The sequence below is a fragment of the Melozone crissalis genome, unplaced genomic scaffold (assembly GCF_028551555.1).
Source record: "Melozone crissalis strain CALT ecotype California unplaced genomic scaffold, PUWL_Pcris_2 ptg000042l_1, whole genome shotgun sequence".
Taxonomy (NCBI): Eukaryota; Metazoa; Chordata; class Aves; order Passeriformes; family Passerellidae; genus Melozone; species Melozone crissalis.
In genome coordinates, this window is record NW_026535820.1 from 7,468,518 (window position 1) to 7,612,696 (window position 144,179).

General features: G+C 38.8%; 1 protein-coding gene and 1 pseudogene across 1 annotated transcript; one reads left to right on the plus strand and one right to left on the minus strand.

The window, feature by feature from the left end:
- Nucleotides 1–5,094: 5,094 nt before the first annotated feature.
- Nucleotides 5,095–20,844, minus strand: LOC128942558 (uncharacterized; annotated as a pseudogene).
- A 515-nt stretch (nucleotides 20,845–21,359) lies between these two features.
- Nucleotides 21,360–71,364, plus strand: CA8 (carbonic anhydrase 8). The gene is made up of 9 exons (XM_054284890.1): nucleotides 21,360–21,473; nucleotides 21,758–21,949; nucleotides 25,654–25,778; nucleotides 43,390–43,485; nucleotides 45,909–45,971; nucleotides 47,308–47,356; nucleotides 49,960–50,072; nucleotides 57,566–57,735; nucleotides 70,074–71,364. The coding sequence occupies exons 1-8, from the start codon at nucleotides 21,395–21,397 to the stop codon at nucleotides 57,698–57,700; spliced, it is 852 nt and encodes a 283-aa protein (XP_054140865.1). The 5' UTR covers nucleotides 21,360–21,394; the 3' UTR covers nucleotides 57,701–57,735; nucleotides 70,074–71,364.
- Nucleotides 71,365–144,179: the final 72,815 nt, after the last annotated feature.

The following is a 144,179-nucleotide window of genomic DNA, read 5'->3' on the forward strand; positions in this document are numbered from 1 at the left end:
GTTATTGGAAAATCCTACTAAATCCAGATACTCAAGGAAAAAAAGGTTGTGACCATATAAAGTAATCCCCTGATCTGAAGTAATCCTGTCCTTACCTTTGTACTTTTACCTCATTCCAGTACAGCTGACTTTTTTTTTTTTTTCCTTTTCTTGTGCTTTATGCCAAACCAGTTTGTGGTTTACATGCAAACAAAGGAGCGAGAGTTTGAGCACCAAAGACATTTCACGTCATTATACAGCGTAAATCCTCATGTGTTCTCTTTATCATTGACATTATATAATGTTTGACACTACACATTGTAAAACATCACTGCCAAATGAAATCAGGTCACTAATTCATGGAATCTTACTTTAATCTGTGCCTCACAGTAATTGCCATTCTTAAGAAGGGAGCTACTTAATTTAACGGGATTCTTCTTTGCATGGCACCAGGATAAACACACACCTCATATGAAAGCATTTAACCTCTTTTCCTCATAACTCTGGATAAGCAGGGGTGGGTGCAGACAGGCCAGACAGAGGTGCTGTGAAGTCTGTGGCTGTGACCTTTCCACCTCAGACATCTGAGAGCACACACTGCAGCAGTGCTAATGAAAGTGCCCTTTCTCCATGAACTCATGCTTCACAGTCCCTGCCATGGTATATTGCATAATCTGGGATGATGTAAATACGATCTGCAGTGCAGAAGATGAAATAAGTCTCCTTCCTTCTTCCTTCCTCCTCTTCCTCTCAGATAGGCTGCTTGAATTGCTTTTGTTTTGGGATGACCCTTGTTCCAAGTGATTTCTGCACTAAAAGGAAAGCAAAGAGCTTTATACAGCTGCTGCTTGTAGATCATGTGTGTGGACTCTTCAGATATAAATCAACAGGGCCATTTCTATACTGTTGTCTAGTCCCCGTTATCTGCACACACTAATCAAACTTAAGCCATTTTCAGATACAGTGATTGAACAAGTTATTGTATTAGAATATTGCTTTTTTAATGACAAGTGCCACTGTGCTGTTGCCATGAATATATGAAGAAATACTCTGAACTGCTTTAGCTCTCAGTTGTCTCTTTGCAAAGTAATCTTTGTGCTACATGTGGGGTGGCAAATGTTTCTGTAATACAGCCCCTGACTCCTTTAATTATGACTTATTACCCTGTGAAGGAAAAAAAAGCAACTAAAGCTCTTAAATACCATATTAATGACAGCTATAAATGTAGACATTACCTTAGCAGTGCTATAATGGAGTCTGGTATTGCTGAATAAAAGTCCACAATTTTCTAAAAATATACTGCTGTAACTATGAAAGAGACACAGGTGGGAGCTTACCAGGAGAAAATAGGCTTGGTTGACAACTTGTGGCGGACAAATGTTAAAACCCAGTTTCTGAGAAATTCTCCATTGGTTATAAATCAAGCACGAGAGAAACTTTTCTCTCTTGAGACAATAGCCAAGTTTTTGCTCTGGATACAGATGCAGTTCCTTAAAGACAGAATGTATTTATAGCCTGTAAGATACCTGCTATTTTTAATAATGATTCTCAACAAGCTAACAGTTATTTTTTGTTTATATTAGAAAGTGCTGGTATGTCTGTGTGGTTTTTTGTGTGTCCATGCCTGTGAATGTAACCTTTGCACATACTATGCAACCTGTGGGGGCCAATTGCATTCAAGTCATGTAATTAATTAAGTCCAGGCCGCTCTAAGGCACAAGTCCCAGGGTGTGCACACATCAACCTTTCTAAAACTGGAACACTAGATTACAACACTGACACGCCTAAGCAAGGGACTGACATTAACCTCGTGGTAGATTTAAATCATTCCAGGCAGTCTGTTTTGAATTTCCAAATGTGCCGTACTGTTCTAATGAGTTAATTCATTTGGTATCCATTTCCTCCTGTCAGCTGCTTTTGGAAAATAAATTGTGCATTGTTATCTTAGCCTTGTCTATCCTATTAATGGTTTAGGAAATGCAGCTGAAGATTATCTGTAGTTTTCTGTGGCAGAGTTTGACCTGTGACAATGTAATGATCAATCACATCTTGAAGGAGTCAGAAACAGCAAAATCATTATTCAATTTTTTTCTGTCTGCAGTGTAGTTTTTAAAAAAAGTTTTCCACCATTTGTGCAGAGGAGTAAAAACAAAAGTGTTGTCCAGAATTTTTGAAAAACATCCATTTCAGTGTTTAAATGTCATCCATGCAATGAGGGTGGATATAGCATTATACTACATATTCCACATTTCCCAGCAGTACTTTAGAAGTCATCTCTGTTGCCTTCTTGTTTGGTGTTAGTGATTATATTGGAAAAACCTGGATGGTTTCTGGTATTTTGTGGTGCCTTGTTGGGCTGGGTGTGAGTGGGGATGGATGTAGTGCTCGCACCCCACAGCATCTGGCAGTGCCAGACCCACAAAGGAGCATTTTCCAGAAGGACCCTGGTGTTCCCCAAATGCTCATCTCCTTCAGCTGCATGGCACAGCCTTCACCTATCAAATCCTGTCCCCTGCTTCCCAGCACACATGTTAAAGATGGCAGTACTTGTATCCTCTAATTCACTCTAGTGAGAGGCACTGCTTTTAACTGGTCCTGCCTGAGTTTAGAAAACAAAACTACCCAGGGTGTCTCTGATTCCTGTTGAAGAGTTGGAAAAACTCCCACAAGAGACAACAGACAATAGACAATCAATAGATATTCCTATCTATTGATCTATTAGTTGGCAACAGTACCCTTCCCTGCTCTTTCTAATCCTACCATCACTTCCAAAAACTCCCAGTTTTTGTTTACACATCTTCCTCAGTTTCCTAGCAAGCATTTCAAATCTGCTATTCTATGATTATTCCAGCAACTAACTTTTAGAAACCTTTGCTCCCTGGTGTCCTGGCTGTGTTGCCCATGCCAGCTTTTTGCCCTGTGCTGTGTGCCAACCTCACTGCAGCACACAGCACAGTGTTACTCGTGCCCACACTCTCCCTTCTCTCCAACCACAATTAGATCATCTCAAAATATCTGTACTGCTCAGAGGCTCTAGATCTGATGTGAGGGTTCAAAGATTAATTTAGCACAACTAGTTTACCTTGGGATTTAAACAAGCTACTATTTTAACAGCCCTGAATCTTTTTGGCTGTCCCTGTGCTGAAGTCCTATGCTTCCCATAGGATCTGTGGGAATAAAAAGTGTATAAAAAGAAAAAGAAGCACAAAACTTTTAGCCTTTCAGCCCTCCATTTCCCTGTGACTTTCAGACAGTTCTGACTGGAGAGACTCAGAGTTATTTTTTTATGAGAAACAGATTGAATGCACAGGTTTTCATTGATCTCAGTGCAAGTGAAGTTCACCTCTCTGACGAATCCCTAAAGAGTCTAACACATGGTGCCAGAAATAGTCAGGACCTTGTACTTGAGTCTGTTTTCTCCTGCACTTCCCCTCTCCTCAGCAGGTGGTGGAAAGATCTCTTTATTTTCCCTCATTATGCTTTTCATTGTTGCAAATGGCTTTGACCATTTTAGTCTTACTTTAACTTCAGCCACCGAAGTGGAGCCCTGAGTTGCCCTTTAATTCTGAACTGAGGGCTGAGTGGGAACAGAAGCTGCTTACACAGCAGTGAGGAAATCCATTCTCTGAGAAGGAATTCTCTGCAGCCTCACGTGGCATTGCCTGAGCACAATCCTCACCAGCACCAATGTGATCCACAAATCTGAGCTGGGCCAAACAACTTGCACCCTGTGCACATCTGAATTTCCATTTTCTCAGAGTGCTCCACAGTGAGCATAAAAACCTCTCCCCTGGAGGTGGTGGTGACTCTTTGATGGCTCTGTGTGCCTTGTGTGGCCTGCATGTGCCTGGCTTTTCACTGGTGTCTGGGGATAGCTCATACTTCCCTTGGTGTTGAAGAGCTGCAGCTGTGTGGCTGCACATCTGCATGATACCCCAGGGAGAAATGGAGCACAGTCTGATGTTCATAAATAGCCTCTCAAATCCAAGATCGGTGAAAGAAAATGCTATTGATGCTTCTATTTCAATTTTATCCTTATTTTTACAGAATTACAACAATAATAAAAAATGTCCTGTGTTCTCTGTAACAAAAGTTGGTGAAGTCCCAGGGGAGTCCGTGGAATTGCAGCAAATATGCCAGCACAGAATTTGGCCCATGATAGGAAAAGAAGACTCAATAATGTTATACTCTCAACATGAATATTTATTTTCCTTATTGCCAGTACCAAAAAATCATTTTCTCTCTTCAGAACTCTGACTGAAATTTTTACTATCAAGAATATAACTTCTAAATAGAAAAAGAAGAGTAAACTATGATAATTTACAATAACAATATTATTTGAGCCTTTATTTTCAAGTGAAAACATTACCAAACTAAATTTCAGATAGTGTTTTATAATGTGCAAACCACTGTTGATATAATAACTTCTATTTTAGGTTGCCAACAAAGAAAAGAACAATGTGACCCATTTAAAAACTGGCTCACACAAAAATATTAGCAAGCTATTTATTGATTCTATTTAATTTTGATAAGCACCTTTTGATAGAAACAATTCTTTGTTACAAAATCAACAGTAGCACATGATATATTTGACCATAACACATGTGCTTTGCAATGGTACTGAGAAATGGGCTTTCTGTTTGTTGCTAATTGTTTGGAAAAGAAATGAGAAAAAGGAAAATGCTCACCTTTGAATTCTTCAGCAGATGAAGCCTGATTTTTGAAATCTCTGATTAAGAGGCAAATGACTCTCTCACAGCTGGAGTGCTGCAATGGCTGGATAAAGCTAGAAAGAGCAATCCAAGAGATCTATAGAGTGCATTGATGGACAATAATACAAAAATAGGATTACAAAGTTAATACTAATAATGATAATAATATGACACCATCACCACCACCACCACCACCATTATTATTATTATTATTATTATTATTATTATTATTATTATTATTTCTGATGCAGGCCACTGAGAAGGTGAAGAGACGAGACACTCTGCAGGATCTGATTTTCACAAACTGAGATGAACTGGTTGAGAATCACAGAATCACACAGAACCACTAGGTTGGAAGAGACCTTCAGGATGATTGAGTCCAACCCATGCCCTAACACCTCAACTAAACCATGGCACTGACTGCCACGTCCAATCTTTTTTTAAACACATCCAGGGATGGTGACTTCACCACCTCCCTGGGCAGACCATCCCAGAACTTTGTCACCCTTTCTGTAAAAAACTTTTTCCTAGTATCCAACCTGTACAGCTTAAGGTTGTGTCCTCTGGTTTTGTCAGTTGCTGCCTGGAGAAAGAGACCAACCCCACCAGACTACAGCCACCTTTCAGGGAGTTGTAGAGAGTGGCAAGGTCACCTCTGAGTCTCCTATTTCCAGGCTAAACACCCCCAGCTCCCTCAGTGGTTCCTCACAGGGTTTGTGTTCCAAGCCCCTCACCAGCCTCGTCGTCTCCTCTGGATGTGCTCAAGCCTCTCAATGTCCTTCCCAAACTGAGAGGCCAGAGCTGGACACAGCACTCAAGGTGTGGCCTCACCAGTGCCCAGTACAGGGGCAGAATGACCTCCCTGCTCCTGCTGGCCACGCTGTTCCTGATGCAGGCCAGGCTGCCCTTGGCCTTCTTGGCCCCCAGGGCACACTGCTGGCTCATGCTCAGTCAGCTCTTGACCAGCACCCCCAGGTCCCTTTCTGCCTGGGCACTGTCCAGCCACACCATCCCCAGCCTATAATGCTGTAGGGGTTTTGTGGCCAAAGTGCAGGACTCAGCACTTGGACTTGTTAAACTTCACTTTATTGGACTCTGCCCATCCATCCAACCATTCCATGTCCCTTTGCAGAGCCCTCCTACCCTCCAACAGATTGGCATATTCTCCCAGCTTAGTGTCATCTGCAGATTTACTGATGAAAGACTCAACACCCCCATCTATGTCATCAATAAAAATATTGAACAGAACTGGCCCCAGCACAGACCCCTGAGTGTGAATGCCAGGAGCAGATGAAATTCAGGATCCTGAGAGAAGACAGCAATTTAACAACCCTGGACATCAGGAAAGCAAACAATGGGACCTGCCTGGAAGAATCCCATGTGACACCCTCTTGCAGAAGAGAGGAGGAGTTCTGGAGGGCTGACTGATTTTCAAGGAACCATCTCTTCCAGACTCAAGAGCTGTCGATCCCCACCTGCAGGAAATAAAACAGAGGTGAGAGGAGGCCTGCATGGATGAACAGTAAGCTCAAAGGTAAAAAAGAAACATTCAAGAGGTGGATGTTGTTAGGTGATATGGGAGGAATATAGAGACACTGACTAAACATGCAGGGATCAGGTTAGTAAAGTCTAAGCCTAGTTGGAGTTGAATCTAGCTAGAGATATGAAGGGCAAAAAGAGAGGTTTTTACAGGTACATCAGCCACAAAAGGCAGACTGGGAAAAACCAGCCTGCTAAACTGGCAGCTGCTAAACAGGGCAGGCCACCTGGTGACAGAGGACACAGAAATGACCAGTGTACTCAGTGCTCTTTTCTCATTGATCTCTTCTGTTAAAACCAACCTTCAGGGATCTCTGGGATCTCCCTGTTTCCTTAGAGATATGGAAACATCTGAAATAAGCAAGAATTGCCATTGCTGGAGAAGGACCAGATTAGGGGACCCTTACCCAGCTAGAATGAACACAAGTCAATCTGATGGTATGCAACCACAAGTGCTGAGGGAGCTAATGTCACTGCAAGACTTTTCTTGAATTGCCATCAGGGAAGGGTCCTGAGGGCTGGAAGAAAGCCAGTGCCACTCCTTTCTTCAAGAAGAAACTACAGATCAGTTGGAGCAGTGTGTGTTGTTACCTTGAGTTTAGCTATGTTTTTGAGACTGGCAGCTGTAACATCCTTCCTGGTAAACCAGTGATGCACAGATTAGATAACAGGACTGAGTTGGACTGAAAATTGCCTGAACTGCTGGGCTGAAAGGCCTATGATCAGCCACACAGAGGCGCACACTGGAGATTGATATTGGGGCCAAAAGTGTTTAACTTCTTCATAAGATAGCTGGACAGTGGGACAGAGTGCTTTCTCAGCAAGTTTACACATGATAGAAAATTGGAATGAGTGGCTGCTATACCAAATGCTTGTGACTGGAGAAATATGCTGACAAAAACCTCTTGAAGGTGAAGAAAGGGAAATACCTAGTCAAAGGAATGCACAGAGCTGCAGGTACCCATAAAAGCTGTGGGGTCAATGAGCTGAAAAGCAGCTATAATACGAAGGACCTTCTGGGCTTCATTAGGAAGAGACTTGCCAGCAGGTCAAGAGAGATGATCCTGCCCTCTACTCAGTACTGTTGAGTCCACACCTGGAGTTCTGGGTCCTGCTCTGGGCTGTCCAAGACAAGAGAGATGTGGAGCTACTGGAGAGAATCCAGTGCAGGGCCAAGAAAATGGTTAAGGAACTGGTGTGTCTCCCCTAGCAGGAAAGGCTGAGATAGTGAGATAATTGAGGTGATTGAGCCATGAGATAAGGAAGCTCAGGGAGATCTCATCAGTGTGAATAAATACTTGGAGGAGGTGATTGAAAAGGATGGAGTCAGGATCTTTTCAGTGGTGCCTAAAGACAGGACAAGAGTCAATGGAGTAAATGAACACAGGAAATTCCACTTAAACATAAAAAACCCAATTATTTCTGTGAGAGTGGTTAAACACTGGCCCAGCTTTCCCAGAGAGGTGGTGGATTCTCCATCCTTGGAGATATTCAAAACCCAATGTGACGTGACCTTGAAAATCTGCTTTAAGTTGACCCTGCTTTGAGCAGCGGGTTTGTTTGGCCTAGTTGGTTTCTAGAGGTGCTTTCCAACCTCAGCCTTTCTGTGAAATTATTGCTTATATAATAGACCAAAAAATGTTGGCTCTGTAGGAAGCCCCATGTCACAGTCTGGATGCAGTCATGCTCTTCTGCTGCTAATACGTTCTGTTAGAAAGAATTCACCTATAAACCTGCAGGGTGTAAGCGCAGGTAGGATCCTGACATCCAGGGAGACAGCAGGGACCTTTTGGCACCTGATTCTGGGGGAGATGGGAGATGCTTTGCTGCTCCTCACCAGCTGCATTCCCTAGAGGCTGGGCTTTCCCATCCCCAGGTAGGGATCATGGTCAGCATGACGACCTTGGTCTGTCAGCCTGCTGGAGCGAGCTGCTGGTGGGGAACAGCTGGCTCTGCTGGCACTGGGGCACCTGGGGAGCCCTTCTCTCAAGGAGAAGCTGCAGCTGATTTTTCCAGCCTACTTTCTGGACCTTTTGTGCTGATCTCACAAAGCACAAAGGGAATAGAGCAGGCCTGGGAATATGTGTGAAAAAATATCTCCCCCAGCCTTGTACATACTGAAGAGAACAGTATGTAACAGCATGACTTCTTTACCAGTTCCATAGAGATAAAACCACTTTGGAAAGCAGCTTTTTCATTGTTTAGGAAAAATAATTTTTTCCCCAGGTTTGAATTAGACAAAGTAATTTTATTTTCTCTCCAAGTTTCTCTTATTGATATGACTGTTATCAACAATGAATTGTTTTGAACATCAAGAATAAGAAGAAAGATATACTTTTTTTTCACATCATCCTTTTGCCAGTAAATTTTGGCCTAGACCACTTACTCTGTTTAGGATTAATACATTCATGAGTCTTATTTTTAGTAGCTATGAAGAAAAGACATTTTAAAGCAAATTGAGGTAGGTGATACCTTCTTACTGCATTTTTAATGTATGAGACATTGTAAGGACCAGAAAAGCATTCTGTGCTCTGCAATACAATTTGACAACTAAAAATAAATACAAGATAACAGAACATATGGGAAAGTGAAAGACACAGCCATGCTATTACTGTCCAGTTAGCTAATTTTATTGGGATTTCCAACATATGAAAGATGAATATGATAGCTGCTGGGGGTATGAAGATGTTGTGATATTAATAAGAATGTAATTCCATAAGAAATTGTCTTGTGATTTATATCTAATAATATTACTGAAATGAGGCTAATGAAGGCAATCAATCCTATATAATACATTTTTGTGAATCTGATTCTCAAAGCATTTCTGATAGAAAGAGGATAGATTTGTCTTCTCCCAGGAATCCCTGCTGACATGAGAACTCCCACTGAAATCAATTGACAAGCAGACAGGGGAGTAAAGAAAACTCTGTGGATGCACTTCTGTTCTGCCCTGCTTCTGTAGTTCCCCTCTCATGGCAATGTCCTTAGAGTCACGTTTTCTGTAAGAAAACTGCTCCAGTGCATCTGGAGTGCAGTCTCACACCTTACTGCTCTACTAATGAGCCCTGCCTGCTATGAAAGTTGCCTTTGCTCCTGCTGTCTTGGGTACAGATCACACAGTCCTTGCTGTGCTACACCAGTGTCTCCAGACCTTTGGGTATCTATTAGCTGGTCTACACTGCTCCCCACACTGCTTGGTTTTACTGATATTACACTAAAGGAAGGCAAGCTTCATTGTACTTACCCATTCTGTATGAACACTGCTGACTGCAGTGCATATTTCCCCACCCCAGCATCCCTGAAATCAGCTTCAGTTGGATTTAGCAGATCCCTGAAAACACACATACTTATTTCCCTCTTTGTCCCTTTCCTTGTCTGTTTCATTACCCATTTTCCTTGGAAAGGACAATGTGATTTATAATACATATCTTTATAGCATTTGGAAGAACACCTGTTTCTTCAGAGAAATGTCATGGGATATATTTAAAACCACAGAAATTTCTGAAATCTGGGACTACTTTGCTTTGCTTGAAGTACAGACTCATAGTTCTCCTTATAGGGGGATATCTACAATGAAATTACTAATCTTGTGAATAATTTTGTGAATGTTAAAGTATGACCTCTGTTCTGGGTAGACTGTGAAGAGAAGCTCCCACACACATTTATCTCCTCATGCCCAACACCTTCCTCTTCAGGATTCTGGAAATGGGCATTCTAGCAGAGGTTTCTGTCTTTGTCACCATGCTAATTTAAGTCAATGGCAATAACTTTTTTGATGTCAGTGAGGCAGGATAAAAGCTTGTGTAAACAGCCAGCACTCACATCTTTCGTCATCTCAAGAACCTTGCTGACATCTGACTTAACACCTTACATATCCACCTCACTCAAATACTTAAGTAAGCACAGATATGTGACAGCAAGGAAGTATAATGGTGAAGAAAAGGAAGTGAATACAAGTTTGGATTAAAGGTGTAATGCTATAGACAAGATCATACTTTTTTTTTTTTCTGTGCAAGTTTTTTTCTATATCTTAGTCCAAGCAGATGTTGAGGCAAGCAGCATGAAGCACAGGAGATTAGGGGCAAAAATGTATTTGAACCATCAGATTCTTGGAAAAACTGCAGTCTTATCTGAGCTTGGTGAGAAGAACCTGAGACTGGAGAAACACCAAGGGAATGGCTAATGGTTTAAAAAGAAAAAAAAGTTGATTATATTTTGTTAGAAAAGGAAAGATTTAGTCCTCACTCTTCTTTAGTGTTTGAGGTTACTTATGAAAACCACTTAGCACAGAGCAGATTAGATCCTGGCACTGCTGTGCTGTCATCACTGTAAATTCATTAATGTTTCACTGAACTGTTCTAATGCCATTAGACTGGCCCATGTCACACGTGTTATGTCTATGAATGCTCTCTTTGTCTCTCTGTGTAGCAAGGAAGGTGAAAGGCACTGGAATTGAACTCATTCTTCAAGCCGAGAATCTTTGCAATCATAAATAAAGTCAGTCCCTTCAGCTTAACATTCATTGCCTCCTTTCTCATTTAAAAACAGATGTCAGCACAAGGGGGAAGGCAGGTGCAGAGTGCCTCTTTCAGCTGCTTCTGAAGGAAAGCAGGAAGTGAATAAGTCACAGGGAACTGTGTTGTTTGGATCTTTAGAAAGCATTTATAGCTTCTAGATATGTTCCTGCTAATGAGGGTGTGAGATGTCAGCTTTTTGGAAGTTAGAGCATGCACTGCTGCACTCTCATCAACTCTGATGGATGCAGTGTGTATGGGAATATAATTTAAACATGAGGATATGAGGAATGATTTATTAAGTTACCACAGAAAGTACTTAAGGAAAAAATGTCTAATACTAGAAAAAATGTCTGGTGTAGTTGAATGCTATATAAACTACAAAATTTGTTATAAACTGGAAAGCCCCAAATGGATATTCTCCTTACACTGCAGCACTGTCTGAAAATGCATATAAATACCCTAAATAGTAGCTGTAAAATATTACAATTTACAACTGCCAGGCTCCTAAACCTAATGAAGACTACAAACTGATTGTTGCCAATTGTCCTACTGCTGTTAAAGCCAGCAGCAATATCTGAGAGCATGTTTGGGTGTGTGGTGAGAATCTGACTGGTACCATTTTCCCCCTTAGGCAATCCAACTTCCACACCAAATAGTGTCCTTTTTTAATGGGGGCAAGATAGATATGATCCATGGTCTCTACAAGATGCCAGACTGAGGTGAGCAGAAAACAACAAACAGCACTAAAACCTCTCTTTCCTCTCTTTCCACATCTCTCAGGTTTGATGTGGGTGGAAAGACGCTATTCTTTGTAAAGAGCTGGCACAATTTGCCCTCATTAGCAGAGCATGCCCACTTTTTTGCCACTCTTGCTGTACCTCATTTGAAACACCACACTGCAGGGATTTTGCAGTGTCTGGAATTTGGACTATGAAAGGAGAAGTTTACAAGAAAAACGCCTGCAGCTTCCTGGGCTTGCTGCGCTGCATTGTCTGGCACGGATTTCACTTTCCCCGTGACACTGAAAAAGCACTGCCACGGAACAACTTGCTTTGATGCCCTATGCTAGCAAACAAGTTCTGTGATAAACAAGCTTTTAATCCTGTATTTCCACACTTTTACTAAGCAAATTGCAACTTTACAAAGCCGTGTGTCAATGACTGTGCCAGAAGTTCAGCCCTGAACAGAGCTGGTAAAAGAGGGTAGGAGAGAAAGTGCTCACAGGAAGCACACAGAAGAATTGTACTTCAGAAGCTTTGTCAGTGCTTTGATTTAGTGCCATCAGTCCTACTGCAGCAGGCCTTCTACTAAGTGCTAGTGTAGACAGTCCAGGAAAACTCCCAAGAAGAAATAAATGATGCTTTTGACCTGAAAAGTATCTTCTGCCTCCCTGAATTCTAAGGAGGGATCTGCCAAAGCAAGAAACGTGCCGGGACTCACGAGGAGCCTGCCCTTTCATGTGATAAGGGCTCTGTGGAAAGAACTGTGGTGTAATCAAAGTACATAAGTAGCCAAATCTCAGCATCAGGTTTTCAGGAAAAAGCTCTACTGGTCCCTTCCATAGGATGCCGATCCACATATGTCACAGTGAACAGCTGGTGAAGAGCCATCTTCTGCATGAAGGGAATACCCAGCAATAAAATGCATGTTAGCACACCCAAGACAGAGCTCTTCAGTGCCAAAATTAGCAGTTTGGGAAGCAGCACAGGAATGTAAGCAGCAGAGGACCTTTTCTGCTTACCTGAAAGTCGTCTTGTTGCCTGAAGTCTTCACAATATCCTGAAGTATTGCACTGTCTCCTGGTGCTACTCCTCTGTTCCTTTTTCAGATGAAGAGAGGCTGAGCTTATCTGCTTTGCTGATGCAGATACAACAAAGCACATTGTGCTACCAACTAACTCCCTTCCTGTGGAACAAACATTAGGAAGCAGCTGAAGAGATATTCAAGACTCCCGTGTCTCAATACAAACCAGAAAATGCCTGTCTTCAGATTCTTAAACAGGAGGGTGCAGGCTGTAATACAAAATCTAATCACTAGAATAAAAAAGTCTGATATCAAACTCTTCTTTTTAGTGAAGAAGTCTTCTCTGATGCTTTTCCCCCTGCCCTTTTTATACAAAACTGAAGTACACAGATGCATTGTAGGACATTGATAAAATATTAGAGCCACTGCATGGCTTTAAATTACTGTACAGAAATCTAGAGCATTTTTGGAAAATATTTCATATTCAGTGTGGGAAAGTATTTTTATTTTTAATGGTAGCTGTTTGAAGTTGTTCAGTGGCTTGGGAAGTTACCAGTTCCTTTTCATTTCTGAATACAAACATTTCTGTGTCTGTGCAAGGTCTCAGTTTTTTGAGGCTGTGGCTCTTTTTACCGCACATCTAATCTAAGCTAAGTACTGCATTATTTTCGATTATATTATCACCCTGGAAGAATACTAATTCAGGAAATCAGTGTTCAATGTTTCTATACAAAACATCTAAATTAGAACAAAATCAGCTGCTTTTTCCTAGTTAGCTACACGACACATGATTAATGATTGGTAAAATATAAATCTGAATGGAAATATCTCCTCTTCCAAGGCTCCAATTGATCAGTTTTGAATTGCCAGACTGAGGATGTGAGCTAAGAGCCTCTCTAGCAGCATTACAGTGACACACTGTCTGTCATTTACTGCCTGCTCTCCTTTTTAAGTACTTGTTCCTTCATAATTATTATCTGCAGTTGGCCACTGGACTTTGAAACTGCAAACTGCTTTCCATATCTTTTGTTACCTTTTGTATATACACTGAAATCACACGGTTTGTTATTTGTCACTAAGATTACAAGCAGCATGACTTAAAAGGAAAAAGGTAGAAAAATGTCAATGAAAATAGCGAGCTCTTTACTGACTATAAAATGTGACACATCTCTGTAACCAAAAGTAGAGCAATAGTACTTGGAATCTGGTTCTGATTCAGTGGTGAACAGGAAAAAAATGAGTAGAACTAAGTAGAAAAAGACTAAACAAAGGTTGATAAGTAGTAGAAATTTCAGGCTATAAAAATATATTGATGTACATTTCAAGAAAAATCAATAACCAGATTTTGCAAAGATTTGTGAATTTTTAAACTACATTAATTACAGAAGAAACTCTAAGTCATTACTGTCTGAGACTGCATTTTTTGATGGTGATAAAAAGATAAAATATTAATAAATATTTTAGGGGTTTTATTTTTGGGGAGGAGTTTGATCTGCTTACATCATGACTGGTTAAAGAATTTTTCACTTTATTAATAACTGGTATTGTGCAATAACATAAAATCTTATTTAAATGTGTGTACCCAGATAGGTATTTACCAGGTTCTCCCAGAACCTTGGAGTTTTATAAAAACTGGCTGAACAGATCCTCAGTCTGTTGTGTAAATTTTTAACAAATACAGGAAAATTTTGTAAGACATAAATAATCTTAGCATTATTTAAATATTAAAGGAAAAAAGAGAGAAATGAGGAAATTTAGGTAACTACTCTCTGGTTTGACAAAAGTAGCAGAAAAATTACAAAATATATGGGACTACAGTTATAAAAACTTGATGTAGAGAGCTAATGCTAGTGACAATAGTTTTAATAGAAGTGTGTCTTGTCAAAGAAACCAATGATGAGATTACAGATTTGTTGAGGCGTATGATTTAGTAATGTACAAGATACTGATTAAAAAGGAAGACTAGGGTTCATTCAAATGGATGGCATTTTAGGTTGACAAAACAAAAAATGATAATGCAGTCTGTGTCCACTTTCTGTAGTCTGTAGGCTCCTGGACACCCTGACTCACAAAGATAATTTAATGTTTGTACTAAATCACAACAAACAAGAGAGCCAATATTTGATTCAACAGCAAAAAAAGACTATGCGAATCCTAAATGTGCAGATAAAAAAAAGAAATAAATGAGTACATAGAGGTGAAACAAGAGCTACTAGGGAGAATTCCAGTGTTGGTACTTTTAATGTGGAAAATGGGAAAATGTACAGAAAAAAGCTAAACCCAAGATATCTCGGTCTTAATCCTGTAGTAAGTGTTAATGAGCTCCTTTTGTTTAAACCTCACAGAGGTCACCAGGCTAACACAGATGAGTACATTAGAGAGAAAACACAAAGCAATAAGGCTTTCCTGTCAAGGCAAACAAGCACAACATGAACCAGTGGCTGAGAGTTAAAGCCAGAAAGATTCAAATTAGAATTGAATACCCATTAGTTAACACTGAAAGAGATTAACCACTGGAATGAGCTCTCAAAGTAATGAGTTCTTCATGTCTTGATGCCTTCAGGTCAGGCATTTCTGAAAAATGTGCTGCGGCTAAACACAAGTTATTATTTATTGATAGCCAAATAATTAACTTAATACATGAGCAATTGCATGAAATGTAATACCTTGTGATATAGAAAGAAGATTATGCTCTGAATGTATGATTTCATAGCTTTTCCAGAACAGGGCACATGAGCACTTTGCCAGCTATGGGTGTTGGAACATTGATAAGTGAAACTGTAGAATGAATGATGAACTGACACTCCTTTCACCATCATTTTACAAACTCAAATATGTCGTTATCTCCTTGCCACTTCATGCTGATCAGTGCTTCCTCTTTCTCACAAGCTTCCCAGCTGAAAAGCCAACACCTGTAAGCCAACACCTGCTTGTGCTCTTCTAGTGAAAAAGTGATCAGGCCCATTATTTAGCTCATCCTCTCCTTTTATTTTAAACTGTAGAAGGTATTATATCTTTCCCTGATTCAGTGGTTCCCTTTGAAACATGTAAGTGGTGGATTTTACATCTATCAGTTCCACTGACAAAGAGCCACTCCTTTTCAATAGCTATTAGATGAAATTCATAATCCTTCAAGAATCTCATATAATGTTAAAGATCTGAAATTATCACAGCTAGGTAAATACATATTTATCATCTCCTTATTGCAGATTTCCCCCCTGAGCTTCCCATCTTCTTCCTTTAATTTGCATCTGGGCGTATCATTAGTTTTTCTTCCTTCCTAAAGAAATAAAGAAATAGGAGTTTTGCCATGTCAGGGCCCTTGATTATCATTTGAATTCTGTGTTTCAGAGACATCTTATTTCATCCTTTGACTGCCTTTTCCTTTTAGCCCGGTAGAAGAAAAAAATCTCACTTCCCTTCTAGTCTTCTGTTGTCTTCAGGAATTCGCTTTGCTTTTGTGCTTATTTTACTTCATCAGCAATTCCTATTGTGTCTACCATTTTTGTAATTCTTTACACTTTTTTTTCCCCAGGGCTATATCATTTTAGGGAAAGGAAATGCTCCAGCAGACTACATAGATTACTCTCTAAATTTTTTAGTGTGCCCTTAAATACACTGTTCTTTATTATTATTTCTTCTGTTCCTTTTTGATGGGAGTTTCTTAAGTCTTTAAAAATTACTTCCTATTACTTGTGTTTTCTTTAAAATCTTGACACTATCCCCCTGTAGTTTTAATGTCCTCAAGCTGTATGCCTAAATTCTCATGGAGAGCCATAACAATCCTGTTTTACATTTGAGCACTGGGAGAATACACCCATAGGTTTGTAGCTTATTCCCATTTTCCCACCACTCGTGCATGTAAAAGGTTTATAACTATACTGTAGGAAAATGTCTGTACACACTTGCAGATCAGTGTGTTGATCTTTAAATTCCCCACCCAAACCATGCATGTTGTAAAGTGAAACATGTGAAGTGTATTTAGGGCCAGGCTGCTGTCCTATTAGCTGGCAAAACCAGGAAGGACAAATTTACACTTACAGACCATAAAAACACACAAGGCCATGGAAACCACCTCTTGGTCTAGATGTAAGGGGAAATTGGGATTCAGCTGACATATTTTTGCAATGTTTGCAGGATGGCATTTGCCAATGTAAACCTGACTTGCAAAGATACAGTGTCTTTCACTGTGAATGGTTTATTTTTGCTATAAATGGCCCCTTTATTAGAAATGGTCTCCCTTTACCTTTTAATCTTGGACTATTTGAACTACCCAACCAAATTTTCCGTTCTGTAATGCATTACTGCAGATGAAGAAAATAAAAATAGGCAAACATTATAATTCCAGGAATACTGGAATATTATTCCTTCTAATGAACTAGTTCCTTTTAAAACGTGCAGAGATTTTCAATATTGGTACATATAAGGTTGTGCTTTAAAGTTCAAATGCAGAAACTCTGTGCTTACACTTCTAAACTTGGAAAAGAATTAAACTTCTTTTAAAGCTTAATCTGGCATGAAATAAAGATAGAAACAAGACCACGTGGGAGATATTTGCTGGTCAACCTCATAGTCAACACAGGAAGAAAAATAGGAAGCCCTATTCACTGGAAAAACTAGATGCTCCAGGTGCCTTCAGCTTCTTGTCTTGCTGTATGGACATTGCCTTTTCTTTCAGGAAACCTTGGCAAGAACGGAGATCTGGCTAGCAGAAGCATAAATAGACTCTAAATTACCCTAAATGGAATGTTCTAATATGCCACAGAACAATTCTCTCCTTATCAAAATATTAAATCCTTCATGCCCTTACCACTTCATGTTGTCAGCAACGTAATAAAGGAAAAAGTGGATAATACAGGAAATATGATCATCTCAGAGTCTGAATTTCTCATCCCTTGCACCAAGGAAATAACTGTCAGTTCTGTGGCTGCAAAGAGTCATGCAGGTAGGAATGTAAAGTCTAAAATAACTTGTATGTAATTCTGCTTTTCTGTTTCCTATAGATTTCTTAGTAACCTGTACAGTTCTCTGCACTGGACTCTCTCTTTTCAGAGTGGTGAAAGCAGTAAGTAAAGTTGTGGACATGTAACCTCTTAAAAAAATGTTGCTAGTCATTCATGAGAATTGTCACATACAAATTTTTCAGCATTAGGATGGAGAATATTGGTTCAGGCCCAGTTTTCCCGGTATATACTTTTTAAGGTGTTTGGGGAAGATATATTTTTTGAAAAAAGAAAAAAATCATGTAGAACAAAAAAGCATATCTAGATATAGAAAAGAGAGGAATAGTTGCTTGGGATCTCACCAGGATTAAGTACTATACTAACTAATTATATAGTATTATACTATGTTTCAAAATGTCATTTCTTGTTTGACAAAAGTAATGTCAGAGACTGCACTGCTTCTGAACTACCGTTGTGTGAGTTCAAAGAGGAACTATTAAGCCCTGGATCTGTGCCTGAGCTTTTTATTCCTCGTGCTATCAAAGGGTGTGATCATTAATCCCAGTTAAACAAGAAGTCAGCATGTTCCACAGAATCAAAGGATGAGCCAGGATTCAGGAGAGAGATGTCCTGCTCCTGCTTCTGTTGATGAGGTGTTATGTCACTTATGAAGCTCAAGTTGGCTGAGCTTCTCCTACTTTTTGCTCAACAATTTAATATTAGCTTGGGGGCCATAACTATGCCTGTCTATGGATTTTTCAGTGTGTTTAGCAAATGTAGCAAACATCATGGGCAACGCATTTTTACAGAATAAGAGTGGATTTATATGTATTACAGTTATATATTTAACATCTTTTCATTGTAAATTCAATTATTGGGAGCTTCTACACAAAGTTAAACAATGTTACGTTTGCTTACATCATTCAAGGAGATCAAATTCCACTGATCTTGGACAAATCTTAGCTCATGCCACTATCTCCATCTGATTGTTTCAGCCCTTTTCTTTGAAGATGGGTCCATAAACAAATGAGATGGTTTGTGCAGAGGCCAATATCCACATCCATCTTTATCCTTTTTTGTAAGGTCAATATCCACATTTCTCATTGGAGTTTAATGTGAGGGCTCAGTCCCATGCTCCATTTCCTTGTGGAGAAGCAAAACTCCTTTGTTACTTAGATACCTCACCATTAAAGAAGTCCCAGGAATCTTCAGTGGAATCTAATCTGTTGATTCTCTAATCTATGCCTGGCAGATACTAAGGAAGAAACAGGATATTTGCACAAAAACTACTCAGCAGACATATGGGAATAAAGAAATGTCAATTATTCAGTAAAGATACCTCCTATGCCTAATTTTGCAGAGGGATTTGGAAATAATTGAAAGGTTAAAAGGAAGGGCAACAGATATATGGCAGAGCCATGAAAAGTATTTATTGCAAGACAGGAACTCACAGGTCTGATAAAGTTGCCCCTCATAAGCATGAAATTCTAGAACAGATATCCCACAGGAAGGTGACTGCAGGAAAGGACTTAATAGAGAGCATGAATGAATGAAATACTGTATTTCAAGGACTAAGGGAATGAAACCAGCCTCCTAGGACTGTTTGTTTCATTTCCAAACTATAAGACTCCTTTTTAGAAGAAAATTAATTTCCAGTCAGATGGACCAGAACAGATGATGATTTAGGGTAATGTTTGTTTTTTCCCCATGTGGTTGAACAATGATTCAAAGAAATCTACATTAATAGAAGCAGCTGGTGTGTGTTTTAGAAGTGAGTAGATTATAAAACTTAACAACTCAATAAAGCCAGTTGGCTATGGGAGATGGGTACGCATATACAACATGATACCTCATGTGACTAAAATGCATGTTAAAAATTTCCGAGTTCTCTCTTTGTACTGATGTCAGGTGCTCAATATATGAAAAATGTCTGTTTGGGTTTTTTTCCTCAATAAACTGCATCATGTTGTAATTTGGGTAGTATGATACTGCAGAAGGAAATCTGTGTTTCTTCTCTGCTCTTGAAAAAACCCAACCCAGTAAACTCTACTTCTTTTGCCCTATTTTCTTTTCACCTTGCATGCAGCTCATGAATCAGTACTCTCTTGCTTCATTAATGAAGTTTCATCTCAGTCCTTCTTTTTTCATCTCACACTGATGATAATTTCTGCTCCCCTGTCAGTGCTGCACAGGAATCACAGGTACTGGTGCTGAGTTGGGGATCACTGAAGCACAATGAGCTCCACACTGAGATCAAACCTTGTGATCAACAGCACAGGATCAAGATGCTATCACCTTGGGATACCAGAATTCAGGGAGGTCTGGTCATTGATTTTAAGTGGACTAGGATGGTAAGCAAAGGGGACTTCTTACCATTTTAGCAATGCTATTTGACTGCCTCTGTTACGTTTTCTGATTGCTGTCAGGGATTGCAGACTGCCAGTGCTATATTCCCATTTCCCTTCCTGTCACTGATGCAAGTTTTTGGGCCACTGCCTAGAAGAGATCTCTATAACAGAGGTCCCTTCTGTCCTTTTTTCCCCCGACAGAATGAATATTCTCCAGTTCCATACAGGGCTGTTTTCAAAGGAGAATGAAGAGTCCTTTCATAACCTTGAACTGAGGCATCTTCATCTTGGGGAGAGAATTTCCTCAAACCTTCAATCTTTCAATAATTTGCAGTAGGAATTGATGCCACACTTCTTCCTTTAGGACAGAAAGGGCAGAAGTGGGCTCCCTTCCTTAATCAGTGGCTTCCTTATCCTCACTGAGGGTTTCCATTCCTCCACGGAAGGGACACAGTGCTCAGTAGTGAGGAGTAAACACAGAGTCACAGAACGGCTGGTGTTGGTAGGAACTTCTGGGCATCATCTTGTCCAAATCACCTGCTCAAGCAGGGCTGCCCACAACAAGGACTCTGTTCACATAAATTCCTTCATGGATGGAGACTCCTCAACCTCCTGGGGCAACCTGTGCCAGGGCTTAGTCATTCTCACAGTAAAAATTGTTTCCTGATGTTCAAAAAAACCCTCCCATGTTTCAATTTGTGCCCATCACCACTGGTCTTGTTACCGGGCCCCACTGAAAAGAGCCGGGCTCCAACCTCTTTGCATTTTCCCTTTGGGTATTTGTACACATCCGTGAGATCCCATTGAGCCTGCCCTTCTCTAAGCTGAACAGTCCCAGCTCTCTCAGCCTTTCCTTATAACAGAGATGATCCAGCACCTTGACCATGGTCATGACCATTTGTTGGACTCTCTCCAGTATGTTCATGTCTCTCTGTACTGGAGCAGCCCAGATCTGAACCCAGCACCCCAGCTGTGTCCTCACCAGTGCTGAGCAGAGGGGCAGGATCACCTCCCTCGACTTGTCGGAATTGCTTTGCCTAATGCAGCCCAAGGTATCGTTCATCTTCTCTGCATCAAGGACACGCTGCTCGCTCGTGTCTGACCTGATGCCCACCAGGACCCACAGTGGGTGGGACCCATGCACCCAATGCCAAACTGCATTCCGGTCGGTAGTCCCCCGTTCTGGATTGCTGCTCCCCAGCGCCGGGCTTTGCCCTTCGCCTTGTTAAAGCCGCTCTCCCTGGGTGTCCCGGGTGCACAGCGCGCCTGTGCCCGGCTGGAGGGGCAGCGGGAGCTGTGGAGACACGCACCCAGCCGGGCTAGGGGAGCGGCCTGCGGAGGGCGGCGAGGAGGGCGCAGGGAGGCTCAGGAGCAGCGTCCCGCCGGGCACGCCCGCCGCCGCCTCACCCACCGCGGGCTCTCCGTGCGTGCGCCGTGCGCGGGACAGCGAGCGGCTCCCGGCGCTGCCCGGCCCGGCCCGGCCCCGGCGCTGCCGCCGCCCGCGGGCGGGGGCGGAGGGCTGAGGGCGGAGGGCGGGGGGAGGTCCGGGCGCGGAGCCGAGCGCCGCCAGCGCGGCTCGCCCCGCACACACTCGCACTCCGCGCCGCCCGCCCATGGCTGACAGGAGCCTCATCGAGGGCGCCGAGCCCCTGCCGCGCCGGGAGGAGCCTCCCGAGTGGGGCTACGAGGAAGGTGAGGAGCGGGCGGCGACTCCGCCGGGGAGAAACTTTGTCCGCTGCCGGGGGAAGAGGAGGCGGTGAGGGGATTTCAGTGGCGGGGCACGGCGGGGTTCGCTCCCCGGCAGTCCCGAGGCGCTGGGAGCGGGGAAGCGCCGTCCCGTCCATCCCCGCCGGCGGCAGGGCAGCGCGGAGCCGCGGGGTCCGGCCGAGCAGCCCTTCCCCGGCCGGGGACAGCGCCTGTGTGACCCGCAGCGCGGCGCGCCGGGTCCCCCTGACCGCTTTTCCCTTCTGCCTTAGGAGTGGAGTGGGGGCTGATTTTCCCCGATGCTAACGGGGAGTACCAGTCGCCCATTAACTTGAACTCAAGAGAAGCTAAATACGACCCCTCGCTCCTGGAAGTGCGTTTGTCGCCGAACTACGTGGTGTGTCGTGACTGCGAAGTGATCAACGACGGGCATTCCATTCAGATTGCCCTGAAGTCAAAATCAGGTATGCTGAAACATGGCCTTGATTTTCCCGGCTAAAGCTTGTGTTGCCTGAAGAGTCACTGCACTCGTGTCCCGGAGCATAGGAAAAGCAGCCTTCCCCAGCTGGGAGCAGTTGTGCCCATTCCGCATGGACTATGCCCGGTGAGAGTGTTGCTGTTGACTTTGGTAGGAAGAGGAGCAAGTGTTGCAATGGGAGTTGCAGATTTTGATGCCAGGCTGAATGGTCAGTGAGATTGCCTCAAAGCATGCCCAAAACTTCCTCTTGTGGTGGTGGTGTCCAATCCGCTGGCATTAACAGCTGTCTGCACTCAGAATATTGCTAAAACAGTGTAGTGCCAAACTGTTCTGTACAGCTGGCAAGATTTGCTCATGTTTCAAAGACCATGTAAGTTAATAGTGCTTTCTCCCATTAGCTTGAGCGGATTCTGAATGCTACCTACAGAATTGGACAGCTTACGATAGATACACCAGTCATATGTACTCACAATATTGATGAGGACCAAGTAGAAGGCAGTCCTCATTTCTTAAAGGACGACATTTTTGGTGTCACTCATCAAATTTGATTTAGAAGAAAATAATAATTCCAACAGAAGTGAAGTTGCAATATCTTATCCAGACCTTTTGTCTGGGTAAGCTGTTCTGAATGAAGGAGGCAAGAAAGTAGGGAGGAAAAAAAGTAAACTTTGATTTCCAGCACTGCAGTAGTTCTTGCCATGTTTTTGGAAGAGCCTCCATGTTATTCCAACCAGTCTTAGCTAGTAACAGTCCTTTGGGGGCATTTAAACAGCTGGACATTGTCAAACCATGAGACATTCCAACTTCTGTTTCCTTCTGAGAACTCAGTAGTATTGGGAACTGCAGCTGTGCTAAGTGAGGGAGTCAGTTCAGTTTTACACAGTTTTTTAAAAAGGAAGGGTTAATAATAATCATCATCTTCATGATGATGCTTTGATTTATAATTTCATTTCTATGATATTTTTGATATATTTTTGCAGCACAGAACATTTCTTTCAATGGAATTTTGCAGATTTGCAAAAAAAATGTTTTACTTCCAGTCAGTTTTACTGTCTTCATCAGAAGCAGAGCTCTTTTCCCAAGGGATAAGGTTGTCCCTGAAGGATCAGGAATTCTTGAATTCTCCTGTGGAGGAAATGAGAGTGACCACAAGTGACCTCATAATTCATATGCCAAAATGCAAGTCCTTCCATGCTACCTTTCCCAAGGGCAGTTTCTAACTTAGTGGTGATTAATAAGATGGAACCAACACACCTGAATGCCTTTGCAAAACCATTAGGAGAATTAGAAAAAAGGAAAGACTTCTTTTATACTTGAATGCAATGTGATGCCAAACAGACGAGTCTTGAATTATAAGAAAATGTGAAATAGAGAAAAAGTTTATGACTGAAGTGTGGATTTACGATTTAGAAACTCTTGGTTTAGTTTCAGCTTTTTCTTAAATTTAATGTTACGTAATTTGCCGTTTTCCCTTTGTAAACTGGGAATAATTTGGGAGGGAGAGGACAACATTTATTAAACCTACCAAGAGGAGAAAAGCGTTAATAAGTTGTGATTGAACCTGACCTAGTATTCTGGCCATTTTTCAGGGATTGCAGAAACTCCTGCAGTTTCTTTTCCTCACAGGAGATCTCTGATGACAAATCCATTTGGCCAATTATTTTGTTGAGAACTACTGAGCACTGGATACTTTTGAAACTCTGTCCAATTAATGTTCAAGAGATCCTCATCTGATGTAATGTTAGCAAAGAAAAAGTTCTTTATGGAAAAAAGTAAACTGATTAAGGTACATATTAAAAATAAATTTGTCAGTACTTGTGAATGTTTTTATCCTTAAATTCAAGACACGCAGTCCATATGGAGTTCCCAAATCCTTCTCATTATTTAACTGCAAACATTTTCACAGCTGCTTTCATTTTGATAGTGGAATATGTGTTGTGCGTTAGGTGGAAGGACCATGACCAAATATGAAATAGTTTTATCATGGGATCCATCTCCTAACTGAAGCCTTGGAAATAAACTCTTCAAAGCTCCTGGAGATTCAGAACTACAGATAATATAGAGAACATACAGATAATATAGAGAACATTTGTTCTAGTTACAGTTTTTCTCAGAGCAATGTATTAAAACAGAAAAAATATTTGATTTTCCTAATTGAGAAGATGATGATGATTGCATTGTCCTAATTAAGCACTAATTGAGTATCATTATTCTTTTTGTTTGTCCAGATTTCTTAAATACTTCAATTGGTTGTTTCCTCAAGTATTCACTGGATTTGTAGATTTTCCCTCTAGGGGATATAGCTATAGACAGAATATAGATAAAGCAAGGTTAAGGAGCAAATCTGAATCTCTACCTATATTTAGGACATTTCATTTTAGAAATAGCTGTTAGATAAGTTGTGAAGAATTATTAAAGGAGCATTAACTGGAATATCTGACTTTTTTTTCCTCCAGCTTGGGAAAAACATAATTGATCTGTTTTCTTTCATTTTTTTACAGTTTCATACCTTTGGTTTTGTGTTTGTACAATTGTAATATGATTCAATTGCTAACTTATGTTTTAGTATTACACCAAGTCTTGTGCTCCAAGCTCAGATGGTATAGTTTGTGTGTCAAAATAGCTATAAATTATGGAACTAATTCCCTAAGGCTATATTTCATGCAGTTAAATAATCCTTATCAATTATCAGAGATTGTAAAAGATTAATTTCAAGGCTATGAAATGTAAGCTAGAATTTAATGGGTTCTGGGGAAGACTGTGAATGCCCTTAAAGAAAACTCAGCCCTGCCTAGAAGCCAATATTCAATGATTTTAGTGGGAAGTTACCTCCAGCTTGTGGTGTAATATTTGATCTCAAGCAGATTCAGAAATCCCTGGGCAAAATGTTTCCATTGATTAATTCCATAGCAGGTTGGGCCTCACAATTGCTTGCTTTTACTACTTCTGGTGGAAGTCTCTATTAGTGCCAAAGTACTGAGCAGCTCTATACATTTTTTTGTGCATGTGTTGTGATTGTGGACAGACGCTTTTAAGAAATTCCAGATGTTTAAAAAACTGAATTAAGAAAAACCCATGGCTGCCTAGAAGCGGTTTTTAAGTAAATGAGGTATGCTGGTTTTGCTCCAGTGTGTAGGTTTGGTTATATTTTGGTGTGGAGGCGTTCAGTATCTCAGAAGCCTGGCAGGTGGTATATGAGTGAGCACCTTTACCCAGCAAAATATTTGCTATCTAAATTTTTCTGTCCATTTTTGTGACCCATAGTAAATATAGGTGATGAAAATTAAACATTTGGACAACTTGGAGGTTACTTCCCAGTTCAATTCAGAACCTCTGCCATCTGTTTGGAGCACACAGTTAATGTCTTGATAAGACAAATAAACATTCCCTCTTCTGACTGGTAGAGGTACAATGCTTTTATTTGGAGTTCTGCATCATAAAACAAAAGAGTTCAGTATGACAGCAGTTTTACTGTTTTTCATAACTGCCTCAATTCATGTTCTGTACCTGCAAGGTTCTTCAGAAGTAAAGGTGACAAGTCTGTCAACTTAACTGTTCTCCTCTCTGGTACCACTTCTATATATAATAATATAGAAGATTGCCACAGACTCCTTGTTGTATTTGGAGAATATATTCAGTGGCTTGTCTGCTTTGAAAGGCAAGTTCTTTACCACTTATCTTCTTTCCCAGTGTTAATAGGGGGGCCATTACCTCGGGGACACGAGTTTGAACTGCACGATGTTCGGTTTCACTGGGGGAGAGAAAACCAGCGTGGTTCTGAGCACACAGTTAATTTTAAGGCCTTTCCCATGGAGGTAAGAGTGCTCTGCATTGTATAACACCCGTGAAATGCAACAGATTTTATTTCATCGCCTGAACTCTTGGTAGCCTGAAAGCGACTTCCTTTTAGCTCTGCATGCTTTATATTTCAACCACAAAGCTGTCTTCCTGGGGTGTGCTTTAGTGCAGGTAAATTGGGATATGCATCTGGAATAGAATGCCTCCAGCACTCATCACACTGTATGATTAATTGGTCGTAAAGTTAACTTGCAGAATTATTAACTTCTTTCTTATTAGTGTTCTAACAAGATCTGCCATTTCAACACTTCCTATGTCACCTTGACTAATAGCTATAGATGGGGAGAACTAGCCACTGGAAATATTTCTATGGTGAGTAATAACAATTGAGGTTGATTTGGAGTAAGTGTAGAGCAATTTGTTCTTGAAACAGCTTTACATACTTGAAAATTGAAGATTATGTGATAGCCCTCTGTATGTTCTCCACGATCTGAAAACATACATGATTTTGAAATAAAAGCAAAGTGATAATGCAGTCTTAAAAAATTCAGCTCCTTGTGGGGTTTGTGTCATAGGCAACACAAAATGCTTGGTTCTGTTTCTCCTGCCCTCCAGCAGTGGTTTGTTTTCACTTCCCACTGTCCCATTGCTTACATCTGTCAAGGAATGGCTTCGAGTATTCCTTAGCCCCTGGGCTGCAAGACTACTTTTAAAATATACCAACCCTGATGTTTGGTGACTTCAGTTTTGTATCTTTTATCTTTTATTTCATTTGTTGTGCACTATTTGTTTTAAAGAAACTCAAGGTTTTATGGAGTTCTTTAATTTATTTTTACCTTATTTATCTATCATAATCCGTCATGAGTCTGAAACTGTTTCTTTTATTCACTGTGCTCAGTGCTAGGAAATTTATTATTGTAGTGTTCATGAGTGCCTGGCTACTGGAATAGAACTGTCTTATGGAAAAGAATGTTAAGATATTAAAGAATATTGAAGGACCTACTGCAGAAATAAGTGTAAAAATCTTTTGGACTTACATCATCCATCTAGTTTTTAGGGTTGCTCAAATACTTTCTTCAAGATTCGTGGGTCAGATTCTGGTCTCTGGTATTTGCTATTTTGCACTGGTCTATCACAACCTCCTATATATAAACTTAGCCTTTTGGAGTTTTCAGTTTGAATTGAGTCAGATCATAGAATCACTTATGTTGGAGAAGGCCTTTATGATCAACAAGTCCAGTCATAAACCAATACTGCCAAAGTCCTCCCCTAAACCATGTCCCTAAGTACCACATCTATGTGTAGGTCCCCTCTGCAGGTTGATTCCAGGCAGGTTTTGGAAGTGCAAAATTGTTTGAATGGCTAAGACTCATCAACCAAAGGGAAAACAAGGCAATGACTTCTGCATCCTGATTACCTGGCACAATAGATACAATGTGATTTATATGGGCAGTAAGACCTTCAGGATACTGCAGTGTTCTCCTGAGGCAGGAAGCAGCCAATTCAATATGAAATAGCTCTGCTTAGTGCTTTTCTTCAAGGCTGGTCCAGTATGTGGTGATTGAGAAATACTCATATGAACTGTGCTGAGAGCTGTTCTTGGGAATCTATTAGGATTTCCTGTCTCTTTGTTAATTAAAGATCACTTGCAAACAGTCTTGGTGGTATGTGGGAACAGTCTATTGATAATCTGCAGAAAACCTAAAATTATCTACTCCAGATCAATCCAGAGAAAAATATGCTTGACCCAGAGATACAAAATAACAAACTTAATAAGTCATGAAGGGATTTCATTCTTCACCTACTTTAAAAGCAGTACAGCAGCTGCACAAACAGAGTTCTGGCACAGTTGAAGAACATCACCTGGAGGTGAGCAAGCCACTGTTTTTCTGTTTCCTGCATCTAAGCAGCTTTCAACTAAACTCTAACTTCCAAGAAATAATTACTGATGCAGAAATTCTCTAGCAGAAAAAAGTCTGACCCCTAATACCCTTTAAGTACAGTGTGACTGTTTCATTTTGTAAACAGATAAATTCTTATGGCAGAAGATGGTCAGTTCATCATCTTCTGCCTTAAGGTGCAAGAAAGTACAGAGCAGGTTTTTTTGACAGATGAGCTGCATTTCCTTCTGCTATATGCACAAAGACCTGTTATATTAATTCCCTCTGAAATTGTCCAAGTCAAATATTATACTTGAGCAATAATAAAATGGGTGCTTGTGGCCACTGTAATGTTTAGGTAGCACACTTGGGACTTCAGAATGGAAGATTTGCTGTTTGCATTCCAGGCATAGCCTTGTCTTTTTTTTTTTTTTTTAAACAATAGCTCAATAGCTTTGATCACGGACCAGGAAATCTTATTTTCTTACCTTTTGACATTGGCATTGGTTTATACAGTTGTTGGAAATCATTAAATTCTGAATGTATTTTTGCCTTGATTTCCACTGGATTTCACAGATTGACAGAATATCCTGTCTTGGAAGGGGCCCGCATGGATCATCCAGTCCAGCTCTTAAGTAAATGGCCCACCTAGGGATTGATCCCACAATCTTGGTGTTACAAGTACTATGCTCTAATCAGCTGAACTGAGTTTGCTGGTTACTGAGCACAAACAGCAATTGATGCCTATTTTGGCTACATCCAAGCATTCTGCTGTAGTTTATGCTTTTGTACAAAATAAGCTGGCAGTTGTTTGTGCATCAGTGCCTGCCTAGGAATATGTTGCACACCAAGTGCATGAGTTTGGGTCTTTTTCAAATGTGATTAATCTAGCAGGTCATCTTCCTAAGGAACTAGAAATTATTTCCATGGGAAATGAAAGGGATTCTCTTCTCTTTGTGAGAGGAAAACAAGGACATCAGAGGTAATATGAAAATGGAAGTGCTTGGTTTAAGTGGGTACATTAACAACACAACAGGTTGGCCTAGATTACGCACTCTACTACTCTATTTTAAAACCTGAACTGAGCAGTTCTAAAAAAAATCAGCTTTTAGTTTGATGAGATCTGAGATGACTATCTGAGACTAAGTATTGACTGGAGCAGCAATCTGGGTTTTTTTAGGGCTGAAGTGTATACAGCTTTATTTTAATTACACTGGACACAATGGTTGTGAAACAGCTTCAGATTACCATGTAATGACCTTTGTAAAAGATTTTAAAAAAGAGTGTAATTTTTCAAATTTGGAAGGCCAATCTTCAATTACTTCCTTAGTCTCTTCATCTTTGGTACCATAATTTCTATAAAAGAAGTTAGGCAATATCCTGTATTAGTTGGGTAATATCCCATGTTTCTCAGTGCAAAAATCCATTACTTCTTACTACACAGCCAGGGCCTTTGCATGTCGTTAGGATATATAGTTTCATGGTGAAGTTGGGTAGATTACAAAACTTGTGCAACCTCTGGAACAGCTTCTTGAGCTAATACATATTGTCCAAAAATGTTGTTCATGTGGCTTGGATGCTGAGTTCTTTTTTTTTTATATTCTTATATAAGGTTCAGCAAAGATGTGTTTTCCACCTTCCTTGACCGAAGAAACCAGAATGTAGACAGCGATATGACAGTGTTTTGATTTTCACTGAAAAATCTGTGTTTGCAATAAGTCAGGAAAGCAGAACAAAACAAAAATATTTCTCAAAAGTAAATATGGTAATGCCTCTTCTTAAACCAAGGAAAAGCAGAGGTTGCATGTACCAATACTCCTCCCTTTTTTCATGAAAAAAAGAGCATGAAGACTGCTCTTGCCCTTTGGGCAAGAATCAGAAGGAAACATTTGTGCAACTTTCTTTAGAAATTCTTCTCACCAACTAGTTCTACTTCACGTAAAAGAGTGCCACTTTGCCTTTTGGCCAAAGATGTATTGGCCATGGCATATGCTACATGTTTAGTAAGGGTCCTAACACTGAGAGACTGTTTCATGCCAGCAAATGGAACAGGGTACCAAATACCTGTGCCTTACAGTACAAATTTCCACAAAGCAGTGAAATCCACATTTACACATGTGATTTACCTGAAGCTGATAGATGTTTAGGAAGGAGAGGAACTATTTGGCATCTTTATTCCTCTCCTTGATGCCAAGAGTGTGGGTTGGAGAAGGAGGAAAAGCAAACTAATGAAACTGACTTTTTCCCTTACCTCTGATGTATAACAGGGAGATAGAAGAGGACAGGAATTGCAAATTGCTGCTATTTATTTTTTGTTAACAAAGTGAAATGGGAGCAGCTAAAAATGAGTTCCCATTGTATCTGATCTCTGTATAAACACAGCATATTATAGTGCCAGGCTGAATGAATTTACAGTCAAAAAAGAAATTAAATCCAGCAGGGGAAAGTAAATCACATGATAACATCAATGCAGGTTTATGGGGAAAAAAAAGTTTTCACTACTTCTGAAATGAAGGGAAACAGGGAAGAATATAAGGGGGCCTGAAAGTTGTCTCTTGCTCTTAGTCAAATGGTGGTGTGACCAAAGACACAAACTGACCATAAAGGCACAGTTGTTTCCAGGCTCCTGTTGTGAAATAGAACTGCATCAGGGAAAATAAAAAGGTTCCTTTCATCACTTGCAATATAACTAGGAGGATAATTCCCTGTAATCCATCCTCTTTAAAATGTAGGATTACATTAGCTGCGAACCATGTGAAAGCTCTCAGTAGAAGTGGGTTGGCAGAAAATAATTTAAAAAATGTTTCCAAGATGTGCAGGAAGATTAAAAACTATTATTGTCTGTCCTACATTTTTTGAGTAGAACAGAAGAAAATACAATTGCTACAAGGACCAAAATCAGTTCTGGACAGCAATAAAAACTGTTCCTTTCTGTTGAATAACAAAATGCAAACTAATTAATTCTGTAGGCCCTTCCAGAGTAACTGAAATACCTGCTGCAATGAAGGTAACAGTGCAAAACACATATCTTACCCTCGATTTGATTTAAACCATGATGCTTTCCTTTGTTAACAAGAAATGGTGCCTGAGGTACTCATCTAACACAGTTAAAGCTTTAGGGCTTCAGGTGAGGCTGTTAACATTACACTTACCTAGTAAAGCCTTTGCAGTCTTCAGTGTGGGGTTTTCTCTGTGCCTAGCTCTGAAATCAGATATCTGCACACAGTGCATACCCTTTCTGGCATTTCTGGAGGGAAAAGTACCATGCTTTCAACACAGAAATTTATTTTTTGCCAACTTGTAATATTCTTTGCCAAGGCTATTTGACCTTGCTGTCTCTTTTAATCATTTTCCTATTACCTTATCTGGACTAAAAAATAAATCAGAGTATTTTTAATTGTAATAGAAGGCCTGGGAAACAGTGTGCTTGCTAGTGTGTCTCTCCCTCTTTATTCAGAGACTGACAAGCTGCAGAAGGACTGGGTAGGTGTGAATGGCAAGCAGAATTCAAACCATGATGACAGTAGTTTCTTTATTAGGACTATGATCCAAATAATAAACTCTAAAAGATAAACCAAGGAGTAAATCCTGTTGCCTTAGTTGGTTGCATTGATTGCCTGCTTGTGAAAAACAAAAATTAATTCCACTCATACTGGCAGCACAAGACCTTTGAATGAAGGATATCTATGAATTTAACAGGAGGCAAAAAGAACAGATTCCAGAAGAGTTTGTGCAGCATCATGCTAAGGTCTGGAACTCTGCTCAGACTCTGTCCAAGTTTTCTGGTGGAATATTAACTTGTTACTAATAGTCTTGGATTCTCTTCTAAATTTTGGAATGATTGCAGGTGAACACTCTTAGCTGTGATTAAACACAGTGTGCCTTATAAGGAAATGATGACATTTGTGTAATAGCTAATATCCTTGTCAGGTTATGAAGAAGACTAGTAATTGTTTAAAGTAGATATTTTCATTGGACAGTATCTAATTTTTGAGGATAGAATTGTGGAAAAAATACAGGAAAATCGTGCCAATATTTAAACAGATGTTTTCAGTTTTGTTTTCTAAATCTCAGTGATTTCTACAAAAGAAATTTTTTGCATGTTGTGTAGGCGCCATTTAGGAACTGTATCAGTAATACTTAGATTTACACAGCACTCTGTGGGCAAAATTGATCTTAGGAGAAATTCCAGGACTGTCAGTGAATCATGTTATGTGGAATCCTAGTCCCAAATGTGCAGGTGTTTAAGTATTTTTCTGCATTTTTCTATGTATCATACATTCTGCAATCCCCTAATTGATGTGACTTCTCTTTGGATTTTTTGTGGTGGACAATGCTGTGAGGCCTTGGTCTCCTCCCAATGTATAGGGAAACATGAAACAGCAACGAGATAAAGAAAAAATTACCATCATTGTAAGAGCACGCATGAGCAGCTTATGACTCCTGAGATTGCTAGTGCTTTAAGTTCTTTCAGTGTTAGGTTTTTATTGTTGTTGAGGGTTAATTTGACCTAACTAGGCACATGCAGTCTCTGGAGTATACTTTGGTTTTGGGTAATTTGCCAATATGGGCTTCAACTGGCCCTTGTTTTGCTCACTCACATATAGTTTAAATTTTTCAGGAATGCACCTGTGTGCTTTCTAATGTGAATTCCTGAAAGCAGGTGCAAAAATAGGCTGATGTACTTGCACAAACATGCTTTTATCTTGTGTAACACCTGAAATAAAATTAAGTTAAGCCCTGTGGAAAAAGGTACACAACTTTAGAGGCAGCAAAATATGCTACCCTTCTGTGCAAAATCTACAATATATTTATTGGGTTGTGGAAGATGTATGAGCTGCCAGACACCAGGTCAAAGAGGAGTGGTATTGTTCATGTTTATTGAAGCCTCTTTATCTTTTTGTCTGTTTTTTAAGAGTCATTTGAGTTTTGTGTGGAGAAGCTCTGTGGCCCATATGCACCTAAACCAGTTTTGAGGTGGCAATTGCAATCATCTATGATTAATAACTTCTACCGGGATGGAGAATTTCAGTATTCATTGAAGAAATAAATAGTTCAAACTAAAAATGACTGAGCAGAACAGGACAAACTAACAGGAAAAAAATTTGCAAGGGGAGAAAAGCTGGGTAAAGGAAAAGAGAATGAGAAGAAAATGAGGAGCAGCTGAAGAGAGGGCTCCCCATTCCATCTAATCTCAGTCTGTGAGTCTCAGTTTAGTTCTGCCAGAAGCCACAGGCAGTCTTTGTGTTTTGCCTGCATCAAATTCTCTTGCAGCCCTGCTGGGCTAAGTTGAGATGTTCAGTTGCAGCCTGTTTGGTGGCACTGCATCCTTGTGGAGGCAGGAGTGTAACCCTGGACAGAAGAGCTCTTAGCATCCCCTGTCTGTGGTGGCCACACTACAGCCTCTTACACTTTTAAAAATATGGAATTCTTTTCCATTTCTTGAGCAGATTTACAGCTTTGGCTTCTCCTTAAATTGACTTTCTTACACAAGTGTCTTGCTGACAGTGCTTGGATTCATGGATATAGAGGTTGCTGTCAGAAAACCCTTATAGAAAACTGTTCCCCAGCTCTAACAGAATGGCTACTTATGGAGCTGCTGTGGGAGAAGACATTCTGTAGTCTCTTAGCAGATGGGACTTCTGAAGAGGATTTAAACTTAGTTTGGAGCTCAACAAGATTGCTGCTCAGGTCTTTGCCATTTTTCTTGGCTGTGTGCCCTTGCTGTGATTTGCTTCAGTTGTACATAATTTTCTAATTTCTGCCATGATCCTTGCTGGCACTCTGCATGTATTTTGCTTCAGTTTCCTGCTGCCTTGGTTTTCCTATTTGGTTTTCCTTGGCACTTTGCCCTAACCACTAAGCCTAACTGTTTTACTATCTAAAACTTATCACTTGTTGAAGAAGGGGAAAGGAGATTCCTTATTTTGTTGTCTTCCATGCTGCATGCTTGAGTCAGGACCAGTTCCAAGACAGGCCCCAATGCATAAGCAAATACTCTAAAAATCAGAAGTAATAGCTTTTTGATGCTAGCCCCAAATTTTGTGTTATTTGTGCTAATGGTGCATTCATGGCCCTCAAGAGGTAAACGATGAAACGTGTAGATCACCTAAGATCTGAAAACCTTAGGAGACTTCCAGAAGTATTTGCTGTTGTGCCTGGTTACATCATGAGCACAAACAATATAATCCTTAAAACCTCAGTGAGATGACTTCTATTGCTATTGCCAAGGAACTGGTAGGAAACACATTCAAAGGGATTAAATTGTTTGGCCATGGTCACACATGATGCCTTCTGTACAAGTGGGGGAGAACTGACTCATGATTCCTAGATGCTTGGATTCTAGTAAGGGTTTCAGACACTGTAGTGTTAGAATACCCAACTTGGGTTGTAAATCCTGTTTCAGTAATTTAACCACAGGGCTATCTGTGGATGCCCTAGTCCATAGGCCACACTGTTGTTAATGAGATACTGGTCATTCCTGACTTTTTACTGTCCCAGCATTAAGCCACATAATGAGCTGAATGGGGAAACAGCTAAAGTGTAGCAAAATTTGTGGAGTTCTTGGAGCTATGGAAGAGAAAATTATAGCATGCTATTGCACAATTTGCAAACTTGAAATTCAAGAGAAAACTGTTGGAGAAGCATAACAAAGTTTATTATTTTAAAGGAAGCTTAGCCAACATTACAGGAAAACAAAAACCTGCCTGAGTTTCCTAGAGGAGTGTATTATGGAAGAACAACTGCTCCCTGGATAACAGTCAAGCTTATGACTTAAGAAGATAATATGCAGCTGCAGATTCTCATATCTTAAGACCGACCATTACCTTTGAAACACAGAGAACTGTGGGATACAAATCAGTTATTAACAAAACGTGGCAAATTAACAGGGAAGGAGTGCTTTTCATTCTGCCTTCATGAGAGAATCTACCATTGAAAATTAAATTGGTGATTTAAAACCTTCCACATATGAACAGTCTGGTTTTAAATCCAAGACAATAGATTGCAGGCAACACTTTGGAACGGAACATGCTTTTATTAAATGCTTAGTCATATAAATAACACTTCCAGAATTAAATGCTTAACCTATAGCTTTTTGTGTTTTCTGTCTTCTTGATGATATTGCTAGTCTGTATCAACTGTCCATCAAGGTCCATTCTTTTTTCCAAGCTTCACCCTGTCTAACTGTGGAGCTATTAAAAGCACAGGCAGACGTGCACATGCACCCTCTCAGGCTGGTAAGAACCCAGAGTGAAGGTAGGCTGGAGAATCTTGCAGTAAAACCCTTGCTCTTTGCTTCCCGGCTTTCATATTTCAAAGGAAGGAAAAAGAAAGGCTTGAAAGTATATTTGTTTCTGTTAGCATAGGTAAAGGCAGACCCAGGGCACTTCAGCCTACATGTTTGCTGGGGCCAAACATGGTAGGGAACAATAAGCTGCTCTGTGGTGCTCCCTGCTTTGCACACTGAGCAGAAACTTGGCACAGTGAAGAGTCTGAGCTATGAATCTGACAGTAATTACTGTGTAGCTGTTTAGTTTCTTACCATTAGGTTGATATTGAAAGTTGGCAGCATAGAGACAGGGACATTTTCAGTCCTTTCGTGACTTTTTCAGTCCTTTTTTTAGCCTGTATACTTACATTACAGTTAAAAAAAGTTAATTTTGATTAATTCCTGTTTTCTTTTAATGTCTTGCGAATGCCAGTACACATAAGCCGTGCTTGTGATTTCAAACATGAAGAAAAAAAATACATACAGATGACAAATTATGTATCCTCAGTTTCTCTGAAACCCTATGATGTTTTTGCCAGTCATTTTCCTAAGAAACAGGCAAGCTAATATTACGTGTCAGTGACTCCTGTGGGCAAACAAGGACATAGGTAAAAACATCTATGTTGCAGTTGCATTAACCATGAAGATTCCTTTTTTTTCCCCCCACTTTTTTAGACCTTCTGGCTTCTTTTCCCAGAACAGAAAGAAGAGTGCTGGTTGGATTTTGATGGTTCCCATTGCTTTTCTTTTTCGCTTACTCTTTGTAGCTGTCGTGTTTTGAGTTTTTCCATGTACATCAGTACTTCCTGCTGTTAATTTCATTTTTTAAATGAACCAATAGTTCTTTGTGTAAAATGAAATGAGGATGCTGCATGTGATTAGACTTTTCAAAGGGAACAGGTTCCTGTTTAATATTAGATGTTGCAATGTTTTTATTATTCTGTTATGTAGATACTTCTTTAGTGAGTTTGCCAAAAGAAACTGCTATAGTGTTTCCTGAGACGCTGCAAATAATTCAATAGTCCCAGGATTCGTTACCTTTTTTGTAGCACATCTGAAGGTATGCCACACAGATGCTTAGACTACTGCTTTCACTAGGCTGTCTTGTTTGGAAAGAGAATAGATTTTGAAAGGTGTCTTTGCAGTCCTTGATTTTATGATTCAACAAAAATAAGCTTTTTTACAGCTATTCTTCTTTCAAAGATGTTCATGGAGAGGAGAGCACCAGTCAGCAAAGGTTCTGGACTACCATGGTGTCCCAGTCAACCATATGTTCAGCATGTTTTAGCTGTGAATTTAGCTTTTGACCTGAAACATGTAGTATCTCACTCTGTAATTGTGAAGTTGTTTGAACAGTATCTCCAGGATACTTTGTGCTCTGCTCCATCTTGATTTGCATGCACCTAATTTCTCTGATCTTAGATTACAGACTTCTTTGTTCAGGGAATGTCATCTTGTTCTGAACACACTTGGAGCCTGACGATTAAAGCGCAGACTAGATCTGCTCAATCTTTAACACTTTCAATAAATTATAACAAGCAGAAGCTGAGCAGAAACTGTGCTTTTTCTTCTCCTACATTATATTAATAAGAGATTTTTAATGCTAACAGTGTTGTCATCTGTGTTCATTGGAACTGCTTTCAGTTATGTCTCTTAGTGGTGAACTTCGTGTTGCTTTCAAAGATAGGCAAAGAATTCCCTTTATGTATTTTTTTCATTACAATGATTCATGTATGGAATTTTAAGGAGCATTTAAATGATACTGAAATTTAGTGGCATTTTGGCACCTATCCACTATAGAAGCCTTGGAAAATTCAAGTATGGAAGCATAAACCAAGTGCACTAATTTATAATCTAACGACATTCTCATCCTCTTCTTCATTTTGCCCAGAGTTCATGATCTACTAATTTGCTTCTATTTGCATTTGCATTTTCAAAGGAAGCATGTTTATGTTGACCAAACTATAATGTTTAACCATGAAGACTTTATGGGTATTTGTTTCTTTGTTTTGTGGCATGAAGTATGTACACGTACCCCTGCTTCTCCTAAGACATTTTCCAACAGTCTCTGTATCAATTCCATTAACTTTATTTTCCTAAACCTCTCCTTCAGGCTGTTAATAACTAACTTTCTGTTTTTTTAATCACTTTTCTAGAAGCTGTGTGCCCTGGTCATATCCTTGGTTTGGTCCCTTTGTGAGGATTTGGAACTTAATTACTGTATGTTATGGTCACTGCCAACAGCTTAGTCAATTGCTTCCTGAAACAATTCAGTGCCAAGTCAAGTATCAACTCATAAATTCTTGTGCACATGTAAAATAGCAAGACACAATTTTTCCACATTTTGCCCTCCTGAGATGCGACTTATGCAATATTTTTGCTGTTGAAATTACACATCATTATTGTACAGCTAGACTCTGTTGCTTTCCGCTATTACTAGCTGAAATCCTGAGCTTCATTTCATCCCTCTCAATCCTGGAAAAAGCCTTCCTGCTGGCTGTAGTTAGGTAGTCAGAGTTTGCCATTTTTACTGTTCCCCACTCAGCTTTTATGGCATGTTGTGGATGAAACTGGAATGTACTGATCCCTGGCAAACTTGGATGAGTCCAGGAGAAACTTTGATACCTCTATAATCTTTAGCAGAGGAGTTCTAAAGCTGCTTTAATTTACCTTAGAGATATAGATTTGTCCCTGAGACAGTGTTTATGGAATCAAAAGGGTGTTTCAGCTACACTCTTTCTCAGCAGTGACAGAAATATCACAAAACCCAGTCTGCTCAGAATTTCCAGACTGACATGTTTTAGGTGCCCCTCTGATTAAGACATTGTGATGCAGTATTCCCCTATTATTATTTGAATGTACAGCCTGTATACATTGAAATAAGAATTGGGAAGATATGAGAGCAATGACAAATCTCTCATCTTAAGAGATCTGTTGAGAGGTGCTTTCTATCCTGTAATATTATTAGACTAAGCGGACTTTCCTGGAGCTTGTGACAGCTGGTGGCACAGCTAAAAAGGAATGGCTGTGTATCCTAGTTCTGAGCAAAGAACAAAGGTTACTAGAAGATTAATTTACACATGATGCAGTATGCACTGAAGAAAGAAGCTTTTGTAATAATTAGCTTCTCAATCAAGAGTGGAAAAATGCAATGGTTGATAGTGCCAGCTGCACAGTTTCAAGCAGGCACACTGATGATTGTGTCCCAATCAGATGTTCCTATCGATCTAAAGAGGAATTATTTAAAATTTATGGTCTTCTACTGTTCGTAGAGCACAAACAGGAGCCTGTTGAACAGAATAATCCCCCATGTCACAAGCTCTTGCAATATGGGTTGTGGTTACCAATTAAGTTGAGGCAGGACCTCCACCCAGGCTGGGCTGGTGTTTCTTGTTGTCTCTTGCTGCCTGAGCTGCCAGTGGTTTTATCAGGCCCCTGTAGAGCCTGGTTCTGGTGCCAGGGGGTCAGGAGGATTTTTGCTGTTGGCACATTTCCTTTTGACTCCTATGGAGCATGAGCTTGGTACTCTATTCCAAACTGCCTGACTTAGCCAGTGGAAACACAGCACATTGAACAGCAAATTCGAGTTTCAGTCATTTAGCAGTAAGTATTCATAAAGAAAGCAGAAAGTATTCATATAACATATGAGCTGCTTTTTATGGTAGCAGGATATTCCAGACTGTGCAGGTTCTTAGCAAATTTGGAACATTAGGGTCATACAAGAGTGCAGAAATGTTGGTGCAGGATTCTTCTTCTCCTTGTACCATTAATCAGATGCCTCATAGGAGACGATGAGCTGTGATTTATTTCAGGGTGTATTTTCCTGTGAGGAATCAGCCTGTGTCATTTTTGGTCTGACACTTGGGTGACACATGCACAGCAGTCGGTCACAGTAAGGGACAGAGCTAGTAGCAGCTTTCCTGACATTTTAAGAGTCAGGCAAGCTTAGTTGAAAGTAAGCTTGGGTGAAACAAGGTCATTCAAACAAGTGGGTGACTGAGGAGCTTTGGGAAAGAGGCACCATTCAGGAGTCAATCACGAGACACTGATTTGGCGGTCACAGGCAATTCATGCCTGGGCTCAGAGAATCCTGGGGAGTGTGAAAGAACAGGAGGCAAGGGACACAGGTTGCAACAGGAGACATTCTGACTAGGTAGAAGGAGAAATAAATTATGGGGAGGTCAAGCACAGAACAGGTTATCTAGAGAGGTTGTGAGACTTCTGTCGTTGGAGATACGTGAAACTTAGTTGGACAAGGACCTGAAAAAGCCGATCTGACTTTGAATTAGTAGCTAACTTTGAAGTTGGTGCTGCTGTGAAAGAGTTGAACTTCAGAGATGACTTCCAACATAAATTATCCTGTCGTTATATATTTTATCTGTGTGCTGAGAATGAAGTAAGGTCATCAGCAGAGCTTAAAAGATCATTTTTGCTCTCAGTGAGCTTTAGACCCTGCAGAATTCCACAGAGCAGTCAGTGCCCCAGACAGGGGAAAAATGTACATTTTTGTAATTGTGTTTTTTATTGAGACATTGGTTTCCAGAACTGATAGGTCATATACATTGATTCTTGCCAGAATCTTTCATCCCAGGACTCCGATTTTGTGTAAAAATCTACCATGAAAGCCTTTTCATATTGACATAGAAGGTATTTCTGTGGTAGAAAAAGAAATGGATTTAAGGGGTAGAGCTTTATTTTGATAAATGTTTATTGAATTTAAAGCCAGAATCTCAGGTCCTTACTCAGCTTAGAGAAAGTCTTGTTTTGGGACAGGCCCCCTGCTAATGTCTGTCAACTTTTGCTAAATAAGGATTGGGTTCAGTAGCCTTTTGGTTGAGTGGGGTCTGGATGAAAATTGAGAAGTGTCTCAGAATTTTTTCCATACAGAGTAATCCTTCCAGGGGGTTTGCTCTGCTACCTGGAATTATTTCTTAATCTTCACTGTGTAGGAGAGTCTCTCCAGCTGTTCACTTCAGAGCAAATCAACTTTATCAGCACTTTATTATTATTTGCCTTCATGAGTTTTCAGTTTATCTGGTTTTAAAGAAGGTGCTACTACAATCCTTTGATTTACAGCTGTAATGTTAAAAGGCCCAAAATTATGGTTCTTTCAAGAGAAAAGTGGATTTTTTGAGTGCTGAGGATTTTCTGATGGCTTTCTGATTATTTTGTAAAAACATACTGTCTGGCATGTCAAGCCAGTCACCGATAATCAGTATCAGCATAGCTGACTCATTTTGGCTGTGTAGAACTACCATAACTGCGAAGTATCAAAACATTACCTGACAAGGTGAGCAGAGCCTTTCCTGCCACACTGACATGTGTGGCTGTTTGTACTCTGAATGAAAACCACACAATGGGAAGCTGCCAATGCACTGTAACTGATTGTTTAAAAAGCCCTGCATGGTTTGTTCATATCAGGGGCTGGCACCCCTTGTGACTGAGCACTTTTCAAACAGCTGTCTCAAATAAATGTGAAAATGAAGGTTACTGAAATACAGACGATTGTTAGCCTCTGTGATTATTCCTAGTTGTGAGGTACAGAGGCATGGATATGACATTGTCCATGTGCATGGACATTATATCATTGTGGCAGTTTCAAGATTTGTGAAAGCCCTGTGGTCTTTCCTCTGTGCACATCTGATTCTCATAAATATTAACAAGAGTTATAGGCCATGTTTTTTGTGGTCTGTACTCTCAAGAGTTGAGATTTTGTAATGTTTGTAGACTTGTTGCCATCTTTTTTTTGGAAAACTGTTGTCTGATGTTTATATCTGATGTTATATTACAAATAAAAAAGAACACACAAATGTCAGAACAGCTCCAGAACGCAGGATGAAACATGATTTAAAAAACCCACAGGCTTTATGACAAGCATTTACTACTTCCTTGCTACCTCACTTTCTGAATTATTTTTTCATGTACTCACCCAGCTCTGCTTTGAGCTACATTTTTCTTGCTTTGTAGAAGAAATAATTTGACTTCCATTTATTTAAGTGCATAACCAAATGTGTTTAATTATTTGAGTGTCCATGCATGGTCTTATAGAGTAAAATGACATGTTGGCCTGCTGTTTGGAAATAAAATGGTATTAATTATTATTTTCCATTAGGTTGCCTTTCTAATTTCAGTTTGTAAATCACTAATGATAGAACATTTTCTGTGAAGAGCTAATTCCGAATATCACCTTGGGTCAGGACATGGGAAGGTAACAAATACACTGCAGTGCATCCAGTGTGCTGTTGTTAGCACTACCAATCAGGAGTGCTATGTAGAAAGAACATATGAGTCTGACCACTTTTTGTTGCACTCCCCAGTCATCTACTGTCATGGGTTTAGGAGTGCTCTCTACCTGTTGTCTTTGGTGTTTATGACAGCAAGTTTGCAACCTGCTGTGTAAAAAATATATCACTAATCCACTGTAATTATGGCCATCTTTAACACTATTATGGCCATCTTTAAACACAGATCAGAAATTCATTCTACTTTGGGTGTTAGCAACTCAGTACAAAATGATGGATCTTGTTCCAAGGACTCTACTATGCAATTGAAACATCCTTGAGCAGACCCTCAAAGTTACAAAAACCTTTAGACCAGAAAGTGCTGATTGCCTGTTTTTCAGTGATGTTGATTACTAAACCTGAACCCAGTCTGGAGGTGTCACCATTACCTTTACATATACACATACTGCTGCACAGACTAATTCTAGAGCTCTTAACATTTTATGGCATTACACAGAGGTTTTTGTGTCATTTTTCTCGGTAATTTCCCTTATCATAGGGAAATCTGTGCCCTGATGAGCCTGCTGCTTAAGATAGGACAGTGTGTTTCTGAAAAACTGGGGTCACTGCTTGAACAATCTGAAGTGCTTGTTCATTTTCCTCTTTCTGGGGTTCAGCATTTTCCTTTTGGATCTACTTAGAGAAAACGTGCTGTTGTCAGAATGCAGACAGATTAGACTTCACCTCCAAGGGAATGTTGCACTGCCATCCCCACTGAAGTCACCACAACCAATTTTTCTTTCACATTTCCCTCTTCACGTCAGGGTTTTGGTGTGGACTGTGGGACTCCGTGATCCCCCTCTAGTGGGGAGCTGGTGTGAACGCCAGGCTCTTGTGGAGAGACCTCAGAGACTGCAATCACATTATTTGATCCTCTGGCTTTAAAATCCAAGGGCAAATCAAATGTGTAACAAAGCTTTTTAGTACTGATAAAATGCACGCAACCGAGTAAATCCATGGGCTTAGTTCTAACAGGGAGCCTTTGTATGTCTAGAAGTTTTGTAGCTGTGGACAAATAGATTATTTATTTTAGTGTTCTCATGTAAAAATGATTTATTGTATTTGCTAAGAAAAGTGTTTAAATTTTCTTCCTACAGCAGATTTGATCAAAATGAATAAAAATTATTTGTGTGATAACCTGGAATTTAATTCAATTTACAATATGTTCATTTAAAAGTTTGTATTTACTTTTGGAATAACAGTCATCAAGAGGAGTACCTAAAATTCGTATTGGAAATAAATAAGTGGAGAGGGATTGCTTGAAGAACTGGTATTCTGAAATGCTATGTCTGAATGAGCTCCTGTTGTGTAAGGGGCAATAAGCATTTCACAGAGGCTGTTTCTGCACAGAAATAAAAAACAAAATAGGAAGATACACTGTTTTAAAAAATAATTTTGCTGAAGGTGGAAACAATGTTAGCTATAAAAATGACATTTTAAATTCTTAGACACATGACTGAACAAAACATTGAGCATGATTTTACAATGGAAATTAAGTCTAAGAGTTGGCAGATAAACTTCAAAGCATCTGTACTTAGGATATTGGAACTCTACAGTGTTACTAGACCTAGGCACAGAGATTACATTTACATTTATTTCTGGAAAAACTCATGTTCAAAATGCATATTGCCTTTCATCAGTAGATAGTTTCCTTCCTTTCCTTCCTTTCCTTCCTTTCCTTCCTTTCCTTCCTTCCCTTCCTTCCCTTCCTTCCCTTCCTTTCCTCCCTTCCTTTCCCTTCCTTTCCCTTTCCTTTCCTTCTTTCCCTTCCTTCCCTCTCTCCTTCCTTCCTTCCCTCCTTCCCTTCCCTTCGTTCTGTCTTGGGAGAGAGTTGGCCGAGGGGCAATATTGGTGGATTTCATTAGCTGACATTATTTCAGTATTCAGGTTGAGAGGGTTGTTGAAATCATCATTACTATAGTCATTCCCACCTTTGATGTAGATTTCTGGTAACTGGTTTTACATCACTTTACTGCAACTTTATCTGTTTTTTTTCCTCGGTGTTCCTGATATTTACAACATGAACTATCGTAAGTAAATCCACTTATCCCTACATGCACAGCCAGGAGCATGAACATATGTGTAGTCATGCATGCACACACAACATGCTGAGGCTTTGTTGATTGATGTTAATTGCTGCTGGTTTTAATTACAAAACATATTTCTCTCTTGCTCAGTTTGCACTGCTTTGTTTCAGCTTCATCTAATGCACTGGAACTCCACACTGTACAGCAGCATTGATGAGGCAGTAGGGAAGAAGCACGGCATAGCTATTATTGCTTTGTTTGTGCAGGTAAGTTTCCTGTGTTACACTTGTTATGATGCACTGCCATTTGTCTGAGGATAATGAGGTCCTTCCCATGTTATTTAATTTTTAAAGATTTCATGAAAGAAAACAATGTATGACTGCCGGTATTCTATTTGCAAGATATTTTTCAGTCATGTCTCCTATATGTGTGCTAAGCAATCAATTCTTGTTTGAACAGGATATTGGAAGTATGTTCATTAAAGAAGGGATAACAGATTGTTAGGCACCTTTCTGGGACTCTGGCTCTAAGTAGACATCCAATCTTCATTCCTCTGAGAGCAGAATGAGGGCTGTTAGGAGGGACAAGTGCTTCACTATCTCTGTGATGTGTTTCTCTTAATTCCTGGCTGAGTCTGCTGTTCAGAGATTGAGGAAATAGAGAGAGGAGAGGAGGAAAGATTAAAGAAAAGGCCTACAAAGCCATTGGCACTGCTGAAAACTGGCAGTAGAATTGTGCTTTCCGGAACACAGGTACAAGTGTGGTTCTGCACACAGGACAAATGTGAGGTGGAGTCATATCACTCTCCAGAGACTGAGAGTGTTAACAAGACTTGCCAGAGACCCTCAGAAAAGCCTGCAATGAGGAGGCTTTAAGCTTCCTGGGGACAAGGTGTAATGAAATCTGGAAGTTAGCACTATAATCTAATTGCTGTTGAAGGTTTTTCAAGGTCTGCGCTCTATAAAGATTTTCAGTTTTAGTCCTCAAATACCAGATTCTCATCTTCCTCATGAGAAATGGCAAACTGTTTTATTTAAATGGGTTTGGAAGAAGAGGTTTAAAGTTCATCCTTAGATCAAATGGATTTTCTTGCACAGTGATATTATTAATTTGTCATATTTCATAACGAGTTTATGAGTGCCTTTGAGCTTTACCTCTGAATTTAAAGGTGCATTGGTTACCATCTCAACACTCAGATAGAACTGCTAAAAATGGAAGTTAGAAAGTCTTCAGCTTTGTGTCCTAGAGGGCTGTGTGATAATTGCTTATGTAAGTCACCTTCTCATTCCAGCAGAGGTAACCTTCGAGTCAGTTAGAAAGTTATATATAAGTTCTTAAATAAATTTAAAACTTCAATGATACATTTTCCATTTCTGGTCTGTCACCCACATCAGTGTTCGTAAGCATTCCAAAAAGGCTTTTTCATTAGCCAAGAAAGGCATAATTACAACTGACCAAGGAAAAATAATATTTAAGGTGTTTATTAAAGGAACAGGGAGAGGAACTTTGGTGACCATTTTTTTCTTGGTAAAGGCATGGAAAAGTAATTTTGTACCATGGTTCTCAAAATACACTATTTTAAAGTCAATGAAAACATTTACACTGATTTAAGTGACAGGCCTTGGGGATTATTAATTTAGAAGCAGAATCTTTGAAGTAACTTAAATATCTTTTATGCACTTCAAAAGGTTTGAAATTGAAATTCCATTATGAAACAAAAGAAAATGCTCTTAAATTCCTAGAAGTAACAAAGTACTTTTTGTTGACATTCAGTTGTTTCCTTCCAGTGGCTACTCTGTCATTCTATAAGAGAAACAAAAAGCAAACAAATTTTTCAGGGTCTAGCTCTCCCATTCTCACTCGTGCTGGGTTATTTCCTCACCTTGTATTTGTACATGTTGGCAAAAAAATCAAGTGGAAGACCATTCTGCCTCTCCTGATTTTGTTCTGAAGGTAAAACTAGGATCCTGGAATGGGTGATTTGAGTCAGAAGCAGCTGAGTTTAGTGTGCAGAGTGAGCAACATCCATATAAAATTAGAATCTCTCATCTCAGTGTGTTTCTTTAGAGCCCCATCTTCTGTGCCTTCAGTAGAGACAGTGCTGCAGCCTGGCTTTCACTGGCATAATCCCAGAGATGCTGTGGGAGAGGGAATCTGCTGTTCTGTGCTCTGCAGGCAGGAAAAACTCCCCTGAGCTTCAGGGATACCTTGGGCCAGATTTGCAATGCCATGGGAACAAATTCAAAAATTTTCTGTTATGCTTGTTCACTCTGTTCCTTTCTGTGTACTTTTTTGACAAAAACTGGTAAGGACAAACTGTATCCTAGGCATCTATATGCCACAATAGTGCATGATCTTGACTCCACAGAGAACAGGGGCTGTACATCAGGGCTAATAAAAACCAACCTTAATTATGACTCTTTCTCTTGTTCTGTGAGTTTGTCTCTGCTTTAAAGTTATTTAAGCCCTGTTTACTTTTGGCTGGTGGTTTTATAATGATTTAATTTTTTGGACTTGTCATGTATCAGTATCAAATACACTATCCATGTATCAGTGTATTTGATTAAAACAAGGTTGTGTAGCTAAACTAAAAACAGCTATAATACTTACTGTTCTGGTTGACCTGAGTTTTGCCTCAGTTTCTGAAATACCAAGATACTGAAATTCACCTTTGCTTGCTGTATTTCAGATAGGAAAAGAGCATGTGGGCCTGAAGGCTGTAACTGAAATTCTTCAGGACATCCAGTACAAGGTAAGGAATTGTCTGAAGCAATCCTTCCTTTAATGACCAGAGTCAGTAAGCAAAGGGACTGTATGGACCCAAGAGAAAGATTTCAGGTGTGTCTGTGGTAAAACCACATATAAAAGCCATCATTTGGTGGCCAGCATGAAAACCTCAGCGTTTTATTCAGATAATATTATTCAGCTAGTATGTATTTTTTATACTTTCTTTTCCTGGTGGCCAGAAAGTTTGATCTATACCAGTAACTGCTTGCAAGTCCTACATTTTCAGTGATTTTCATGGAATCGGTGTGAGTGCAGGCACTGCAACATGCTTAGTGAACACCAGCAGCCATGTCTCCAAACTTACCTGGTTTTAATTTGTAGAGGAAAAGAACAGATGGACTGAGCACCCATATTAACTTGCAGGGAAATCAGCAAAAATACAATGCCAACTTGTCAAGTGTATTATGTCTGGGCATGCTGAAGGACAGGTAGTAATCCTAGCAGGATTGAGGAGATTTGAGTGCTCTCCAAAATGTTGCCACTATTTTAAATGGCCTTGGGCAAGTTACTTTCAACTCTTTGCTTCATGATCTGTAACACAGAAATAATCATACATTCCTTTGTTTTTAAAAGGATTTTGAGATGTAGGGATGACACATTTTTATTGGTCTGAAGAGATTACCATTCACTTCAGTAGATATCAAAGTGAAGAAAATTTAGAAAGAAATTGCAATCTTTTAGTCAAATCCTACGTGGTAAACTTCAGGCATGATGTTTAATATTATAAATTCCTTATTTATGAAAGTATCAGAGAAAACAATAGTGTATGTAACTCTAATTTCATTACTGAGACAACAGCCAAGCAGAGGAAGGTCATGAAAGGCCTCACCATTGTGTTACTGTGTTATAATGGTGCCTCCCAAAGGAGCAGCATCAAACACACTTTGGCATACATAACATTTTTGTGTATTAAGTATGTGGGACCAGCATTATTTTATTAAGGTTATCCACATCAGTTAAGTAAAGCTCACTTTGGCCCTTGTTTTTTTATATGAAACCCCTGAATTTCATGAAGAGAATTTCAAGGCTGGGACCTGAAAGAAGTCCAGGTGCTAAAGGCAGAAAGTTAACAAATTGCTGGAATAAGCTTAAAAATGAAATAAAAAATAGGATAAAAATATGTGTTTGTGTAGCTGCAAGGAGAAATGCAATGATGATTAAATGGGTGCTCTTAGTGAGGTTGCTTTCCACAGGAATTCAAGGCTTGATGGTAAAAGAACACAGAATGTGTTTTACCTCAGCATTCATCAGCATTTTAATTAGAAGCTAGAGCTGAGATTGACTTGTATTCATTTTTTCAGGGAAAGTCCAAAACAATACCCTGTTTTAATCCCAACTCTTTATTGCCAGGTAGGTGCCTTTGCTTACTTTTGTGTGTGTGGATTAGTAGCTGATTGCAGGGGCTGAGACAATCTAAAGCCTAGCCTAAACTGCAAGCCTGAGTGTGTCCCATAAGCTGGTAATGCATTTTGGTAATGCACATCCTAACAGGGATGGTGGTGAATTCCCATTGGAATTTACTGTAAATCTGCACCTTTGTCATGTGAGTTGGATGTGATTCTGTAGTCTGTGCAGTGCTGACAACACCATGGGTAGCTTTGTTGAGATTTACCCATCCATCCAGAGAGACAACTGTGTGTATTCATTTCTCTACTTGGGCATAAAATAGGAAGTGTAAGGCTACCCACTTAACAAGGTAATTTTTTTGGCAGAATCAAAAGACAATACCATTATGCAATGACAGTAGTACAACAAAAAAGGAGAAGGGACAAAGGGAGGCAAATTCAAACTTACATAGCTAAAAGTTAGAGAGTAACAGTAAGAAATATGACTTAAAAAAAAAAACACCTCTAAAGCGAAATGTTTCTGCAAGGAATCTATTTGAGCTAAACGCTACCATAGTGGCAAGATCTTTAATTTTTTCAAAGTAGTCTAGGTCTACATTAAACTATATTAATTATAGGAAAATAATATTATTTAGGTTGCAAAGTCAAGTGCTCAGCAATTAGGAATTGCAGGAATTAAGGCAGCCTGTGCCTCTCGTGCATATCCATTATGAAACATCACCTGATTGCGTGACCATAAGCTATTTTTTACAGGACCCCTGCCTCACAGCTCCTGTTTGATGCTGATCAAGCCACACAAACAAAAATGTTCACAGGTCATATCTAACTATGTGTTCCTCATTTTCCAGGTGCCCGACTTGAGATCATGGGCTCTGATTTGCAGAAGTGCTGAGTGCTTACACCTCCAAGAGAAGTCAATGGGAGCAGTGCTCTGACTGTATTTTGTGCTATAGAAAGTTAAATACTCTGAGAAATCAGGTTCTAAGCATGTCATATTGAATACCTCAAATGGATAGATGCATTTGACCTCATCTTCTCTGCCTCAGTTCCCCAGCTGTAAAGTGAGGAGATAATCTATCCTTCCTCACCACTCAGGGGTATGGGAGGATAAATTAATTCATTTAAGCTCTCAGGCACTGGAGAAATGAGTGTATTAGAAATATGGAAAATGAGAAAATATTCTAACAAGCAGTATTTCAATAGCACAGGAAAAAGAATTCCAAATGCCTCATATTGTACTGGGAATTCTAAACAATATTATGTACTTTTCAAAACAAAATCATCTGTCTTTGCAAGTAAATAATGAAAGGTTTTCCAGAAAAGACACACATGATCATGTGACAGCACTGTATCACAATGCATGCACAGGATGGGCTGAATTAATTCTTGCAGTTCTTAACTTTTGAGTGTTTGATGATGCAACTCACTGTCAATGGATTTGCTACATAATTTCCAAGCTGAGAAAGAAAATTGCACCTACAAAACAAAGTCCATTTGCTGACAATTACAGGCTTCATTAGCAAAACTTAATTCTACTGATCTTCCTCTGAGCTAGTAGTGAAATGACAGTAACAGGTTAGTTGCACCAAGCAGGTTTATTTGTTTCCAGTATCCCATTCTGTCCTTGTCAAGCTAGTCACAACCTTCCCCCTGGCTCTCCATGCCATGATTAACCACCCTTTGTCTCCACTTTCTCCCTAGGTTTGTTTCTTCAGAAACCCTCTTTTACACTCAGGCAGTTTCCTCTCCTTTTTTAGGCAGTTTTCTTTTTTTAGTACTTTTTAGGCTGTATGGCCTACAGCAGCAAAGGAAAGCCCTGTGTTGTCTCACTTATGAAGTGTAGTGTGATTGGACTCTATGAGAAAGTAAAATAATGAAAATCAAATGTATTTTATGTAGAGTTAAAACTCTGCATGCACAAAATATTGTACATTTTCTTCAGCGACAACTGTTTATCCCAGCAGTTATTTATAAACCTATTAATAAACATATAAATGTAAAAAATTATGTAATTATAAGGTAAACCTTGATGTTTTTCCCCCTCTGAAATTCAACTCACTTTTGCAAAGGTAGGAAGCACCATTGCATCTCAAAACCTATGTCACCAGAATTGCAAAGTGAAAAGTTTTTCTTCAGCTGAATTCTCATTGATTTTTTTTTCTAAAAAATGAAATAAAGTTAATTCTTGAGACATATCCTAAACGTAGAAGTCAGTTAAAATTCAATCACCACAGACCCTCTGCATTCAAAATACGTGTCTTTTTAGCTTTTGACATTAACAGGAATTCCTTTATTCCCATAACATTGCTTATTTGCCATGCTGATTTAAAGAGCTGTGCACTTGTTATTTTTCACATCTACCAAGTGGCATTTTCACATCTAAAATGCACATCTGCAGGGTAACTTACTGTAATACAATGACCACAAGCTCATATACGTTCATATGAGGAAGTAGTGGGCAGTGCTTGGCAGGTTGTAAATTCACACTTTAGCTTCTGCTTACCAACTCTGTCATGCGAGAGAGCCCACAGCTGTCATAAGCTGTCACTGAAAAGCACCATTAACTTCCTAATAGTCATTAAAATTCCACTTTTTTTTTGGTTTCAGATCCTCTTCTGCGTGACTACTGGGTGTATGAGGGCTCTCTGACCATTCCACCCTGCAGTGAAGGTGTCACCTGGATATTGTTTCGCTATCCTTTGACTGTGTCCCAAGTGCAGGTAACAGCTGTGCTTACATTGACCTTGGAATATGGTTATGAGCTAAAGGTTATAGCGTGCAAATGTATATATCAGAATGTTATGTCTGTTCTCCTTAAAGATCCCATTAGATCAGTACATGGCTTTTCAAGTAAAGGTTAAACCTTTTGAGTCACTGAAAGCAATGCAAAGGTCAGAGATGAAAAACCTTGTTATCATATATCATCTGCATTTAAAATAATTCTTATATTTAAGTCAACAATAAAGGAAAAAGGAACTCAATGGGCAAAAGAAATTAAATTCTTTGTAATTGTAAGCTTTCAAATATCACTGCTTTTTAATGTTAAAGGGAAAAAAAAAGCACAAGGAGGCACTACATCCTGGAGAATGAAAAACTTTAATGTAGTACAGATTGGCTAGATTCCATTGAACTGTATTTAATTTATCTGGCTCTTTTTAAATTCAGTTTTATAATAAATGTCAAATGGAAGCTACCTATTTAAATTTGATTTCACACGTATGTATTTTAAAATGTTTGGGTTTTTTTTCTTAAATTAAATCTAACAGTTCTGAGCCTTTCTATGCACAATTTTTCAAATATGTCTACAAATAATCCCAGTAAAAACAATGAAAACTCCTGATGAATATTCTCTCACAGTCTGTGAATCCCAGCTGGAGGAGTGTGCATTTAATTTAGGTGAATCAACCTAGAATCCCTGAAGCTGAATGCATTAATTTTCATTGCCTGCTCTGAAGCACGTGAAAAAAGTATAAAAGGTAATAAATTCAGATTTCAATTATTTCAGCTTTAATAATTTAAAATTTTGCTAGTGATGCTGGCACAATGTTTTAACATCTTTAACAATTTAGAATTGGCAGCATTTCTTCTCTTATGGAAACTGAGTTCTAGGTCTAATCATAGGATAAAAGCAATAGCTCCCAATAAGTTATTTGTCTGGTAGCTGCAACTTAAATGCATCCCGTCATGAATCTGTTATTTGTTCATGAAAAACTAAGACTTGTGGCTGCTTACTACTGAGTAAATGCATTATTTACTACTGAGTAAACAGCTTCTTGTTAGCATTATTAGATTCAAACAACTTTTAAAGACAGAGTGCATTTTGTAACGTGTCAGCTAATTGTCCAGATGGGATATTGATAAATAAGAGGACTTAATCAGATGTACAAAGTCCAGCTATTACAGCTGAGACATAGTAAGATACTACAGCTATTACACTGAGGCATAGTATGATATTGCTAGTTGCAGATTTTGTGGTATTTATTCCTTTTTAATCCAGTCAGTGCACAGAGGAGAGCTGAGTTTAAACCATCCACATGTAGTGGGAGACACCAAGAGGGTGAACAAAAGAGGAATTAAGAGGAGAAATACAACTTTAGTTAGTATTACTGTGTACTAATTTACCACAAGAAGGCAGGATGTCGGAATGTTGTGTGACGGGGATAAGACTCCTGAAAAGAATATTGCGCCTGGAGAAAAGAGTGACCCATAGTGCCTGGGGCAAAGACCAAGGCTCACAGCCATGGCCTTTGTAAGGTGAGGGGTGGCTGGTTTGTGTTGCTGCATTACTGTGATAGGTGCAAACCCGACCCAAAAACATTGCAGTGATGAAGGGCATGCAAGCCATAGAGGAGCCTATCCCTCCCACTGGCACTGTACATTGGTGAGAGGTGGCACTGGAGTCCAGTGATGGATTGGAGCAAACTCATGCCAGGATGATCCACTATTCTTGTCACAGATAAACACCAATCAGAAAAACATTCCTCTGTGATATTTATGACTGCAGCATTAAAGTTAAGGTTGTGCAGGAAAAATAATTATTAAGAACTTAAAAGGCTTTTGCCAAGGTGGCATAAAAATATATTTCATCAGATATTGCTTTCAGATATCAATGAAAAATAAATATGTCATTAAAATAAATACGTCAATGAAAAATAAATATGGGATTCTGGGATTTGTAAATTGAAAGGTATTGTGAGATCTCCATGATGCCCAAATTAAGATTTTGTTGGTTCTAGAATATTTTGCTATAGCTAAAATTCCAAGATTTTAAATTGTAATTAGCATTTTGTCTGCGGTGAACTGTCTGGCCTCTTTTGTGCATGTGGGCATGAGTGCCTATGAGAGATTTCATTTAATCACAGAACCACAGAATGACTGGGGTTGGAAGGGACCTCTGGAGAGCATCTATTCCAAAAGCCCTACTAAAGCAGGTTCATCTAGAGCAAGTTGCCCAGGAGAGATTAAGGAGAGATTAGAAATGCAAGGGCTTTTGTCTGCAGGAAATAAGAGGATGTAGTATAGGATATACCATTTTGAATCTTCCATGGAAGGCTGGTAGAGGTATTTAATTTTATTAAGCCAGCTTGTAGTATTAAATCATAGGTTTCAGTGTAAATGCATTTCTAATAGGTTTAAGTACATTATTTTTACATTTGTCATTACCTTGTGGAAATTTCTTCTTTGGGATACTAATGAAATGTCAAGTGCTTTATATAAATACTAGTAGCATCTATGGTTATAGCCAGTGAGAGACAAATTCAAGGCTATTTTCATTTTTCAGGCCATGAAATAATCAAGTTTTGAGTGTCAATAACAAGTAAATAAAGAATTACATAATATAATATAGAATAAGTTTTATTTCTTTCCTCTGATCAAACTAGTCCATATATTGGAGACAATATGCTAATTTTCTGCAATTAACACAGCAATATTGATCAGCTTAACAAACTGCGGGTCATAAGGGCAAAAAATGAATAAAATTGCTACGCTGTTTCAAGGTCATGCTCATAAAATATTTTCACATTTTGTTATTTTGGAACAATGTCAAACCATTTTGACATGGGCACAATAGGCTGACTATTACAAAGTAGAGAACCTTTTTTTTACCTGAAGACATTTTCAGAGAGTAAAGTTCAGCTGGTGAGTTGATATGCTACTGATCTAAGTCAAAGTTAAGTGAAAGGAGATCTGAGTGTGCTCATTCTACAAATAGCAAAAGAGCAATTCAGGACTGCAGCATCAGGATGTGCTTTCCTGGAATCATGAGGAATGCTGTTTCCTCATTGGAAGTAATTTTCTTTGTCATGAGACTTCACTTCCATCAAAAAAGTCCTTCATGGGTCATTCTATGCATATTCCTGTCCTCCTATTGTGGTTTTTTCCATCCTCACTTGACTTATGTTGAAATGCACAGCCCAGAAAGAACTCTGTTGATTCTTTTTGTGAGATATCTTACACATGCATGTACCTGCTGAAATGCACTGAGAGAAAACTCCTATTAGGCCCTTAAAAGCGGGAAAAACGGGAAATTGAAAAAAGTCTTAGTCATGCTTCTCTCCACTATATTTAAAAAAAAGGGACATTTGTGAATAAAGTACTTTGTGGTTCACTGAAGCCCAGAGTGCTTGAAGTGCATTGTCTAAGCCACTCAGAGTAAGGATTTTAAACAATGATGCAGAAGGAGCTCTTGTTCGCTGTATTCATCGTCAGAGTTAACTGGTCTTTTATTGAATGGCATGGTCTCTAGTCCTTTTGTCTACCTCATTCAGAATGAAAAACTACCAACGGACAGAAAGAGGAACTAGCATATGGAACTGTTGTGGGAATTGGGCAAAATTTATGTCAACTAAAATAAAGCACTCAGAGCTTCATGGTATTCTGGGTGCTGGGAAGTAAGGTCCATGTTCTTGGAAGGTGTCATGGAGACATGTTAAATTTTCAAACAGAAGGATAATGCTTCCATATCTCATATCAAATAAATGTTTATAGAAAACAGGGAAATCCTTAGTATTGTGTGCTCTATTCTTCAGCAAATGTGTAAATTAAACAGAAGAATGCTCAGGATCTGAATACAATGAGTGGTAAAAAAAATTCTACACAATGTGAACATGAATGATTTTACTCAGTAGAAATGCCACTGTTCACATTGTGAATTTGCCTCTACACTGGTTAGAACTTAATCCCAAATTGTTGAAAGTGAAGGGAGAACGACCCATTTTGTTGTTCTTTGATCAGCATCAACTCCGATTTATTGACCAAATCAGCCACTTTATATAACAGTGTTAATTAACTTCATGCCTATTGCAAAATCCAAGCTCACGATAGGTTAACAGAGAAAACTCTAACCCCTCCTTTTGTTTTACAATACCTATGATTTGTTTATTGAAAACAGGACAGCGTTCTCACTGTGATATGAAAAGTTCCCAAAACCTCCATATCTGTTCCCAGAGTAGCTATCTTTTCCCAGAGAGCCCAAGGACAGAGTGTTTTGCCTGTTATGGGAAGACTGTCTGAGAATCTTATTGTTTATAAAGTGGTGCTTGAGAGAGCCTAATTGTTTATAGAATCAAGCCTGGGAATTGCTTTACAACTACCTTTTACTTTTCCCTCAACTGTATGCCTTCACGGCCTCTTTCTTTAACCATGCTTGAACCAGACTCTCCACACCAAATTTCAGTGTGAAAGGCTTAGGTCATCCTTAATGTCTCCTGGGCAGAAGAAGAAGTTTTTAAAGTAGCTATTCCTGGTAAAAGTATGTGACTATCCAAGGGTGCTTAGCTGTATACCTCTAAAACATCTGTTTCCTTGGCAGTCCTGCATCCTGCAGGGTGTACTCCACAGCACTGACTTATGAGGGGCTGGGAGGAGATGGTGAGCAGTGAAATAGAATCAGCAGGGCACACATGTGTCTTGGTTTGAAAAGAGAGGTGTGTGCTAAGGAAGGCAAGAACCTCCCCTGAAATGGAAAATGTAAACTCCCTCCCTCCAAATGATTGCAATTTTGAAATTAAGGGGCTCTCGGACAAGGACATGGGAATTGGAATAACAGTTCTTTACTAGGAAAATGTTAAAAAATACAAACACAATAGTACAATAAAAAGAAAATAAACTACTGACAGAGTCAGAATACAACCTGACACCCTGTTGGTCTGGATGTTGGTAGCAGTCTGATTGAACAGTGGCTGCAGTCCTCCTGAGTAACAGGTGTGGTTCTGTTGAAGCAGGGATGCTGTAAAAGGGTGGAGTTTTCCTCTGAAGGTCTGGTGGTGGTGTAGATGGGCCTGGTCTTCCTCTGTGAATCCAGTGGGGGAAGGCTGACTGTGATGTTCCAAATCTCAGATTATATCCAGGTAGGGATGCTTGGCTCCTCCCCCTGGGCAGAGCTTCTCACAATGGGATGATGTAATTTTATCAACCATGCAATGACACTCAATGGCCCAGTAACAGAAGATATTTCCTGGAGGGAGGATTGGTTGTGGAAGAGATAAAGAAAAACTGCCCAATTAACAGAAGATAACTGCTCCACCTCTAACAGGGGTGTGTATTCTAACATCTAACAGATGATCTATTCATCTAACAGGTGGGAATAGAATACACATGCAGCTACCTTTCAATCTGAGACACCATATTACCTTGCCACATGGAAATTCAATAGGGAAAGTAGTGTTGGCACAGCAAACGTCCTTTTCTCACAGAAGTGCTTCTTATGAGTAGAGCAAACCACCACATGTGTAGTCCTTTTGTCTACCTCATTTGAAGGTTCACACAGCAGTGTGAACCATGGAAGGAACAACTAAACAAGAAGGGTGTTGATTGCAGAAGAAATTCCCCCTTGGAGCAGAGCTACAATTCTTGACTTCCGTAAAGACTAAAGAGCAGGCACAGAGATCAGGTCAGTTCTACTCTCCTGTAGAAGAAACTGGAAGCTGCTTTGTGAGGAGTTACCTCCTGGAGAAAGATTTCACTGTGGGAACTGGGACAGAGCATTTGTAGTTTCAGTAGGAGACAGCTCACAAATTCCAGCTTTGCAGAGAGCCTGCTCTTCCCTCTCCTTCATCTGTCTTTGTTTGAAGTATCTCATTCTCACAAGATCAAACAAAAGCCACATTTTTGTAAAGTGCTCCTTCCTAAACTGCAATTATCTCAGACTTTCCAGAGCTGATTCAGATGGTGAAAAAGTATGCTTTTACAAAGCTCCTTCAGTCATTTACCAGCCCTTGAGTTCTGAAGACTTTTTCAATTCCAAGCTGGTAGTGGGTTTGTTTTCAGTTTCCTTAAAGTAAACAACAACAACAACAAAAATCTTCCATAACAGAATTCTGCCTCTAAAAGCACCTTCAAGGAGCTTTTTTCATTTTTGCAGTCTAAGCTGTTGCCTTATATCTCAGCTGCCACAAGCTGAGTGTTGATTTCCAAGCACACTGTTTTTTTGAGGAAAATTAAGCAGAGAAGAGCTACCCTCTAAATCCAGTAAATAAATCTGTATCAGTACTGCTGTAGAGTGGAAAACAACAATGAGGGCAGTTGTGTTCCAGGTTGCAGTAAGAAAGTATTCTCTGTAGGCAGGATAAGAATCAAAATGCCGTTACCTGCTGTTTAGTACCTCATTTAATTTAATTCTGGAATCATGCTTACATTCTCCCTGTAATATTTCCTAGGGTGTTTTTCATGGAGAAATTAACTCTATAATGTCTTAGATGTTAAAATGATTGTATACTCCAGGCTCCATTTTACTTTCTGTGTATCTTCAGTTTCAAGTTAGAGATGAACTGCATAGAGAAGTGTCACAGGGTCAGTTCAAGTACAAAGGCTGAGGTTTGTAGTACAAAGGGGAGTCAGCCATCAAGTACATTTGCCGAATCCAGCTAAGACAACTTGTGAATATGTCCAAGAAAAAATATTTTTCTAGTAGTTGTAGCTATTTAAAAGATCAGACTCCTAAAACCAGCAAAAGTGAATACTAAGGTAGTGTTTTATCATGCAGCACTTGATGCTAGCACCAGGGACGGAGATGGAAGCTGCTCGTACTCTTCTGTACACCAGATGAGATTTCGAAAAATGTAAAAAGAGTCTATAAGCAAGAAACATTTGTTTTGGCTCAATTGAAATATTTCTTATTTATTTTTTACTGTATTTGACTTTCTGACTGTCTACACCCACAGATCTTTTGAAGCAGTATTTTGTTTTGATCACAAAAACTGTATTTTTTCATCTAAAATGTCAACTGACATCCTCTAAAGCTAAGAATCTGTTCAGTATTCTTCTGGTTTAGAAGGCAACAGTTTCAGGAAGTAAATAAATCACTAGGAGAATTTCAAAACAATTTATAGTCAAGCAAGTTATTCCTGAAACGCACTTTTTTGAAGAAGACCAGAATTGCTACTCTCAATGCACGACAGTAAGGCTGATTCATAGGATGTAATCTGCAATGGCCAAGATGGTTATAGATCTTAAAAGAAGTTGTGAAAAGGCAAAGGAAAAGTTTGCCAAAGCAAATGCTTAAAAATTCTAGCTTTTCTCTATATCTCAAATATTTTGACAGTGCTGATAACTATTTTAAAATATTATTAATATATATTGACCTTACTATATGGCACCTGAACACTTCGATTTTCAAAGCTGCAGAATTGGCTGGACAGGGCTGGTTTTGATCATTAGTCCCATGGTGAAGAATGTGTCTCAGCTTCCTAACTTCTGTTTTTCTGTCTTCCAGATAGAGGAATTTCGAAGACTGAGGACTCATGTTAAAGGTGCTGAACTTTTAGAGGGCTCTGATGGAATCCTAGGAGATAACTTCAGACCAACTCAGCCACTTAGTGATAGAGTCATCAGGGCTGCATTTCAATAGCAGAGCAGGAAGAACAATGATGACTCTTCAGTCAGGTAAGCAAAAACAGCGGAACAATCAAAATTTTGAACTAATTTAGCTAAAGTAGAAAATGCACTTAACTTTAGCTAATGTTATGATACGTTGTCACAATTTTAAATTCTGACACTCTAATTTCTATTTCATCCTGTGTGTAATAGTTTGGTTATGTCATGATTTACCTCCAGCTGGCAACCAAGCCCCATGAGCTGCTCAGTCCCTTTCATGTGGTGGGATGGGGAAGAAAATCAGAAAGGTAAAAGGGAGAGAATTTCTGGGTTGAGACAAAGACAGTTTAATAGGTAAAGCAAAAGCCGTGCATGCAAGCAAAGCAATGGAAAACAAGAAAGTCATTCACCACCCTCCAGGCAGTGAATCACAATGCCCATTTACATCACACTTACTTCTTGTAGCTTTTATTTCCCATGCTGCAGTGAAGAAAAGCACAGCATGCCTTGGTTATGTGGTATATTTCCCCAGATACAGAGTTTTACTGGTAGTTTTCTTTCCATGTTTCTGGAAAACCAGCCATTGGTGGATCTTTTCACACTGTTAAAAAAGAAGGGTAGTAGTTCTGGAAGGAGGCCTTTAATTCTAAAATGAAGCTTTGTTCTTCTTTTACAATGTTGTTCTTCCCCAACAAGACTGAATTTTGAGAAATTCCAGTGAAGGTATGAAAGGCAACAAATTAAATTCTGTCTATGAAAAAAGGACTATTTTTTCATATTTCATTCATCAAAGTAGTTGCTGCTTCTTTTCCACCTTCATTGACTCTCAGAGCAAGAATTTGAGGATGACACAAGAGAAATACACATGTGAACCTGCATTAAACCTGCTGCAGCTATTAAAACTTCTCATGTCATGTTCCCTCAGCCTCTATCTATTTTATATATAAAATAATTCCCTCAATATTCAACAGTTACTCCTAATCCTCATTATACTTAGTTAATGGATGTTTTGCTATAATGAAAAACCTGGCAAAGAGATTCAAAGAGAGCTGAAGTCCAGGGAAGTGACTGAGTCACCATTTCTGAAGACATTTAGGGTGTTAGATGTGATTTTAGGGATATGGTTTAGTGGTGCACCTGGCAATGCTGGGTGAGTAGTTGGACATGATGATCTCAAAGGTCTTTTCTAACTTAAACAAGTCTATTATACTAAGACAAATTATTGCCTTGAAAGGAATGAGTCAGGGCACCAGCTTTATGGTTGATCTTGAAATGAAGTGATCCTGCTTTAATGCAGGACCCTGTTTACTGTTGAAATACATAATATAAAAGCCTCAGATTTTCTATCTTTTCATTTCTTCAAAGCTACAAAATAGATTCATCTGACGTTTAATCTGGAAAGCATGCTGCTTAAAGGGTTTTGATAAACTGTTTTGGGTAAGGATATTTGTTTTTACTTTAAATTCTTGCCCTCTCTAGTTCATGTCAGGCTCTGTAGTGGAGTTAAACCCATTCAGAGCATGCTCTGGATCCAGACACCAGTTTCATGTGAAGTAACAAATGATCAGGCAGCAGATAACCCATAAAAAAGACTGATAATTCAATGCTTCCAAAAGATCCATTAAAATGAAGTGAGAAGATTATCATCCCTCCTGCATATGATAGAAGTTATTAAATTGGCTAGGACAATGACCAACAATTTCATGGTCTTTCCATATAGCATAAGCATTTGATGTAGTGTATGCATCTAAATGCTGTTGAAGAAAGGGTTTATTTGTGTTTTATAACCCTATTTAATATCTGCATCCCAGAAGCTGAAGAAAAACCCCAAACATTGGTCCCTTTTTTAATATTATTTTCTCATCCCCATATTTAATTTTGAGCATATCCCTAAGACGAATTTGCAATTACATGGTTCTCTGAGGTAACCAAATGTTGTCACTTTAATCTTGAAATGGATGTTTCAAATTCATCCCAGCTTCTGCATAAAAATTACTTGGGAAAATCGTAGCAATATTAAAGTACAATTTTTCTCAGAGAGTGAATAATGCCCTCAGGCCAGTGCAGGTAATTCAAGTCTGTAACAGTGAAATTACTTGACACGCTGAGTTTGAATTTTAAGCATGAAAGAGTTTCCTTTACAGTGATGGAATTGAAATGTAAAAATTTCCCTTTTGCTTTCATGTTTGAAATTTTATTACTTTTGTCAATACTTATAAAGATTTTTTCTATGTAATAAGATTTATCTTGGCTTTGCTTCACAAAATAATCTGCAGTTTTAATTCTTAAATGATGGAATTTTTAATGCAAAGTAATCGTCCTCACTGTGGGGCCATACTAATTATGGACACTCAAGCACTGAGGAAGAACTGTGACTCCTGACACAGTGTAGCTCTCAGAAGAAATGACACTTGTTTCTCTACACCTGATTGAATTATTTATCAGAAATTTGTTTGGTCAGGTCTTTTCAGTTTTGTGTGCATCAGTCCAAGTATCACAGACCTAATCAAGGTTTCATTATATATCTTTGCTATTGAGTTCAGGGAGCTGAAAAAAAATGAAGCAGAAAAAGAAATCACATGGCTTTGTTCACATTTCTTCTATGCAAAGAGGTTTACAGGGAAGGAAACAATCTTACTTGTAGTGATTTCCTCACACTTCTCCAGGAGGAAGGTGTTGAGGAGCGGTAGCTCCTCACACAGACCTCAGAAATCCGCAGAAAGATTCCTTCCTTCACAGGAACGAGGGAAGTCCCTTAAGCTGGGACTGCTGGCATCAGCTGAATATTGCTGTGAGGACTCAGTAGTAGATGGGGAAGTAATACTTCCCAGGGCAGCATCTTCCTAGTAATTCAAGAGGAGCTGTTCTTCTTTTCAAAGAGCAGATTACTTTTTATTTTAAAGCTCTGGTATGTCTTTAACATTCAATTACAAACACACTGGTTGATTTCTTTTCATACACTATGCCCCTCTGCCAAAGCTGCTGGAACTCCTGTCAGTAAAGTTTTAAGTATTTTTTTTTTTATTCCAAGCCAGTGTGGCACAGCCACCTGAAGAACCTTGGGGAATGTTAGTTTGCCATGACCTTGTTACTCTGCCGGGAAAAGAAGGAGACAAATGTTTCTGTAAGTGTATCCATAGGAGTAGAAAAAGGTTGTTTGAAAGGTCTAATTAATTTTGACTGAATCAGAATGCAGGCTCTTTGCACAGCGTGCTCCCAAAGCTTCAGAACATCTGTTCCTCAGCCTTGATTTAAACCTTGACAAAACTGAACCCTTCGTGGCTTATGATCAAATGGCATATGTTGATCTTTGATGTAATTTGTTCTAATTTGTTGAGTAAGAAGCAGAGTTGACACAAAGATAGAATATCATGGTGTGTAATACCAGGGAAAGAACTATATTTTTTTAAATGTTCCTCCATCGTGGAAAAGCCCAGATCTCAAAACATTCCTCTCCAGTTCTAAGACAAAGTTTGGCCAGGCTCTAAAGGGGGCCTTCAGGATGACAAAACAAATAGAACTTACTAGCTTCTCTGCTCTCTTTAACCCAGTAGGTTTTAGAATAAGTTTGCTGCTATCTAACAGCATAGATAGCTGTTATCTAACTGGCATCTCCTGACTGCTTCTTTTCTGCTGAAAACATATGTCTCAGCTATAGCTTGAGGTTACGGAGTTTTTGAATTCTGTTTTGGTAGGGTTTTTGACATGCATCCAAACTACATCCCATTAAATGACCTTTTCATACTTCTTCTCCTGCCATTACTGAAGTTTTCAAATACATTTCTTTTGAAAAAGCCATTTAAAAAATTTCTAACCTCTTAAAATCATATCCAATAGTGAAAGAACCAGTCAGGTGTTAAGGAGTTTGGAGTAAAAGCTCAGTACAGATTTGCTTTCAGACATGGAAGGTTAAAAAATTGAGTTCAGATTTAGAGAGTGAAGAACAACAGAATAACAGAGTAGTTGTAATTGAAAGGTGCCTCTGTAGATCTATTAGTTTGATCCTCTGCCCAAAGCAGTGTTAACTGCTTAGCACTGAGCCTGACACTTAAAGAGTGGGTTGCTCAGAGCCATGTCCAGCTGGGTTTTGAATATCATAAGGATGAAGACTCCTTAACCTCTCTAAGCAATTGGTACCTGTGCACTCCTGCAGGGAAAAATGTTTTTCTTAATTTTAAATTAAATTCCCCATATTTCAGTTGGTTTTGTCATCTTATTGCAAAGCTCTCATACCTTCTTGGTGATTTCTCATGGGTATCTCCTCACAGCACTGACTCCTTATTCTTCACAGAGCAACCAACAAACTCCAACTCTCTCCCCAGCCACCTAACCCACTCTTTTTCTAGCACTTGTCTTCTTATTGGACACAGTTGAGGCCTTTTAAGGGCAGGCCTGTTCCTAATCTTTGGTGATTAGTACAGCTTCAACTCCTCAGATGTGAGATTGCCTTCTGCACTATTCTCTTACATTCTGTCCCTCCACCCGCTGACTCTTCTCCTTTCGCTGGATGCAGCTGAAGATGCAGTCTGGTGTGATCTTCTGTACTTGTTCTCATAAAGTGTTTGTACACATTGATAAAATCCCTGTTGAAACACCTTTTCTGGAGGCTGGGCAGTTTCAGCTCTCTCAGGCATCCTTTAATGGCAGGTGCTCCAATTCTTTACCATGCTTGTAGCCTGTTGCTGCTCTCCAGTGTGTCTGTGTTTCTTCTGAGCTGGGGAACCCAGGACTGGGCCCAGTGCTCCAGATGTTCTGTCAGTGTTGAGTAGAAGCATTTTCCTCTACCTTCTGGCAGTGTTTTTCCTGATGCAGCCGAGAAAGCTGCAGAACTTCATTGTTGCCTTGGGTGCATTACTGACTTAGCTTGAACTTGATGTTTGCCAGGACTCCCAAGTCCTTTTCTGAAGGAAAAGGGATAACATTGTGGCTTCCTCAGTGTTAATGCTAGTTTCTTTTTTACTTCCTGCTTGACTCAGAACCCTTGCTATGGGCATTGAGCTATTTCTTGATAATTTCAGATGATCTTGGAATAAGATTTATAAATTACTATTGTTATACAGCAAAGTTACTATTTACTATTAGTATATAGTTACTATTGTTATATAGCAAGTATATATTGTTATGCAGTGAAGAAAGCAAATGCTACCTCTCTTAGGAATCAAACAACAAAAATCTTAAATCTTCCATTTCATTAAAGGATATTTATTTGACAGTTGTAGGCTTGACACACTATTTCTCAAGATGTGAATTGTGACTATTCCAGAAGGCTTGCTGGAATTTTGAGACTTGCCACCTTTTCTAATGGATAAGTACTTTTTCAGCACTGTGTTCTTCACTGATTAATTCTTGTTGCTTTATGTGTAGCTGATTTGATAGACATGCCTTTCCCCTCTTTTACATCAGTGGAACAGCTTTATTTGTGAATGAGCAAGACTTCTGATTTCAGACACTTGAGAATCTGTTTGAATTTGTAATGATAGTGAACTCAGCATGGCATGCCAACGTGTCTTCATCCCTTCATACACCAGGGTGTATACACATGTTTCCATGCATAGAGTAGGTAGATGGCATTGCTTCTGTTTACGAAGAGGAGATCAAATAGGTGCCTGTTATAGAGGTCATTGAAATCCACAAGACTTAGTAGGAGACTGTAAGAGCTTGTTCTAAAAAACAATTTTCTAAAAGAATATTTTCTTTTTAGAGTGATAAACTTTAATTTGCCTTACTCTGAGAATAGTTAATAAAATAAAGAATTTGATCTCCAGTGTATTGTCTCAAAACTCCCCATCTCAGACACAACTTATTTTATATTCATGAACAATTATCCTCCAAGTGTGACGATGTCTTATACCTACTCCATCTACATACACACATTACTCAAGTTCTCCTGAACATTTTTTCTTTTGTGACTGATTCAGAAATTCCTGAGAAAGCATCAATTTTTATATATACAAGTGCATATACATACTCATACATAAATATACATCTGTGGTACACTCAGACTGCAAAGAGCTGCAAGTTTATCCTATATTCTGTAAATTATGATAGCAGAAATTAATTCAGATTAAAAACATGCTTAATATAATTACTATTCTCCTAGTTGTAAATTCAAGATTAGAGAAAACAATTAAATGACATCATTAAAATAGCAAGGTTTTGCTAGGCCTGAGGAACAGGAAGGTGTAATTTAGGGTGGGAGGAACAGAGACTGCATTTCTGATGCTGCAGACACTCTCTGCTTGATACTGAAAGGTCTGAGCAGACAAGAAGAAGCTGGCACAGTGTTAGTTTCACAGCAAGGAGAGGGGGATGATGTGGTGACTATCTGGTGTGTTTTGTGACTGGAAAGTGCAAATTCCTTGCTTTTGAAGCTGCTTAGCAGCTCTTGTGGCAACAAAACTATGTTGCCCTTTCCCCAGGATATTAAATAGGGGATCTGGTGTTAGTGGGAATGAACTAGTGCTGAACAGGTGGTGGTGCACTCTCCTCTTTATGGAATTGTGAATTATATGATAATAGATTGTAGAATATGAAAAACATTCAAATTCAGAGTGAGCCATGGAGTTGCACCTTGCCTTTTGGAAATGGGAAGGGTGATGCAATGCTATGGACTGTATTTCTGTGTTTAAACAGATCTCAGTGAAATTTATATTTTAATGGACATTTACATTAGCAATCCACGTGTCTTTACTCTCAGTTTACAAGTAGCATTTGCAATTCGTGAAGCTCACAAACAAGTTGGTTTGCAGAAGTTCTAACACTTGGGGATTTTATCCTTTCCTGTTGTGTAGGTCCAGAGCTGGAATGAGCTGTCAGCAGCCATGCATCATTAGGCTACTACAACTGTTCTTATCATCTTCCTGTTTGAAAAAACCTGAATCAACCTGACACAAAGATTATCAACACTAGTTCTTTAGAAATGCTAACACCAATTTCCTAGATTTGTTGAAATATAATTATTTATACTTCTAAGTGAGTGATTTTTTTATTGGTTATTGTTTGTCTCCATAAATTTAGTTTGTGCTTAAAAGGTGATTGGTTTAATTGTTAAGTTTCAGTCTTTTAAAGGAACTGAACTTCATGTTATCACCAAAACTAACTCTTTTTCTTCTGTATTTAATGTCTAATGTCCAGTGCCCAGTCCTCTGCTGCCACTTTAGAATTCTTGAGAAGGTGTTTATACTTGAATGCATGACTGTAGGACAGAGGGCCAAACACATTTGGCTTGTGAGCCACACACCATAATCAGAGGCCTACTGGAAACAAATTTTCTGGAGCCTTCAGGCAACCAAAAGCTCCAGGAATGGCTGGAAAAGGGTGCCTTTTGAGGCTGTTTTACTCTGCTTCGTTGTAATAGCAGAGGGTAGTGCACTGAGATTGCAAGTGAACCCTATATCAGCATTAATTTTTTCCCCCACTGCTGATGATTCAAATAAGTGACTAGAAAAACTCTTTTGTTACTTATGTGACATAGCTCTGACATGGGGGCTAGAATGTAGGGACTTGGTAGCCAGAGGCAGCGAAGAGTTGGTTGTGGTAGGTATTCATGTCCTTGTTGTGGTAAGTATTTATGTGTCCAGGCTAGAGCATCAGTATAGCAGGTGATCAAGCCCTAAATGAGAAAGAAAACCATTTTGAGTTTTCAGAGTTAGTATCATATTGGAATTGTGCTCGTTCAATTCCTTACTGAGCTTTTGTGAGAAATAGATGAATTGTGGAAGAATGGAAAATGTTCAAAATCTCTTAGCATGTAAAGAAGCAAGGAGGAGAGATTACTGTGCTTTTCAAAGCTAAAAACGTCACAGGGTAGTCTAGGAATCAGATCCCTGTTTATGCTTCAAAAAAGATGCTTTATGCTGACAAGTGCTCCTAAATTTTGTGACCTGTGAGTTTCTACCAGCATCATACAGTCTTTCTGATTTATAATTCACTGCTGTCATCAGCTTTTCATAAAAAGAGTTTTGAGAGTATAATTCCCAGCAGCTTGCCATAAACCATGTATGGGTTGTAGACTGCTGCTTGGGAACTGATAATGTAGCCAGGAGCCCAGAGTGCCTGTCATACAAAACACCCTCACAGCGTGTTTATTAACAATCACAGCACACAAGTTAGAGTCTGAACGCTCACTCTGCCATGGTATTTTCACTTATGGGGAAAATGCTGCAAATTAGTGGTGAGTCAAAATAGTGGGAAGCTTAAATCATCACTGATAAAGCTACACCCATTTAAAAAAAAGAGTGGCACATATAAAATATAATGTAATATACTCTCAATTATCAAAGATACTAGAAGGACACACAGGTACAGATGTCTGTACAATACAGAGAAGAAAGCCTCCATTATGCTTTCCTCCGCCACCAATGTTATGGAAGTGCACTCTGTTTTACCTGGATGAAATGACACAGATTTAAGCAGAACATTATTACTCCATTGAAACTGAAGATCCAGGTCAGCCCAGATCCTTACTCTTATTGGAACTTTTTAAATTCTGATTATTTTGTGTGGATAAAGGCAATGCAATGAAAAATATACAAACTCTTGCTAAGCAAACAGACATGTTTTGTAAATAAATAGCAAATGAAAACTTCCAGGTTATTTGGATTACTGAAAATGTTTTTGCAACTGATACTTGCCACTCAAGAAACAGAATGTCAGCACTTACTGTTGTGAGCAATGTTTTATGGATAAGACCAGAGTTTATGAAGAGCAGTGCTACACAACAAAAGTTTCTTTAAAACTGTTTATGCATCCCCATACCTCAAAACAAACAAAGGTGTATTTAATTTAGCTAGAGGCAGCTAAATGCCCACATAACTTGATGTTGATTCAATAAATTGTAACCTTTTAATGGAAGGAATGCAAAGTATTTCAAGAATGATAAGGTTTGATAAGGTTCTCAGTCCTCTTTTCTGAGACACACTGAATCCACACCTGGCTGTACTTTCAGGTGCTGTTTTTAGGAAGGTGTAGGATAAAGGTAATGTTTTGTTAGTATTATACAAGGTTTTGCCATCTATGTGTTTTGTATTTTGCTTTTTTAAAAAACTCTTGAACTTTTTGATTTATCATAATTTAAGGAGGAGAAGGCAAGATCCTTCTATGATGAAAAAGGGCATTGTGTAAGACAATGGGGGTAAGGAGTAGGGTAAGACAAAAGAAGTGGAAAAGCTCTCCAGGAAAGAGATTGGCTCCTTTTAAGCAGCAGAATAAAGGTTTTGATCTTGTGTATTGATCTTGACGTAAAACTGCTGCAGTGGGACATCTTACTTCCTCCCTATCAGATGGAAAGACAGATTATTGTGGACATCCTATCTAATTTCTCCATACTCTCTTTATTTGCACCTTCTCAACACTTTTGGGAGACTTTGAAAAATAATCCTTTTCACTGAACTTTTCTCATATCTTCTCTTTTAAATATTTTCTTTCTATTGCTGTAGGAACATTGGAACCTTTGGTTCTTAAAAATATCCTAGCTTTGCTCCTTATCTTTGCTCCTACTTCTGCTCCTTGTTTCTGAGGTAAAATTTATAGTGTTCCATTTGTCCTAGTTTTGAACAGGAAAACTTTCTCTGTGAATAATATAGGTGCATAAAATTTTGTATATGAAAGAATTAGATATAAATCTTCTTGGAAAAATAATGGTATTTTTCCATTCTGAGGTTGAATTCTGATATTTGATTAACCTTGTTACAAATTTTTTTTTTTCTAACCATGGGTATTGTGAAGAACTCTCAGATATTGCAGGCATTTATGGCACTGATCCTGGAAGATTTTCTTTGGGAATAATTATTTGATCTGTAGAGGACTTCACTAGAAAGTAGGAAAGTTATTGCTAAACAAGAATAAACAAGGATAAACATTGATAATTACAAACATAATAACAAACAATGACAAACATGGATAATAATACCACCAATATATACAATCAGTCTTTTGTCAGACAATGCATTAAGTATTTCTGTAACAAACACAGCTGAAATCTTCAGACTGGCTCATAATTAGGCTCCCTTCAAAAAGAAATTTGTTAATACAATAGGTACCAAATTCCAGTTCAACTTAATTTCACTGACTTTTGGACTAAAAGCATTAAGCTTGAACTAGCTAAAAATGTACAAAATGTGCATTCAATTAAAGAGTAATTAGATACTCAATCACCCTTACATCACACTAGGGATTATCCAAGAAAGAAGAGAGGTACTACTCATGCAGTGTGTAAAACAATTTTCTTAATTAGTTTAAGCACTAATTGAGATTGAGGGAGTGTCACTGTGTCACAGCATTAGTTTACCTAAATAGAACCTTACAACCACAAAGGTTTTGGCTTCTTTTGAATTGTCTCACTCGGATTGTTCAGTTTTATTCACTGATCCAGTACCTCTGGCCACAAAAATGGAAATTTTCTGTTCAATTCAGGGAGGAGTGGGTTGGTTGGTCCCTGCACCCTTGTATCAGTAGCCAACTGAAAAACATGCCAAGACTTTTTCCAGAGATGGAGAATAATTTGTTATTACTTGGTTGTTGTTTTGGTTTTTTTTTATGCTACACCTATATATACCAAGCCCCAGGAAGAGCTGGGAATCCTCTGTGCTGTTGTGTGGAGTGTAAAACCCTTTCACTGCTTACAGCCTGCCTTAGGAGGCAGCTGGTGGAAAGCTCTTCAAGGGGACCATCAAATGGTGCTGCTGCCAGACAACGTGGCTGTCATGGTTTGGTGCTGACACCATGCCAGTGCCCCCATGAAAATATCTTTTCCCTGGTGTCTACTGTGAGATGGGATCAGGAATAGAGCAAAGCAGGCTCCAGCTTAGGAATAGAAGGAAAAAAATCTTTATTAACTTACAATATATAAAAGAAACACACAGAACTCAGGATGAAAGCCTTCCAAACATTCCTTCTCCCCCCAGCCAAGTTCCCAATACATCACAGTAAGACAGAACTTTAGACTCTCAATTCAGTTGCCACCCCTCAGATCACCAACTCTTGGTCCATCGCCACCCTCCAGATAATCAATTCTCAGTTCATCAAGAGGAGAGAAGTCCCTCTTATGCCATAGGCTTCCCCAGGAAACACAGCTGAAATCTCATGTTATTCCTGTCACTCGTGGCACCCCCCAGAGAACATCTGCCATCGTGACACCTTCCTTCCATGTCCAGTGCTCTCACCACTGTGCATGGACCAGAGCTGCTTCTAGGGTTTTCCTTTTAAGGGTGCTTTGTCCAGTTCCAAACAAAGCACAGTCTCTCACCTTTGGGACACCTGTCCCCCCCAGATTTCACCCCCTGGGGCCGAGGGGTCTCAGCACTGAACCCTCTTGGCTCTGAGGCATTACCTCCAAGACTTGTGTCCAGAGGCTGTGAGGGTTAGCCCCCCTCGTCATTCCTTGGTCGATGACAGGATCCTGTGACAGGGATCCCAAATGCCTCGCTTCAGTGCCATCCAGAATTGAAGCCTCGCCTGCAGCCTCCCAGAGATGGCTTTGGGGGGGTATTGAGTGATAACCAGGGAGTATGTGGAAATCACAGATTGTGTTGAGGGTAGGCACTGACTTCTTGGCAGCACTGCTGGTTACTGACAACCTCTACGCCCCCTTCCCCTGTCAGGACCAAGCGGGAATTCTCTGGAATGAGTTGACTCTTCCTGCAAGCAGTTGTAGCCCCAGGTGACCATTTGCACATGAGCACTTTCAGATTGTTTGTGTGTACACACTGAGCTGTTGTTAGCACTATAATAACCTCAGGAAAAAAAAAGGAAATTAGTATTACAACCGAATGAAGCAGTCAGACACTCTCATGCCCACTGCTTCTGAACTGAGAGCACTGGGGCAACCTGTGTGCCTGGATTCTTAAGGTTATGCCAAAGCACATGAATATGTGTTTGCATGAAATCAAGTATTGATTTATGCTGCTAATGAATATTACTGCTGTTGGGAGGAATTGAGTGATTGCTTTCTATCCTTTGAGTCCACCTGACTCCCATCAGAGCTGGTACTCAGCACTTCCCTTAGTAAGGCCCCTAAAATATCAAATGGTAAAAAGTTTGCTGTTACCAGTATATTTTTCTTTCTAGTATACTACTCATGAGCACCAGGTTTATAATCAATTACCAGACTGATTCAGAAAGCCAGTTTTAAAACTTTGTGTTAAATTAATAATTTTACCACTGCATTTAACTTTGCATTTTTACTGCCATTTCCTCCATTGCTAGTAAATCTTGTGGCACTGGCTTTACCCTAAAAGAGAAGAATTAGTACCATTATGTCACTGAAGTATATACCCTGAAACTGCTCCCACCTGCTGTCATGAAATCCCAGCTTTTAGTTTTCCCTGTCTTCCTGGCTGGATATAAACAGTCTTTCAGACCCACTGCAGAGGAATTTCGGTAACATAATTGTTCCATTCTCTTTTCAGAGAGGGGGAAGACAATGCTCCCACAGTGCCTGCAGATGAGAAATGGAAACTTTTGAGACTGCTGCTTCAGTTGAACCACAAAGCCTGTATTGTTTGTCTTCATCTAATTCAGCCTTGATAGACAGCTGTGACAGTTGGTCTGTCCACATGGTCCAGGGAAATTCTGGGAATGGGCTGTACATTAAAAGAAGAAAACATATCAAATCTTCCAATTCACACTCTTAACTATTTTCAAATTGTCGTTATCATTGCTTTTGTAGCTACTTTGGCATAGCATTCAATAGTCATCTGTGATCCAAATAGTACTGATTTTAAACTTGGTATGAATGCTAATATGTAGAAATACCTATTATTGTTTTGAATGTTAGATTTGCTTTTATTCCATATCATCTCTTGTGCTGTCAGTAGTCATATTTTCTGTAGAAGGGAGATGCATTCTACAAAGGTAATGAAAACACTGTTTGTTCACAAAGAGCATTATACAAATTCAGAATTAATTTTTTGGCAGAAAGGAGAACTTCTCTGCTAGACATATGGACTTGACATGATTTATCTGAATAAAGCTGAATGACATTTGCATTACTAGGAACCTTACTGAGACGAAGGACAGTTTGGAACTGAGTAAAATTAACCAACATAACAATAAACAGAATTGTCTGGATTATTTTCTACTTGGTGAGCCATGGAATTTTGTGATATGGTGTTCAGTAGAGGCAGAAAATTTTCAGTCTTTGTTCTCCTGTGAATTATGACAGTTCTATTTGTTTTGTACACTGCTGAGGATGGCGGTCTGGGCACTTACTCTGCATGTCCTGAGCTGCATGGGCTGCTCAGCATGGGGATTGCCATGCTGGGCCACACATGACTTATCTGACAGAGGAGATAAGGCAAGGGTAGTCTGAACCAGCTAGTCAACCTTATAGCTTCTAATTCCTGAAACACCAAGAAAACACCAAGATCTGAAGGACAGAGCCACTAATGTGGGAGGCAATAACTGTGATCACTGTAGCTATTAGTGAGGTCCCCTGTCCCTAGCATGAGGGATATTGCAGAGATCTGTGTCAGTGGAAGAACCCCAGAGGCACAGATGGCAACTGCCGGTCTGGGGCACAGTGAAGGTGCAAACTGAGGGCTCACAAAGGGGAGGCCACTCCCTTGGAGCAGATCAATCACCACTCACAAAGTCATTCCCAGGCAATGGTAAATGCAGAGTCAGAAGGCACCCTTAATCCCCCTTGTCAAGGGTTATGGGGAGAGCTACTGCTGAATTACGAGCTCTCTGAGTAATTTATGTGTACTAGGGGCAGCAGAAACAACAGGGCAAACCAAAGCAGTGCGTGTGAGCTGAGTGAGGGGAACCAGATACTGCTGACCACTTGAAGGGTTTGTGACTGGGTGTTCTGCAGAAACACATGCTTCCTTTGGAGATAAGTCTTGGTGCATTGCAATAAATACATAGAAAATGTAAAGCAAGCAGCCCACCATGAGGTTATTTGTTCATTTGGGCTTAGCAGAGTAACAATCAGCATGTTGTTCCTTGGGCTTAGAGAAACTTATATTTCTTAGGGTTATCCACATCTCCTGCCCACATTTAATGAAGTATAACCCCATTATCAATACAATGGGTTCAAGATTTCAGTGCTGGCCAAAACCACACTTTCCACCTGCAGTGTCTGCAACACGTGTGTGTAGCAGCTTCACTGGCTGCTGCCCCTCTTCCTTCAGCAGTTACTCCCAAGCAGCTGCAGCCAGAGCCCAACCACAACACCTGATTACCATACCCTGGCTTCCCACTGATCTGCATCATACCACAGGGCAGGAGAAGTCTCTGCTGCAATGGCCTGGCTGGACTGTCTGTAGTTTTTGACAGGAACCTGATAATTTGTCTTAGTTGTCAAGTTTGGTACTAAAATCTTGGGAAAATAAAACAAAATCTGTGAGGTGGAAGTCAGTGGTTTTCTGCCAAGTGAAGGTCTGTTCTTGTCTCCTTGCACCCAGCAAGGAATGAACCCTCCAAAAGTGGAGTGACCCATGTTGCTGACCTGACAGTTCTCAGGTTGTATACACAGCTCATTCAGATCTTCTCCCTTTGCATACAACATACTATTAACTACTGAGTGTTAACTGACAGGAACTGTAGTAGTAATATGGCAAATATTGACATTATGATGAAATCTGAACTAGATTTATTCTCTAAATAAACATGTTCCTTATCTTGGAGCTGGCTGATATTCTTGTGGCTGTGAAATACAGATATGTTGCAAAGCAAATGATGTAATGTCTCCACCAAATAGTCCATTTTTTCCTTTTCCTGTGCTCCCTTCCTGTGTTTGCTGTTCTTTCAAGCATTGCCTTGTGCAGTGAAATTCTAGTCATATAAATACTACTACTGAGGAATTGAAGTTAGTAAATTTGTGGCAACACTTGTCAGACTTTTTTTTCCTAGGCTTGGCTTTGAAAGAAAAATAAAACCCACTGGTAAAAATACTCATAGCAGTTTTGTGTCTTAAAAACTGGATCTAATTATAACAACATATTCATTCACAAAACACACCCATTACAGATTGATCAACCCACATTTGTTGCATGTTGGGAAAAGTTAAATTAGTCTTTCTGGTTTTGATAGGAATCCATGTGGAGGAATGTTCAGGAAGGGCTCTTGGTGTATTATTTCAGTTACACTGCACCCATCAGAGATTTTATTGAGTGTGGAAAGGCTCTGCTGCTCTCCAATTGGAGTTCCACATGCCTACCTCTGTATTAATATTTTTAAGAAATCAAAAAAACTGATAAGGGTGTTCTGAGGGTAGTGTAAGACTGTAAAATAATAATTTCCTCTTTAAGCCTACAGCTACTAAAATTTTGAATCAGTTTGCTCTCTGGAAGTATTTTTAACAGTAAATGTTAGTGGACATAATGCTTCATGTAATTTTAGAGATTTATTAGAAATGTGAATTATAAGTTTCCAAAAGATGCTGAGCAGTTGCACACTTGCTAGTCACAAAAACAATGACATAATACTTAAAAGCAACTTTGTGCTTCATCAGGCAAAAGCTGACTTCACAGGCTTCTGATATACTGTAAGAAGACATTGGGAATAGGAGGAAATCGAACTCTTGAGAGAAGAAGGGTGAATTGGGGCAGATGCCTGTTGTTGGTGATCATCCATCTGCAGGTGATGTGTTCTTCAGTTTCCTCTGTAGTTTTCTGGAGCTCTCAGAAAAATTTAGAGCCTTTAAACTCTTAGTTTGACATCTAACCGTGGTATGATGTGCTTTGCACTTTGGGCTGGGATTCTGGGCTTCCACTTACTCAAATTAGAGGAGCTTCTTAGAAAGCACTGTGCCTTCCTAATGCTGCCTTTTGCCCTGCCTCCCATCTTTTCTTTGTGTGAAAATGAAGTCATAGATAGGCGAACCAGTAAATTCTAGGCCTGATCCCAAAATATACTTGAGAGGTAAACAGGAATGAATTCGTGTGAGTTAAAGGATAGGCTTGATCCCAGACATTACACTGGCAAGTGTGGGGTAGTGGCTGTGTATGGAAACAGATGTGAGGTAGAACATGAGTCTAGGAGGAAATACGAGTGGTCCCTGGCTAGTATCCTGGTTTGTATCCTAAAGGTTGACTCATCTGTGTTCCTGACTCTCAGAGGGTAATTGAAGACTACTGTTGCTGAGGAGATAAAAGTGCTTAACAGACAGGTAACATGAAGAAAAAATAATTTTACTGAGAAATTTCAGCTGAATTTTGCTGAGATTGCAGAAGGAACAAGGAGAGGAGATCCATGCACATGCAGCTTCACAAGAAGTCACACCAATCAGCATTTTCCAGACCCTGCCAAGGTGCAGCTGCTGTAAAAGCAGACTCACCTTCATTGAGTTTGACTGGTGGGCACAGCACTTGATGCAGTGATGGCCTTGGGCAAACAATTCCTTTCATGGTTGTCACATCCACTCCAGTGAAAATGAAGGGAAACTTCCTTTCTTGTAGAAATGGGAGGAGTCCCAGGGGGAATGAAGGTGGTAGAGAAAAATGGGAAAACCCTCCAGGGGTTGAGAACTGTGGAAGGAGTGCAGATTTTGGCCTGGGTTTTTTTTTGTTGGGTTTCATGATGGCATCACCAGCCATGGGCTTTGAGATGTGTTCTTCCTTTATACACCAGTGCTGCCTGCTGAAATGTCAGCTAGGTGGAGAACCACCCACTACACCTTCTGAGGCTAGACCATGCAGGACATGTTTGGAAGTGTTCATGTGCACATTTATTTATGAAACTGTAGCTGCCATTGTAAGCACACCTATGTGTGTGTATTTATCTCTTTAGAATACTGCACATTAAAAACTATTTTAAAAACCAAAAGGAATTCAAATTGAATTTTAGAACTGCTAAATAAAGTTAATATATTTCAGTATGAAAACTAAATGCCTAGCATCAGCTCACCAGCCCTTTTGGTACTTGTATGATTTGTTTTGTCCCTTTACTTAGTGAATTTGTGTTAAAGTCCTATTCTTTTTTCCTTTTTCCCCATTAGTCATTTTACAGCCCCAGGTCATTTCTATCGAATGCTGTTCAAGACCTGCTCTGAAGACATTATTCACTTTCTCATGAGCCTTTCTCTTACAGTACTTGTTTGAATGCTTCAGATGTATTAAAGAACTTATCTTTCACTCCCTTTGCATATGCCTTCTCTTCTCTATCATGTGAGGATTCCTCTTTGATCACAGATTATCTGTAGGATGCCAGGCATAAGAGAAAGACACAGCAATCAGCCATGTCAGAGTGTGACTCTTCATATGGACCTGCAATGCATGTAGTCCTCGTCCAGGAGAACTGGTTATACCTTAAATTAGCCTTCCTTGCAAATTAAAAACCCAGCATTGACCCAGTAGTCAGATCACCTCTTAAGTCTTCTCCCTGATTTGCTGGGATAGTTACTTCTAATGCAAGGTTTGCTTTTCAGGGCTGGGTAATTTTTTGTGATTCTTCCATTCAGTATCTTCAAATGCTTCTCACCAGTGTTCCCCAGAGCCTGACCTCATCTTGATCCAAAGAGGCCCTCCCCTCCCCAAATATCAGAGAAAAACTGAAGATGGGGTAAAAGAAGGAAAATATTAGATAAACTTGGAAAGAACTTGCCCTATAAAGTACACAATATTTAAGCCTTGAATAGCAAAGAAAAATAAAGTATAAAGATAACAAAGCAAAACCAGCAAAAAGACATTTCTTTAAGTGTCTTTTTCACTAGCAGGGATGTGGTTGGAAAGACTCCTTTTCTATTCCCATCTCAACTTGCTTGCATTGGAAGTAATCCATTCTGGGTTGTGTAACACCAGCTGACTAACCCACAGCCAACTCCCAAATCAGTGATCAGAAACCACATCCAGCCAGCCTCATTCCCTGAGACTGCTTCTCTCCTGCACCTTTCCCACCAGTGACAGGGAATTGGCTGCTTGTCCTTGGACAGCAACCCTTTTCCAAAACCCTGGCTGTCCACCACATTCCCTGTGTTGTGTTACCTTCCCACCCCCACCGCAGCTCCTGAGATGGAAGATGGTAAAGAAATAAAGTTAAAACACAAACTCCATTCTTTTATGAAGTAAAGCGCTCGAGAAGGCCAGAGCTTCAAGCACATAAGCAACTCCAGTGCTTATTATTAAAGGTGATGTTTGTGTCTGAGGTGGAGACAAAAACAACATGATCTTACGTAGACATAAACTCTTTTCCTCCCTTAGACTTTAGCATAAATATACACTACAAACAGTGCTTTCTGAAGTGTCTCCCATGTAAACATCTGACAGTGGTGAGCATGAAACAGATGAAAGCTATGATAAGTCATGAACACATAACAGCTGAGTATGATACACCATGTCAGCAATATTTTAAATAGCAGGTATAAAGCAGTTCCAGAAAATGTGTGTTTAGCCTCATGTTGTGAAGATACCAGGGTTTTTCTTGTTGGTGCACTATAGGTCTGTATGAAGTGAGTTTCATTATCTGGACCATAAGTTTACAATGGCTTGGTCTCTTTAGCTGGGCAATCATACATGCAGCCAAACAAAAAAAAAAAATGCAAGCCAAAGGTAGCTGAAAGATTTATTCATGGCTTAGAAACATGCAGTAGTTAATACAGATAAAGAGATGTTTACTCTAGAGAAATATAGAAAACAAACACAAAAGGGTCTGAAAGCTGTGTGCTCTTGGCAGGGAAGCTGCTAATGATTACCAAGAGCATGAGTCTCAGTGTGAAATTATAGGCTGCGATTAAGTGGATATGCTACAGCATTTGGAATCTTCCTGATTTTACATTTTGACCATCCCAGTACCACACAATTTAAAATGGAATCCCAGAAACACATGAGGCCAGAGTATCTCAAAATACCTGTGACTAGGTCTGTAATGAATGAAAAAAAGTTCTTGCAGAGTCAAAGAATGTTTTCAACAGGACCCAAGGTATCAGGCCTTCAGATGATGATAGATGGCACAGAACTTTTACAGGTGTCCTGTAAAGATGTGTTAATTGCATTATATTATCCAGCCACTAGATGTCTGCATACTATAGCTTCAGGCAGGGTTTGTTCCCTAACATAAAAAGCAAACAAAGAAAATGTTTATGTGCAGATGTCTCTCACTGTATCATAATTTGTCATCTGTTTTTATCTGGCCTATGCCCCTCCTACAAGGAAGGATCTGTGGGCAAAGAGATACTCTACAATAAAAATTATATGAATGAAAATGGCTGGTTTCTGTTAAAACTGGAAAGTAAACAATAGATTAGGCCAAATGTCAAGATCACATCTATTCAGATAAAATTAAAAAATACCAGAAATTAAATACAGCAGGGCCACCAGTGATTTTAGGAGAACCATAAGTCCCAGTGCTGGTTTGAGTCCAGTCTTTCAGAAAATCCCACTGGTTTTTGTTGCTTATAGTTTGCAAAATGGAGCATCATCTGTTTGATTTCAGTGGAATCAGAGCTGTTAGGAAGTGGAAGGTGAGCTGTGAGCACTGTGAGCCCACAGATATTCCCCAAGTGCCTGCTTTGTAGTAACAGTGTTAAAATAAGGACACATCTGCAGGACAGCCCAGACTAAGCGTGCTCTGCATGGGCAGTTGGTTACAGAGTTTTCTGGCATAAACATTTTTCTCACAGGGTTTCCCCAAGGCACAGTGATCAGCAGCCCTTCCTAGGTGCTTGCTGTGCTGAAATGCCAAGAGTAGGATGGGGAAAAAATTCCTGTGCTTTCAGGGCCTTTGCTACTGCCTGGAAAGCAGATACTGCTTGAGTTTAGATACCCAGCTTCAAAGGCCCCTCTTATCTGAGTTAATGGGAATAAGTGAAGTCTGTGAAGTTTTGCAAAAATTACTGTTTTACACAAGGCAGCCCCTGCAGTATCTCAAGTGACCACCACTACAGAGGCAGATTAACTGGCTCCTATAACCCTTGAATTGAACTCTTCCTCCTCTCTCCAAAGGCCTCCTCACATTTTCAGTAGGTTGCTTTTATTTGTTGCTTCAAAATTCACCTTCCTCTTGCTTCTCCTGATCTGCCACCCTTCCTTGCTGTTGTAAATTCTTTCCCAAACACATTTAGTAGTGGGTGGCTGCAGACCACAGACATTTCTACTTCATATTACAGTATTCATCCTTTCCCAAAAAGTTTTAAATAATGTTCAAGACTTTCCATGCTTCTTTACATCTCTTGGCTAGTTAATAAATTAACAGTTCCTAAATTCAGTTTCTTATTAACAAAATTGAATCTAATATTAAGGATTCATTCTCATTTTTGAGTTGATTACCATAATTGTGGTTAGTGTTGCATCACAATTAACTTTGTTTTTAATAATTTAAAGATTAACAAGCTCATTTCACAGCACTTTAATTTGGGTTCATAAAAGGAAAACAGGAAGATCTGATAGGTATTCTGCATGTACAAACTGCAGAAATTTTCTTTCACTGTTCTTAAAAGTGAGTGCCAAATTTGTGAAGCTTAGGGACAGATTGATGAGGAATTTTTTCTCTTTTTAAGAAGTGGAGGAATCAAAAACTGTCATTGCTTTTTTTTTTTTTTTAATTAGAGCAGAATCCTGTTGCTGTTTATGGGAATGCTAAACTGTGCAGTTCTTCACTGCTTTTTTTTTTTTTTAATTCACAAAGCCCCTGAAATGATTTTGTGAAGATCATTTATCTTGAGACAAATGTGTGCTGAACCTTAGGGTCTCAAACATAAGGATTCAATGAAGCTCTTGGAAGATGTGTCTTTGTTCCATGTGCAAGAAAAGGAAGTGCCCTTCTTGACATTTTTAGAACTTTTCTGAATTGCAATGAAGTTTTAAATAAGTTAGAATATGCTAAGTTACCGAGATTTTAAATTCCAATTAGTTTTAGCAATGTTTTATAGGGCTTCTGTTATATTAGCTAAATGTCTCTTTTCATTGAGCCTCCAGCTCAGACCAACCTGCATTCTACATTTGTTTTGTTGTGTAATTCTTTAATTTCTCAAAGAGAAAAGGAAAAGGAATGCTGTTTGAGAAAGTATCTGTCAGTTGTCCTGTAAATGAAGATAGTGATAATATGTGGTTACATTACCAGCTCTTAATAGGAGAGACTTTGTGATCTCAAATACACACCTTCTCTTGCTAATTAGCCAGTTAAAAAAGAGCAATCTGTATTACCTGGAATATTTTCATATAGAAAGAAATTTAGTTCGGTGTAGATGAGATTGATTTTATGTTTTTTAATAATGCTTCTTTCTTACCAATTTCTAAGAAGGAAGAAACAAAATATATTCAGTTTTGGGCAACGAGAGACCAGGTGAAGAGACACCTCTCTTCCCCTCACTTTCCTTTTGCCTGTCCCTTTTCCCTGGTAGCCAGAAGAATGAGAGAAAAGAATCAAAACATGGTGTCCTTTCCAGCAAAAAATTCCAGCTGACATTTTAGCTGTAGTGGATATCTACATGCAGGGATAGGACTGTTGTCACCCAAATCAAAGAAGTTGCACCTGTAAAAGGAAAACATTTGTCTAGAGCAAGGAAAGAATTAGAGTGAAGTCTAAATCTACTCTCGAGGGCTTTTCAATTGGTAATTTAATGAGATCATGTGGGGTTTTGTATCTCCTTGTCTTTCATTAGATTTTAATTAGATATTTTTCCACTTCTCCAGACAGAGTACTCCCATTTTGTTGTTACATCCTTCTTGTTTGTACCCAGCAGCACAGCCTTGCCTTCAGAGCAGTGGCAAAAATACACTCAAGTCTGCATGTGCAATCCAGACTGCACCAGCACAGGGACAGGCAATTACTTATGATCAACCAACATTAAAGTGGAAAGGTTCACTCTATTAGGCTTGGTCTTTATAAAAGAGACCACAGAAATTTACCCAGTAATTCCTTCATCAAGTTGAGAAGCTTGCACTGACCTTCTGCCCCATCTTGAGTTGCCTTTTATGTGTATTCTCAATGCTTTACACCTGGCACTATGTGTAACCATATTTGGACTACCTGCAGTGCTTGTGTGGTTTTCAAATATTTTGTTTCACGTGCTATGTTTATTTATTTATTTATTTACCTTTCAAGTCACATCTTTTTTTTTTTTGTTTGCTCATCAGCTTTCCTCCAGCCTTTCTACTTTTTACTTTTCTCCTAGATTCTTTCTGTCACATACCATTTCTGTCAACAGGCCTCACGCAGGCTGTGCTTGCACTGTGTAAGATCTGTGTGCTCCCGGATCAGCCTGTGGTACAAATCCAATATGAATGAGGCACGGGCACATTTCTGATGAATTAGCCAGAGTACAGTATATGGATATATGCCAGGCTTTATCCCAACTATGGGTAAACAGATGATGTGTATTCGGCATAAAATTAGAGTGGGCAGGATGAGCTAAAAACTGATCTGTCAAGACAGATTGAAGTTGTACTAAGAATTCAAAATATTTGGAACAAATTTGAACTGACAGACTGAAGTTGTTTTAGTGCTTTGTGTCATATGGCCACAGGGTTTCTGATCTTGTAATAGGCATCTTAAAACAGGTTTACCATCTTGTCTATTTACAGCCTCAGTAACACTAATGCCAGCGAAGTAATGAACTTCCTGCTATTAAGACCAGAAAGAGTCCTTTGGGTAATTTCACCTGATCCTTGAGTGACCTAGACAATAGAATTTTCTTCATTAATCCACAATATGTTCAATATCCTTCTGTCATTCTGTAATATCAAGGCCCCATGGTGGAAAATATGTGAAGCATTCAGTAATACAATGTTGTTTGGACAATACAGTCAACACATCATCTGGGAAGCACCTGTCTGAGATTTGTACATGGAGTCACATTTTCACACAGAACCTTGGCAAACCTCTTAGCTTAGAAGCAGCCATCCTCAGCCTGGGTTTTGGCTTGACTCCCTGAGGAGTAAGGCACCAGCCATGGATAAGAGACAGCTGTGGCTGGTGGTTGCCACATTAGCTAACTCCATTGCCTGCTGCTTGCCAGCTGAAGTCAGCATTTGGCCACTGGAGTCAGAACATGCTTGAGAAGGGTTTACAGGCTTGGCACATCCATGGCTTGTGCCTTGGGCAGACACAGGATGGAGATGCGGGAATCCTTCGTGACCCATATAGCTAGAAATATACATGGTCCTATGCTTGGCAATAGTGTAAGGAAGCAAATTTTCATTTGTTGAGGGCTTATCAAAATGAAGAATAAATGTTTTTAGCCATAAACTGATTTTATTCAAAAGAGTAATCTTTCTAGCAGCTTATGCTCTAAGAGAGCACCACTGGCCCCTACGGCTGCAAAAGAGAGCAACCTAAGGAAAAGCTCCTCCATTCCCACCAGGGGAAATCCAGAACTGAACTCTGAACTTTACGAGATGAAAGTTTTTCCTGTTCATTTGCGTACCTGCAGATCAGTTATACAATTGGTATACAACAACTGGGGGGAGTTGAATGATTGGGGGGGAGTTGAGTGAGATGATAAGAAGTAACACAGATGCATGAATTGACAGAAATAAATCCAGAATATTTCCTGACACTGAAATCAGATGACAGGCCTTAAGTGAAGGGCCAAACAAGACTGCTTCCAACAGGGACACAGGAATCTATTTGTGGACAAACTGAGAGTGACAAAGATCTTTTTACTTCAAGAAGTTTTTAATAAATAGATAATATCTATTTAATAAATAGATAATATGGAGGAATAAAGACATAGAGCATAGGGACTTCTTGGGAAAATTGTTTATCACTTTCTACCCACTTGATTGCATAAGATTCAGTGTATCTTACATTACAATGATTTGATTTGGCTAACGTGCTTATGCTTTTCTCCAAAAATGACAAAGTCACATTTTTGATCTAGTAAACAGCCTACCTTTTTGCACATTCAAATATCATCTCCCAGAAATAAGTTTCCTGTGGTTTTTCACTCCTGTTAGTCCTTCAGCTCCAGCTATAGGACAAATGTGTCTGTTCTCTTTTCCTGACTCACAGATCTCCAAAATGCAAATATATCTTTGATATATTTTAGGTACTGGACAATTGGTAGGGATGGTCCAAATATTTTATGTCTTCAAAGCTCTGTTAAGGACCTATACCCTACATACCACTTCATCCAAGTCATGTCTGAGCAGTTGGAGATGGCCTGGAAGTTATTTATTTCCTGCTTGTCATGTTTGTTGTATACTTGCACAAGTTTCCCTCTAGGCAGGGCTGTAGTAAGATATCCTAGTACTCAGAGTACCTAATAGTTTACCCTTTTAATAAAGCAGTTTGAATAACTACAGAATCATAGAATGGCTTGGGTAGGAAGGGACCTTAAAGGTTATCTTGTTCCAACTCCCCTGCCTCGAGCAGTGACACCTTTCACTAGACCTGGTTGTTCAGGGGCCCATCCAGCCTGGCATTGAACATTTACAAGGATGGGATATCTACAATTTCCCTGGGCAACCTGTTCCAGTGCCTCACCACCCTTACAGTGAAAAATTTCTGCCTTATATCTAATCTCAATCTACTCTTAGTTCAAAGCCATTATGCCTTGTTCTATCACTCCGTGCTCTTGTCTCTCTCCATCTTTCTTATAGGCTTCCCTCAGGTAATGGAAGATGCAATTAGGTCATCCTGAAGTCTTCCCTTCAGGCTAAAAAATTCCAACACTCTCAGCCTTTCCACACAGGAGAGGTGTTCCATCCCTCTGATCATTTTGTTGGCCTCTTCTGGACTTGTTCCAACAGGTCATTGTCCTTCCTGTGCTGGGTACCCCAGACCTGGAATCAGTACTCAAGGTGGGGGTCTCACAAAGATGGAGTACAGAGACAGAATCACCTCACCTGACCTGCTGGCCATGCTGGTTTTGATGCAGCCCAGCATACAACTGGCTTTGATATTTTTCCAAATACTTAAATTCTCAAATAAATAATTCAGTATTAGAGTTCCAGGCACTAAATGTTGATTATTCACAGAAAGTTACTACAAAATAGAATTGCTTCTGCCTAACTGTGTTGTCAGTCTCTTAAAAACAGGACTGATGTTATGGCTGGGCCTCAAGGGTACCTGCAGTGAGATCACATTGCTTTGGGAGACAAAGGCAGGGCCACCCCAGTGGCCTTGGCAGAGGCTGAAGTTTCACTGCTGGATCCAGGTGCTCAGGTCTTGAGCTGGAAAGACTTAATGAAACTGCTTGGTCCTTCCTGATTCACTGAAGGGGGAGCCAAAATGTAGTTTATCCACCCCGCTATGTGCCCTACTTGGGTGAAGTTCAACCAGGCACCTTAAAGCAGGCTTGGCAGGAGCATGCACTCCCAGAGGAGGTCTTCCCTTGCTGTGCACAAGCCTGTTGGTGCTGTAAGAACACAGCATGGGATGTTGAGCTGCCATGTCTTGTCCTATCCCAGCACTGAGGCAAGGGTGGCTGATGGGTGTAGGTAGACCTTGCTTTAGAGACCTTCCCATGTGAGCCCTCCCCATCTCCTTGGAAAGCTTCTTCTCCAGGCTAACTGCACTCAGCTGCAGTGACTATGTCCCCTGCCTTGTCCCCATCCCTCATGGGTTCTTCAGGGTATGGCAGTGCAGTAGGGAGCCATGAGAGCTGGGGGCTCCCTGGGGTGGCAGGGCTCAGCCTGGCAGGTGCTCCTCACCTGGTCCCACCACCTCATCCAGGAGCAGCCAGGGGCACGGAGGCACACTGTCCTTTATCAGGCACCTCCCTGGTGAGGAGCAGCCCTGGAAGTGTCCTCAGGCAAAAACCAGAAATTTGTTCTGTGCCTAATAGCCTTTCACCTGCCTTAAAGCTGTGCATTGCATCTGTGGACAGTCCTCTCCTCTGAGAAAAGCCTGGTGCCCATCTCCACTATTTTCTGCACCAGGAATTTTTCTTAGTTTTGTTGTGACTGTCATCTCTGCAGTGCAGAGAAGCCACAATCCCACCTGAGACTGTGATGCAGGTGACCACCAGATGTTACTGATTCTGCTGGTATCACCTCCTGGTGGTTGCTGATGTCCCTCTTTCCTGACCTCTATGGGTCCCTCACGGGGCTTACTTTGGCAGACAGAAATTTGACATTGGCACTGTGAACTCTGCTGAATTGTAAAATCTGCACAACTTAATTTCATGGGCCTCATCAACATGTCTTGGTACTAAAGCAGCTGATTAAACAGTAACTATTCTCCCTTTGTTGTTGAAGGGAAAAGTAGAACAGTAAAACATCTTGCATGTTGCCCATCTCCTGAAGGTAAAAGGGCGAAAAGGAAGAAAAGTAAACAACTATGCTTTGGATAAAACAGAAAACCTCCTGATCAGAAAAGGAGTGATTTACACATAATCCTCAAATGATCATGTGATAACCAATTTCAAATCAATATAATTTCACACCTCTTTCACAGCTCTTTCTTCATTCCTTGTGAACATTATTAATCCATAAGTGACATCCAGCAGCTCACTGGCTTCTAGTGGTGAGGAGGAGTTTTGCTTGAGCAGTCTGGGAAGAAGAAGCCAAGAGAGAGGCGAGAGGACCTCGTGGTGCTGGTTCTCAAAGGCCAGGCACTCCTCTTCTACTCAGTCAGGCTTATCCATCCTGGTGGAAACTCCTTCAATAGTCCTGTATTAAACACAAAGGGTTACCTGTACTTTCCTCCTTGGCACGGGGTTTTACCACCTGGTCTGAGTGCCAGTGCTTCAAAAGGGCTATGTCAGTTTCTCTGGGCATGAGAAAAAAAAATCCCACAACCAACCTCTTCAACAATTTTGCTTCTGCTCCATAAAAACAATGTCTTGAGGTGGCAGGATGGCATGGAGGGGTAAAAAAGAAGATGTTAATGCCATGAGCCCTCTGATCTCTTGTGGTGAACAGCTCTGTGACTCCATCCTGGGGCAACCCAGCCTGGGATGAAGGTGTCCTGCTCTTCAGCAGCTCCTCCTGAACACTCTTGCCCACTATGTTTCCTCTGCCTAAACGGGAAAAGCAGCTCTCATACACAAAGGCAGAAACTGGAGTCAGCTTTTTTGCGCACCCGACTGATGTTTCCAAGTGTTGCCACCAGAGGATGTACCAAGCACATTTTTTGCTGTATCAACACATAAACATACAAACAGATTAAAATAGCCAGATTTACCAGCAGAGGTAGCATAACTTCTGTATCCACACAGGAAGTATCAGTGTAAACAACAGTTCTTGAAAAAGAGAACAGAGACAGGGGTAAGGAAGTTACACACTGTATTTTCTGATGCAATTATCCCAGCTCTGTAGTATTTAACATATTAAATAGTAAATGCATTTCTGATTTCTTTAATGCACTGCTAACACTGGGAATGTCTAGCCTAGGCCCCTTTCAGTATTTACCAGAGTTTCTATCAAGGACAGCAGCCATTTTGATGTTTGAATGTTTTTCATTGCAGTAATTCATCTTGGGTAGTCAGCAATAGATCTTGGGTAGTCAGCAATTTAGACACCAGACAGAACAGGGTGCTCAAAGAGACAATGGCTACTGGATAAGGCACTGACTCAAAAGCCATTTGAAAAACGGTTGCTATAAAAAGGAATGGTAAGAGGATCAACTGTAGATAATTAGACAGCACTTAAAACTGATGTTTTAAATGTAATCTTCTCAAAGACAATTGTCAAAGATTTCTTAGTAGTTACACTCTGTGTAAACAAGAAAGTATACACTTTTAACTGAAAAAAACCAAGTTGATCTCACCCTGGCATTTCCCCCCCTATTACAGGCACTGACTACTTCTAGGAAGCCACAGATATACTTCAAAATGTACATTCTGAAAGTGTATAATGTTGTGAATCATTCAGGAATAGTCACCCTGCATTAACTGTTTTTAGACTTCATTAATGGTCTGACTCTGATCATTCAGCATCTGGTCCAGTGACAAAACACCCCATTTAGTGGAAGGGAATCAAGCCTTGAAAAATAGATATTAAAATTATTTGCCATCATATTCTGAAATAAAGATAATGTGTTACAGGAGTTTTATCTTTTGTGGATAAACTGAGTCATGTAGTCCTGGTCCCATCCTGGAAACAACTCATTTATGTCTCTGTGTTTGTTTAGGCACCAAGTCTCAACAAATAACTCAGGAGTTATTAACTTTCTAAAACAACCTGTTTACTCAGCACATGACCCCTCTGTATTATGATAAACAAACATGAAAACAGATGGATTAAGGAAAGATTCTCTGCTCTCTGTTGAAGGCTTCTGAGAAGAATTATTCTGGATACGTGGTAAATTGCAGTTATTATTTATTTGAATGGGGCTTGTCAGTATAAAAATTAGCAGAATAATTTCCCTTCAGCTACAGTGTTTGCAACATCTGCAATTGCTGTATTAGAGAGCTGTGGATGAACAGATTCATCTTTCATATTGTAAATACAATAATATATTTTCGGCTGGCGGTGCACTAGGGTTCATTTTTTGACCAATCATACACATTTTTCAGTTATTATTACTATCACTAGTCACTTAATCCTGTCCATTTGAACTCCACTTGCAAGTGCTGGGAAGCTTGAATGTTGTAGTAAATTTGTTTATTGATCATCCAATTATAAGACATTTACTTCTTCCTAGTGGCAAACAAGAAAATTCTGAGTTTTTCATACTCTTGTATTCTCATGGCCAGTGTTAAGTATCTGTCCATGACTGCTAGAGGCCCTGGCAGACCTGTAACACATCAGGTGCCTGATGACTTCTTCTGAAAGTGGGAAGTCACTCCTCCCCCATCTTTGTGAAAGCAAACAGGGAATTTGTAGCCCTTGGCAGCCCAAGTCCCTGCTCACACTTTGGCCCATGCAGTACACACCCATCATCTGAAGCTTCTCACAATACATTCTTTGAAATCCCTTAGTTCTAAGAAGGTAGGATATAACATTCCTACTCTTGACTGCCTTTGAATGTTCTGTTTCCTTTATTTCAATAGCACAAAAGAAAATCAAACACACCATAGAAATCTTATACTCAACTGAACAAACAAGACCCAATCAACATCTAAGGCACAGAGGAAGAGAACAGTTCAAATATTAGTGTATTTTTTGTTAGAGCCTGACTGACTCCTCAGAGCCCATTCACTCACCATCTCCAGCGTGCTGGTGTGGGGAGGAAGGCACCCTCTGGATACAGGATCCTCTGAACCCAGCTGTGTTCCAAGGCAGTCATTACAGCTAGAAACACCAGGTAAACAGACACCAGGGGCTCCACAGGGCAGACTGGGGAAGAAGTTGCTTCTGAGAGCCCTTTTTATGAAGAGGCTGGAGACCCAGGCATGCCTGGTCTAGTCAAGCCATTCCTTGAGATGAAGTCATTGCTGCTACCATGGGCCCAGCTGTGCAGTCCCACACCTCTGGAGTCTGCACCTGAGCCTCTGAGAAGCACAGCCTCCAGAGGGGCCTTCAAGCAGGGGTCAGGACTCTTGCAGCCCCCTCCTCTCTCCTGCTGGACTGTCCCTACACTCAAAATAGGATCCAGTTCCCTGTCCCCAGGAGCACCTGGCACGTGCACTATTTTGCCCTTTTGTTTTTAGCATGGTGTCTGTCATCACTTGTGACATCAGGTGTTGTCACTTGTGCAGCTGGAGAGTGGGCAACCCCCCAAGATGCAACAGGTAGGACAATGCCTGAGAAACTCCATCACTCAGTGAACAGTGCCAGATAGGGCTGGTTAGAGCAGCCTTTAGTCCTGGCAATACTCTTAGCTCTGGTATTTGCACACACACCCCTAAAACTGAATTTTTTTCACAGCTGTAATGTCAGAAATCTCAAAGGCATTTTTGATTAGCTTGTTGTGGGAGATTCCAGCTGTACTTCACATGGTATTCTTCTCTGTAGTGGACAAATCTGGAGCCAATTTCTGGGGTGTAACTTCATCCAAACCTCACTGTAGTTACTAGAGCTTCTGAGACTTCTCAGATGGGTGGCTGACAGGAAGCTGCCTGGTTACATGAGTTTTAACACATCTTTCAGCTAACTCTGAGACTCAAATGCAACATCTGCTAGAACACACAAGGATGTCATGTGGATTTATGATATTTGCTTGAGGATTCTGGAGTCATAAACCAATGAATGGACTACAATGAGATAAATACAGTATTTCTTGTCTGTCAAAGGCAATTCTGTCCCAATACTTCTCAATGCATTATTTAATTGAAAGCAGTTCCCATTTTGCTCAACCTAGTGATTTAGAAGTTTGAAAGATAAGCTACATTTCTTTGTTTGACTATACTGTCAAATGCATTTGAAAATGAAATTCTCAATCACGATAATGTTAAGACTGCTCTTTATGTTTGTGGGTTTAAAATGTTAAACCTAATAATACTCCTTTTTTGAAACTGGGCCAATGCTACTTCACTTGAAGTCAATGGGAATTTTGCCAATGACTTAAATGAAAGCAAAGTTGGGGACTATATATTAGCTTTAGGCTTTAGGACTCCGCGGGAGCCCAGTACTTCCACTTTGTGAAAATTAAATATTTCCAACTGCACTGATCTATCTGACTTTAATTTGCTACCACATCTCCAAAAATGCATTAAAATGAACACTGAGAAAGAGGGAAATATTTAGTTATATTGCTGCCAGATTCTAAAGTTTTAAAGCAACAATATAGCCTTCCTTTTTTTTTTTTCTTCTTTCTCCCCTCCCCATAACATTTGCATTTCTCAAAGGCATGAGGCACAGTGCCAATCCTCCAGGCAATTCTTCACACAAGGAGAATTGTGAAGCCCAGGTAAAGTCTGCAAGTCTTCAACAAGCCTGTGCACAGCCTGGGAGCCCACCTACACAGAGTGACTGAGTAGCTATAGCTGCTGTAAAGACTCCACAGGTTTTTTGAAGACTGTTGTCTTTTAAAAGATTATTTAAAATATTGATGTGTTTTTCTTGTACTCATCTGTCTTGTCATAATGGCTTAAAAGGAAGGGTAAGAAAAGTTTAGACATTCTGTGGCCAATTCTAACCAAATTGATTAAATAAGCTCTTTTTCAGTTATTATGAAATCCAAATGAACTCAGTAGGCAGATGAAAGGTGGACCAGATAAGTTTAACCTGATGTAGAGAATGAATAGTCCTTTCAGCACTCAGTCTCTGGAATGAACACGATACATCTCACAGAAAATAGTTTCTGCGTTTGGACCAGTACTTTATGAACCCAAGTTATTGCACCAATTGTGGCCTGAGAATGCAAGTAAAAATGAAGAAAAGCAAAAAGGAGACAGGACAAAACTCACTACCTTACTTACACATCAAATTTGAGATGTTAGTCTCCCCACACACCAAATTAATCACCTGGTTTTGGAGAGGCTTTCTTCTTCTCCTCATGTGGTGATCAGATATCTCAGAGGTGAGCACTGCAGCTGAGCTACAAGCCAGGTGGCTCAGTGACACAGAGTCACTATCCCTGCTTGCCTGATTTCCTAGAACCAGCACACATTCCAGGCTCAAGCTGAGGGTTTATCTGCAAAGGAATTCAGAAAAAGTGTGAATACACTTCTGAAAAATTAGAATCATGACATGGGTTAGGTTGAAAGGGACCTTTAAAATTCAACTAGGTCAACACATAAATATCATAAAAATATCATATTTTACCCATGATTTCTTTTTCATACATAATTTCAGCACAGAGGAGCACTGAGTCTTGTTCCAGTGGCATACCAGAAGACATGGTCTGTCTCCCTCTGCCCAGCAATTTTGAGGAACTAGTTTATCCACCCCTTGAAAAAAATCTCAGTACTTTATAAGTAACTGAATAGCTCTGCATATTTTGCAGGGAAACACTCAGAATTCATCCTCTCCTTCCTTCTGCCTGATTTAGAGACTTAGAATATCTACAAGATCCGACAGACTCTGAGCACTTTGGAACAGCAACGCTTCCTGAAAACCAAAATGTCTGCATGAGTTTTTTCCACAGCAGGGTGTTCATTTGCAAGTTCAACCTGAAGCATATTAAAAGTGTGTTATTATGTCTTTCTATAAATTATATGTATGTGGTAATCATTCCTTCCTACTCTGGATGGATAATGACAGATTCGTTTTATTTATCTGAGAAAGATGGAGTTTGGGGTACAATGTAGTGGTTAAATAATTGCCAAGTCACCATAAAGACATTACTCCATCTAATGTGCACAATCTCACATTCAGTCAACTGATGATACAAGCCAAGCAGAACTAATCAAAACATTGAAGGTGGATGCTTGCTGCCAGCATCTCTCCCGCATTTACCAGACAAGCTATTTACAAACCTAGAATGTGAGCTACTTAACTGTGAGTGAATTGAGTTTTGAAAGTAAAATGTAGCTAAAATTAAATAAAAATGTTCACTTAGAAGAGCTGGGGAGTTGCAGGCTGGCTGCAGATTAGATTTTCAGTAGTCATATCATTCACCAGTGATGATATCTTCACTTCTAGGCTTTCACTGACCTTCTGAAACCCTTGTTTCATAGAAATGGATGTTGTCACTAGATTTCCCAAAATCTTAGCAAACACAGCTGAAAATAAGCTCCAGAGATCCCTTTTTCACCTCTTCAAAGGGATCAACTGTCCTAAACCTTTCCTAAGGGAAGTTTATGCAGCCTGTTACCATTTTTCTAATATTGTAGCCTGAGACCCTATGAGCTTACACAGATATCTTCTGCTGATTCCTCCAAGCTGGCACTGGGGCTTATCCTGTTAGGTGATCGAGTATTTCAAGTGTACAAATATGTTTTTTCCTCAGTGTTATATCATGACCAAAGGAAAAGAAAAAAGCTAAAGAAAATCAATTAGTGAAACTCACCAGATGAGATGGAGGATTATCAGGCTTAGTTAGATCTATTGACCTATTTTGCTTTTTGTGACAACCTGTTGCCCTTTCATTTTAAAGAGCAATCTACCTTGGTTTGTTGCCCCCAGATGCCAGCCAGGTTGCTTGATCACTTCTCCCTCCTCAGCAGGGGCAGAAAAAGTCCATAGAATGAGACAAGGAGAGGGAGATCACTCTCCATTTACTGCCTTGGGCAAAACATAGTTGACTTTGCAAAATAATCTGATTTACTAAGAAGTACTAACAGAATAGGATAAAACCAAAACTAAACCCACTTTTTACCTGTGGCCCCTTCTTCCCCTACCATCTTTCCAGTCCCAGTTTCACACAGAATTCTTCTGCCTGTTTCTGTCTCGAGTGGAACTGGAGGATTAAGAGTGGATGTTGCCGTCACCTCAGTATTCATCGTCTTCTTTGCTGCTCCTTCTTATACCCTTCCTATCCAACATGGGGGCCCTTCCATGGGATAGAGTCTAATCACTAATGGGATACAGTCTTCCACCAGCTTCTCCAATATGGTTCCATTCCATGCACTGCTGTCTTTCAAGAACCACTCCAGAATGAGTCCTTACCACTGGGTAAGATCTTTCAGTAATGGACTGCTCTGGTGTAAAAATGGGGTAAATAAAATTGGTAAATGGGTAAAATGTAAAAATGGGATATGAATAAAGGAGTGCAAGCAATGACTAGATTACTAGAAAACCTGGATTCCAAAATATCCATGAAAATATCAAAGTTTTGATATTCATAAAAATATGGACATATTCTCTACCAAAGTCTTTCGGTATCTTAAAGTATGAATAGTAGAAAAGACTTTTAAAAATTGCATTTGTGTACATCATGCACATTAAAATCACTGTTTTAAATTTGAATGTTATGTGTTTATGTGTTTAATTGTAATGAATGGACCCAAAACCACTACTTAGTAGACTTAATTACAGAATTTTCTAATTTCTGAGTATTTGAAATAGAATTTAATATTGCATTGTCTTATTTTTATGCAGGAATATCTATTTCAAGTAACAGACAATATTTAAGTATGCCTTTTAATGCTAAGAGTTAGAAAAAGAGCTTCATCTAGTTGAAAAAAATGTCAAGAAAAATGGCCGTGGAATGTATATACAGCATTTTTCCAATATCACTACATAGATAGGCTTCATAAAGCTGCTAACAATTTGTGTATAAATCTTGACATTTGGTTTCATTATTTGTTTGATTTTTATTTATATTCCTCAGTGAGCTTACAGATGTTCTCTAGTGTGTACTTTCATCGGCTTTCTTCCTAACCTGTAAAAGCTCATTTTGATTCTCCTAGACAAAGCATCTTCATCTGATATCAGCCTTCTCATATCAGTAATTCTATTTCCTTCTGTGAATGGTCTGATGATCTGACTGCCTGGTAGCTACCACGGTTATCTGACACACACTATATCTGTACTGCTACTTCATTGCTTCCCACCATTAAACTGGAGGGGAAAGTGATGTCAGGAGACAAGAGGACGAGCGAATTATTTTGCATTAATAAAGCCCACAGCCATGACTGACTGATAAGGAACTAAGTGGTGATCGTGGAAGTACAGCTTCACTCTCTTGATGGATGGAAAAACGAAGGTATGTCTAAAAGTCATCGCAGGAACTGCAATGGGTCTTAATCAGGCATATCAGTACCTGATAAGTGAACGGCTTAGTGAAATGTTGAGTGAGGAATCTAAATTGTCAACATGTGCCTTGTTAATTTCACTGCATGGTGACAAGCAGTTCAGAAAGACAAGCACTGAAAGGCCCTATTTATCTCTTTGGTTTGGATGTTGCTGTCTCCTTAAAAGAGGCTAAGCTGAAAATAATAAGAATTACATTTTAAACAAAAATGAGTAAGCCAAATATTGGCCATATGAGAGGAAGAGGTGCAGGATCCTACAGGTTTCTGATAGGCAAGGGAAGACTTCTTGGATAACTGCTGCAAGGACAGACATATATCCTTTTTGTTTCATATCACCTATAGCAAGATTACCTTTATATAAGAACAGGAAGCTGCTTGATAAAAAAATATTAGATTTTATTTCTCTTCATATTAAAACCATAAATAAGCTTCACAAAATAGAAATTTTGACCACTCTGGCTTGTGATCATGACTAGAGGTTTGACGTTCACACATTCTGTACCTAAATTGGGAACACCAGGACTGTTTTCAGGCTCATGGGCAAGTGTGTGAGTCTAAACTGTGCCCTAAATTCAATTAACTCAGCAAAGATGAAGACAAGAGCACGTAGACTGCCAACAGCCAATGCTCTGGCTAGGTCCCCAAGCCAGAGACCCATATGCATGTGTGCGCTTCTGACTTCTGCCAGATACAACCACTGATGTGAATCCACCAGTTCTGAGAAAGATGGAGTTGGGGGTACAATGTAGTTGTTAAATGCTTTTACTCAGATTTAAAGTTAAGTAATTTTGGCTGTATGAGTGAGCCAAAAATTTCTTCAGGTGGTATGCCACCTTTCTGTAGCTTAAATTTGTAACAAGAGTTTAAAGTAGTACCTACAATACTTTCTGATCTATTCCCCTGCAGACTTACCTTTATATTTACCATCCACTCAATAATTTATTATACTAGAGATTGTACTAGTTATTGCACTACTCAAATGATGTTCTATAATGAATACTAATACTGGAAATTTGGGCAGTCTCTGCTGAGAGTCTTGGTGAGAGCCGACCAATTTTCACCAGGAAAGAAGAGGAAGTAATGAGTAAGTATTTACCTAAGAATAGCATCTAGAATGTAGAAGTTTTTAGGTGAGAAAAGCAAAGAAGGAATCCAAAATACATTGTCACAATAAATCTAGCGTTCTCATCTGTTCCTGCTTTAGCATTTTCACTTGACAGATTAACAGAGATGTGTAGCATATGGATTGCTGTGCTATGAATTATTGCATGTAATATTCAGGCCTAAACTACATAACTCTTTTACAATGATCTACAATGGAAAATTGTAAGTAAATTTTTCCTACTTGGATCAATGCTAGTATCAGAGATGGGAAAATCAATTTAAGAATCAGCTAAACCCCAAAGTTCCTTCACATTCATAACTATATGGCTAATTTTATTAAATATTTTGTTTTGTCATTTCTGGTGTTGCTGGTTATAGCTCACACAAAAACAATCAAACAAAAAACAACCCCCCCCACAAAGAAACCATACCCCAACCCCCCCCACAAGGACCCCCAAAAAACCCCCAAAAGCTACAGAAACCATGCCCCAGCCCCCCAGTCCTTCAAGAAAGACTTTCCACATACTGTTTATGGCTAAAATCTCAATGAAATTAAATTCAATTAGACACAGATGCATACTGACAACACTATGATGATAGTTCAATTACCATAATGCATTCAACACAGAATGCACTTGTGAATTTGTGACATGCTTTTTTCTTAAATGACCCTACTGAGAGGTTCCAGAATTTTTAGCAATGCTTAACCAAGGCTCTGAATAGCTTTTATTACTGGTTTTAGACACAATGAGTAAAACCCAGGCCTTGTGAAGTAAATGCAACTTTTATTATGTAGGTAGGAGTCTCTGCATATTCAGCTTACTGAATGTCTGCTTAAAATGCAGTACTGAAGAGAGAAAACAGTCCAGGAGGTTCCTGGAGTGTATGGAAGAGAACACAGCTGTAGAAGCATTCAGCTAGGAGAGGTGCTCACTGGTCCTGCTTTTTGTGAACAGAGAAGCACTGTTGGAGAATGTGATTGTTGGAGGCCATCAGATGCACAGTGGTCATGAAATTATAGTTTTTTTACTTCTTGGAGAAGTAAGGAGTCAGCAGAACCTTGGATTTCCAGAGTTTGGACTGTTTAGGAGACTAATTAAGGGAGTTTCTTGGGAGGCAGTCATGAAGGACAAAGAGGTCTAGAAAGGCTGGACATTTTCCAAGAAGGAAATCCTGAAGATGAAGGAACCTGTGGTCCCCATGTGCCAAAAGACAAGTTGGCAGGGAAGAAGAAATCCTGGCTGAACAGATTTGTCTACAATTCAGAGTAAAAAGGAGAGTTTATGGTATTTGGAAGCAGGGCCAGGCAACTCAGGTTGTGAAGTTATGCAAGGAGTACTTTAGAAGATCCAAAGCCCAGCTAGAATTTAATCTGTACAGTGCTGCAAACGACACTAAAAAATGTTTCTATAAATACATTCCCATGTATTTATACTCCACAAAGGGAGGGCTGAAGAGAATTTCCATTCTTTTTTGGATGTGGGGTGGGGGACAAGATGACAAATGATAAGATAAAGACTGAGATACTTAATGGTTTATTTGCCCCAGTCTTTAATAATACCAGCAATAACACCAGTTAATAATACCAGTTTTGCTCTGTTTGCCTGGCTCTCTGAGCTGAAAGATAGGTATGGGGAGCAGGATGAAGACCTTGTAATCCAAGGGGAAATGGTCAATGACCTGCTACAACACTTAAGATACCCACAAGGCTGCATCGGAATGGATGGGATTCACCCAAGGGTACTGAGGGAGCTGGTGTCTCACTGAGCCACTTTCCATCCTTTGCCAGCAGTCCTGGTTAATTAGGGAGGTCCCAGGTGGCAGGAGGTGACACCCACCTACAAGAAGTGCAGAAGGAGTAGCTGGGGCACTACAGGCCTGTCAGCCTGACCTTTGTGCTTGATAAGGTCAGGAAGGAGTGAACAGATTATCTTGAGAACAATTCCACAAAAAGTGCAGAACAACCAGGAGATCAGGCCCAAAAAGCATGGTTTAGGAAAGTCAGATCCTGTTTGACCAACCTTCTATGAGAGCGTGACCCATCAGGTGGATAGGGGAAAGGCTGGGTGTTGTCCATCTGGACTTTTGCAAAGCCTTTTGCACTGACTCCCACAGAATTTTCCAGGAGAAACCGGCTGCCCTTGGCTTGGATGGGTGTTCCCTCCACTGGGTAAAAATCTGGCTGGATGGTAAAACTCAGGCCCAGAGAGTGATGGTGAATGGAATTGAATCCAGCTGGTCACAAGTGGAGCTCCCCAGTGGTGGGCCAGTCCTGTTAGATGTCTTTACTAATGATTTGGAGAAGGGGATTGAGTGTATTTTGTCAGGCAGCAGTCATTTTGCAGGCAACACCAGTTGAGGTGGGAGTGTTGATCTTCTGGAGTACAGGAAGGCTCTGCAGAGGTATCTGGATAGGCTGGACAGACGGCCAAGGCCAACTGCATGATGCCCAGAAAGGCCAGGTGCTACAGGCTGAGGCAGAGTGGTTGGAAAGCTGCCCAGTGGAAAAGGACCTGGAGGTGCAGGTCAGCAGCCAGTTGAACATGACCCAGTTTGTGCCCTGGGGACTGAGGAGGCCACTGGCTTCCTGGCCTGTGTCAGAAATAGCCTGGCCAGCAGGACCAGGACAGGGATGGAGGTGATGAAGCCGTGTTCAGTTTTGGTCTCCTCTAGAGAGACACTGAGGTGCTGAAGCTAGTCCACTTCATGATCTTGAAAGACTTTTGCAACCTATATAATTCAATGATTCTATATTCAGATTCTCTTTCCCCTACAGGCTGTAAAGTGAGACACTATGAATTCATGCGATTGTCAAGGAATGTTCCTGGCACAATCAAGAGAGTCCTTCACACTGGATTACCAGTGCTGTGGTCTTGTGCCTTATATCATACTCTAATGACTAAAAAAAAAATCTTTATTTGAACTCTCAGGGGAGTCTTGTCTTTCAGCATTACCCTTCCATTTCACTAATTTCTAAATTTCATTTCACTATGTTAATTTTAAACCCAAAACTAATAAAAGCTATTGAGTGGGTAGTCAGGATTGTGTTACAAGAATTTTCCAAGTAAAGTCTATATTTAAAATGAAGTATGTGTAATTCAGTTAAAGAGAATAAATTTCACAGTTTTGAAAAAAAATTATTTTTTATATGACTCATGGCCGTGAAGGCAATTCCTGTCATCAGATGTACTTGGAACAGATACGGTTTTATATCTAAAATCACTGTCATTTTTATCTGCTGAAAAAAAATAATTTAATAGTAGTAATAATAATAACAATAATAATAACAACAACTGTGAAAACATAAAAGCTCTCCCATTTACATCTGGGATTTTTTAAACCCCCCAAAAAAGAGAATGAAAATGTTATTATATTGATACATACTGTGTTTTAAAAACTGTTTGAATATCAGGACAGATCTAAGGGTGTATGTTGCTGGACCATTTATTTTTTTACATGGTGAGTCCATGTTGGTTTATTATAAGACATGGGGTCTATAAAACTTCATTCATGTGCAGGATCTGTCTATTGAGAAAATGCATGTAGACTGCTCTTACAAAGCCTTAGATACATTAATATCTCTATCCAAGTAAAGGTAAGTCTGTTACATGAATGAGAATTTTGTAAATATTAAAAAAATAATGTATGGTTAATTTAGCCTTCTAATAATTCTGGGATTTTCATTTGGTACTTTCTCATGAACATTTAAGTACAACATCTGCTTCTTAAGCCTAATATCTTCAGATAATGATATCTGAAAAAATTTTGCTTTTTGGAGTATACAGCAATAACAAAAAGGATTATCTCAAGTCAGCACTGGTTATCTGAAGTGCTTCTTGAAGTGCAGTACCACATGCCAATATTGTGTTCACCTATTATATCTGAAGTGTGCTACAAACTTTGGAAATCACATTGCCTCAACCATACAAAGCATTTACTCTTCCTTCCTGCAAAACAAATAACTCAAATAGCTTCTTTAACAATGTGTTTCTTCGTTAAGGAAGGAAAATTTGGTATATTTCTTGCCACTGCTGATACTTGCCGTCTATAAAATGTTGCCTGGCTTTCTACAAATTCTTTTCACAGGCTTCATTGCTCCTCTCTGGATAGACATGTTGCCCATTTCTGACAACAACAGATGCAAAGCTTTCAGACTCTACAGAAAGTAATGGTGCCTGACATTTCTAGGGTGAAAGTCTCTCTATGTTTTTAGTGCTAATGGAAACAGACTTTTATTCTTCTTGAAAATCCTAAGCCAGAATGTAAATGGCTATATAGTAAACTGAACAGATTCTTTTTTAATCACAGAAAATAAAGAAACCCTCTTATTGTAAAGTTATAGAAGGTTTGAAGCAACCCAAGACTTTCTATCCAGAATTTGTTTTCTTTAGTACCTATTAGATAACATACTGAACATCTACCAATATTTATATTTTATACATAAGGGGATTTGACAACAGCTTGCATGACATCAGTGGCAAGTATTTACAAATGAGAACAAATCTCAGCCAGATTGGCTCTAGAGATTCACAGAACCATTTCAGGTTAGGATGGTATGTTCAGATGGCTTATACTAAATGAAAATCTCAGTTACTTTGAATTAGTCCTGTAGCAGTTCTGAAGTAGATTCTCTACTTAGCAAAAGACACTTGATAAATAATATTTTGTTTCTTTTCAGAGGGGCTAAGGATCCAGTGTAAAGAATTCTCTATGGTCCAAAACAGGAAGAGAAATTTTAAAATATTTTAGAGGATAATTTGAAAGACAGGGAGTTTTTATAATGGTTGTCTTCCTACCAATGATAAATGTACAAGGCTTGGCATCTGAGAAGTGATATTTTGTGAATAATTAGTACTGAACAACAATCCTTGGATATCATCTAATAACATCTAATTCTTGTAATAACATATTTTCAGGGTATAGAGTAGCCTCTTTTGAGTTCTTGCTTCAGGCCTGAAAATCTGTGATACTCTGTGTTTGACTACCATCATATTTATGTCAGGCTGAAAAGGGTTGATACAAAAGTGTTGTTATGGTGCTAAAGCCTCAACAGCCCTACACATGTATCCATCCTGACACACCTGTGTGATGTGTGTGCAAATGGACACGATGGGATTCACCCACACTTGGTGATGACTGAATACTTCACACTTTGTCACACAGTGACCTAAGTCCTTGAAAGTCATCCATGGTCAAAGTTTCAAGCCGAGCACAGTCTTGAGTTTGCACAGGTGGCTAGATTTTTGTGTGATGCCCTCAGCATTGTGTAACTGGGCCTCTGCCCATCGTTGGCAGCTTTATTGTACTGGCTTTTGGAAAAAAGTAGTTCTGCAGAGGCCAGTTCTCAGACACGAGAAACTCTTAATGTAACAAAGAAATCAGGCCAATGTCAAGAAGTTTTCAAATAAGATGTTTTAGGTTCCTTAGTTCAGTGAAATGTTTTAATCTGGGCAAAGCAATCTGCAATGATTCTCAATGGGGTTGGAAGACATAAAATCTAATTGAAACAGCCCGATGAAACATATTAATTTACAAAAACTGCATGATCCATCAGAAAATTATTCTGATGGAAAAAAATTCTGTGCTGGTCTCTTTGAAACTTTGCTTCAGGTAATATACAAAATATTTCCTTCCAGCTTTTGGCCTCTTAAGAAGCCACATATTGGTGTCTTAAATCGGAGTGCCACTGATATCAGGGCAATAGTTTGGTACCATCAGCAATTGTTCAGAGGTGTAATTAGACAGTCATTAAAGAGGCAGATTCTGAACTGATTTCTTTGTAGTTGTGCTCTCCTGGAAAGTCCAAAACCACATGAGTTCATTAGGTATTCTTCATTTGAAAGCTAGGAGTGAAACATCTTATTTTAGGTTTTTTTTTCACTTAAGTCTTCTCTGGTTTTGTTTCACTTAGGCTGTTTCCTTCTGACATCTCTGGGAACAAGAGCCTCCTGTGATCATCTCAAAACATTGAGTCCATGATCATCTAAGTCTTCTTGGCCTGTGGAATGACTCTTTAAAAATCTGTGTCTTTTAATGCCATGTATGATGCTATTTGGAGTAATTTTAGAAGATCATGGTCCACCTCCCTAGATATAGAAAAGAATTGGCTCAGGTATTAACCAGATGCTGAGCCTCTCTCCTGCCTTTATGTCCCCCATTCACTTGACTGTAGAAATCAATTTTTTCTGGTAGCCTTGATTATGTCAACAAAGTAAAGAGTTAATCTCAGCTGGGTAACTTCTTGTACAGATGTCCACACACACAGAGTATGCAGCAGAAGAAGAACAGGAAAGTTACACAGATAGAAAGTCATCAAACTCCTGAACGCTGTCATTAATGCAGAATTTTGTCACCCACAGAAGTTTTGGTTTCGATCTGAGTTACAGTGGCCATTTCATGTCTCAGTCTTTTTGGTCTTATCAGATTGTGTGTGGCAGTTTATTGGTTTCCATGGACTTTGAAAGTTTCCATTTGGGAGTTTTACACTATACTTTTTTGTTTGTTTGTTTTGGTGATTTTTAATTTTAATTTTTTTAAATTTTTATAATGTTCTGATAAAATTTCAGCAAGAAATTTCATACTTCAGTTTTCTCTTGTCTTCTGAGCACAGAACTCTTCAAAGTTAGCAGAGCACAGTTACATCAGAGCTCACCAGGAACAGTGAGTGAGTCAGAAGGTGTCAAGTTCTTACTTTAAAATGAACACTCAAAACTGAATTAAAGGTTAAAACTAGACAGGAGCTTACCGGAAAAAAATGGGATATATATATATATTAACACATATATGTTCCACAAATGATCACATCATTTTAGTTCAACATGGATCAATGGAACTAATGACATCAATCCAAACAAATTTTTTTGTGAAAAAAACATTTTCTCCAAAACCAGAAAAGATTTTCTTTCGAATGAAATGACGTTAAGTGATCCTAGAGTCATGTGAGTACTTAACATTCAAGCATTTCTGTACTTTTAGGGAAAAAGAAAGGTATTTACTGAAGCAAAATTCTGCAAAATATAGTGTCTAAGAGTTAAAACAACTTAAAGTAGAAATACAGCAGTACTTTTTTAACAATGAGGTAATTTATGATACAGGTTGCCAAGTGAAATATGAAATTTTTAAAGGAAGATTTTGTTTCTTTCCAGTCAAAATTTAGTACCAATCTCTGGAAGAACCCTCAGTCAAGCACAGGAATGAAGAAAGCATCCTGTGCTTGATCCAGGAGCCAAACCAGGAGTATCCAGTACCACCTGAGATGCTCTAGGAGATACAATCTGGTTTCCAGACACTGTGCCACTACAGGTCTGTCTTGCAGTGTCACAGCTGCTTGTCCTGGACGTGTGTCTCACACCCTGTGGCGTCTAAACTGGCTCTAGGTGTTTGTGTGTGAGCGGCTTGTACAAGAGGAAATGGAACTTATTTGCTAATAGTTATCTTTCCTGCATTATTTCTTACCATTTTAATATGAAAATGGGAGCCAGATTAATTTTTTGTTTTGTAACATCAAACTTGTGAATCCATGAACATAATCTAGTAAACTTAATTCTGGAAATTTACAAGAAGGTATATGAGTTTACTTTCTCTGAAATGTTCTTGATGGGTTTATTCTGGGCTGCCTCATAACAAAAGTAAATTTCAAAAGAACATGCATTGTGAAACTGTTTGAATTTAGCCTTCATCTTTTGTCTTTCAGGACAGTTCAAAAATCCTTAACTCACTAGCTATCTAATGACATAACTGACTAAAGATCAAGCAATGGACACATTATTTTCCTGTTGCATTTCTTATCTGGATTTTTTATTCATTTCCAAGTAATGCTATTCATCCGGGAGAGCTCTGTGAAAATGTAAGTGTAAATGCTACACAATGTGAGCAAGGGATAAAGAGAGAAGCAGTGGATTCAAGTCTTTTGGGCTATAATGTGCTGCTTTCTAGATAATGGTCTCTCGGTGTTATAAAGAAAAGCAAACATATCATTAAGAAAGAGCTCCATAAAAACTGCCTGTCAAATATCTTAAGCTTCATTAGTTTAGATTAATGACTCACTTGATCTACATGACAATAGGTGAAGCAAATCTTTGTTTATTTATTGACAATTCAATGTAACTGTGACATGCATAAACAGGCTTCCTTCTGATTAGCTCCATGTTTTAAAGTAACTTTGTGTTATAAAACTTGTTAACTACAGTATCATTTTATTGAACTCTGCTCTGTGAATGATGTGATCTACATTGAAAGGCGTCAATATTGCAGCCATTCCTGGCAGGCATTGGAGCATTATGTACACAGATTGGAGTAGATATCTCATTGTACAAATCCATGGACCCAGAAAATGTCCAGTTATTGAGACTGCAGTGAAAGGACAATGTTTTATTCATAGGATCTGTGGTGCAAGGTCAGAGAATGAAACCTGAACTAAGTGTAAGGTTCAGATTAGCTTCACGGTTTTGCAGAAGACCTCCCTGAAAGTTTGGTCTCTGAAAGCACCAGTCCTTTCCCAAATATCCATGGCAAGGGTTTGTAGCACACAGTGCAGCATTTGTATGAATAAGTTGCTGGAGAGTGATTTCCAGTGTGAAGCTCCTGTAAATCTCTGTGAGAGGGAGACAGAGGAGCAGAAAGTTAGTTATATAAGCCTTTAATAACAACTTTTCCAGAAAATGCTTGTGGAGTACTGGTGTGAGGATGTTAAATTTTGTCATGGGCTTTTGTTTGTAAGAAATAATTTACACTTTGTTTCATTTACAGCTTAGAAGCCATAGTACCATTGACACCCAGTGATTCTCCTTATCCATGCTCCTGAAAGCACATAGCTGAAAGTGATTTTCTTTAGCAGTAGCTATTTTAGGCAGAACAGGTCATGTTGTCTCTTATGCCACTTTCATGCTTTCAATTATAAAGGTGTGTTTTCACTGACTTGTAAATTTGCCATCTTGCTTGGGCTGATATTTTATAGATTTGATGTTGACTTCAGGTTGCAACTCCTGGAAAAAGCCAACCGAAACCTTTCAAATGAGCTGATATAAGGATCAAGGTCAAGGCAGAGAAGAGGCCAGAGAAAGGAGCAATGAGAAAAAAAAGGCTTTGCTCAATTTGCACATGGCTGGGTGAAGACAAGTGTCCTGAGTCTCACTATTGTTCTGCTCCTGGTAAAAATGACAAAGTAATGGCAAACTGTTATCTCAGAGTTCTGCAGCTGATCTGCAAGAACTACTTTGCTGCTATCTGCTCTCTGATAAAGCCTCCAAAGTTCTTCTCCACCTCTTTTATTTGTTGTCACAGGAAAGAATTTCTTCCATTTTCTTCTTTTAAAAACACTCAAGAGGTCACCTGTAAAAAAACACATGAGAAAAGCTAATAGGATAAAAATATTAAAACAATTTTTCCTCCTAAATTGTGAAGAAAATGTCTTCAGTAAAATATGTAGGTCCAACAGTTAATCAGATTATAAAAGGGACATTCACTAAGGTGAGGCTATTGGAGAAAATACCTTCAAAATTAATTCCTTGTGTCAGCATCTGTTGCAGAAGAGGCCAGAGAGATTCCTTCTCCAGAGCTACACTTTACCAGAACATGAGCTCACAGGACTGCTTTCATCAGGAATTCTTAAGCACCAGAAATAAACAACTACTATACTATTTTCTGTGAATAATGGTCTGTCATTTAAATGGCTTGTGTTACCTGAAGAATGGAAAGTGGCAAATACCTCACCAAAATTTTAAAAGATTTTCTAGATTAACTCAGACAACTAAAAATCACTAAATTATATTTATGTAAGAGCAAATCTGTAGGAATATTCCATTTCGCAGACTGAGTAATAAAAGAGAAAAACATTATATACTAGGAAAAAGCCAACCTAGCCTTGGCAAGGAGAAGTCATGACTCATGTATCAGTCATCTTCAGAGGAGCCACTGAGCATATGGTTCAGGTGAAAGTATAAGAAACAGATGGTAGGAGTGGGTAGCTGGTTTTCAGAAAGAAAGGAGCTCAAACAAATTCTACATGTGAAAAATGTGCCATTCGACATATTCATAAATGGGTTTTGCTTGAATGATAAGGAGAGAAATATCTGAAAATGATCTAGAATTATTTGGGATAATCTAAAGCTGATTGTGAGGAGTTGTCAAGGAGCTCAAACTTACAAGTAGATGATAAACAGTTGGATGAACTCATATGTTAAGAAGTGGAATTTAAAGCCTGGGAAAAGAAATAACCCACAAGTATTCATAAAGGATGGCCATCAGTGTAATTACTACCATTCCAGAAAGAGATTTTGTAGCTGCAAAGTGTTCTTCAAAACTACAGCTTAGAATTCAGCAGTGTCTATAAATACAACTAGAATCTGAAGAATAATTAGGAAAATAATTAGGACCATAACAGAATACATAATCGTGTTCCAGTGTATATTACATAGCTATTAATATTTCAAGATTTCATTATTATAAATTTAAGGACACTGGGGTTCTAGAAATGCCTGAGAAAAAGAAAAAGGTATAATATTACCAAAGATCCAGACATAGACAACAAAAATAAGCAGAGATGTGGATTGTCTTTCACAAAGCTAGAAAGCAAATAAAAATAGAAATAAAAATAATTTGGAAAAATAGGTTACATCACAAGTGATGTTTGTAGAATGGAGATGATCAATAGCAAACAACTGACAGTGCAAGTAATACAGTGCAAGTAAAATGAAATTTCCAGAGTGGACTTTGAAAGACACAAAAGGTGTACTTCTCATGCATAAAATGTATGGTTTTTAAAATAAGTTTAGAAGGAGACTTCAGAAATTCAGGCAGGGTAGATCCACTGCTGGCCACCACACATGATGAGCTCTAACCTCTAGAATAAGTCAGTTAGGTCTTGCTGGAGGCTGGCTCCCTCACTTCACAAAGGAGAGTGAGTCTGAGCTCACCTTCAATGCCACCCCTTCTGCCTACACTTACATTCAACAGTCAGAAATGAGAAAACTGGAAAACTAAAGTTCTCTGTGCAACTCTTATTGAAAATTCCTTTTTGAATATGTATTGTGACATAAGTATTTATTACTATTCCTTATTGTTTTGCCCTTTTCATCTCCTGCAACACTCTCCCATTCCTGGTGGCCCTGGCAGAACATATTTTCACCAGTTGCAGTTGCCTGGTGACTGTCACAGGGAACTTCAAGGAAATTGTAAATCAAATGAAGTCAAAATGCCTTGAATACAGCCTGCAGAACCCTTTTCTACCATACCTTAGCTTGTGTGCCAAGGATGTCTTGCAGGCAGATACCCCTGCCTTTGAACTGCACACCATCAGCACTGTAATTATAGCCAACCTATGGGTGTTAGCTGGAGACGTGTTTTCCATAGTCTGCTCCCTCCTTGGGATCTCTTCTTAAAGAGGGACTTAACTCCAGTCAGTTTGGTGGAATTCAAGCTCCCAACCAAGAGGACATACAGCCATAAAACATTAGGAAGTCACGTCAGATTGGAGTTTTTACAGCTCATCACAAATTTTTACTGAAGTACCAGGGAACCTGATAAAGGAAAGTACTATGAACTTGCAATTTCAGCTAAAGTCAAAAAGATTATGTAAGCTGCTGTATGGTGTTAAGTGCTGTGAGGGGTCTGATTTCCTGTGTCTCAAATTCTGCTTGCTAATCACTGGAGAGATTTGTTTTCACATATGTGTTAACCACTCTGGCTACTGCATATTGTTTGTGCCACTCTTCAGCTTATAAAAGAATGGTGAAAAATAATTAATTAATATTTATGTGTCACTCAGTTGTGGACATAGTAAGTGTCACTGAAAAGAAAAATGTATTCTTCTGTCTTTAAATCTATGTTTTAGCAACAGATATGGCCAGATGTTGCAGAATGAAGTGGAAAAACAAACCCAGAATATTGACTAAGTTATTCTTAAGACCATTTTGCACATTGAATGAGGTAGGTTGTATGTAAGGAATTGTTCTGTAATTCAGGACAACAGTAAAAGACAATAATAAAAATATATGCACACAGCCATACAATGGCAATCTTAATTTTGACATTTCCTAGCTACTGAGAGCTTGCATTGAAAGTCTGCTTTTTTAGATGTGTGATGTGTGTGTAATTTAAATAATGAGCTTTATATCAGCACTGATTTTTAGAAATTTTATATATATCCCCATCTGACACTTCCAGTGTAACATTTTTATATTAATTGAAAATAAACGTATTCTAAGGCAATTTTCAGGACAGTCACATTTTATGGTCTAGCCTGTCCAGAGTAGTGCTAGATTCATGCATAATAATGTCATCACATTCAAAGGAAATAGAGAGTTCAATGGTGGATGGGTTATTGCAGATCAGTGAAAACAGAAAGATTGCTTTTCCTCTTCATATAAGGTCTATATTTAGCAGAGTGTGACCATGCCATGACACCCTACAGAAAAAGTGATAAAAGCAAGGCTGTACAACCAGACTGCTTTTCTTGAAAATAATTCACTTTCTATTATACCAAAGTGGCGAGAATATTGTTGTCTAGGAATTTTTAATATTTCTAGACCATGCTTCCATTTCCAGTGTCATGGGCAGCAGAAGCATATACTCTGTTTCAACAGGTAGAGTCTGAATAATTTTATTTGTAATTTTTAAAAAAAATGACAGGTACCAAAACAGTCACAATAGCCCAGAGTAGAACTACAAAATCTGATTTTAATTCACCATTCTCCTCAGGAAATTGGCATTCTTCTATGACATCATAGAATATTCTATGTTTCCTGAGATTAGGACAGAAAAATTAAATAATTATTCAGTTCCAAGATGTGATGAGAAGAGTGGTCATTTGCTGCCTTTACTCCTTTCATGGGATGTTGGTCTGAAGGAAATTGTATTCTCAACACTTCAGTTTCTCAGGAAGCATAAAAAAAATAAGATCTGTATTCTTCTATCCTTCGGATGGCATTCCTAGAGGGAAGTGGTTTATCTCTGTAGGAGGCTGTTAATGGGCTTGATGGAGGAGTGAACATTATTTTTTTAGGTATTGTATGTATTTTCTCCCCTTAAATTAATAGCTGCAATCTATTCTTTCTTCCTCTAGTCATCTCTTATGTGGTACCTAGATCTTTGTATCACAAACATCTGGAAGACAAATTTTCTGAGCATGAAATATTCCTTTCATCCTCTATCTATGCTGAAGATCATACATCCAGGTTGATGCTAACATAACAATCTGTATGTAGAGTCAGGGAAGCAATCAGAAGGAACTGCTTGCAGGTCAGGAACAGATATGTGGAATTTTCCTTGAAATTTGTGTATGGTGAAGGGTTTCAGCCATGCAGGCTGTGCACAGAGGTTCAGTCCATGTATTCTTGCCTCTTCTGAATTGCACTGGGTGCTGCCCAAACCTGATGTGCTGTGCTGTTTGCCTGTTAGCCATCCTCTGAGGCAACATCTGAGCTCTTGGTGTTGCTCTCAGTAGGTACTAGCACCAGCAGGAAGGCACAGAGCTGCCTGCATGGCAGGGGCACAGCATCTTTGTTCAGAAGAAAACATCTTTTTCCAGCTCCAGCAGACACACATTTGCTCATCTCAGAAGCAGTAAGGTTTATATCCCTTCCCAACTTAAATCCTGTTTAACTGAATTTAAAGCACAGTGACTGCCAGTATAAATGCATGATCCTTTTCAAATCCCACTAAATCACTGGTCCCAGTGATTTCTCTGGCAAGGAAAAAAACAACGGAAGCACGGTGCAGATTAGGATGTGGATCCTGCCTGTGAAAGAGTGGTCTCATGGACCAGACAATAGAGACAGGAGTGCATTAAAAGGTCCAAGTCCTCTCTCTGGTTTGGGAATGTTCCCAGTCCAGGATGGCACAGGGGAAGAGATTGAGATATAGTTAGATGCCTAAGACTTATCTGTTGAGTTGTCTGTAGACAGATATTTTGCTCTACATGGCCCAATTCCAGGCAAATAAAACATTTTTCTTCAACTTGATAACCCCATATAACAGGACATACATGAATATCCTTTACTCTAATGGGAAGTGAAGATTGGAAGGCTCAGCCATATGCAAATGTATGTGTGCAGGGGAAGTTTTTAAGGCCAACTCTTCATCTGTTTAAATTAGCATGGCATCACTGACTTCAAGAAAACACTGCCAATTTACCATAGCTAAGGGTTCATTATTTAGTGCTGTATTGAAATGAATTTTTCCCCCACAACTCAGGTGTATAAGTCAACTATCAGACTAGGAAAAATGAATGCCTTCCTCTTAAAGGGTGGCTCTGAATGTAAACCTGACCTTGCTGTGCCAAACTTTTGCCCAAGGATCCTGTTCCTGTCCCTTTGTCAGATCTCAGGGGACCTACTCAACTTTGTGGGATATAGCAGGCACCTAAAGCCAAGGACATTGATTTATCCCATAATGAAGGTTTTTGAGTGGAAATTATGTTAAAGCATCTCTTTGGTCAAAAGACTTAAAAATATACATCAGCCAAAGAGAGACCTGATCTATAGACTCTCCTCACATGAATAATCATGCTGAAAGCTGCAGAGTTCTGTAAAATGGCTTACTGGATAAAAGCCATTACATTTAATAAAATTTATACATGGGGTTTTTTTGAGAAAGAACAATAGAATACACCTAATTAATTTCAGTTTTAAATAAAAGAATGACTCAGAAGCCACAGACTGATTAGCAAACAGGAAATGGAGAAAGACCTCTGAGTTGTAGCTTTGAGGCAATATTCTACTGTAATATCTTTCAAAAATAATGGAAACACACATTAATATTAACCTGTCATTGTACTGCAAAAGATGTAGAGAGAAAAGTAAGCATTATCAATGAAATTAATCTAATGACATTTTATTGTGGCCACAAACTAGAAATACAGAAATTCAGCCAACAAAAGAAAAATATTCTAGAATTTCTTACTAAATTATGCAGTCACAACAATTGTTTAGATTGTATTATGGGGTGAAAAAAGAATGTTCATTTTCAAAATTAAAAGCTCAATTTTCATAAGAGCTCTGCTTATTTTGGTTTTGTGAACTTGCCTTGCTGCAAGAATGAATTTCAGCAGTGACCTTGTCAAGCAGGATGCATAATAATTTTCACTGTGCTGTTAAAGCTCCCTACCACTACAACACAGACATGTAAGAAGTGTAAGTTAGGATTGAATCCAAAGCTTTTAAGCCCTACCTTAGCTTAAGTTTATCTTTATTGAAATACAACATTTGTTTTATAAAACAACAATTAGTGGTCTAATGTAATTTAAATTGCTGCCTCCAAATAAGATGCTAAAAGAAAAAGATATTGCTCCATTGAGACAGTAAATAAAAAACAAATCTCAAAATAGGAACAAATGGAGGTATTATCCCATGAGGAAGAGACTTCTGAATCGATCTATTATTTCACAGCTTGAAATGTGCCACTATTGTACTTCCACTTGATTATGAGTCTTGTTATCACTTCCTCCAGTTGATCCAAATTGAGTGCTTCTGACATTTGCAAAGTTACTCACATATTCCACTGCACAGCAGGGAAAACCTTGCTAATGAAGAAATAACAAGCAGAAGAAGTGAATAAATATTTAGCTGATGGTAAAGAGTTACATTTGCTGGTATGTAAATCCTGAACATAAAAAAAAAAACAAAACCAAACAACTCAAGCCACAGTAACATGCTTGTTCATGTTCTCTAAAAAAGGGTGCTAGTGGTGTTTTTCTCTGTGCCACAGGGCACTTTCATTTCCTGATTCTATTATACGCTAAGTGGCCACCTGAACCTGCCAATGAACTTGTTCTATTGTGTTTTTCTATTTTTAATCCAAAAGGAGTAAACACATTTCTCATCAGATGTGTCACACACTGCTCTACATTGGTGAGATTTATGAAGGTGTCACAGAGTTATTACAGAGCCATTCATTTATAAATAGTTGTCCATTCTTCAGGAAATCATAAATGATAGGAGTATTGCCACCGTTTCACAAAATCCGTATTGTAAGAAGGATGTCCATTAGTGATTATTTTTGACTGCACTACACAGGTGTAATTTGTTTTTTATCCCTCTCCCCTTACTCCAAGGCTTTTTCTCTACTTTATGATTATGTTCAAGCAGATTCCTGCACTGAATGGTCAACATTAGCAGAGCAAGGATCATAACAACTATTTCAATAGTCATCTTTACATTAAAAATAGCACTTATAAAATTTTCTCTTTAACCAGGCAGGCTTGCAGACCCTGAGTCAGCTCTCCTGTTCTGTATTTATTTTTTTAATGGTCTTCAGAAGTTGATGTAGAGGTACACTTAGCAGATGCTCTTCTTAAAACACCTACACATCTGCCCAGGAGTGGATATGAAAGCTGCTGAAGCCATATGACAATGACATCTCTTAAAATCTCCTGTCAGATTTCTTACTAGTGAAGAATCTTTACTGTATCATTAGTGGCATTTTAAACTAACTTGAGAGAAAAACTTCTTTTGCCAGTCATAAGGAAAACTTGCTCAACAAAAGAATTGCTCCAGAGACATAAGAATCAAAGGTAAATTGTAGAGAAAAACATAGGTAGAGAAAAACATATTGAAGGGTTCTGGAAAAGCAAAAAAAGAGAAAGAAAAAACCAAAGCATCGGCATCCCCTAAATTTACAGTTCTTTCAAATTTCATATGCGATATTGTGGCAATGTAATTAGGTCACATTAGAAAAGATGGAGCATATTTTCGGGCTTATTAATCTTCCTTTAATGTTCATTTGGCACATGATGCACCCTGTCAGATTTTTCATTATTCTAATATTTCAGATATCATTTTACAATCACCAGCACCCAAACCCAGAAGAAAAATGTTTGCTTAGTGTGTTTGATGTCACTGGATTTTGAATATGTGACCTGACCATGTAAGCTAAAATGAAGAGTTACTTTCCACACTGTAGGTTTTTGTTTTGTTTTGTTTGTTTTTTCCCCTGTTTTAGGGTTTTTTGATTATGTGTGTGCATATGCTTAATTTGCTGTGAATGAGTGAGGGAAAACTCAGAAAAAAACCAAAAACTCAAAACCTTTGCAGATGTCATCTAATTTCCTTTTAAAAATAGAATAATGGGATGTTTTGAGGGCTTTGAACTCTCCAAATTTGATTTTCATTTGATATAGAGCGGTAACAATGGTATCTTTGTTATTCTCTTCTATGTCCTCAGCAGAGTTATGATTTTGTTCTGACAGCAGGAGCTTTGTTCCACTTTTGAAGTTCTCTTTCACGCATATAGAACATTGTGTTAGAAAAACAAATGCCTTCACTCTGGCACCAACTTTAACAGCCAAGAAATAACATGAAAAATCCACGTACAGACTCCAAACAGCAAATGGGATTGATTGACATATGTTTAAAATAGATCTCTTTCTGCACTTTAACTGATTTCCATGCCCAATCTTTGGAGTCTAAGAAGCACCCAGGAGTGTAAAGTCTGCCTGGGCTCCAAAATGAGGATTTTGCCTGCATGTGTGGTGTGTTAGATGAGAACTTTCTACTCACCTTTGCAAAGGATTACCCTTAGATAGAGAAGGATTCTTCCTCCTTATGCTGAGCTATGTTTACAAACCATTGCAGAAATACGTGTTGGCAAATGTATTTCAGAACTGTAAAACTGCTCTGTGTATGCTCTCTAAACATTTGGGGGGACAGAGGTTCCACAGACTCTCTGATAGCACAACGATTAGCACAAAAACCTAACACAGCCAAATAATTTAATGAAAGGCAAGAGGGGAAATTTTTTTGTATGCTACATCCACTCTCCATCATGAAGCCGTCTCCTCTCCACATCTTCCCACTGCTGCCACTCATTGCAGATGGTGTAGGTCTCTTTTTCTCTGCTGCAGTGCTGTGTCGCTGTGTTACCAGTTCTCTGCTTCTGTCCATCTCCACCTTCACATTTAGGTGTAAAAACACATTTTTATTCTTCTCCCTTTAATGTATTTTTATTTATACTGATCATTAATAAAATGTTTTCCCAGATTTATGCATGAAAATATTACCTTTTCTTTGCTCGTGTCCCTCTTAAAGCAGCCATCTCCAGCCCTATCTACCAGAGCTGTTATTCATACACTGAAATAACAAATCAGACTATTCCAATGGAAATGTGCAGTCACAATTCAGCTGTTGGTCAGGATCAAAGAGAAAAATCCTACTACACTTGTCTCTCTTTTTCTGTCTTTTTTACTGTGCTTTGAAGACAAGAGGGTAAAGCTCCAATAAGTACACCAGAGAAAAAGAACCCAAACAAACCCACAAAGACTCCTAAGCATCACTGCATTAAAAAGTAAGTCAGCAGTACCTTTATCTTGAATCCAGCTTTGCTTAATTGTTTCATGTTGTAGCAGGGAATAGGTTTTAATAATGCCTAGATCTACTACTTGCTTTTCCAGCTGAACATATACCAAGCTCCTCGGGGCAAAGACAAGTTTCTTGTTCCATATAGATCTGCTCAATAAGTAAATAATAAATGGTGTGACTCAGGGGCATTAACAGCAATCAATTTTACCCTATTTTTAATGTGATGATATTAGCTATGTTGTGATACTGAGTTAGATATGGGCAAATATCCGTCTTTTACTAGTAATATTTGATAGATTAGACATTGCTCAAAGCATATCTGTGGGAAAGAAGACCTAGTTTTGGGATTTTTTTTGGTGTGTGTAGAATGTATGGCATATCTGAATCTTGGTCTGTGCCATAGCTCAGTAACTGGCACCTGTGGTACCACTCCCTGCAAAGGGTGCTACTTTCAATCATTGTTATTTCTTCTCTCACCTAAACCTAGCACCAGTTTGCATCTAGTAAGGGGATGTTGATAAGAGGTTTTGCATTTGAATTTTCCCTCTTGACCTTTAAACTTCTTAGAAAAGCAAATTACTTCCTTTTCTTTTATGGAATAGCACCTTTCTAACTGACACAATCTCCCTGGGGGGAGCAGGATGAGCTGATAGCAGCCCAGGCCAGTTTTCATCATGTGGTGCTGAGCCCTGAATAGAGTGTTTTTAGTTATTATAGCAGTATACAAAACCAGTGACCTGAGTACAATAGCTGTGACCCATAGATTGCAGTGTCAAGGAATTTTTCCAGGATGCAGTGAGAACTGAGTAACTAGCACTGTCTTATTTTCTGTGCCTGTGTACAGACAAAACCTTGTGGGTGTGACTTAGTAGAACTGGGCCATAATTTGGAGAATTAATCCAGATAATTAGAGAGCATGGTGTCACATTCTTCTGTGCAGAGGGAAAAACAATATTTTAAAGGACAGGATTCACATACCAAAGGGATGCAGGGATAATTTAGGTAATGCCTACTCATCTTTGCAACTTATGTCCACAGGGTTTAAGGAAGCATACAACGCATGACATGTTGGAAATTATGGTCTTGTAATTTTTTGATCATTTTCTGGCCTGAAAAAACCCATAGACCTGCAGAACAGAAGCATCAGCATCAGTATTGATGGTCCAATATCGCTGGCAGCAGATGATCTACTTATATCTCCATAGTGATGGTGTTGGAGGAATCACATAAGGAGGATTGCAGGCCATCTGACTGCTTGTCTTTTTACTTTGCTTTTGCAGTCACAGACATTTCCATTAAAACTGACACTCAATTGAATAAACAGAGGGCTTTAAATCTGATGTTTGTCACATAAAGAAAGAACACTGTTTTTTGGGGTTTTTTTGCTTGCAGACTTTTGCAACTGCACTGAGGCAGAGGAAAACATGGATGCTTTACAAAATAACTGCAGGTAGTGTCCACATGTCTAAAAAATGGGAAGAGTACATATTTTGTGTTGCAATGTGGCCCCAGAGGATACTGCATCATCATCTCAGACTCTGTGTATGACTCACACAGTGTTTAAGCACATCTGAACTATGTACATTTTAATTTATTGAGGAAGTTAACCATAGAGCCTACTAGAAAAGAAAAAGTCCATTATAGGAAACTTGGACTTAAAGAGCATTGGGACAGAGTCTGAGCAGACAGCTGACAAGATAATCGAGTGTTTGGTTCCTTAGGTCATCCAAAATTTAGGTGCTTAGGGCTCTGTAGAAAGTTATGTTCTGGAGAAGTAATATATACTGTAAATAAATCAAGGTAGAATGAATTATTTAGTTTTTTTTTTTTTTTTCCCTGATATTTAGCACATCCACCATCAAATTCAGTGGAAGCAGCACTTTCTCAGTCTTGGGAAAAAACCTGACTCTTCTCTAGCTCAGCTGTCAGACTAATTGTATCTGAGTTGTATCCTATATATTGGAAATGTAGGATATTGTATCCTATGCCACGGGCCATTTGAACCCCTTTTTGCTCCTGGTGGTTTGCGGGGTCCGTGGGGCAGAGGGGTTGATGATATCACACTGCCATCTGGTGACCGCTGCCAGGAAATTGAGGAAACCCCAAACCCCGACCAGTGAAGGATTTTACTTGTCATGGGTGAGGAAGGGGCGAGAGAGCAGGGACGGCAGCTGCCAGGGCAGGGACACGTCCACAGCCGCCCGTCCTCGCCCACAGCTCCTTACAGGGGTGCTCTACAGGCTTGGCTTTAAATTTAATTATCAGGAGAGCTCATTCATTCACTCACTAAGAGAACCTGAATATTCAGAGCATAGGGTTTCTCTCTCTCTCCTTTTTTTTTTTTTTTTTTTTTTTTTCTTTTAAGAGAGGCTTAAATACAGTTTCCATGGCAGTTAATCCAACTTTGACCCAAATTAAATTTCAACGTCTAAAAATTCATTCAGCCAGGGAAGGACAATGCTTAGCCCTATCTGAACGAGGCACAGAGCTGTGTGAGAACATTTCTTCTCCTGTTTTGCTCCTTGCAGCAGGAACCTCTGTATTTGTGAAGTTGGTGCTGGTGAAACCCTCGCCTGGCTGCTGGAAGCAGCCCAGTGACCTTCTCAGGAATCCTGCTCCTGTTCCTACACATGGTCCACTCAGGACATAAGGATTTGGTGGCATATTGCAGCCTCACGAGGCAGAGCTAGGAGAGGCAACCACTCAAAAACTATCTTATTTCTGTTTCAAAATGAAGATTAATCCATTTTGTGTCCATCTGAGGAAATAATATTCTCATTGATGCTCACTCTCATAAAATACTATTTTATGACACTATCAGTACAAAACAAGTAATTTAGGTATTATACCAGTATTTTAGATGATGCCTACTATCAAAGATAGTATCAAAGACTCTCACCATAATGGTGCTGAAGCACAATAGAGCTTTTATAATATAAAATAACTTTCCCTACCTGTTATCATGCTGATGGGAACACAGTCCCTGTTTCAGTCCTGCCCATAGTGGCAAATTACTTTTAACGTACTATATATTTCAGTGATATCTAGTTAAGATTTCATTATGACATTTCAGTATAAAATATAATGTACATTTCTACAATGTTTTCCTAAAACATTACCGTGGGTGAGATTTTTCACATTAACCACAATTGCAGAAATGACTGATGTTTAAATCTGAAGGCAATTTTAGTCATTATTAAACTTCATTATAAAATAAAGTACGTGGGTGGAATTGTGGTTTGATGCTTTTGTAATTTGCTCTACCTTTTCAATGTACTTTTCAGTTACATTAACTGAATCATTTTGTCTTATAGATGCAAAGATGAAGGAGAAGAACAAAAACATGCCCATTAACTGAAGCAGTGCAAATGTGCATAGTTAATGGAAACCATTTTGACATTTTGTATTTGATTCCATGGTGTGTCTACTCAAACAATTTCAATGGCATATTAGAACAAAATGCTACATTGTGCTCTTCACTAAGAATGCAAGTAATAGACTTCAAAAATTACCTTTCGACTGAAAGTATTATCTGTTGGAAATGAAATGTTTTACATTATGAAAGGCTAATAGCAGTAAGGGGGAGCAATGAGCTGCAGTGAGAATTGAGGCAGAGAGGGTTTTTTGACCCTGTGTTTCCCAAATGCTTGTGTTTTTTCAAGTTATCTCAGAATTGCTTAGATAGTGACATAAACTCATCTGTTTAATGGCAATTATTTCACCATGTTACAATTAAAAGCTTCTTATGCAAGATCATGTTAAATATTGTGGCAGTATTTTTTCTATCACAGATGAGATAAGTCATTGCTTTTACAAAACCAGTTGGTTTTTTTCCATTGATTGAATCAATTCAAAGACCAGATGCTCTCTGAAACATATTTCTACTCTGATGCTATAGCAAGGTTTACCTCTTCAACAAATTCTGTGTTTTGCCACAGGATTTATTTATCTCTTGGCAAGCATTCATAATTATGCAATAGGTATTTAATCCTGATTGATGAAAGTATTTTTAATTTCTTGTCATTTTCAGGCCAGGTAAAACCCCTGTTTCTTAAATTTCATATTTGAAACTCATAGAGGTACCATTCTTCAGAATTGTACCTCAAAAATATTACCCTATAACCAATTCTCTGTGGCAATGCAGCCACTAAACTGAAGAACAGGTGAACTGCAACTCTGGAATGCAACTAGAAAAACAAAAACCTCTGCATATACATTCCAGTTTAAGTGCTGGTTCTGGCATTTCAGTGAAATGTTTGGCTACAGATTTTTGCCTCATTCAGATACACAACTGAGTGTTTGGCTGATGGATAGACTGTAAGCCCTTCTAAGAAAATTCAGTTTTACAAGAGCTTAGGCTATGCTTGCCTTCCTTCTGTCCTCCTGCTTGCTTTTCTGTGTCAGATTTTCTTTCCAGGTGATGTCTGGAATTCTACAACTGGCATCAAAAACTTGTTATAATTTCTAGTTGTTATCCTGGATTCACTCCAGGGAAGAAGGTTGTCACTTTTTGGCTTCACTTGATTGCTCTACCATATAGGCACCATATCTGGTGACTATTGCAATTTTTCACAAGAATGAGGTATCAGAATTTCAGTACTCGTTATGCATTTCAAAAGAGAACAAAACCTCATTCCCTTTAGCTTCCAGGTCTTCTCTAGTGCACTGCTCTCCAGTCTTTGCTCTGTAAGTCACTTCCATCTGATAGACATTTAAAAAGTGAAAATACCACAAATTAAAACAAACAAAAAATAAATCCCACTTTTGTAAGCATTGACTTCCATGTAATAAAAAAAACAAAACAAGTTTAATGAGGTAAAACAGAGCCAAGAGACAAATATTTAACATTTAGGCTAGCTCTTACCATATCAGTATCAGCTGAAAGGTATAGGTACGAGCCAGCCACAGATTCTTATCAGTTCCTGCCTGCAGGCAGAGAAGCCTTTCTTACTAATTAATTTTTTATCATAGTATACATATAATACTCCTAATCCTTGCATAATGGTAAGTGTTTCTACTATGAAATATTTGTAAATGGAAGAGTGAAATTTATATCTTTTATAAAAGGGGACTGTTTCTTCTTCTTACAAAACAAAGCATGTTATCTACACTCTTCTGCCCCATTACTATCAGGATTAGGATGAAAAATAGTTTATTAATTTTTTTTTGCTAAATGCTTAAGCTATCCTTAAGCTGCAAAAGGAGGAAAAAAATATCTGCTTTGCTTCATACAGATAAATCCCATTAATTGAAGATCTAGTTCTCCGATTTTACTGGATGCTTACTTCTTTTATGTAGTTTAAGACCCAGTGAAAAATAGAGCCACTAAGAAAAACATCACATATTCAAAAGGTTGAGGCAGAGCATCAGTGCTATTGGTGCTTTATAGCTTTTTCCTCTCTATTTGTGCATTTGTAGGCTACTTGAAATATTGCAAATGTTTCATCTTACAGTCTTGGGTAACCTGATTATAAAAAGATTTGAAAATAGAAGAGTTCCTAAGCAGTGCATCTGCAGAGTGTATCTGAATCACAGAGACTGATTCACCATGGTGTCACTCATGTCATACACTACTGAAATTCTACTGGCATAAAACTGGACTATCAAAGAGGAAAATTAGGTCCTCAAACTCTTTTTATAGAAGCTGAGCTGTTTTGTTGTGTTATCCTTCTACCCAGAGTATAAAATATGTATGAATAAGGCAGTTTCTGTTGAGTCATTGTGTTGAAAACATTTTGCAAACTCCAGCCAGCATAAAGATTTGTTTCCTGGACAAAGGTGAAACTTGGGGTCAGGACACAGGTGGACATGCGGGAAAAAGACTGTAAGACAAATTTTGTGGGAGAGAGGAAATCTGCATTTTTGCTATTATCAAAACTAATAGCAAAGTCAAATTCAAGCAAAATTATCAGAAAATTATTCTCATACAGGAAAAGAAAGTTAATTTTACACTAACCCGCTAGGGATAACTCTAACACAAGCCTCAGCTAGGCCTTCCAGACCCCTAATTGGGACCTTCCAGTACCTGAAGGGAGCCTACAAGAAAGTTGAAGAGGGACTGTGTATAAGGGTATTTACAAGACAAGCATCACTGGAATGGAAACGGAAAGAGATTGGGTTTGGATTAGATGTTAGGAAGAGATTTTTACTTCGAAGGTGGTGAGGCACTGGCACAGGTTTTCCAGAGAAATTGTGGATGACCCATCCCTGGCAGTGTTCAAGGCCAGGTTGGGTGAGAATCTGTGTAACCTGGTCTAGTGAAAGGTGTCCCTGCCCATGGCAGGTGGGTTGGATCTGTACCACATTTAAGGTACCTTTCAGCCCAGGCCTTTCTATCATTCTATGACCAGTACCACAATTCTAGATATTAAATTGTTATTATCTTCTTCATGCCCATGACAAACACATGACAAGCATTACTGGAATGTGAATTTTTGGCAACCCAATGGAGTCATCCTGGCTTTAGGTCATCCTGTATTGATTTCACATTTAAGGTTTTGTGTTATAAGCAGTTCATTTCAACAAGCTAGTAATAGGACCTAAAAATCCTACATATCAGCAGAAATATTCCTTGTTGTTGCAGCTGTCAGGGAAAACAAGTATTTAAGAGTTAATGCGGCACAAGAATAAGCTCCAAGAAATCCCATTCTCAATAACACAATGTTTTTTAGCCTTTGAAGCTCCTTTCTAGCTACAGCAGCACTGTGACTTGGCTTTTGACACATTGTGACAGAGTTTTTAGCTGGTATCATTCAATGAGTATCATTCATAGTGTCTGAATGCTGTGGACCTCTAATTGCAAGGAATCCCAATTCTTGACAAAGATGAATCTGTAGCATCTTAAATCACAAATTTGCTGTAGTTTGAGCAGAGTTTTCCTGTAAGGGTCCACCTCAGAAGAAATGCTCTCTTCTGTATCATTTAGTGCACACTTATACACAGAAAAAAGTATGTTTTCTTAACTGAAACATCTGTTGGAATATTGAGGCGTGGTGGAAGGGTATAATTTTACCCTGTGTGAGTGGTGGGGTAGACTTAGAGTGAGCTCCAAGTGGAGAATTCAGATGTAAGCCATGCTAAACAAGGCTGAAAGGCTGCAATTCAGGTGGGTTGTGCACCATGGGAAGAACAAAAATCAACAGTAATCAGGAAATCATATTTTGGGCTTATCTGTCCTAATTTGAAAATACTTGCGGAGTGAAGATTTTCAGGAGATTTAGAGAAATCTCCAGTTTCTAAAACAAGAAGATTCTAGATGTAGAGCTATTCAGTGTAAGGCAGATCTTATGGCCTGGTTTCATGGGGAATTTAAATGCAAAAGAAAGAGAAGGCACTCCTGATATCAGGTGGTTTTTTTAACTGAGGTTTTTTCAGATCATAATTTTGAGCTGAGGCACTCTTTATTGGATACAGACTTGTATCAGTACTATTCTACATAAACTTAAAAGGTTCTGCAGCCAATTCTTTGGAATCCATTAGTACTTACAGCACATAAGATTTCTAAAAGGCATATATACATATATATTTATAAGAAATATCCATACAAAGGTTATTTGTTCAGAAAACTTGTGTGTGGGGACATGTTTTAGTGGAGAACATGTGAACCGGATGATCTTAGAGATCTTTTCCAGCCTTATCAATTCCATGATTCCATGATTCTATATGCCATTAATTTTCACTGGACTAGTTAGAGAACTATTAGAAGCAGTATTTTATAGATACAAAGAAGAAGATGTCAAAAATAAGGAGAAATGTGTGAAATATTGCTCCTTGAGGTCAGACATGTGTCCTAAAGTCTATGCCTCCTAAATTTCAGAGTTCCTTCATTAAATGAGCAGAGACCAAAGATTTTAAGTCTTATTTCAGCTTTTTGTGTTTATGGAATAGACTGCTGTAGTGTTTCCAACAACAACTTTTTCTGCTTTTATTCCAAAATGGAATACTTATAAACCAAACACACAGAAATTAAAAAAAAAGAAATTCACAATTGTGCACTTATCCTGTTACTAGCTTAATACTATGCTTAATTCTTTAAAATTAATACTTAATTCTTTAAAATTGTTTTTTTTAAAGAAAAAAGAGAAACATCAGGCATTTTGCAAAAATATTTGCTCCTGAAATTCTTATATAGACAAATAGAAATTACTTTTTAAATGAATAATATTTTGGAAATCCCCATATTTTGGCTTTCCACTTTCATATATGTAATAAGCCTTCACTTTCAATGTATTTTCATTAGGTAATTTCTAACAAAGCTGTTCCATTTTGATTTGAAAATGTCTGGATTGAGCTTCAGAGTACAAGCTATCCAAGGAGTATTCAAAATTTTTATCATGTCTCCACCTTAGAGAAAAGATTAACTGTAGAGAGATCCAGTTTTCAGGGCTGTTTGAGTAGAGGTGACACTCTATGCAGTGCTTTATTGGCACGGTCTTGCTAGTGAGTCAGAGCTTTCATTACCAGAAAAAGGAGAGCAGACATGTTTCTTTCATTCTGCCTTTCAAGCTCTCTGTTTGTTGCTTTGCCTGTTTAAGACTCACTTAGTTTCAAGCTCCAACAGAGATTTCTCATTAGCCAGCGCATCAGAACACCACAATGGTGTAACTTCCATGTCATTAAATCTTTGATGCATCTGTAAAGACTGCCGACACCACCTGTCATAGCTGTGAAGAAGATATTCATCCACGGGAGATTTGAACAGCACTGTGAATTTCTATCATACAGGTCCTTTTACAGCCATCACTTTTGGCTGCCATCAAAGATGGGTCAAATGGGGTGCTGGATGCGAAACCTCTTGGCCTATTACATTTACTGGAAACTCAAATCCAGGTTAAACTATAGCCCTGTACATAAAAATGCCCAAGTGTGTTTGTGATTGCTGCACATCCAAGGGAAATGTCTTCTAATTTAAAGTACTGAACTAGAAGTTGGGTCGACTGGTATTTATTCCAGGACTTTTTTGTCCTGATGTAGATTTTCAACAGCAAGTTATTCACTTATTTTTCTATGCATTTTTCACATTTGTTTTTGAAGTTTATAAATTAGATTAACTAGTTAATCAATATGTTTTGCACATTTGCAACATCCAAATTAGGAGCAAACTCACCTACCTTTTTTCTTGCTGTTGAGTTTCCAAACTCATAGAAAAGCAGTATTTTGTTTCTAATATTAAGTTGTATGTGTTGATTTGATATTGATTTTGAGATAGCCTCAGAGGCAGCATAATAGAAGTGCAAGTTAATATCTTTAGCACTAGACTATCAGACTACTTTCAGAATATGAAAGATTAGAGAACATAGGAAAAACCTGTATAATAACTGAAATTTACAGAATGTTCACCTTCATCTGGTTCTTATGTGGAAAAATCATGTGGTTTGAAAAATTGTATTAGTTGCAAACTGGAAAATGGAACTAGAGCTAATGAAAAGTATTCCTGAAATAGAGGGAGAAATCCACTACTTTCAGCATTTAAAAAAGCACTGTTGGCCTTACTCTGACACACACTGAAGAAAAACATAAACCAAACAAAGGTATAATAACATTTGAGAAAAGCAAGATGGCTCAAAAGAGGAGATATTGTGAAGAAAATCTATCTGTCTCAGTCTGAGCCTGCTAGAGGCCACCTTGGGTACAATCCCAAGGTATCTACAGGACACAGAAGCAGATTCCCTGTTATGGGCACATGATTTTAATAAACAAGGGCCATGTATTTACATGTACTGTATTCAAAGTGTGGAGTTGAATTTTGAAGACACTTGAACACCCCTATCATTATTTCAGTACCTTGATTGCACTTTACCCAGTGATTTACGCACCCAAATTTTTTTTGGCTGCACCCACAAAATAAACAAGTGATATTTGGAAACAAAAATGTTCCTTCATACTGAAGAGTTTCTACTTACAGAAGGGTATTTCCCACATCTTTTCCCAGGGTTGCATCTGCCTACAGTGGCACAGAAATTATTCTTGTTCACAGAGAATCACTTGTGAACCATTTGTACTTTTTCCATTTGCTCCAAATATCACATCTTCAAGGATGAATCTGATGTTGGTTCAGGATAATGTTGAGCAGTTTATTAGAGTTTTTAGACTAACACTATTCTGTGTTGATTCATACCTGGAGAAGATAGAGGAGTACCATTTTAAGAGTGCCGTTTTGCTTCTCTTTCCTAATCTGCCTCAGAGTTCATTTGGATATGCCTGTATGACACTGCCAGGAAAACATTATCTCCATGATCAAGGACTAAATCCATCAAAGTGCTTAGACACCTCACTACCAGCCAGTCTAAATTTAGATTGTTGGAAGTCCATAGGTACCAATATTTCTGGCTATAGAATCCACTCCATTTCTGTCACTCAGAGCTATGCTCATCATGTTGATGACAGGAAAGGTGTCTTCACATTTGAAGAACACACAGAAGGAGGAAGTGTCCAATATACATCCCTCAAATCTCTCCTTTTACTGTTTTGCTTCTGGGAATTGAACTAAGTTTCTCAGAAACCAAACTCTCAACTAGATTTTTCCGTCTCTTCCTTTCCTGTCCCTAATGAAGCAGGATGACATTGTATATAATAAATATTAATCATCAAAGCATTACAATTAGAATTAATAACACAGATAATTAAAATGTCAGAAATTATCAATGTTATAATTTTGAAAGCTCAGTGCCTGTTGGAAATCAAGCATGATTTTTTTATTTTTCATTTGGTGTGGAAAAAGTAGAAGTAGAATCTTTCTTTGAAAAAAAATATTGTTAGGATTCTGGGAATAGGCTTTGTAAAAGATTATCACAATGGCAAGCTCCATTCAAACAGAAGAGAGCTCAGTTCCTGGGAAACAGAGCACTACCCTTACAAGAGTTTGATCCTTGAGATCAGTGATCAAAGTCTTGCTTAGCTCACAATTTACTTTTCTGTTTGAACAAAGTACCATCAGTGTACCCAAGTGTCTTGTCTTTTTTATCATATAAGTGTTGCTATAGGTTGCATTATGGCCCTCAGAGTTCAACCTCTTATTTATGAAGCCTGTGGCAGTTCTTCCATTGATTTATAAATATTTTTGATTGGCTTTCTAGGAAACACCCAAATAGGAAAAGTAGATGTAGTTTTAAATGAAGCAACAGAAAAATCCCTCTTATGGTGTACGTTATCAATGAACATGGACAATCTTCCTGCCTGTCCTGCTCTTCCGATCCCTGTAGTTAAAACCTGTTAGTTTTTCCTTTCCCAATACTATTCAGCAGGAGAATGCTTTCACTTACCCATTTTGTGTGCCACTCCAGCTGCCATGACAGATGCTCTGACTAACTACAGGCCCCAGAATATATTTTAAAATTTTTTCAATGATTTATCAGTGAAGGGGATCCTTGATACATCTTAATATTTTTTATAAATTTTCCCTTTTAAGTTTCTATTAATTTTCCAATAGTAAATAAATTATGACAGTGAGTTTTTAGGGCATTTTAAAAATGGCCTGTATTTCTTGGCCTAGATGGGCAGAATTATCCTCTTGCATCATGGTCTATGACCTGCAGCATCCTATTCCTATGTAGGTAATAGCAAGTCACATGAGAGCACAAAGCTCCAAGGGAAATCTCCTCATCTGTTTCTGTGGAATTGTAGCTGAAACTGTATGGGGCTTGTACTAAGTGGATTTATAGTGGTATTCTCTACAGGGTGGAGGTGGGACTGGGAGAAAGAGCTCATCTCTGAAAGGTTACACAGGGTTACAGAGGTTGTGAGGGCTGGCTCAGCTATTCTCAGGCTACTGGGGAGAATTATCATCTCTTTCACTTCTCTCCTGGGTTTTAGTATAAAATGTCATTGGCATTGTGCAGTTGGTTAACTTCATTTTTCCACTTATCTTGAATGTCTCCACCCCACACAAGGTGCACTGGAGGAAAACTCTTTGCAAATGACATCTAAACATCAAGTTTCCTGAGAGGTTTGCTTGTGGGTATAACAAATTCTTTTAGTTTGGCCTGAATAATTGGGTAACTCCCCAGAAAGAAAAAGAATGAGCTCTCCAACTCCTACTGGATCTTCCTGAAAATGTTAGTTTCTGTACCAGACTGAAAGAAAAGGCTTTCCTCCTAAAAATATTAATATTCCTAAAAATGTTACTACCTATGTGGACTGCATGTCTGGACATCTAAGTGTTACTTTTTCCCTCCCAAAGGTCATACCACATGGGTTGCCCTTTTGTACTGCCTCAAGAAGTCAGGATTGATCTCTTAGCTTTAGAGAAACTTTGGGAGGTATTGGATGAGTGGTAAATACATAGTCAAGAATCCACACAACATTTGCAAGCCATTTTTAACCACCCTATAACAACTTTAAAAGGAACTCAAAAACTAAAGTTGGAACTATTGCAGTGTTTCAGGAAGAGGACAGGAGGGAATATGTGCAATGTGCCCCTACCAGGACACTTTTCTTTAGCTAAAGTTCCCCGAGGATCCTCCTGTAGAGAAATCCTAAGGTCATTTCCATCTGAATTTGTGGGAAAACTCTCCTCTTCTTAAAGCTGGCAGGAGGTTAAGCCATGAGTGGGCGGGAGAGCTGCTTCAGTTAACATCTGCAGAGCCCAGCTGGACAGGTTCAGAGGTGCCCTCCTTTCTGTGTTCTGTGCCCTTCAGGGGCCCACTCCCAGTGACTCTGAGAAGGGTGGAAATCCCCCCTGGTGGAGCACACCTATCACCCTCCGTATTTCCCCCTCCATTGTCACCAGGTGCTGAGGCTTTACACGAGCTGCAACTTTAATAAAAAGGTGTCTCTAGAAAGGGGAGCTAAAGGGCCCATGAAGATCACAAGGGAATTTATTTAACATTAATGCACTTTTTTCTGTTTTCAAGTCTCTGAAAACCTCATGCTTTCCTTTTCGCAGAAGAAGCTAGTAAGCTTCCTGTTTTATTTATTTTTTTTAATGGTCTACATTTCCTTGTTAGCTCCTTGAAGTATTCCATGTTTTTGCCGAGAGCTCTTTTTCCCCAGTGGAAGTGAAACAAAAGCTGGAGCAAAAGATCATTTGGATATTCTGGAGGATTTTCCATGTCTCCCACACAGTGGATCAGTACATTTGGAGGTGGTTCATGGTGACAGGGGACCCTCAGACCTGGGGATGTTCTCCACAGCCAGGACCCAGGAGGGAGGGAAGCTCTGCGCAGGGATCATACACCACACCAGGCTGGCGGCCAGCAGCTCCAGCACTGCTGCCCTGAGGAGCCTTCCCAGGGGCAGAGGGGAGAGATGACTGATGCAAAGGGATGAGACATCCCTGCCTACAGGCTACAGAGCAGCCAGGCTGGGCAGGGACAAATCTTGTGTGGTACTAAGTGATGGGGTTAAGGATGGGAACATTATGGGCCATATGGCAGTCATTTCTGATTGATAATAGGTGTTTATACATGTCATGCTGCCTCTCTGGAGACATGTCTATAAAGATGAGACAACAGGTCCCAAAGGAATAGAAATTTGGATTTCTGCCTCATCATTCAGCCTGCCTCTTTATTAAGATTGTAATCTTATTCAGCACAAGTATACCAAATACCAGAAATAAAATGAGTAGTTGGTTAAGTTCATAAAGTTACATTAATGGCTCTGAGTGTGGATATAGATACAGATCAACTCTATGTGTTTAAAAATATTTTTTTCCTTGAGCATTCAGATGGTTGGATACTTGATCTTATATTTTGTTTTATTATATTTGGAATGTCTTCCCTCATATTTTTTATATGTTTTCCTTTGTTTTTGAACTAGAATTACTGAAGCAGGTAATGCATAGTTTTCCTAAAGAATGATATTCATTTAACTCTTAGAGAAGCATGAAAGTTACTTGCAATCACCAGTTTTTCTTTGTGTTAGGCCTTGCAACCAGCATCTGTGCATTAACCAGGCTTCTGTAGGTGTGTTGCATCCAAAGTAAAGGAAATGACTAAAAAGGCAACCTCACTGACCTTTGTCTCTGGCTTATCTTTTGTAGCCTTTTCTGTCCCATCATTTAGTGTTTCAGTATGATTGTCTGAAACTGGATGCATCTGAGCTGCCAAAGCCACCAGCAAGGTTACATGAAGAAAGAGCAGTTGCACTGTCTTCCTCAGCCTACACACTGACTCATTAATATGTTTTTTGAAGTCCTGGGAGCTCTGTCAAGAAGTCTGTGAAGGAATCTTCAAAAAGGAGGCTACTAGAGATAACCACTGAGAGAACGTGCAAAGCAAGTACATATTTGGCAGACTGGCAGAAAGAATAGAACAGTTTCTTACTAATGGCTCAGATAACACAAAGTTATTCAGGAAATGATACTGGACTAGAATACTGTAAAATAGCATGTTTTTCAATTGGAAAATAATTTCTGGGGAAAAGAAAATAATTTTGGCAGCTATAAGAGTTTCATAAACAGATTATGTTCCATTTATGTCTTGTGCTAGAGCAAGGTGGAAGGAGCAAAGACCAAGGTTTGAAACACAGGAGAAGTAAATAAAATTTTTGTATAGTTCTGAAAATTTTTTTTTGTATCGATTTTGATGGAATAAAGAGGCTTCAAAAGTATTTACAAGATGAACACTAAATAATCAAATAACATTCAAATTTTAATTAAAGAAGAACTGACCTCTTTAGTTCCATGATATAAAATTACCACTACAAGTATTTTAAGCAAAGTTAAATATTATACAAAAGAAGGAACAAAAGACAAAGTATTTGTAATGTAACATAGTAATTAGGCCTTTTAATAATTCCTTATTCTTGCTTCCTTCAAAAGCGGAGAATGTTTGAAGGAAAAATCCTTTGACTTACAGAATTTCAGATGGTTTGTAGAAAAGATAAATGCATTCAGGCTTTCTCTACTTTATTGATGTTAGAGTTCTGAAGGCAGTGTGAGAATAACAAATGCAAAAGTTGCAGAAAAGAATAACCAAGGCTGTAAAGAGAATATTAGCTTCTGGTTTTCTGTTTAACTTTTCAGTCTTACCCCCTGAAAATCTAATCAGAATAGCATAGGTTTTTGCTAACTGCTCTTATACCTAGCAAAATCCATACCATCATGAAGTTATTTAAGGACCTCATTGTTACTGCATCGTGTTATTCATAGATTTATGCATGCTACTGATGTATTAGAGCACTAAGTCGGACTTATGCTAAACAGCAGACAAAAAATCCCCACAGCTGAGAGCCAGTTCTATGTTGTGAAATTTCTTCATGACTAAAGTCACCAAGAGATGTGCTACTACTCTCTGGATTTTTCTCTGTAGCTCAGGATGGACAGAGTTACTGTGTAAAACAGTATGATGGAGGAAGGAGGGCATTATGGTGCAGTTTAACACTATGGGAAGGATGCTAAAAATTCACTTCTTACTTTGCCCCTTCCCTGGACATTATTTGCAAAATGAAATGCAATGAATAAAATAGACTACTTTGTCTTTATTTTCCCATTAATTATGATTTATTTCTGACATAACAATTTTGGCCCATATATTTCCAATTTTAGTCTCTTTTGTTTATCATATATCTTTTGAGAACTACATCAGAAACATTTATGTTTGATTTGCTTAACTCCAGGCTCCCATCTTTAACCTCTCATTTTTATGTCCTACAGTTGTGTGCTTTTGTTGCTTTAGACAGCAAAAGTTTGTTAAGTTCTATGTGCTAGCCACCTATGTTTTTGGATCAGAATGATTTTCCCTGAAGTTGTTGATTACATGTGTCCATACAACTTGTTTTAAACAAGAGGGGAGGCATGCAATCTACGTAATCAACTCAGTGTACTAATTAGAGAAGCTGCTACATTCAATATCCCAGAAAAATGATGCCAGGCTAACACAAGGATATTGAAAGCATCTGCTTCTCTAATTAGCAGACATGGGCCTTATTTGCCATTTATTCAAATTGTTACTGTGTCAAAGGATTTTGCTATGCCAAAGATTAGTGACATTTTGATCTAGGAAGGTGAAAAATAAGACACCTCAACTAGTACTGCATAGAAAGGTGTCTTTTTCAAAGTAAACAAGGTGCCATAATTAATTCCTCCGCAAAGAATAAGGTAAAGGCCATAAAAAACTGCAGAATATAGTAATAAAGAAATATGCCATATATGGATGTTTTTGGTGAAGCTATTTAGAATAAAGAGTTCAAAAATAGCCTATTTAGAGTTCTGTGGTGATGAGTAGATGACATAATAAATGGTAAGGTTACAATTTCTCTTGTTCAAAGCATCCAAATGCAGAATATTTTGGAAAAATTACCAATATCAATTTCTTTTTTAGGAAATTCTGGCCATTAATCCTTGCCAATCCTTTATTTCTGTATAAAGAGATTCATGTTCACTTCTTCCGCCACCAGAAAACACACACAAAAAAAATGTAATTAGGCCACTACAACGTTATTACTATTTTTTTAAAATCAGACTTTTAAAACATTGACTACAAGACAATTTATGCAGGCATCCAAAATTTTTGCAGTGATTTTCTGCTTCCTAACTAAGCTTTCCAGTGTTCTCCAAAACTTGTGGACAACACAGGATTCCAGTTTAAGTTTCACCAAAGACAAATGTAAAGAAAGCATGAACACAGTCTTAAGCATGAATCCCCAGATTATGCACTGAGAAAAACATATTTTGTTCTTGACTTAATATTTCATGTGAAATTCAGATGATGAATAATATCTTGCATAGTGCTGGTATTGTTTTTATATTATGCTATGCCATTGCTATTTACCAAGTTGTGCAATTTACTGTGCCTCTTGCCTTTATTGGCATTTAGTATTCTGCTCAATCTATGAATTGAGAAGAAAATTTATTGTTTACTTCTGGATAATTTGAAGAAATATGAATAGAACTGGGCTGGTCTAAAGGCAAAGGGGATATATGTTGTCTATAGAGGTCCTCAGACTGTAGGACCTCTACTACCTCTGTAGTCAGCCCTAGAGAAAATAATGCATCAAGATGTCATTGAATAGTTTGTCTCAGGAGAAAACTTAAAGGCCATCTAATATAAACTCCCCTGATGTGGTCAGGGGTGTCAGTCACTGATAAGGTTGGCCAGGGCCCCAGCCAGCCTGGCCTTGAACTCTTCCAGGGCAGTGACTCTGACTAAAACATTTCTTCCTAACATCTATTCTAAACTTTCCTTCTTTCAGTTTAAAACCATTGCCTTGTATCTTTTCCCTATTGGCCTGTTTAAAAAGTACCTCCCCTTCCATTTTATAGGCCCTCTTAAGCCACTGGAAGGTCCAATGAGTTCTTCCCAGAGCCATCTTTTCTCCATGCTGAGCAATCCCAGCTCTCTCAGCCTGTTTTTTAGGAGATGTGCTTCAGCCCTCTGATCATATTTGTGGCCTTCCTCTGGACCTGCTCCAGCAGATCCATGTCTTTCCTGTTGAGAACCCTGGAGCTGGATGCAGCACTCTATGAGGGATCTCACAAGGACAGTGTGGAGGGGCAGAATCCCACCCATTGACATCCTGGACACTCTTCTCTTGGTGCAGCCCAAAATGCAGTTGGCTTTCTGGGCTGTGAGCACACTCTGTTGGCTCATGTCAAGGATTTCATCCACAAGAATGGATGAAAAGCTTCCTAAAAGCTTCCCAGCGGGTGGCTCTCAATGCATCTCACTCATGCAATTGATTGCCCCCAAACTGCCACTTTATGGTCATTTTTAAACAGTAAGAAAAAAAGAGTGTTGCAGTTTCATCTGAATGTCTTAATGAATATCCTTCCCTAAAAAAAAAAAAATAATAAAAAAAAAAATAGTGTTTTTACCATATTAGCTCAGATAAAATGCTTGATGTGAGGTAGACCTGGGATACCACCCTTTTCACCTTGAAGTCTCTAGTTTTGACTCTTTCTTCCAGTGGATAAAAGGAGTTTTCCTGTGGGTGAGTTTGCGTTTCACTTCCAGGCCAGCAAAAATGTAGTTTTCTGCACTCAACCAAATATTTGTTTCTCTTTCAGCAGACTGAATGGGGACAGGACCTGAGCCTGCCTGGGAGACCCCAACCTTACTGGTTGGACAAGACAGTGGGTGTGTGTTTGTGAGGGAGTGAGTAAGCACCAAGAAATCTCCAGCACTGCGTCTGCAGCAATACCTGTTGCTATTTGCCCTTTTAAGGTAGAGAATGATACAAAGATATTTTTGATATTTCTTCAACCCCTCCTCTGTCTCCTCCCTGAGCCTTATCTGGGCTTAGAAGGAGGGAGAGGAGGTGAATGCTCCCTGTCTGCCAGAACAGTCTCACACTTCTTCTCTTCTACCACGCTGCACCTTTTTTTATGACTGTGATACAAAGACATGAGACAGACGTTTTTTCTCTGCAAGGCTTTCTGTTTAATTAAAGGCCTATTGTGCCTCAGCTAACTCTGGGTTTTAAGGAGGGCTCTGTTTAAAATCAGGGTAATAGCTTATTACAATTCTAGAGAAGAGCATTTGCAGAGAAATATTTTGCTCTGGTTAAAATTTTTGTGGACTACCACAAAATACAAAATAGATCTCTTAATCTCTGTGGATATCTTGAAAACTTATTACTAAAATATATATAAATGTGTAAGTAGTATTAATTTTCTGAATGTTGGTGTGTTGTAAAATTCTGTTTTCTTTTCATTTCATGCTGTTGTAAATAAACTGAATCTGTACAGTAGGTTTTTGTCAGACTCCCAGAAAGACAATTTTATTTTATAGCACATCCTAGACTGACAGCCAGAAACTGTTCTGCACCACCTCAGTACAAACAAAATTAGCTTCTCACAATATTTTTGCAGATGTTAAAGGTCATTAATAGAATGAAACCAGATGACTAAAGCAATACATTTGGAATGATTGGGTTTTATTTTTCTCCCCAGCTTAAAGACACAGAGTCCTCTTTTTTGGACTACTTGGCTGCATTTCAAATGTTCTTTTTTTTTTTTTTTTCCCTCTATTTAATGGTTTCCAAGATCATAAAAGTGAAAGTAGTGGGGATATGTATTTCTTGGCTTATGCAACCTCACTTGCATGAAAGTTTTGGGATTTTTTACAGAGATGAATATAATATTAAACTACACATTTCTGGAACAATTGCTCTATCTCTACATTTTGATCAAGGTCACACTTTTGTAATGATCAAAAAAAGATGGATAGCAGATGCAAGAAAAATCATCTTAAAAATGCAACTATGTTGAAGAAGAAAAGGAAAATTAAAACAGTTCTACAGATTTTGAAGTGCATTGCTTAAATTTGAGACAATGTTGATAACAACTTAAAATTAATTTTTTCATTTCTATGGAATAGCTATGCCGTTGTGTGATTACTCTTTTGTGGCTTATCAAGATGATAATGGAGAGTCTTACTTATCTTCTAATTTTAAAATTTTGCTGTTTCATATTCAATACTACACCCACCAGTTTGAGCTATACTAGGCTATTTAGATGCTTCTGAAATGAAATATAAATAATAATTGCTTGTCAAGCTATGCCAGTATCTTAAGTGCTTTTAATCTCATGGAGTATGTTGATTATCTTGATTCTTCCAAAAAATTTTCAATACAAATAAAGAATTGCAAATGAGGCCCAAAGCTAAGATAGATGATAATTCACATATCCCTACTTTGGAACACTTTCAAAAGAGGTGTGCAAAGAGAGGAGAGTGGCCACTCAGTCCTTGCAAAAAGCGGTGTTATCAGGACATGGAGGAAATTAAAAGACAAGAAGGTAATGTGAAGGAGTGATGTGGTGGGTTTCAAAGGCAAAGTGAAGAGGAGAATTGTTGGTGAAGTAGTGGGGACATTTAAAGGCCCAGAAATCCAGCAGAGGGAAGGGGTAGAATCTGTCCTGTTGATAAGGATGCCTTAAGAAGCCTTTCCTTACCTCAATAAAGCTAAGAAAACCCTTTCTTTGGCAGAATGTAGGCTACAAGCTAAAGAAAAAGTGATCAGTGGTTTCTTATCTTGATTAATGCAAATTCTGAAAAAAGACTCCAACTCTATATTCAGGCAACAAGATAAAACAAATTTTTGAGACACTGGAGAGAAGAAAACTGAGGCTTGAAACTAAACATGAAAAAAAGCATCAAGCAAAAAATTATTTGTGAAGCTGAATGAGCAGCAAGATCATAAATGTATTTGAAACAGGAGAAAAGGGAAAGGGCAGGCTAAGTTGTGGTGCAGCAAGGGAAGTAATTTCATTTTAATAAAGTCTGTTTTAGATAGTGTTGGGATATTCAGTTTGAAAGCCTGAGGAGACAGCCAAGGAGGCTCCAGTGAATGACTAGAGACAGGATTTGGCAAAGAGAAATAAAACATTAATTTCACATCAGAGGACTACAGAACTGGTAGTCGAGTCCTGTTACTAGTTAGAAAGGGGTGTTACAGAAGAAAGAAGGCCATGAATAAAAGGCTTTGAAGAATCTTTAAAACCTTATCAAATTAAGGTAGTTGAATGTGCAAGAGAGAAACACATAAGTTAATAAGCATAGTCAAGTGAAATCGCAAAAGATACAAATAAAAAAAAGCTGTGGAAATGTTTTATTCACTTTCTGAAAAATTAATAGAACAATGTGCTATTTATCTGTCTAAAAATAAATAAGTAGAAAAAAAAAATCTTTCCCTATGCCTTATTTCTGGAATGGGCAAATAGGAGGTGGGGTTTTGTGCCTTGAAATATTACAATATGGCAGATTTTCTACACTATTTATTATAAAACAATTGCTTTGAATTTTGTAGCACATGCCAGCACCATCCTTGTGCAGGTAGTTTTTTTAGGAAATAATCAAAAATAGGTTTTTTTTCACTTTTTGAATTGCTTTATTTTTCTTTGACTCAGTTAGGAGAATTGTGAAAAACTTTTGTCTGACTAGATCTGGCAAACAACTAGGCTGCAACAAGGATGAATAACTGAGGTGGGTAGGGGGAAATCTTTAAAGGTTAATGCAAAATATATGGAGAAATTTTATGAGGTAGACCTTTAAATACCATTGCTCTTTAAGCAGTTATGGCATAGGTGTACTTCCTACAGAAAGCATATCAGGAAATAAACCTAATGTATTAAACCAGTGGGTACCATTCCCCAGCATGGTAGAGATGGCAGGATTCAGTAGCTTGTGTTGCCCCCCTCAAAGAGTGTGTGGGAAGCTGGATGAGCTGTAAATGCAATCATACCACCACTGTTTTACAGGATAAAAAATGATGTGGTCAGTTTCCATTCTACCCAAATAAATTTTGATGGATGAAAACCTCAGCCAAGAGTAGTTGAGTTTCATCAAAGTATACAAATTACAGAGTGAGTACCTCTAAATCACCAATGCATCTAAGCAATTTCTGAGGGTAGGATTTGAGGAAAGTCTCCTCAAAACCCAGTTTTTCTCATAAAGCTAAATGGATTAATAAATAACAGAGTGAATTTCTCTACTCTTCTCTCTCCTCTCCTCTCCTCTCCTCTCCTCTCCTCTCCTCTCCTCTCCTCTCCTCCCCTCCCCTCCCCTTTTCTCTTGTCTCATGGAAAACTATTTAACTTTAGTAAGGATGCTGCCACGTGTCCATTGATCTGCTGGAGTGTTTGTCTATGTGGAATTTGTCTGTGAGAGATGCTTTTCTGGTGCCAGTCTTAATCCTCTGCATAATCAAAAACTCATAAACTATGTCTCTTACAGCATTTCCCTATGCAAAGTCAACCAATGAATTTCTCAAGAATTTCCATTTATATTTTCATGCCCATTCTGCAGGTCAGCTGCATTCTAGTGTCACATGCCAAAGCCACACGCTCACCGAGCACTTTGAGTCCTAACTAATCTGGACCCCTAAAAACAGCCTGTCAATGTAAAGTTCCCTGAAAGCAGGAAGTCTATTGCACGTAGTGCTAATGATGAGGAACAAGTTTAACCAAAAAACCTTGGCTAATATAGCTGTTTTTTCCTTACTTTAAATTGTCAGAGTGAATCACATGTTCTATTAAAAGAAAATAAAACTAATCCATTAGCTCTAAGAGGCATTAGCTAAACTGTTCTGTTGTGGTTTCCTTTAGAAAGTCCTATTTCAATCAAGATTTCATGTTTTTACAGTAGTTTTTCACTCAGTTCTGAATGGGAGGCATCTGTGTTAACCTTTGGTAAATGTTGACTTGTTAAGTATCTTCTTCAGCTGTCAAACAGTAATATATGTTACAATATGAAAGTAATTCAGTTCTGTTGAAAAGGAAGCGATTCAGATATCATTCTTTATGTATGTGTGTGAATGGGATTCCAATAGTCAATTATGTAACAAAGTAAATATATTTAAAAAGTATTCAAGGTAGAAAGGTTCCATTTAACTCATTTTAAACAATACACAAAAGATATTGTGTACAATTTTCCTGTACATTTAGATATATATTCATACACTGTATGTACACATTTATCTTCTTTTAACATTTAGGGCTATTTAGCTAGCAAATTAATTTAACACAATGAGCTCATACTGCAAAACACCATGGAAATTGAGTATTTACATATGCTAATGACTTCCAATTAAGAAGCATGCAAATAATTGGGAGAAAGCAAAATTAAAACACTGAGCTAATAAGCTGACAATTACAAGGAAAACTTTATTATGCAAGACTGCAAACATAATTGCACACACAAGATCTATCTGACTACAAGGGTAGCTAAATCTGTAATACAAATTATGCCCCAAATTGTCACTTACTACAGTCCTTGACAGACTCTTGCTGTAGGACTACAGCCTGTTTTAGTGCATGGTTTAGTGCTGGGTTACCATATGAGGGTCAGTGGCAGAGGCAGGATAAGAATCAGGTCAGAAAATTTATCATCATGATGAGCTTTCGCAGCTCCCTCTTTGGTGTAAGAAAGAAGTGGGACTGCAGATGGTTTTTTTGAGCTGTCAAACTAAGATAAGCTAAGCAGCTGCTTGGTGGCTTGTGGTGATTAAGGGTTTTCCCTTTCTCAGAAGAAAAAACCCAAACAAATTTCCTTCCATCAGAAGATCATAATTTCAGAACTTGGTTTTAATTCAAATTTTGATGGACTGTGAAAATTTGGAGTGTTTCAATAGAAAGTAATTCTGAAAACTGAAATTCTGTTTTGAAAAGTCAAAATGTTTCATTTAACAAGGTAGAAGTCTGTTTCAGTATTACCACAACATTTTAATATTTTCTGGGCCCATAATATATTATTACCACTGTAAATGAATGCCATTTGATTACTTAGTTATAAAATATATGTTTTGTAAAGTGAGGAAGTCATTCTTATCTTTCCAAAAAGAAAATTTTCAATCCTATTGTACCAAAAAGCAAACTCCTTAGAACAGAAAAAGCCCCTAGTGCCTTACATTATCCAACAAGAATTTGGTTGTTGGCTGTATGTAATTTAGGAAGACAAAGTCTTTTTCAGCTAGCACATTTCAAAGAATGAGTGCAGGGACTTTCTTCCCTGTACTTTTCCTGACTCATAGACCCAGTAACCTTGGTGAGCTACGGCTTTGCCCCACGAACACTGAGGTAAGGACATCTCTGCAAGAGCAGAGGTACAAACTCTTCTAAGAGTCTCTGAAGGCTGATTCAAATATGAACACATTTTTGCCAGCTGTGTACTAGTTCTCCAGAAATTAAGGCAAATTGGCTGTTAACTCTAGGGATGAACCAATGCAGCAAGAGAAAGATTGACTTTTCCCAACCACTTCTGTTACTTTCCTCTAGTTTTTAAAGTTTGTGTTCACAGTGCTTCTAAGTTTGTCAGTTTATATAGATACTTAAGATTTGATTGCTTCAATGGACAAAACTCATCTTTGTATTGCCAGATTCAAACTCTGCATTTTATCTGCTCGGAAATAATTTTTAATCATGCAGAAAATGCAGGTAATGCAGGTAGTTTAAGAACTCTCCTTAATTGTAATACTAATGATGCAGAAATAGAATAGAATTTGGGTTTACATATCACTCTTCAGACTTCAGAGACTTTAAATGTGATGGTGATGATGACAGTGGTGACTGTCACCAATATTCCACCTGGCAGATCCTTAGCTTGTGTAGCACTTTGCCTGTTACCACCTTCCTTCAGAGAGGGGACATTGGCTCCCATTGGGTTTTAAACTTGGTAAATCACATGTTATACAGCAGTTCAGGACTTTTTGCACAAGTTTGGGTAGATACCAGAGTTAGGGTTCTTCCCTGCCAAACAAACCTTAAAACCTCTGTGAAGATTTCTATGCAAGATCTACAAAGGACCAGAGGCATAGAGGTGGCACATGCAGACTCTACTGCACTAAAATCACACTGCTCCAAGGAAGATGCGCCCCTAGTATGAATACTTACAACCAAATCCTTTTATGAACACTTACAACCATATCCCTAACATCTCCTCTGACAGACAAATAATTTAAAGTCAATACTGGTTTATGCCTGGCCTTAAAGGTTTTGGCATTGCTTGAAGTGGTGGTCTTTGAAAAAGGATCTGTCCTGAGTTAGTGATGGGCAGTCTTCAAAAGATTCAGAGTTGTCATTTATTCCTCTGAGGTGTTTTATTCCCTTTCTTTGCTCTTTTCCTTTCTGCAGCTTACAAATAATTATTGTATCCTATTCCAAATGATTTCTGTCATTTGTCTTTTCCTCTTGTTTTTTTTCTTTTCAGTGTTTTTCTATCTTAAGAAGAATGTGGATGCTGCAAAGTTTGAGGCTTTTTCAAACTCCCTGTGTTCAATGATGAATGGACTTCCCTAGTGTGTCTCAGCCCTGAGCGAGATTTGGCAGTGTCCTGTTGTTGGTCAGCCAGGGGAAGAGGTCTCTTAAAGACTGAGCAAAATTGCACAACTGAACAACCCCTATCACATACATTTGACAACCCTACAAATTGAAAGAACAAGCAACACAAGCAACTGAAACCAAAATACTTAAGCAGAGTGCTGTAAAAGTTGTTATCACACCATAATGCTTTAGGAAAATAAAGAAGTGCCATTTCCAAGCCTTGACCACTGTAACACAACTGCGTAGAAAATATAGAATCAAAAGGAAGGTGTTGTCATCCAGTGTTGAGCCTTTTCTTTCCATGTAGTGGTTTACTCATGTGGGAAAGTAGATGAGCTTGGTGTTTAATGGGCAGACAGGGGACAAACTACATGAACCAAAGGATTTACACCAGGTAGCCCACTTGTGTGATTACAGCTGTTTGAGGAAATGTCTGTAGCCATGCAGTTGTCTCCTGGTGCCGGCTGTGCTTCCCACAGAGCACAGACATTTGATTTTGGTGTATGAGACAGAGAAGACAAACTGTAAATGGAAGATGTAGTGGATGTATGTCACTAAATGTAGCAACTTCATAGGTTGGTGAATCCAGCTAAATGTATAACCAGTTACCAGACATATCAATGTTACTGAAGAACGCTGGACACATCATTAATTCAAATGTTTTATTTTCTTAATTGATTTTTAATATTTTCATAAATTTTTTTCACACACTCAAGAGGAACCTGAATGAAAGGATGGTGATATGTGGGAGGAGAGTCAGGGCTGGCAGATTGTGTTCAGCATCCTCCACATTCTCTTATTAGTTTAGTCAGACACATTATTTCACATTATGAAAAACAGATGAGAAACTGCTAAAACATACATTATGAGAAACATCAGGAGAAGCTGCTAAGCTTCATCTAAATAATGTTAAACCAAGCTGAGGGCCAGCAGACACACCAGGATCTGGAAATCTGAGCTTCCCAGCACTTGCACAGTATGCACATTCCCACTAATCATGGGACAGGTTGAGTTGTAATGCTGAGTAATCATTGCATAAATCCTGTGTAGGAGAGATGAAGGAGGGACACAAATATAGGCAGCATTACTTCAGTGAAAGGAATTACTGGCAGACCCCCATTGCCTACAGGGAACAGTTATACCTGTTCTTCATCAGAATATGCAAATTTCAGCTGCTCCAGATGCATTGTTGGGTGAACTACATCACAATTCCATATGCATTTCCTTTCTTGAATTTCCTTCTCATGTTGCAGAAAGGTTAATTTAAGTTCTGTGCAAAGCAATCACCTAGAATGTGTCAAATCTAATGAAGTACTAAAGAAATAAAAAAGGATATTTCATAGGATCATCCACAGAAAGTCATCTGTGGCTTGGCAGAACTGTAGAATAAATGCTTGTGGTTGCATGACTCATCTTTGTTTAGAGCTGACCTGTGGAAGGCATTAGCAGGACTGGTATGATATTCAGCTCTCCTAATACTTTGATTATTTCAGTTAGCTTGGCTTGATGGTCTGTTCTCACCAGAATGGAAAATGCAGAGTGTGTATGAGATGAGGTCACTCTCTGTCACCCAGAATGATTTTTCCATAAAAGTCTTTTGTTACACTTGGATTCAGCACCTCAAGAATTGCCAACCTTTTGAGTATCTTTAGGTAATAAATTTTGCAAGCCTTTCAAGTAGGATAGCTCAGATTTGTGTGCAATACTGCAAAAAACAAGACAAGTTGCTTCTCTTCACACAGGCATATTCATGCCAACAGCTTGATTTCTAGGAAAATTCCATCCCTTGTATGGCAGACTTAAACACATTTTGCTTTTGGTGTTACACAGAAATCTGTCTGTGACATATTTTAACTGTGTTTTTTTTTTGTTTTTCTTTTTTTAAATTTTACTTTATTGTTGATATCGTCTTTTTAGATAATTTGGAAATGTAAATAATTTTATGATAACCATTGCCAATAAAGAACTAAAATGCTTTATAAGATACTACATTTTCCTTGTAAGGCGTGAATAAATATAAATATGACAAATATATAGCCTCTGGTAGCAAATGTTGGGATTTTAATAATTACTCGAGAGAGAGAAATCATTCTTAATAAATAATGTACACCATGCAATAGACAAGTTCCCTGGCAGGATGGCAATTTTTTTGAGTGTGCATGAGGTGTGAAATCAGGTATCTTTCTCTTCCAAAGCAACCAAATTAGAAAACAATGCAGGTTCACCCTTCTCCTGGTTTTGGCACCCTCTTTATTCATAATTACGTGCTGTAGTTCTTTTAGGATACTGGTTTCACATGTTTGAACTGTGTGCAAGATGATGATCTCCAAGACAGGAAATTTTTTTAAGGCTGGATTCTTGTAGCGTAAAAGGAGTCTGTTTGTACCATGTTTTTAGGCAGTGTCCTCTCAGTAAGTGTTTCCCATCATGCTCAGTTTTAACTTAACTTCTTTGGTATCTCTTCATGAATGGATTAAGTTTATTATTTTCTCTTTCTTCATTAAGTCTCATGAATATAGTATAGACTGACATGCCCTGCTGTGTGTCTAAAACATATTGTGCAAGAAAATACAGGTGCCTGCTTACTGTTTTGTATTATTTTTTTTAGCCAGGCTAATATAGAAGGTGGAACTAGACTGCTACTTTTGCCCCACAAGTTTTGGTTCACATTTTAAATGGATTTTGCTCCAGCCATTCTTGAACCTCTTCTGTATTAATTTTCCATCAGTAACAGAACTTTATGCTAGGGAGAAAACACTGACTCAAATGCAATGAAAACAATTCTGAAATTTCCACATGCAAATATTTGCACCAAATTTTGTTGTGAGTAATAGGGAAGCAGACAATGACACACGATTTATTTAATAAGTGATGACTAGCTAACATTGACAAAATAGAGGTTATTAAACAGAGAATAATTGCAAGCGACATTCTGTGTTTGATCTGCAGTTAAACAAAATGTAGTCCCAAAATGTGGTTGGTTAATTTCGAGCAACAAATGGAGTTGATTGAGAAAAAGCCTTTTGTTTGCTTGCAGATACTGCACAAACAGAATTGGAGGTTAAGCGGGTTAGGTAAATAATTCGTTGTGAAATATTTGCTCAGCAATAATACAGCTCCACTTTTTCCTGTTGTTGCTGCCTTTAACACTGCCTCCTTTTTTCCATTCTCAATTCTTCTAGAGAGGCAAAATTGATAGCTACACAGGAGGAGTAGCTGACAGCTTAATGAACAATTATTAGCGTCTGTGGCATATTTTCCAACAGTTTTCCATGAAGGGATGGGTGGTGTAATCCACTGCAGTGTTTAAGTGGAACCTCTTTTGTCAGCACCTGCTATTAGAGAGTGTAACACTCTGTGGGACTAGAGTATTCACATCTCTTTTTAGGGAATTTGCAGCAGTAGGTGGCTGGAAGCCAGGCACAGCACAAGGGAGACCTCGTTTTCTGTCTCAGTGGATACAGACAGGCCACGCACTCTTTGGAGGAACTACACATTGGGTGTGTTTTGGAAAGATTTTGTGAAGTTAAATAGTGTCTCAGTATATTACCTCTCTTTAAAACCAAGGGAATGAATGATTGTGGAATTGTACAAGATTTATGAAATAGCTGATATAAAATATGAGATAGTCTAAGGGTTCATCTTAGTAATGCAAACCTGTCCTCCACCTATGAATGGTCAAAGCATAAGAGGAAAGTGGAGATTCTTCTCATTTGCTGAGCCACAGTCAGTAATGGTTTGCTGTTAAGGGCTGGGAAGCACAGCTCTATTTTTTCAGTTAGCTCAGGCAGTTAAAAAGAGCTTCAAGGTTACTTGTGAGTGTTATTACCCAAATTGTAAACTAGAAGGGCAGAAACTGCTTATTCTTGTATAGACCTGTCTATTTATCCTTCTATTGAATAGCCCAATTTGCAATATAGTCCTGGTTTGAGTGGCACTAATGGAAGCTGTGTGCTCTTAGGATTGTAGCCTGTTAGCCTACAAAATTACTATAGATTCACATTTATCTTGGTCAGGCTAATTTTGTGACTGTTATAACAAACTCTTATAATAAATTCTTCATTTAAGGCAGGGGCAATTTCTTTGGAAAGGTAAAATCTATGGATTTTTTGCCTTACTTTACAGTCCTCATTAATACTCAGAAGGTACTCAGCAGAAGGGCTAAAGGGTGTGATCTGCATGGTTTTGGCAAGGTAAATTGTGATGGTCACAGTTATGCTCTGTGGTTGTTAATGTATCTACCATCAAGGGCAATCAGATCTCCAGACATAGTTTTCAAAATGAACAGCATAGGAATATTTGGTACAAGTACCTGCTCAGCAACATATTCAACTGCATCAAAGAAAATAGCATCAGTAATGATCACCTTACCTCTAGTGAGCTTTAGTTAAAGGAAACAATATTGTCTATAATTATAATGATAATTCTTGTAATAATATTTTAAAGGAAATTCTAGCTATTTTATAAATTATCTTTCTAATATAAATGTTTATGCTTGCAGGTAATGAGCAATTTTAGTACATTATTTCTTAAATAACATCTCTAGGAAGCATGCTTCTAATGAAACATATTATTTTTTCCTCTGGTAAGAGAACTGCACTGCACTTTTCTTGGATTAGGAATAAAATCAAAATAAATACAATGCATGTATGTCACAAGAAATGTCATCCTGCCAAAATATAAGTTAATATTTCAGCATCACAGTGATCAAGTTGTCAGTTTGTATGAAATAGTGCTTTATATAAAAGGCACTGTTTGGAAACAACAGTGTACCAATTATAAAAGACAGAAACAGAGTCCTGTCATTTCATGATTTGAAATATTAATGCATTAACTCAAATACATGAAGAAATGCTAGCTAGTGCAGAAGCAATTAACACTCAAAATATGGATAGCACTTAAGAAATGAAATGTTAAGATGTGCCATGTTTTGTCAAGATTGATTTATGCTAAGTAATTGACAACAGTCAGTCAGAAGAGATGTGTCATTTGCACAGCCAAAGAGAATACCAGGACATTTTCATTGGCAGGGTATGCCTTCTTATTTTTGTTGCTCAAACCAAAGATTTCTTTACCTAATTCTGTTCTTTTTAACCTCATCTGTATTGCAACATGAACATTTAGAATAACTTTATTTTTGAGGCAGCAGAAGAAAAATGTGAGGCGTGGTTTAACTAGGAATCATAAGTATTTTGTGCTAACTGGGGAAAAGCTAAAAATATCACTTAAACACTTGTAATCCTAATTCATGGTGCAGTCTGTTTGTCAACTTTCTGATGTTATTTACTTTAATTCCAATAATATATTCTATATTCAGCAAAAAAAAGCATTATAAGTTCAGAATGGAAGCTTTAATTTTCTCTCATGTCAGTATTTCGTTCTAACCATCTGAAAAGATATTAATACTACTTAGCTTTTTTTATATGTTGAGTGGCTATCCTTGCAAGCCTTTCAAGAGATAGAAAATCATTCCTAATCTCATTTTATATCAAAATCCTGATTCATAGAGCTGCTGAGATACTTGCTTGAGGTTACATACAAAGAACTAAATCTAGCAAAATAAGAGAAAGTTTGCACAAGTACACTAATACTGAAGCCATAATCAGATCCAAATTTTAGGGACTGATCATCAGGAATATAGGAAGAGTAGTAGCACTTAACTGGAAACTTCTTATGAAGAGTAAAATATAGGTATAGGAATACTTAAATTTTATTTTATTAGACTTTTTTTTGCAAGCTTTACATGGTTCTGATGTTTTCATGCAATGGCTTTTATGGTTTTTGCTGTATTTGAAAATTTTTCTTAATTTTTTTCTGAGAATTTTAGGAGCTGTCTAATCTACCAAAATTATTCTGTTATTTGGGGTTCCAGGTGATCCTTTTTAGAGATGTGCTAAAGGTCAGTCTGGATATTAATTTTGACTTTTGAACTCAGAATCTCATGTACGTATCTTCCATCATGTGCTTGCAGTTTCATAGCCTTCACAGCAGAGATGACGATGCAGGTGAAACCTGAAATATCTTCAGGAGACATCCTTTATCCTCTTCTCTCACTACTGAGATGGTACTTTCTGACCTCAGAATTACCCAGAAGTTTCCATGTGGTTTTCCCTATTTATCAATGGTGGCAGTGGTGGAAAGAGATGGTCGTGCACAACCTAAGTCCACGTGCTTGCCAAAGATGAATGCCAAAAATGCACCATCTCTCACCTTGGAAATCTCATCTGGAAACTGCCAGGCCAAGTCTCTGCTTTCTTTTCTTTGTTCTCCTGTTTTGAATTCAGAAACTATGCCTTAAATGTACTCCATGCAGATGGTAAAACCTTACAAGGTGAGATTTGTTAAGGTATTCTTGCTCCTTTTTTATATTGCTATGGATTAGACTAAATGTTGATGGCTGGCTGCATTACCCAGAAAAAATGTTATTTGATCACTGACAGGCACTGCTGAAGTCTTATCACAATTATAAAATGATTTCATGGCAATATTACTAGGAAGAAGTAGAAACCATTGATTTATTTAGCACTTCATTGAGTTTTATCCAAGTTAGAATCAGATGTGCAATAACTCACTATAACACCACTGGAGACTTACACAAGACCTACTTTTGTCCAATTTTTCTGCCAAGAAACTGAGAATTTCTGGTTAAAATGAATGGAAATAAAATGTAAAAGTAGTTTAAAAAAATGGCTGATATTTTTCTTTTCTTGTAAGATTTCCTAAGGTTTTTCAAAGTCTTTTGAATCCCTCTCACTCTTTCTCCATCGCTTTACCCATTGTTCAGTCTTTTACTCAGTCCTGGTCCTGCCCAAAGTAATAATTTGACTTAGTTTCTGAAAACATGTGTGGAACCAAATGCATGTAGCTGAGTCAAAATTTATCAGGGGAGCAGGCACAAAAGTCAGATGGAAATTCTGCAGGTGAATGTGTAAATTGAGCTCATAGCTTTGTACTAAATACTCAACAACTACTAAAAGGCTTCTTGAAGTCACAAAGACCATAAAACCAGAGAACATTTGAGGTTGGAAGGGACTATAAAGATCATCCACTTCCAGCTGCCCTTGCTTGGACAGGGACACCTCTCACTAGACCAGGGTGCTCCGACTCCATCTAAAATGGCCCTGAACATTTCCAGGGATGGGACATCCCAACTTACCATGACAACCAGTTCCAGTGTCTCACCACCCTTACAGAAGGATATACACAGACTATTCAGAGGGCAATACTTCTTTTTTTAAGGTAGTCAGATTTGCTTTTCTGATCTTCGTGTTGGAAATAATGTCTTAAAAGGAAAACACAGAGTAAGCTGGCAAAGGAAGACTGCTGGAGAGGGGGGCAGAAACAAGGCCATGGGGTATTAAAACAGGCTATCAGAGCCCTTCATGCCTGGAAACAGAGGAAATCTTCAGACTCTGAAATTTTCAGTTTGGGCTGATCTTCTATAGGCTCAGAGAGCAATCACTTATGGCTAGAGTTCGTGCTTTGAATACAAAGAAGCATGGTGAAATCTTTTCTTACTCCTGAAACTGCCACAGTCTAGGGAAGAGTACTCTTTCCTTCCTGCCACAGTGTCTTCGAGGGCCAAAAGGAGCATTGCTGCACAAGCTCAAGTGGAAATGGGAGTCTGTTAGGGGGGCCAACCTTATCAGGGCTATCAAAGAGAGTGGTCAGCCCATGGGCCAGGTTTGGCATCCATCACAGTGAGACAAGGGGAGGGGTCTCTGGAGCACCTTTCTGACCCAGGGGTCACAGCCTAGGGCATGGGACTCACTGGGGGACACAGGGGAAGAGGGCTTTGGGGTAGCACAAGATGTGCTGTAGGTGGGTTAGTGAGGAACCAAAGGCAGATAAAGGGAGGGATCTGATGCAGCTGTGGCAGCCTCATCTCTGTTATATGCTAACAAATAGTATGTAAGTAATGAATAGCTTTGTTGTAGCTCTTAGAGGGAAAGGGATTTTTTTGAGACAAAGTATCCTGTTCAAAACAATTGCTCGAGAAATATTTAATTATAATGGAGAACAAACATAAACATGAAGTGCAATTTAGCATCTAAATAACAATGAAATTAAAAAAAAAAAT

Coding starts and splice junctions, on each gene's coding strand:
- CA8 (XM_054284890.1), top strand. CDS start 21,395: ATGGCTGACAGGAGCCTCATCGAGGGCGCCGAGCCCCTGCCGCGCCGG. Junction 45,972..47,307: donor TTCAGGACATCCAGTACAAG/GTAAGGAATTGT, acceptor TCATTTTTTCAG/GGAAAGTCCAAAACAATACC. Junction 47,357..49,959: donor TCCCAACTCTTTATTGCCAG/GTAGGTGCCTTT, acceptor TTTTGGTTTCAG/ATCCTCTTCTGCGTGACTAC.